Source organism: Scatophagus argus, chromosome 5 (genome assembly GCF_020382885.2).
Source record: "Scatophagus argus isolate fScaArg1 chromosome 5, fScaArg1.pri, whole genome shotgun sequence".
NCBI lineage: Eukaryota > Metazoa > Chordata > Actinopteri > Scatophagidae > Scatophagus > Scatophagus argus.
This window is the reverse complement of record NC_058497.1, coordinates 15228389-15370989: the sequence shown is the minus strand read 5'-3', so window position 1 is coordinate 15370989 and position 142601 is coordinate 15228389. Positions and strand designations below refer to the sequence as shown.

General features: G+C 41.1%; 8 protein-coding genes across 19 annotated transcripts; 3 read left to right on the top strand and 5 right to left on the bottom strand.

The window, feature by feature from the left end:
* Positions 1-1333: 1333 nt before the first annotated feature.
* fxyd6 (FXYD domain containing ion transport regulator 6) lies at positions 1334-11988 on the bottom strand. The gene is made up of 8 exons (XM_046389146.1): positions 11749-11988; positions 6500-6553; positions 5902-5925; positions 4908-4943; positions 4702-4776; positions 4422-4458; positions 4250-4299; positions 1334-2656 (listed from the first exon to the last, which is right to left on the bottom strand). Exons 2-8 carry the CDS (start codon positions 6546-6548, stop codon positions 2622-2624), a joined length of 306 nt encoding a protein of 101 aa, XP_046245102.1. The 5' UTR covers positions 6549-6553; positions 11749-11988; the 3' UTR covers positions 1334-2621.
* Positions 11989-12487: 499 nt separating this feature from the next.
* tmprss13a (transmembrane serine protease 13a) lies at positions 12488-21413 on the bottom strand. 2 transcript variants are annotated; one of them, XM_046389145.1, is made up of 13 exons: positions 20957-21413; positions 17908-18082; positions 17662-17772; positions 17131-17295; positions 16591-16717; positions 16030-16125; positions 15803-15846; positions 15105-15267; positions 14703-14881; positions 14049-14147; positions 13300-13442; positions 13026-13178; positions 12488-12931 (listed from the first exon to the last, which is right to left on the bottom strand). In XM_046389145.1, exons 1-13 carry the CDS (start codon positions 20972-20974, stop codon positions 12920-12922), a joined length of 1485 nt encoding a protein of 494 aa, XP_046245101.1. In that variant the 5' UTR covers positions 20975-21413; the 3' UTR covers positions 12488-12919. The 2 variants fall into 2 exon arrangements, with proteins under 2 accessions (XP_046245101.1, XP_046245100.1); XM_046389144.1 differs by having other exon boundaries at positions 12488-12934; positions 20957-21409.
* A 3432-nt stretch (positions 21414-24845) lies between these two features.
* Positions 24846-30655, top strand: il10ra (interleukin 10 receptor, alpha). The gene is made up of 7 exons (XM_046389133.1): positions 24846-25161; positions 25766-25886; positions 26188-26357; positions 26470-26615; positions 26925-27096; positions 27769-27887; positions 28122-30655. The coding sequence occupies exons 1-7, from the start codon at positions 25107-25109 to the stop codon at positions 29049-29051; spliced, it is 1713 nt and encodes a 570-aa protein (XP_046245089.1). The 5' UTR covers positions 24846-25106; the 3' UTR covers positions 29052-30655.
* A 6913-nt stretch (positions 30656-37568) lies between these two features.
* tmprss4a (transmembrane serine protease 4a) lies at positions 37569-51603 on the top strand. Of its 4 annotated transcripts, none has more exons than XM_046389139.1 (13): positions 37569-37775; positions 46583-46637; positions 46794-46937; positions 47120-47272; positions 47382-47508; positions 47596-47715; positions 48189-48232; positions 48628-48790; positions 48906-49072; positions 49397-49492; positions 49607-49749; positions 49947-50099; positions 50259-51603. In XM_046389139.1, the coding sequence occupies exons 3-13, from the start codon at positions 46826-46828 to the stop codon at positions 50268-50270; spliced, it is 1290 nt and encodes a 429-aa protein (XP_046245095.1). In that variant the 5' UTR covers positions 37569-37775; positions 46583-46637; positions 46794-46825; the 3' UTR covers positions 50271-51603. The 4 variants fall into 4 exon arrangements, with proteins under 4 accessions (XP_046245095.1, XP_046245094.1, XP_046245092.1 ...); XM_046389138.1 differs by lacking the exon at positions 37569-37775 and adding an exon at positions 41042-41459 and having other exon boundaries at positions 48192-48232; XM_046389136.1 differs by lacking the exon at positions 37569-37775 and adding an exon at positions 41043-41459.
* A 672-nt stretch (positions 51604-52275) lies between these two features.
* On the bottom strand, positions 52276-59061 carry mre11a (MRE11 homolog A, double strand break repair nuclease). Its single transcript, XM_046389132.1, has 20 exons — positions 58952-59061; positions 58327-58404; positions 57991-58123; positions 57668-57828; positions 57490-57577; positions 57211-57352; positions 56997-57111; positions 56430-56615; positions 56166-56337; positions 55982-56062; positions 55766-55895; positions 55560-55660; positions 55287-55457; positions 55138-55197; positions 54882-55056; positions 54060-54146; positions 53342-53406; positions 53165-53226; positions 52849-52954; positions 52276-52679 (listed from the first exon to the last, which is right to left on the bottom strand). Exons 2-20 carry the CDS (start codon positions 58344-58346, stop codon positions 52638-52640), a joined length of 2097 nt encoding a protein of 698 aa, XP_046245088.1. The 5' UTR covers positions 58347-58404; positions 58952-59061; the 3' UTR covers positions 52276-52637.
* An 87-nt stretch (positions 59062-59148) lies between these two features.
* On the top strand, positions 59149-64029 carry cep57 (centrosomal protein 57). Of its 2 annotated transcripts, none has more exons than XM_046389134.1 (11): positions 59149-59453; positions 59871-60063; positions 60368-60574; positions 60668-60789; positions 60960-61088; positions 61643-61720; positions 61892-61987; positions 62309-62392; positions 62508-62737; positions 62830-62974; positions 63081-64029. In XM_046389134.1, exons 1-11 carry the CDS (start codon positions 59406-59408, stop codon positions 63264-63266), a joined length of 1518 nt encoding a protein of 505 aa, XP_046245090.1. In that variant the 5' UTR covers positions 59149-59405; the 3' UTR covers positions 63267-64029. The 2 variants fall into 2 exon arrangements, with proteins under 2 accessions (XP_046245090.1, XP_046245091.1); XM_046389135.1 differs by having other exon boundaries at positions 59150-59453; positions 62309-62389.
* A 447-nt stretch (positions 64030-64476) lies between these two features.
* Positions 64477-68319, bottom strand: LOC124059276. Of its 2 annotated transcripts, XR_006843377.1 has the most exons (4): positions 66094-68319; positions 65434-65671; positions 65088-65295; positions 64478-64983 (listed from the first exon to the last, which is right to left on the bottom strand). XR_006843377.1 is itself a non-coding variant. In XM_046389142.1 (3 exons), the coding sequence occupies exons 1-3, from the start codon at positions 66407-66409 to the stop codon at positions 65166-65168; spliced, it is 684 nt and encodes a 227-aa protein (XP_046245098.1). In that variant the 5' UTR covers positions 66410-68319; the 3' UTR covers positions 64477-65165. The 2 variants fall into 2 exon arrangements, 1 of the variants encoding a protein (XP_046245098.1); XM_046389142.1 differs by having other exon boundaries at positions 64477-65295.
* Positions 68320-69561: 1242 nt separating this feature from the next.
* dock10 (dedicator of cytokinesis 10) lies at positions 69562-132510 on the bottom strand. 6 transcript variants are annotated; one of them, XM_046389128.1, is made up of 57 exons: positions 132240-132510; positions 101928-102047; positions 99906-99995; positions 98930-99012; positions 97144-97216; positions 96717-96857; positions 96449-96583; positions 95281-95467; positions 94270-94358; positions 93818-93901; positions 93415-93573; positions 92966-93214; positions 92723-92845; positions 92111-92193; positions 91895-92017; positions 91729-91808; positions 91428-91615; positions 91185-91250; positions 90960-91052; positions 90121-90244; positions 89898-90019; positions 89671-89754; positions 88885-88977; positions 88556-88674; positions 88231-88300; positions 86643-86756; positions 86411-86482; positions 86111-86257; positions 85746-85829; positions 85570-85666; positions 85394-85426; positions 84946-85124; positions 84033-84149; positions 83588-83705; positions 83345-83466; positions 82691-82805; positions 82316-82382; positions 81848-81895; positions 79095-79205; positions 78418-78530; positions 78206-78321; positions 77442-77579; positions 77163-77345; positions 76896-77006; positions 76563-76778; positions 76393-76450; positions 75612-75713; positions 74922-75028; positions 74637-74759; positions 74426-74539; positions 73000-73146; positions 72666-72876; positions 72360-72550; positions 72180-72280; positions 71052-71190; positions 70783-70855; positions 69562-70641 (listed from the first exon to the last, which is right to left on the bottom strand). In XM_046389128.1, exons 1-57 carry the CDS (start codon positions 132279-132281, stop codon positions 70583-70585), a joined length of 6546 nt encoding a protein of 2181 aa, XP_046245084.1. In that variant the 5' UTR covers positions 132282-132510; the 3' UTR covers positions 69562-70582. The 6 variants fall into 6 exon arrangements, with proteins under 6 accessions (XP_046245084.1, XP_046245081.1, XP_046245082.1 ...); XM_046389125.1 differs by lacking the exon at positions 132240-132510 and adding an exon at positions 130031-130307; XM_046389126.1 differs by lacking the exon at positions 132240-132510 and adding an exon at positions 130031-130307 and having other exon boundaries at positions 86417-86482.
* Positions 132511-142601: the final 10091 nt, after the last annotated feature.

Below are 142601 nucleotides of genomic sequence, written 5' to 3'. Positions count from 1 at the left end.
GTTGAAAGGCTCGGAAACTCTATACGTTCTGACAAATTGCCTCGCTGGCTTCCCCGCTACAGACTTAAGAGCAAAATGATTGCCTTGATCTTCACTGAGAACTTTAAAAGGCTAATGGCAATATTGATCCTCTTTCCCCCACCCTTTCTCTTGCCATCCTTTACACACACACACACACACACACACACACACAATCTTCTCATTTGATCTACATCCCTTGACCCATAATCATTAACTTACACAGATTAACAGGGTAAAAATTTCCCTTGCTGTCTCTATTCTGTTTGAGCATGCCACTGTGAATTGTGGACTTCCGTGCTTTCATTTATTATGTGTCGAGGCCATTTCAGTGCGCCACTGAGCAGAAGGGCATAGCGGACAGTTACTCATTAATATCTTACAGCTCCAATATTCATTAACCTTGAACCTTGCGTAAACTGATCAAGATTATAGATGGGAGCAAGAAAGCGTAGCTGTGGTGACGCCTGCCCACTAATGCAGAATTGAAACCCAATGATTTTGGCAGATAACCACACCAAACCTGAAGTGCAGCAATGCATCACTGCAATTAGATTTCTTCAGTGTGGGGGGTAATTAACAAGAGCACTGACAGCATAGTACTGTCTGTCCTCTAAACCCACTTTTACAACACATATTAACTGGAGCATGTGTGCTTTAATATTTTACCTCATTAAATATTGGAGCAAGTTAACTTTTCACAGCGAGAATGCCAATAATTTCTATTTTGCACGGAAATACACATTCGAGACATCAACTAACCCCTCAAAAACATGGATTAATGGACATAAACAGGTCTTAGGCATGTGAATCGGACACAACAGACTGAGATTTATGATATGCACATTTGATTTAACATTTGTTTAGGAAAGCAAGTTAGCACTCACCTGAGCTGCTGAAGGCTCTGTGTTACCTCCGTCCAGGTGTGTGCGTGCGTGTGTGTCAGGGGCAGGTGCAGACCAGACTCCCTGCCCACAGATCCACCCACACATAAACCTTCTCTACATGCCCACAGCCATATTTCAGTCCAATCGCTCAGTTACATATTTACAGTCTCAAACTGGTTTTGTTCTCTGGTGGTAATAAAAAAAAAAAAGCACATAACAACCTTTGGAATCATAGAAGAATGACCAGGATAACACTGACCTTGTATTTTCTTACTTAGTATGACAGCCCCAGGTAGGAGTTTCTAGGAACCTTTCTTGACAGTGCAAGGAAATTGTCAGATAAATTTCAAATACTGTTGGGTGGTTGCTTGTGAAATCCGATGTTTTGCAGGCTAAAATATTTGAGCATTAAGACTCTGAATACATTATTGTATGTGGTCAGACATACTTTTATTTATTTATGACAAAAGCACAATAGATTGCTACACAACAAGGCCTCATGCATAGAATGAACATGGATTTTCCTGTTTTAGCAGTCTTCTCTAAAACGTGTACACTCAGACGTAAGATTGGTGGAAGTCTGGCCTGACAGCAGCTTCACAACAAGGACCGTTCATTTGTTGTCTCGCTATGATTTGCCTTACATTAGGCTACTAAAAATGTCGTCTTGCACATAAATAATGTCTATTTCAAACTTTGTCTCTCATTTTCAGGAATGTACTACATGTGTGGCCATTTAAAGCATCACGCCATTGGAGAGATTCACTAAGCAGTTTAATAAACAAACAAGAAAGAGAAAAGAAACAGAACCAGACTCCACGGATTTACTTTGCTAGTGAGTGTGTGTGGGGGAACTAATCACAGTTTGCAGCAGACTAGTTAATCCTGGTGGAGCCAGTGGAGTGGATGTGTGAAGGAGAAGAAGGCAGTGAGACAGCTGACGCAGGAGCTCCCTCCACTATAGATGGCACAGTGGAGGAGCTCATGCAGATACCTGTGAACCTTTCCTGTGCTCAGTCAGAGAGCTGTGGCAGTTGAGATTGTCTTATATAAGGTGCGTCACATTTACATGTAGAGATACACTTGTCATATACGCACAATCATACAGTACATGTACAGGATTTGCTTGCGCACACAGTATATGGCCACATGTGCACACAAACACCCGGCCATTCAAATGCAGACCTAAACGAAGGACATCTAACTCTTCTCCACAAACTATCTGTATTCATATATATAGTTATGCTCTGTATACAGCATATATGCATAAATGTTATAAGCCAAATATGACAAACATTATCCAGGACAGTTGACAAAATAAACAACAAAGTGACAAAATCTAAAACCTAAAGGCTATAATTAGAAGTACAAAACAATGAACAGCGGACCACAAAACATTAAAAACTCCTCTGGGGCTTCATAGACAACCTTGTGTCAGAGATGCTACTTGCTAAGACAAGGAAGTGGAGTGAGGGACCGTCACAGAAAGGCACAGGAACAGACGAGAGCACTGAGGGACTGGCACGGTCACAAAGGAGCACAACAGGCTAAAGGATTGCCTTTGGGGCACAAGACTTATGTACATATTACATTTCCCCTCTTAACCTGTTTATAACAACAATATCACAATCATTAATTTATCCACGGTTATAGTGGCTTAAAAGCAAATAAAAACGATTATCATTTCAGAAGGCAGTTCAATGCAGTGGACTTGCTTCAGTTCTCTGCGGCAGTCTCTGCAACCGCTGTGGCTGAAAGAGGTCAGGGAAGAGTGATTTAGCAGAAGCACAAGTGTGAAACATTAAACTTGACAACATTAACCTCTCTCTTAACACTCCTTCTATGCAGATGGATTAAGACTCTGTATTGCTGCCTTTTTCTAAATAACACTGTCAGTTTTGCCTTTTACCTAGGTACACTTTCAAGGTATTTTATAGTCCTACTAATTCTGCACCACTACATTTCTGGGGAAAAGTGTTGTACTTTTTACCCCACAACATTTTTTAGCAATTTTAGCAACCATTTATAGCAATGGCAATAAATATAATCAGAATTAGAATCAGAATCAGAATTCCTTTATTTATACCCGAAGGGATAAAACCTTACAAATATGATACATCACGACAGCATGCAAAAAATAGTTCAAATTATTTAAGAAAACTGTGTGGTATTGCTGCCGGTAATGTTTTACAAAAATGTGAGTAACTATTAAAATGAAACTCGTACTGTAAAGACTTGCTAGCAAAGGGCCTAACTAGTTCTTATCTTCCAGACAGCAAAATGAAGATCACATTATGGAGATCAGCTTGCACGGACTAACAATTTAATTGAGAGTGATAACAAAACACTCTCAACGTTTCTTCAGCTTTTCCTTGATGCAGTCGGAAGTGGGAGATGCTACTAAACTGTCTCTTCTGTGGTGCACCATTCACAGATAACCGAGCATCCTTGAACTGATTTGAAAGCTCTGTCTGAATGATCATTGTTTCTAACTTGATGAATTCTGTGTTCTTGGTTGGTGATATACTGATCAGACATTAGCTCTCAGTTAGCTGGTCATGCGGGATGGAGGAACCTTAAAGAGCTGTGCACGTGAGAGTCGGACAGAAGCAAGTTATAGAGGAGGAAGAAGATGAAGAGTTAAATTTCAATCTGCTTATGGGATTCCAGAGCAATTATCAATACAAAATGCTCTGTAAAGAGGCTGATTATACTACAGACACAGTGCTGTTTACTGATACGTCCTGTAATGAGACCATCCACAAAGTTTGTTTATCGTTCTTTCTTCTATCTTTGAGATCTTTTTGTTATAAGCTAAGTTGAGCTGAACTTGTATCTTATGTAAGAACTGTTGGGTTAAAGGCTTTAATTCTTTGTTATTCTATTCTATAATTTGCAACTTATGCTCCACCCTGCATGTAACATTTTAGAGCTACACCGTCAGGAGATCATACCCAGGAATCAAATGTAGATGTTGTGAAAACAATCATGTATTTGGTTCTTCTTTCATTTGAAAGTATGACAACTGTGAAATCTCAGCTATTGGAGCATCCCTGAATGCAAGCACAGGGAGGTAATTTCTGTAATAAATGACCTATTACAGTTTTTTCCTTTACTATGGTGAAGTGAAATCTAAAACAGCTCGGATGGTGTGAAATCAAACTAAATATATGTCTTGGAAAAAGGTCAGCAGACATCTTCGTCTCTTTCAGTCTGTCTTACACTTATAGTTCAACATTGTTAACTCAAATTGCCTCCCTCCTCCCCTGGGCTATGGGCAATACCAAAGGGCTGCTTATAGATGTGTGTCAGGAGCTGACGGAGAGTCCAAATGTGCACCTTACCCATGGGGACAATCAGGTTCTCCTCCTGTTTCTCCTCGTCTCCGGGGGCGCTGAGGAGAAGAGCCACAGGTTGTCGTAAGCTCATCATGTAGTATGACCAAAAAAAATGCTGACACTGCTCACTGCTGCCAACAATCTCCTATTATTTTGCTGAAGAGGGACACTGACGTACCTGGGCTTCTGGTTGATACCACAGCGGCATCGTCGACCTACAAGCACGAGAAATCTTTAGCTGTGTTGGCCTGAGATCTCATTAGTGAGACGAATTATCAGCTTCACTGTTACCTGATAACGTAATGGTTCGGTAACACTGTGTGGAAATGCAGTAATGATTCATTAATTTATCACTAATCCTTTTTAATGGGATTGCAACACCCATTTACATTGAGTGCATGCACACGTAACAGAATGACACACGAGCACAGACTCACAGAGGCAGGGGGTTAACTTACTGAGGATGAGCAGGATGCCCAACGCGAACAGCACCACGGCAAACACCAACCCCCCAATCCTCAGGGTCTCATAGTCTCCAGGAGGGACACAAGAGGAAGACATGTGAACAGTGCGCAAAAAAGATTTCTTTATGTGTGAACACTGACTTGACAGCGTGCTGATGATTGTCGGTGTTCACAGGAAACACTCGTGTTTGTTAACTTACCGTAAACAAATGGGTTTTCTTCTTTCTTTTTGTCATCTGTGAAAAATAGCACACAAGCCACACATTAAGAACCCAGTTGTTCATATTCTTAATATAATTTAAGAGAGTGAAGTACATGAAAATACATACATTTTCTAAATTCTTGTTACATGCTAAATGGTTTTAATTTTGAGTATTCTTTCATAAAAATCTCTCTCTTTCTTCTATCTGTAAGACCGATTACTCATCTTGAACTTGCTTTCAGCTGTTTACATTTCCAGTGAAAGTGGTTTAGGTCTAATTTGGCCATTTAAACCTCATGCTTCTCCTCTAAATCAAGCAACACAGGTGAGGGATGGTTGGGTAAAGGTGAACAGTTGTCTACATCTCCACACTATTTCACCCCTGCTCACCATGGTGATGCATTCGCTGAGCCACACACAGCTGAAGGCGTTGATGAAGGCTTTGATTTAAATCACCCAAACTAAACCCCTGCCACATGTTCTTGTTCAATTGGAAATGCATTACAATGCAGAAGCACAAGACTGTTTCACCGTAACTTTGAAATAGAAATGCACCACTTTTTTGGAATTTATCATTATCAAATAAATCTAGATTGCTTGGGAAAAAAAGCCCTCATCCAGGACATTTTGGACTTGTAATCAGTGTAACTATTTAGTTGTTCATTCAAGTACTGCATTGAAATACAAATTCACTAGTTGCCCTTTCTTTATATTTGACTACATTTATCTGACAGCTGTGGTAGTTAACATTCAGATTATGATTCTTCATTCAGATAGAACCAAGATCTCAGTACTGCTTGTGCTAAGAATAACTACAATGTTCCCTTAACATAAACTATAGTTTTCATTAACCTTGACCTTAACCTTGTTTTAACTATAGTTTATTAACCACATTTCCTAACCATCAATATTCTATAGTCACCAAGTACAGATATATACAAACCCCCCCCCCACCCCCACCCCAAATTGGAGATTACATAAAGGGTACTCACCCTGCTCACTGCTGTTTGCTACAGCTGAGAGGGAAGGTGATTTGGGTGAAAGGACAAAGAGGGTAGAGAGAGAGGGTAAAGACACAGGAAACAAGACAGGAGACCATTAGTGAAAAATACTTAAGCATTGTCTATCTATCTATCTATCCATCTATCTATCTATCTATCTATCCATCTATCTATCTATCTATCTATCTATCTGGCTCAACATTACATGTTCTATTTGCAGGGTGTGACTGTGTGTGTATAAGACACCTAAACACATGATCACACACTATTTGTGGTATGTGATTGTGTGATCATGTGTTTACATGTCTTACATTTATTCATACAGTATAAGCAGACTTCACACATACACACAGTGTCAGTCAGTCGGTGACGAGCCAGTCTGCGAAACCCACACATAAAGCCCTGAAGTAGTAACTGATGTTTTCTTACAAGCTCTCAACCAGTGACTGTCTTATAATGAAACACCGCTGCCCTGCCCCAACACTGCCTCCATGTGGACAATCAGTGTGTACATGCATATGTGTTTCTGTGTGTGTGAGAGAGAGAGATAGGGAGAGTTTGTATGTTTTGTGACGAGTGGGACGCTTACCAGCCACACACACCAGGAGTGAAGAGAGGAAGAGCAAAATAGTTTCCATGGCAACTGTTGACATAAAGAGGGAGGGTGAGAGAGAGAATGAAAGACAAAAAAAATAAATAAACCTATTCTACTCCAGCACATACAATTCCCCTGCATTTTAGGACAGGAATTATAACAGTGAACACATGCACACGTTTATATACACCACGCAGGCTATGACCAGACAGTCAAGCACACATACACAAAGTTGTGTGTGGAAGTGGGAATCATGGCACAAAGCACTGGCTCTGTACAAACCCCTGTGAGTCTGACTGATGTAAAAGCCCTACGGATATAGTTTTTATCGTGCATAACGATCCATGTCCAGAGCCTGCTTACATGTTCTCTTTTCCAGGCAGAGAGTGCTTCTTCCTCCCTGTGGACATCACACAACCTTGGCCCATTTTCATGTAGACTACTCAATGCACACACAACAATGTGTCTCCTGCACAATGTGTTCATATGAAACTTTTTTTTGCATTAGAAAATACGGATGTTTTAACACCACCAGTGTCACAAGACGACGTGGTTTTACTGTATCATGATTTTAAGTGAATTCCAACAATTGGATGGCTTGCAACATTTGCAACACACATTCATGTCCTCAGATTCTGTTGATCCTTTAACTTGTGTCTAACGCCATCGCATCTCCCCTGTCTTCATGACTCCTCTCCTGCTTTTTACTCTGCTTTCCAGTGATGCCATACATCACACAAACTAGCTCTGATCGCTCTAACAGGGAGCACAGAAAGTAACGCTTCAACAAGGTTTGACAACAATGCATTTAGTGCAGCATATCAAAGCGCAAGACAAAAAAAGCTTTCAAGAGTCCAGAGCCTTTATTTAACCTGGGGTTTACTGCTACTGTTTGAGAGTGCCACCTGGATGTCCACCTCTCAGTCTACATGCTTTTATTTATTCCCATCCCTCCGACTGACTGCCTCTCTGTTTGACCATTTGTCCATTTATATCCATCTACCCATCTCGCTGTTTGGCTGTCTTCAAATGTATCAGTGGCACAGGACATAATGCACTTAAATGAACGCAGTCCATTATCGGCATTAGCTGAGGTACTTACTGTAGTATACCTGCCCATCCATTTGCTGTTTGCATGTTGATGCTCCATATATTTGATATGTCAGCCCTCCTACAGATCTGAGCAGTACACCACAGGACATTTATGAAGCAATGTGACACAATATGACAACTGAGGAGCCTGAGAGAGAAAGAAAAAATTTGTCCAATGGATGTTTAATTCATTATTATTATTATTATTATTATTATCAACTAGAATGTATTATTTTAATGTATATGTTTGTCTTGATATATCTGAGAGGAAGTGGAAGTGCATTTATTTTATTTTAATGCTTTCAGTGGGGAGATTTTTGTACTACACGAAGTCAAGGTCATTGGGAAGGTAGAGCTTCATATGTTTTGGTTTTTTTTTAAATTTTTTTATATGTTCTCTAATTTCTTAGTTTGCATTACTCTCCTGCATATCAGAGTATGGACTAAAATACTAAAATCCTGTAACATTTATTTCTTCTTTGAGTGAGGATTTTCAGTTTTCAGTCTCAAGGTCCCTAGAACCTTCACTTTGTGTGTGTGTGTGTGTGTGTGTGTGTGTGTGCGTGCACTTGGAGTGGAACTTTTAGTCAAAACTAAACCCGGTTATGAATGATAAGATATGACAAAATAGTCTTTGAAGGCATGTCTTGTTCATATTGGGGTGATGACTGATAGCTGGCCCCAAGCTATACATCACTTAGATTCAGTTCAGACACATCGATAAATACTGATGCAGCTGAGGTACTGCACATGAGGAAATTACTCACTAAGGCAGGCATACAGTTTAACAGGTGGTTTGATTGCTCTTGGTTTTACAAGATCCTTTACAAATTATAAACATTATAATGAGATATTTTCCATACGCCTGCCTGTGTATATTCTATCTGTCTGTATTTCAGTACGTATCCACCACAATCACCCCTCCACTCCACAACTAAAACATGGCTTATGTGGTTCCATTTCAACAAATATAATCTGGACAAAAATATATCTAACTTGAAAAATCTCTGAAAGTTGTCTGTGAATGTGAGGTTGTCTGTTTGTTTGATTCTTTATGGTAACACTGTTCCTGGATTCTCAATCACCAAGGATGTTGCCACCATAATGAGATGTTGTTAGATACATTTGAGCACTTTGATTTCCCTCTTTGGAATCTCCTTTAATCCTGTTCTTTCTCCTCTTAACCCTCTTCCTCTTTCAGTCATTAAGTACTGTCCAACTGGTTTGAAAACTTCCTGATATCCAAGAGGATATGGGATAAGTGAAGGTGGATGGAGAGAATACAGGATGTAACTTGAACAATGTGGACGACTGGGACACTATCACAATCTATCTATTATGTTTTTGGTCAGAAACAATAAAGAGTTCCAATTGAGAATGAAAAACATATAACAGACAACTTAATATCAATATATAAATTGTGCATGAGGCAGCTACTTAGCCATTTACAAAATGTTTTCTGCAATAACATTCACCAAACCTCAAGTGTGTGTTCAGCCGGATGCTCTCTCATTCTGACGATGTAAAGATAGATCTGTCTATAAGAGTCTAATGGAAAGACAGAACCTTGGAGGGAAACATAAGGCCTAACTGGTGGATGGAGGGGGGGTTGTGTGTGTGATGGCCTCTCGTGTCTCTTCTCACTAAGAAACGGGTTAATGTCAAAGATATGACGGTGTGTGTTCAGGTTTAAGTAGGCGGTTGGACCAACTCCACAGGTTTTGGAGGAACCAAAGACAGTCTGTCGTTATGGACTCAAAATACTAGACGTCCATTCACACTACAACACCTCTCTGAAGAAAAGACAGAGGTACTACAATCATTAATGACAGTCGTTACTTCAACTTTCATTTTTGAAGTTATCAGAGCATCTCATTCTGTTAGACAACAAAATACATTGCGGCATGGCCAATGAGTTGGGTTCCAAACGTGAGCAATCTGTTCTCCTTGATAAGCCATAGCTCTTCTAGCCAATACAGTTTTCAGTATTAGAAAGTTTAAAACAATCTTATCATGACATATCGGCCAATAATGATGATTACATACAGTTTTGAGAGATCACAGTAAAGAATATGACTTTTGTTAGGGAGGCGATATGGATCTCTTCTGAGAGGCAGTATTTTTAACCGTTACTGGGTCAGTGTCACATTTGTCCCGTGAGAATCCTTTGGTGTGTTTGGCAGCATGGCACTGCCCATTGTAAAGTCATGCAGCTCCTCAGCAGCAGTCTTTCTTTCCCTCGGTATGACAAATGGCACTTGAGCTGTTGCCTTTCCATTTTTTTCCCCACAACCACCCTTATCTCTGCTATTGTTTAGCAATATTAAGTTCCAGTGCCAGGATCGCTTTTGTCTGAGAGGAGACGACAAGGAAAAGGCAGGCAGGGCTAACAGACAGGGAGGCTGTTTTCTGTAATGTGGGGGCAAGGAAAGGGCAGGCTGAAAGGCAGTGAGAATGGGAGACAAGAAGACACAGGGAGACATTATCTGCCAGGTGAGTAGAAGGCGAAGGGCACGCAGAGAAGACACTGTCTGAGGAGAGAGGGCAAGGGATGGGACATCTGTTGTATGGAGGGCGGCATTTCCAGAATAAAATACACAAAGCATCGAAAAGAAAGGTTGGGATACGTGATGAGCGAGAGGAAGAGAGAAGAAGGAAGGTGGTCAAAGGGACAGCACAATCAAAAGCAATGGGAGCCGTGAGACAATAAAGTACACGACAACAGTCACGTGACAAAAATAATGAACATATTATCTGGCAGTGAATTTTGGAAAACATGGACAAGGTCATGATAGAAAAACTATGGTTAAACAATGGGGTATGTCTGCAGCACCCAGTGTGTGTGTGTGTGTGTGTGTGTGTGTGTGTGTGTGTTTACACAAAACCACACCCACAGACCTCTAATTGTGCCTTTAGTGTGACTTTAGAGCCTGTGCTGTTGGATATTCGTGTTGATGTGAATGAAAGGTTGGTTGACATCATTGTGTCAAATCTCCCCATCAGTCTACACTTTTGTGGGCGTGCAGGTTATTGAGAGGACATCAGTTTGGCGATCTATGACATTTCCTGTTTTACTAAATTAATACAGAAAAAATGTAGGGCAGCTAAATAGGACACATCACGGGTCTGCATAACCTTTAGGGGAGGGGGGGCTGTACCTGCCATCATAATGATGTTACATCACGATGACAACAATGTGCGTCGGTCCACAGTGTCCAGTTATCTCCATGGAGACTGTCTCCAGATAATGGGTTTAACACATCATACCACAAGGACAACCGGAGTCCTCACATAAACAGGACAAAGAGGTGTGGCGGTAAGAATTAGTCGGCTGGGAAATCACCCGGTTTGTATGACAAATCAGCATATATAAACTCATCAGCTACAGGGGACAGTGACTGGAAAACCTGTGCGCGCAGACAACAACAACAACTCGCTGATAAGCTGTCCTTTAAGGTGTCTCTGCCAGCTATCACTGACTGACTCACGATAAACATCTGGCGCGACGTGTGACGCGTATGCGCATCCGCCCGGTGTTGAGTCCCTCAACCTGTGGCTCATCCGATGGAGCGGAAAAACGAGGCGTCATCCGCCTTTTTTTCCCCCTTCTCAGACAGCAACTAATCGTCTTCTAACAACACCGAGTGACATCATTCACGACGTGTGATATTTGGTGTTTCAACTCGTGATAACAGTCACACTCGTTTTAACGCTTTGTTCTGGATTTGCAAATGTTTTTTTTATTGTTATTATTTGTTTTATTTATTTATCTATTTGTGCCGCGCAACCAAGTGAATGTTATGGCAATCAGTGCCAGCAGACACGCCCTCATCTTATAGCTCCTGATAAAAACAAGACGAGCTGTAAATGGCATCCCTGCAAGTTAACGAGACCACGTCTGGCAGCGTGTAGCCTAATTACAGCACACGTTGGAGTAAAATCATTTCTCTCAGAAATGTCCGTGGAAAACCCGACTAGTTGAGCGATGTAATCACACTGGACTGTGCACTCAAAGTAGCTAATCCACATTAATTATGATACAATTTTCAGTCCATAGCTATCACGTCTCCTCTCCATTTTCCCGAAATAATAATAAGAAGAGGAACAATAACACCATCTGATACATCAAATGTGCGCGCTTATCAACTTACCACTTGTTTATCCAGCGGATTGTGGGCCAAACTGAAATCCACCCACAAAAAAGAAAAAAAAAATCAATCAGTTTGTCTCAAAAGGCTTTTGTTCCAAATATTCTCATCTGTCAATATGTACACGCTGCACACATCTATTTGTCCTGGGGAAATAAAAACACAGATGTGATGGATAGACTCCTGGAGTGACTGCTTATCCAGTGCGTTGAACCCTTTCTGTCGCTCTCTCCCTCTCTCTCTCTCTCTCTCTCTCTCTCTCACACACACACACACACACACACACACAGATACAGGCACGCACACGCATGGACCACCAGCATAATGCCAGCCTCATATATGGCTGACAGCTTGTAACACTCATTCAACTCCACAATAACAAATTTCTTTCTTTATTTATGCTCAGTGTATAACTCTCAATGATCCCACGCATTAGACAAATAGAAAAACTCTGTAAGACAACAAATGCACATAAATATGACACGCAGAGAACACAAACGCCCACACACAAAGCAAGAAGAACAATTTCTGAGCAACTTCACAGTGTGAGTATAAGGGGGGGGTTTAGGTGTGGAGACAGAGTGCCAGCTCAGGGTAGTAAAGGGTCACACTGCTTTCCTTCATCACAAAGTCAATACATAAAGTGTCCTTTTCTGTTAATTTTAAATGCTCAACATTGAAAAGCCTGAGATGTGTCCCTGAGGAAAAAAACAACACACCTCTACAATCAAAAATCGTTTGGTCATTCTTTAAAAAGGAGATCACAGGAGAGTGGACTGTGTTTCATTGGCACAGAACACACAGGAGAAGGGCCAGCCATCTTTAAAGTTTGCTCAAACTCTTAGGTAAACATTGGTATATTTGTATGACTGACACATCAAGAGACAGGAGAATAAAATCAAGAATGCAAGACCGGAGTCAGCGCGTCGATTAGCATGTATAAGCAATCAGGTTCGGGTAATACACATAAATACCATATGAGAGAGGATGAACTGAGATGATGTGCAACACTGAGACAGAAGTCTCAACTTGAGAATTTCATCATGCTGTCATTCAGTCGGTCTTTCCTTCTATAGTGTCTCCTCGTCAAGTGTAAATGTAAATCACTCTGAGGTGACTTCATAGTACAGGGTTCATTGGGGACGTGGGGAAAGCAGCAGGAGACAAAAGGACATCATGGCCTCTCCTGCTGTAGTGGAACACAGAAAGAATAAAAATGGTGAAAACACATGTGATGTACAATCAGTCAGACCCTAATTCATTCATTCATTCATTCTTACCTGCATGCTGCTGTAGATCCAGGGCAAGAGACTACTGACTTTGGAATAAACTCCAGGCTTGTTTCTTTCACCGCAGCCAGATCCCCAGCTAGTGATCCCCACCAGGTACCAACGGTTCTCCCCCTGACACACCAGAGGTCCACCGCTGTCTCCCTGGAAAATACAGTTCATACTTCATTAATGTGAGCTTTACTCTGCATTTTGTCGGCTGTTATAAGGAAAATGTACATTCATCTGATCAAAGTAAACCCGTCCTTTGATAGCGGCTGCTCACCTGGCAGGAGTCTTTGCCACCATTCAGGTCCCCAGCACAGATCATGTTGTTGGTGACGGCGCCTTGATACACACTCGGGCTGTTGCACACTTCTTTACCAATGATGTCCACGGTCACCTCCATCAGATCACTGGAGACAGTGCCTGTATAGGAGTACAACAGTATTCTCAGTCTCTTCTTCTAACAAGACTCAAATGTGAATCTTTGACCATATCCGCCTCAGCATAGAGAAGACGGACATTTGTCATTTTGATAGATCACCCATGTTGACTTTATTCTGTTGCACTCGGCCTGCCTGTCTACCTGACTGACCTAGCTCTCTGGAGTTGTATGTTGTCCTTGTTCCTGGTTGTAATGCTCTTGAACCAGTAGAGACCAAGTTGGGCACAAGGTCTGTGATCCCGTGTTGCATGGATTTATTTATTCATTATTTCAAAAAGTTTAAAGAAAATATGCATTTGGACTTTGATCTGGTTGAATTTTACGAACTGACTTATTGTGAACATCTTCTGGGAGGTATGTGGGTAAACAACAATTACACACCATCTCTAGACCAAAAACTAACCTTTCAAAAAACATAGTTACATGGAACAAGTTATCAAACAGCAGTAGATCGATGGGGGCTTAGATGGACCAGACCATGTGAATGTGAGAGGGAGCTAATGGGGATCCTATAAAACAAACTAACAATGGTTTCACGCGTAACACTTTCAGTATACTACTGTAGGTGGCTCCATATCCCAGCTTACCTGTTCCCGCCACAGTGGTGCCAAAACCGGAGGTCCAGCACTTGGTTCCTTCGGGAAATCGCTGGTTAAAGGTTGGCAAACAAGCTGGCTGAACCACATCTAGATAAAACAAAAAGACGTCTTTAACTTTTGCGAACACGCCAGCAACCCTGGATAGTACTGGAGACAGATACAGATACACACACACACACACAGGCACAAATACACTGGGCTGGGCAAATCAAATTACCAGTCTGACTGTGGACTCAGCACAGACTTTGAAAGCTGAGCTCAACCTCAACAGGAAGAGAAAACAGTTCCGCTGTCTTGTCCATTTGCTTTACCTTATGAAACAATGTTAGCTTGTGGTCTTTGCTGCTTCATAATCAGATCATACAGGATTGCATGGACTTCCACTATCTGACGACCAAAGTCTGTTTTAATTCTCAGATATTAAAATGTAAACATACTGCAACAATATCAGAGGTAGTGAGTGACCGCAAATCAAAAAACATTATTCATCTCTGCTGGGCTTTTACTTTTAAAATATTATTTTTAGGTTTACAATTCCAACATGACAGTCAACTAGGAGCAGATTTGAGGACCAAATTTTGTCTGCAACCTTAGAGAAGATGAACATAATCAATATTTTATCAAGGTGATGCTATGACTGACCATTGAAAACAACTGGAGATGTAAGTTTGAGCATAGCGATGTCCTGGTCATTAGTTTGGGTGTTGTAGTTCTCGTTCAGTATGATCTTCTCAACCAAGTAAGGCTGAGGTAGTCTGTTCAGAGACACCACTCCACTATACACTTTCCAGTTTCTGGCTGATAAAGATGAGGGGTTGCTTCTGCAAAACAGAGAAAAAGACTGTTCAGTGGAAAGCCATGGATTCATAATCATTTGCCACTTATGTTTACATCTTACATCTGTTTTAAAATGCAACTGATCAGCTTTGTGGACTGCAGCTGAATAATATACATTATTGCAATTACAATCCTGAGAATAGACGAGACCAGTGCCCTGCAGAGAAAAACAGAAACTGGGAAGTACACATCTTCTGGGTCATTCACCTTGGGAAGCAGTGGGCAGCAGTCAGCACAAAATCAGGAGAGATCAGAACTCCTCCGCAGACGTGGGATCCTTTGTAATGGAGCGACAATTGCCAAGGCCACTGACCCTCCTTTGCCACGCTGCCCCCAATGATCCGGGATGTAGACTGCTGCCGACCACAGTCTGGGAACAGGAGACAATGTGAAATGCTGTATAATACCAAAGAAACATCTGGATCATCCTTTCTAAAAGTATGAGAGATAATTAAATGCTGTGTGGAGACTTTCAGTGAAATGGTGGCGATAAGAGTGAGGATATTTTGGTATTGCTTTACAAGACTCTGTTTTCCTCTTGAATGAGTTTTAAAACTAGGATCAGTTGCTGTTCCTGGATATTTGATACTTGCGTGGTAAAATTAAGTTGCATGCCAGTGTATGAGGACACTGCTGGAAAGTAGCAGAATTCTGTTTTTAATAAATACACTACTTGGTATCAAATTGGTGTATAGATAGCGGTTCCATTATTCTATGCACCATCTAAGGCATTTCCATTACATTTACTGGCACCTAACTTTCATATAATATGGTCTGTAGAAAGGTGGCTGGATGTACAGTCATAAGTACTGTGTGAGACAGGGAGAGAGAGAGAGAGAGAGAGAGAGAGAGAGAGAGAGGGTGTGTGCGACACATGACTTTAGGAACAGATGGAGGCTCCTTACCAATGCACTGCAGGGACACTTTCTCCTGGTCTGGACAGGAAGAGCTGCATGACGTCACAGTGAGAAAAACCACGAGTAACATGAGAAAAACAAGAAACCAGTGTGCACCGTACCGTTCTTCTTTTTTAGTATTATACGCCCAGACACTTAAAACAAGAATATGAAATAGATTTATTTTTATAAGCTGAGAAGTCTGAGCTGTGTGTGAAACAAGAGGGATTGTCTACCTGACTTCTACCAGACCCTGGATGGGCTTAATCGATCTGCTGGTCACTGTTAAAGCAATGGACTCCTGGGACTGAATAGCTTTGGTGACATAGGACCTGGTGAAAGAGAGAAGTGCAGATCAGAGAGCTGAAGAGAGAGAGAGACCATTTTATAGACAATAATGCCTGAATAGGTCTGAAAACTCATTCCGGTTCTGTCACACTGAGACACCCCAGAGAGACCCGTGGAGAATCAATTCAACCCTAAACAGACAGCAGCAGGTGAGGAGAAATTAGATGGCTCTCAGTGGGTAAATTACAAGTTGGAGATAGAAGCCCACATGTTGGCTAACTGCTGTTGAAATCGGGTCTGGCAAAATCAGTAGCTAAATCACTCCTCGATGCAGCATCAGAGACAGCTCCGAATGATGATGGGAAATGGTAATAAATATTCTGATGTTGGAGTGCTAATACAAAATGGTTTTTAGCTTTCAGCACCACTGCTCCATGACCATTTTATCTGCATCGTGTATTGCGCTTTAGGTCAGGTTAGCTATGATAAAATTACAGCTAGTTGATTACCCTCTGAATCCTAGCTGACGACAGATCTGGTCAGCATAGCTCTCATCCCAGCCTTTGTAGCACACGGGTAGGAAGCGGCCATCTTGAGATGTCTTGACCTGCAGGCTGCGGTCTGTGCCAAACCTCACTGGGGAGACAAAAGAAAGCAGACAGCTTAGAAGGTGTCTTTTCAGTGGATTATGTTTAACAAAATATGACAATAATGTGGAGTATTTGGACTGAGTGCTGCTGCTGCTGCTGCAACTGCAAACAATGACAGCAAAAGCAAAAAATCAAATATGAAAGAAATGAACTTCACCATGCAAGACTTGACAAATGCAAGCACGCTGCTGTGTGCACTTTCCCACATTATAATAAAGTCTAAAAATGTAACAAATCAAATGCATGTTCCTATACTACAGAATATTAACTCAATTACCAAACCCACGTATGAGCTCATTTAGCCTGTTTTTTTTTTTTTTAACCATCTATTGTTGTTGTTGTTGTGTGGTGCTGATAAGGTCTATGCGTGTGCTTCTGTGTGATCATGTGCCTACTCACCACAGTTTGTTTCATCAGTGCCCAGCTGGCAGTCACGTATTGCATCACATTGGACAGTATTGTTGGGGCAGGTGTCGTACCTTGTCACAGAATGAATTTCATCTACGTGATCATCGTCGTCATCGTAGAGGATCGCTACTGTTGCCAGCCGAGTGCCATAACGAACTGTTGTTGGGGTAGAGTGGGCAGGATTTAGTGTGTGTTATCATAGTCTAGATAAGAAGTAAGAACAGTAAAATGCAACTTAAATGAAAAAAAAAAAAAAACAATTTCAACAATTCTATAATTCATAATCTAATTCCCATAAATGATTTAGTCTATTTTAACACTGAACATATGAAATACCCTTAATTAAAAAAATAAAAATGAACTAAAATGAAATAATTCATTAAAACATACTAAATTTAAACTAAAAACCGCATTACATGAAGACATTTCTTAAAAGTACGTAAGTTAGTCTTAAGAAAATGACAGTAGCAAATGAATATTGACGACAACGTCCAGTGATCTGTATGAATAAACACAGTATACCTCCAAGCCAGATGGCCAGTGCCAGCAGAATGAGCAGTAGTAAGGCTCCCCCTGACCCTCCATAACACTGGGAATTACTCTTGCAGCATCTATTCCTCTTACTGCTGGGGGCTGCACACAGACACAAAAACACAGACAAACACACATTAATAATCTCATGAAACTCATCTGTCTCCATTTGTTTTGCTCATACACGTGCATCCATTCTATTCTAAGGAAAATATGGGAGCTGTGGGTAACACTCACGTATGCTTGACCGTGTGACTTGGGGAGCAACCACAGGTGGTGGGTACTGGGGGATGTAATGCGGGTGGGCGGGGGGTGTCACGCCCGGGCCCACGCCATACACCACCTCCTCATAAGGCTTGAGGGGGGGCTGCGTGTGCACGGCAACAGAGTAGTACGGGGGAGGGGGCTCGTTCTGTGAGGAAAATAAGTAAAGTAAGTAAATAACTAGCGAGATATCATAAAATTGCCTTTTGTAACAACACACAATGTAACGTGAAGTCTTTTTGCATTATTGTGTCATCCATTACCATTGGAAACAAAACACTATAGTTTATTTAATAGGTACAAAAAGATCATTAGATAGACAGTAGATAAGCAGGCTCAATGCATGTTTCTGGTTGCCAAGACTGCGCACATAGCTCATTGTTCTCCATGCATTCCTAACACTATTATCAAGGTCATGTTTATGTTCACACCTGGGTAACAACCTTACGCATAAAGACGCAAATGATTTACTGGCAACAATGCCTAAGAGTTCAGGTTTTAACACTTAATTTCCTCATATTTCTCTTCAAGTTGTCTCACCGGCTCTTTTTGAGTCACAGCTCAGTAGTTATATCAGACAGTTTGATCCTTGTTTTTTCCTATTCTTGTTATTCAACATCTTCTCATAAATGAGTGGTAAGAGGGCGAGGAAAGGTGACGAAGGCTGAGAGGTTTTGGTAGTGCTTTTATCCAATTGGCTTAAGCTACTGTGACTGACTCATAACACAAACATACTTAGGTCAGTCAGACTTTCCCTCTGGCTAAACAACCGAATGTTAGACTGTCTCTTCCACAGTTTCTTCCACAATGACTTGCAAAATTCAGGCTGATTCCATACTGCTTGTTCAAAAACAACAAACAAAACTTGGTTGAATATGGTTAAAGTTTAGCAACTGTAAACCAGGATGTGTGACAGAAAATACATTGATAGGAAAGGTCAAGGCAAGCCAGTGATTAGGTGAAGGACTGATGAAATAGCTTTCAAAGTGTTTTCTTGGCTTTCTTGGTTAGAATCAGATGAAATGGTTAATACCAGTCTCATGTCTTTATGCTAACTATGTAATTATAGAGTAAGCTGCTGGTTAGTTTAACTTGGCACAAAGACTAGAAATGGGAAAACAGCAAGCGTAGCTCAGTCCAAAGCTAAAAAAAAAAAAGAAATCTGCATATCTACACCTCCAAAACTCACTTAATTTTATTTTTATATAAGGATAACATGCTGTGGTGTTGAAGGAAATTATGTTACGCAGTATTTCCTGGCCAAGCACTTCATCATGGCTGAAGTAAAATTTAGGCTAGCTGTTTCCTTGTTTCCAGTCTTTGTGATAAGATAAGCTAACTGGCTGTTGGCACCTGGCACTGCAAGGACATGAAAGTTGTTTGGTTCTTTTCATCTCGGCAAGGAGATAAGAATGTACATCCAAAAATATCGAATTGTCTCCTTAATTTTCACAAAAGTTCACCTAATACATCGATGTACAGTTGCAACCTGTGGCCTACTCGTTGCAGTGCTATGTGGAATGCAACTTGTGAAGGAGAGATATGAAAGTTCCTGAATGCAGAATGCTATGTGACTAAACTTGAGTGAGCACATATGTGGTCTGATCCTCTGTTTACAGTGTCACCCAAGCAGTTCTTGTAAGTGAGGAGTGAGGAAAACAAGGTTTTCGTGAGACATTACTATCACGCCTGTTATTCCTATAAAAAGAACAAGGTTACATGAAGTGGATTCGGTTTCATCTACGGAGGATTTTTCATAATCAAGTTCTCTTATGGCTATGAGTTACAGTCATAAAACCTCCACAGGATAGTTACCATCAACGTGCACTAAGAAATTTTGACAAAAGTTCTGAAAGGCACAGGGTCCTACGATCAAATTCGTCTTGATAAGTTCAGACTCGAGCAGTATTCTCATCCAATCTGCCTGCCCAGTGCAGATAATTTTTTTTTCGCAACAGCTAACTATAATCATGACAATCATGAAAAAAGAAAAGAATTAATCTATCGAGGAGCACTGACCAGGCTATGGGTGGACTCACTACAAAAGGTGTTTCATAAGAGTATTGTGTTCGGATGCTGATCAAGTTTCCTAATACGCCTACAGGCAGCATACAGCACACTTACAACACACACAAAAAATGGCTGAGCTTATATAGGCGGTGGAGCAGGTTCATTGTATTTCCTAGCAGAATACATTTGGATCATCTTGCATAATTTGCCTAAAGGCCATTATCATGGAAAACTACTGAAAAAAAAAGAAAGGTTCGAAATTCACATGACATTTAAAAGATCAATACTTCACTCAAACAATAACTACGATAATCCAAAGTTACAAAGCTAGAATGGGAAGCTAAAGAGCCCCTTTAGGTTTAGTTGCCCACTCTGCCGGGCCTGAATCAAGGCAGACACAGGAGTCAGTTAATGGACAGGAGATTGTGTTAAGAACATAAAGTGATCTGAGTTTGACTGCAACCGAATCAAATCTGAAACATTCCTCTTTCAGCCCACTGGAAATACGAATATCAGCCATATACCTGTGGCAAATTCAATAATTTATGTTTTTATCATTAGTCAGGCGTGTTCATATAATACAGAATAAATAGCTTTACCTCAAAGAACTTTGTAAACTGTAGTTTGTACTACACATGACTCTGTATCCTCAGATTCTCAGTCTGGTGGAGGAAACACTTGCTAACAACTTATTTTTAACATGTTTATGTTGCTACAAGTCATGAGGTAATGAGTTCAGATACATATGTGATGGAAACCATACCATACACCAACAAAGCAGAATTACAATATTAAATAAATAAAGATGTTATAAACTGAAGTTTCAAGGAAAGTGTAGACCAAACAAAACAAGAAACACCATTCAGAGTCTGAGCCACTGGTGTGTACGGATTAAAGACGAAGTTTGATTGTTGATTGGAGGAGGGTTGAAGTCAAACCCACTGTACAAAGAGACACACTCCAGCAAGAAAAAGTTCTTTCTGTTAAAGGACAAAGACAAAAGAAAACTTACCGGGTCATGCTTTGCCATCGGACTCAGTCAGCATAGAGTGAAGAATGGAGGTGAGTGCAGGTGGCAGGAGGGTGGAGCTCCTTAACATCCAGGAGTTTACTCAGTCACGGAGCAGCGGTTAGAACATACAGCAGTTAGAACATACACAATAAACACCTTGAATCTTTTCTCTCTTTTCTGTTCCCCTGCTTTCTATTCTACTCTGTGTTTGTCACTGACCTTCATCCAAGCAACAGGTAAGTCCGCCTCTCCCCTCTCTGTCCAACTCCTCCCTCCTCAAGCCTCCATCATTCTCTCAATCCTTCATTCTTCCCTTCACAAGAGACGGGCGTGACCAGTGCACCACTTTCCCACCTGCCAGACCGGTTTGTGGCAGCCAGAGACCGTCCAAGCTTGTTTCACAGTATGAAGCTCCATTATGGCTCAAATGACACCAGCTGAGCTGTCAGGGCACTCAACCAAAATGTCCCCCCCTGTCCACAGAGAATGACAGGAACTTTTTTTGTTTTTAATTGATGGTGGTTAATTTAATGCAGGGTGCCCTATCTGTGAAATTGCATCATGATAGATTTGAAGGAAGCAGTATAGGAATGCTGGAGAAAAAGTTTTGCCACTGAAGCTAGGAAAAGTGTATGCACTTTCATAAATGTGAAACTATTTTTAAAACGCTCTCTCACTAAATCACACAGGTTTTACTGCTTGCATGTTTTCATTAGCTTCTGTCTGCAACATACCATGAGAGCTGTTCCTTACAGTGATAACTTGCTGCACACTGACCTCAGATGTTAAGTTAACTGTTAACTTCCAGATTTCTTTTTCCACCTCTGTAAATACTTTCACTTCGCTTTTGAAATGTCATCTAATTCCACCCTAAGTCCTAATGTTTCACCAGTTCTGCATATTCCCCTCTTTCAGTTTCTGCCACTTGAGACACCCCACATCTATCCCCAAAGTTGTTTTCTGTTCCCTGGCCATTAGCATAATGTCTGCTTGATCAGTACTTCTCGGGGTCTGAAGATTTAATGCAGCTGATCCTTTGTTGTGACTCTCTTTGTCTTTGTCTTTCAAGAATTTCCCTCCAGGGATTAATAAAGGAATTCTGATTCTGATTCTTTGTAAGTTTTCCACTTACAGCATCATATTAGATTATTTTAGAACTCCTATAGCAATTTTGTCCTCTAAGTGACTTTTCCTGCACCTTTCACCCTGACACAATATGTTGGACTTAGCAGCTTCTACTCAATTGGTGCTGCTCTTATAGTGTCCCAATCAACACATAATTATGAATATAGGGCATTGTGATGGGCGGCACGGTGGTGCAGTGGTTAGCACTGTCGCCTCATAGCAAGAGGGTTCCAGGTTCGAATCCCGGTCTGGGCCCTTCTATGTGGAGTTTGCATGTTCTCCCTGTGCCTGCGTGGGTTTTCTCCGGGTTCTCCGGCTTCCTCCCACAATACCAAAAACATGCACATTAGGTTAATTGGCTACTCTACATTGCCCCTAGGTGTGAATGTGAGAGTGTGTGGTTGTCTGTCTTTGTGTGTTGGCCCTGCGATTGACTGGCGACCAGTCCAGGGTGAACCCCGCCTCTCGCCCGTAGTCAGCTGGGATAGGCTCCAGCTCCCCCGCGACCCTGACGGATAAGCGGTATAGAAAATGGATGGATGGATGGCATTGTGATGGCCTTGACATCTAAGTCCCATACCACGTAATCCCAGTGTCCCAGATCTGAACCTGACTGAGGCTGTATGCCATCCCCACAGTCTCTCTTTTCATATTTTCTCTTTGTCACAACTGTGTACTACCACAGAAATAAATATAAAATGTCCCCGGACATATCATAATGAAATGAAGCAGCTAGACCACATCAGTACATAATATCAGAGTGCTGAAATAAAGGTCTGGATTGGATGGCCTTTGACGTTCACTGCAGGTCTATCTAAATGTTATCATTACTGAGATACTGAATGAAGTAAGAAGCATTACATCAACCGCCCTATGTGCGTGTAGCCACTGGTCATTCATCATGTACCAAGAAAAAAACCCTTCTGAAGAACGGGGGATGATCTCTGGCATTTAGGTGGGACTCTTTCAGCTCAGATTCACTCAGCGGTTCTCTGTCCAACTGCAAGACAGAGATAAAAATACAAGTCCACGGTTTAGTGTGTTTGCATTTACCAGGAACTAAAACTCAGAAAGTCACATGTTAAAAGGTGAGAAACAGAAGGGGAAACTGAGATGGCATATTTGGCCGTGAGAGAAAACGTTTTTCTCAGAATTGAAAGTACATTCTTTGAATGTAAGTACAGATGATTTGAATGTAGTTAGTACATTTTTTTTTTTTTTAAAAAAGTGCAGTAATATTGGCAATGAGGGCTTTGTAAAGTGTGGGTTCACTTTTTAATGCAGTTTCAGTGTTAATCCATACAAACATCAGGATAACATGTAAACAGTAAGGGGATAAAAATGAGGGGATAAAAATCCCATGAAGCATATAAACACTAGCAACCAAACAAGGTCATGAGAAAGCCATGATGACAACTGACACTCACGTAATGTAAACAGAAGAGGCAGGAGATAGTAACAGGAGACAAATAAGCTTGATTCAACATTAAACAACTGTGTTATAAATGCATATGGTAACTTCATGGTAAAGTAGTATCCAGTGGAAAATTCAGATGTAAATTGTGAAAATCGTAGGCCTTGTTTAAAGTTTTCTGATCATGTTTTCAGATTATCCTCATAGGTTGCGTTGAAAAAATGTCAAGCGAAACTTGCAAACAGTTTCTTTGTAATATGACAAAAAAAGAAACCTCATATAATACATATCAACCCACAATAACCTTTATATTACACATTTCCTTTTGAATTTTGTGGAAAACTGATTAAAATTTGAACTGGTGCCTTTATGACTAAGATGCGGTGTGGAGATACACTTCCACAGTCTCTGTGGTTTGTTAAGAACCACAGATAGAGACAAATATTTCATGCAGCTGATAAGTTTTTGCAAAGATCAAGGCTCTCTTAAGGTCATTTCAGTTAAGAGTTTAGATCTTACTTTATAAGACACTATAAGACAGTAGATAAAAGAAATGTCAATCTCCTACGCATACAAGATCATGACTTAAGGCTTAATAATTGAAGTAATGCCTTACCATTTGTGCATTTTATTGAAGTTTGTTTTGCTTGTTAAACATATTAATTCAAATGATCTAATAAGGCATGTGTATTTTTGGTTGCCCATAACAAAAAAAAAAAAAAAACAACCCAAAACTTAATAAAGTAATAAAGTAATTAATAAAATAAATAAATAATTTCTATCAGGTGCCTTACTTGACAACCAACACGTAATGAACGCTGTAGCTCCTCTGAACAGCCATGTCTAACATTGTTCATTGCAAAAACCACCTGTGATGCAGCCAACCACAACTGCTGTTTCACTGACACATTGAAAGAAGGCAAACAAAGACCTGGCGTGTTTGCTGCTGGGTCCAATTGTATATTTTTCATTGTGAAAGCTACATATATATATATATACATATATATACATATATATATAAATCTCTTGAAAAACACCACAGTGCCTTTTTTATCTAACTTCTGCCTATAATCATGGAAAGTGAGAGGGAATTCCTGAAAGCTTCCCTTTTCATGCCTCTGAATTGTACAGCTGTACTTTTTTTTACAGGACTCACCAGCAGTTCACTGAACATCATGAACCTGCTGAGAGTGTGGAAAGGGGAAAAGAAAACAGAAAAGGGGAAGGAAAAGGTTTTTAGTGAGAGAGGTAAAAGACAGAGACGAAACTAGCAGCAGCGTCACTGGTTGGAACAGGAAACGCATCATCTGAGAGGGAGGGGAGTTGAGCAAGAGAGGACGGTATCAAAGAAGAACTAAATCATGAGGGAGACAAACAGGCGGCCTCTTCATGTTCCTTCCACCACATCGGCTTGAGAACTGCTGCCTCGCTTCTGTCAACAGCACCTTCGTCATGACCTTCATGTTAACCTGAACTGTTACACAGAGTTGCTGAAGAGAAAAGATGTTTCTATAGTCTAATGATCCTAACTGTTGATTGGAATAAGAGACTTTGTTGAGGGAGTGGATTATGACTGAATGATAATACCGCTCCAGACACCAGACACTAGAAATGGATATGACACCAATTCTTGGCTTCCTGATCATCTATATAAACTGTGTGACAGGTAAGTAACAACTTTTATTACATTCTAACTTAAGTCAAATTGTTTTAGCTATTTTATTTCATCTTGTTGTGTAATCAAATTATCGTTGCTATGGTTATGCTGACAATGTTTTTTGTTTAATATTAAGGAATTGTTACTGCAGGTCAAATGTAGAAAATATTTATTTGTAATAATCAAACCTATTTTCTTAACCCTAAATCTTGAAGATGGAAAAAAATCATTTTAAAAACAATCTGGCGCAAATTTTCCGGTTCCACTTTTCCTGTAACTGAGTTCCACAGAGTAGAAATAGTAATAATATATCAACTTCACAAAAAACCTACGTCATTATGGTCAGAGATACCACCACTGATTTGTGCCTTTTTGTCTGCTAGATTTTGTTCCCCTGACCATACTTCACAAGCATTTGAATAAAAATAACATTCTCAGCACGTGTGAACCATCTTTATGGTTTTACATGACAGTTTGAAATCAAAAGAACATAAATGTCTCATTTTCCATCCATATTCTATAAAACTGTACTTTGTTTGGAGAAATTCAAATGATATTTTAATAATAAGCAGTGAATGTGTAGCATGATTCTCCTATTCTTTTTCTGTTACAGGACTGGGTGTCCTTAAGCCTGATGAAGTGGAGGTGAACATTTTGGATGGGGAGGCAAAAGTACATTGGAAACATCCTGCAGATGCCCCCTCAAACTCCCAGTACAATGTACAAATGGCAAAGTATGTTTCACTTCAAAGAATTAGTAATGACGCTTGTACTTTGCCCTGTTGAAAAACTTCCTCTTACTTACACTCACTAACATTTCCTACTCCTCTCAATTCTTTCCTTTACTTCTAATCAGTTTGCATTTGTTTCCCTCTTTGCTATATTATGTTTGTCCATTAATTCATATCATTTACCAGAGAGAACCATTAACATTTGACGTCTGATTTTTACCGAAATGTCAGACTTTTTACAACTTTTTATAATCCACCAATTCCACTCTTTACAGTTGGTAATGAGTGTGGTCTCTGTCCTCAGGTATACTGGTAATTGGAGCATAGTGACCAGCTGCACAAAGATCAAAAATACCTACTGTGACCTTAGCGGCCTTACACCTGACTATGACACTGCCTACAAGGTCAGAGTTCAGCTGGTCACAGGAGATTATGTGTCTGCGTGGATAAGAAAGAAGTTTCTTCTAAATACAAGTAAGGATCGGTCAGCCATTGTAGCATGGTTAAAATAAAGTATTTTGGCTGATGTAAGTAATAATTTAGGCACACTGTAGAGATGTTTTCTTACCTGTCTCTGGTCTTACAGGTAAACTGCAACCTCCCTCATTCACTTTGTGGGCTACATCCAGCACTTTAAAGGTTTATGTTCACCAAAAACCCATTCTGAAAAAACTCTTTCCTTTTGGACTCATCTACACATTCTACCTGGAGGAGACAGGCCAAGATACGAAGGTAGGCATCAGAAGTAGGTCTAAAGACAAAATATGTTATATAAGACATAGCCACCCTTTCCAACGACTCCATCACTAAAAATCAAAACATAAGATTGGCAAATCTAAGCTCAGTCTAAAATTTTCATTGAGTGAAAAAGGACAAAAAACTCATTTTTAATCTGTAAGACAAATTCTACAATTATGTGAAGATACCCTGTGATTTATGTTTTACAAATTGAAATTTACTCATTTCAGTCTAAACTATACAATAATGGTCTATACTTTACAACTCCTTGATCTGCATGGCGCTTTGATTTTTACCCTACAGAATACCACAGCATACCTCAAAGATGATTCAATAGAGGAGGATCAGAGGACCAAGACTTTCAGTTCTCTTCACTGGGGGAAAGAATACTGTGTCAGCATTAAGGTAGAGAGCAATGGAGCGCTCTCAGCCAGCAGTGTGTCCCCTAAACAGTGTGTGCGACTGCCAGAGCAAGGTAAAAACATTATAATGATGATGCAAAGCTAAGAGACACCAACTCTCAACAGCAATCCGTGTGTTACAGTTTAGTTGATATATTTGCCTAAGGGAAAAAAAAAAAATAATCTAGCTGGTGAATTGGAAAACAACAAAAACAAACAAATGGGCTTTTAAAATCAATTTTGGGAAATATACTTAGGTATTTTCCTGCTAAGAATATGATAATATACCACTCTCATGTCTGTGCGCTAAATATATAGCTACAGCCAGCAGCTGGTTAGCTTAGCTTAGCATAAAGACTGTAAACAGGGGGGAAACAGCGAGCCTGGCTCTATTCAAAGGTAACAAAATTTGCCTTTTAATCATTAGCATTTTATCAAATCTTTTTTTTGTTTAATCCAGTACAAAACCACTTGTAAAGCTATGTGCCTGGGGGTTTTTTTCCCGTCACTTTCCATTTCCCTGTTTCCAATCTTTGTGCTAACCTAAGCTAACCAGCTGCTGATTGTAGCTTTGTACAGCTTTGTAGTATTTTCAAAATGTCAAAGTATTTAAGTCTGAATTTAAAGTGGGGTGTGAAAGGAAGATTGTGTTGCAACATGGTGCAGGTTTAAATCTACAGCTTTGGGAAAAGTCTTTCATCTATAACATTATCTATTAAACATTTTCTTGCTTTTTCTCCTTCCAGAATGGTACACAATTGTTGTGACAGCCTTATCTATTCTTAGTGTGGTGGCTGTCGCGACTATCATCGCAGCCCTCCTCCTATATTACCTTAGAGGTCCAGAGAAAACACCTGCTGTTCTAGTAAGTACTTAAAACTACATAACATTGGGAGGACTTGCAGTTGTGCAACCTTGTGCTGTCAATTATGTCTAAAACAGAAGTTGTTAAGAAGATGGAAAGTAAAAGGAGATTACAAAATCGGTTGTAAATACCCCCGCCTCCCTAAGATGGGAGGTGATCACTAACTTGAAAAGTAATTATATATGACAACATGTAATACAACTAGCTCTGTCTTCACTTCCTTTGACACCTCAGAAATCCCCTGTGAGTGGGTGGCTTCCAGTCTCCGTTGGAGAAGCAACTATGGAGGTTGTGACAGACAAAGGATGGTTCCTGTCCAGTGACGAAACAGAAACGAAAAACTCTGTCAAACACCCAGTGGCCAATGTTACAATAACAGAGGAAAATGGTGAGGGGGAAGATAGAAGGACAAGCATGGACAGTGGGGTCAGCATGGTGTCCAACTCTGCAAACGACAGTAGAGAAAGTTCTCCAAGGAGACAAGAGGACAGCGGCTGTGGGAGTTTGGGAGGACCAGAGAGCTCCACGAGCAGTCAGACAGATTACCCCATGCAGGAAGAGAGGACTGACACCGATATGACTAGGAAGAGGGAGGATAGTGGGGTGGGGCTAGGCTGCCAGATTCATTCTTCTTCCATGAATCTGGATGGACAGGACAGTGGGACTCTAAAGGATGCTGTTGCCTGGGGTAACTATCGCAGACAGAGCCCCACCGCTGTGCACAGTCACGTCTGCGACAATGAGGAAGCGTTTAAACTGATGCTGCCTGACTCCATTTTGGCCGAAGTGGTCACAGGTTACAGGGCTGGGCCTCAGTCCTGTATCTGCTCAGGAGCAGGTCAGTGCACTTGGTGCCATAAACAAGGCCTTTATGGAACAGGAGTTATCAAACAATACAGAGCTTTGTGTGTTGACAATGGACTACTGAGCAACAAATGTGATTTTGTTGACTCTTACAAAGGGATTACATTTTCAAGTTGTTCTAAAAAAACACAAATGAACACTGTCACAATGGACGACTTTGATACAACTTTTACAGAATTTAGGGAGACTTTACCTCTGCTAACAGCTATAGCACCGCTGTCCCTAATGGAGGGACAACGGGACTTCAATATGAACAATGTGTCCCTCTCTCTCTGTGACGTACAGCTGACAAGTGACTGACACACTGTGGAATGCAACAGTTCTACTTACAAAATCATGCTGACGTAACCTGACATGAGCTTCACCCTTTTTTAAAGAGCTCTACTGGAGCAACACACTCGCTTTTCCCACAAGACACACTGTTGGAAACGTGCTAGAAGCTTGAATTTTGTATTTGGGGAGTAGAAATGCTCAAAAAGGGGAAAACAGAGCAAGCAACAGGTTGTTACTGATCTTATAAAGGAAATAGAGGTTAGACCACGCAGCTGCAGAGAGGCAACCGTTGGGTGGTGTCTCAGGAGCTTCTAGAGTCTGAGAATATAGTGCTGAAGACCTTATTTAACCCTGTCTCATTGGGTATATATTTTTTGGGGTATTTTTGTTTTGTTTTTTTAAACTAATATGTAGTATACCAGAAGTGAAACTCGTGTGGGAAGCAATGCGAAGAAACTGTTTGACAGTTACGTGCTTTTGGACATTTCGTGATTTCTCCCTGACTCCCTCCTCTGCCAACGATGGTACCCATATGTCAGCAACCCACCTTTTAAGTTTCTTTGATCTACTTGACACAATTAAAATATTTGACAAAGAAAAACATTTGTGGGACCATTTCTTAATTCATCTTTATTCCAAAAACTTTTCCAATATCAAGTATTGTTAAGCAGGACTTTTTGTTACAAACTGTTTTGAATGTACTCTGACTGCAAGTGACCTTCATGTCTTACAGTCTAAACTGCAGGTGTACTTCCCTGCCTAAACTATTAATTAGATGTTAAAAGAAGGGTTTTTTTATAAATAAGATTATTATTTATTGTGTATTACTGTGAATATAAGTGGCTGTGGGTAATGTGATTAAAAGAAACCGTGACTTTGGAATGTTTTGCAAGTTTCATACATTCACAAAAACCCCAACAAGTCAACGAAATGATGTTGATTTCAGAAACCATGACTCAAACAAACAAGGAAACACAAGGAAAACCCTAAAACATCAAGGTGATACCAGCTGGAAAATAAACATTACATGACACTTAGCTGTATGGGATCCCCATATGTAAATTCAGTACAGGAACCAGAGCAGTGGTTTCAAACTTGTAAACAAACACTTCCTCTTTCAGGTTTCCACTCAGTTTAAAAAGTCCCGCATCGCATTGAGAGCAGGAGAGCAAATATTGTCAATAGGGCTGTAATTTCAGAGACATCTATCGTCTCATTGTTTGTTGGAAAAACACCACCCTGAAATTAATCGGATCCCTGGAAAGAAAATCATGCAACCTCCTTCTGCACATGTAGCATAAAGTACAGGGGAAGTGAGAAAACCTTTGGTTAATCCTGAAGACTGAGAAAAAGATCCTTTTCCAGAATTGCAAAATATCACATGTCACTGGTACTAACCCACTGACCATCATCAAACGTAGAACAGAGTTTGTTTTGCTGTATAAAGTAAAACCTGCATACTTTATACAAATCACACTTTGCCCACTTGCAGCTTAGTTACCAGGTTACTCATAATAGTCAAATTAGACACCATGCAAATTGCTATGTCCTATTTTGAGAGCAAACAATCATAGCTCTATAATTCATGCATATCCAACGACCGGTGACTGTCTGTAGCTCAGCACGGGTTAATGCACACTGTCATATTCGGGAGTGTGCATATCAGCACAGCTGCAGCAAACTAAAAATGAATTCATTACATTGTAGACAGGCAACAGAAATCTATCGCACACTATTGTGCTGTGAATAACAAGATGCTACTGTACTGTCATTTGTTGAAAAATCCATCTTTATTTTAATCCAGACTGAGGCGTTTCCCCCAAAAATACAAAAATACAGCTGATGGAAGTTTTTGCGGAGATTCACAAATAGCAACATTTACAGGAAGGGCTCTATAGTATCCTGGCATATGAACAGGAACAAAGAAGCAACGGGGCTATTGTGTTTCTGTGGCTTAAAAAATTGTATGTCTGAGCTCTAATGTAATAACAAAGGAAGAACTGCAGAGAAAGGCTCTTGAACACTGGACCCCAATAAATGGATCATTTTCCATTTACGTGTCTGTCCTGTCAAATATTGCATCAGCACACAGAAGTCATCTAAACTAATTTCATTAATAATCATGAACTAGAATTACTACTACACCACTAGTGCCAGTTTATATGCAGGTCTGTCCAGACTCACGCAATAAATGCAGTGTCTGATACACCTGAAAATATTTCAGTATCTGAACAAATATGGATAAAATGTAACCTTCCATTCAAAAGTGAAGTCAACCTTTGACCTTTTGAACTTCCATCCATCCATTTTCTATACCGCTTATCCGTCGGGGTCGCGGGGGGAGCTGGAGCCTATCCCAGCTGACTACGGGCGAGAGGCGGGGTACACCCTGGACTGGTCGCCAGTCAATCGCGACCTTTTGAACTTTTGGATATAAATTTTCATCACTTAATGAAATTTTCATCATTTGTTCTTACAAATGACATTTGTATGAAATCTGTTTTGTGAGGTCTAATCAGCTCATCCAAGTCCAAGTTAACATTTGGGTCAAATTTGAGAATATCTGAGAATAATCTGAGACATCATGGTCACGAGAATGGGATGGAGGGACAACAAAAACAGAATTCCTCTAAACACAGCTGTTGCCAGCACAAAAAACACACAAAAACTTTTTAACACCTGTTTTTGTCTTGTTCTGATTGTTTGTGACAGAACAAAAAAAGCTGACCTTTGTTCACCTTGCTGTAGGCAGCTCAAATCAGAAAAAAAAAACGGATTCAGACAAACTTCTTTTAGTTTCAGTAAGGAAAAAACCATGAGACACTAAAAATCCACCAACAATAGAAAGTATCAGACAGGTAGCAGATACATCTTTGGAGGGAAGTCGCCTGCAGCTTACAAGAAAACTGATCCGCCTAGCTGTTGTGGTTGAGCTGTTCTGCCTTCACCTCAAACGTTCTCACCAGAGGCCTGTATGTATGCATTTTCTGTGGTATGTGTGTGTATATGTATGTGTGTGCGTGTGTGTGTGTGTGTGTGTGTGTGTGTATTTAAATTTGTGACAACAGAAGTGACAAAATGTCAAAATGAGTCAGTTCTTATAATAAAGCTGGCAAAGTTAAAGTTCACATATTGCACATTATTTTAATTCATTCTTTTATAATGACATTTAAACAGCATAGAAGTACAACTTTGCATTCATAGTAGCGTGTAATGCCCCTCTTTCACTTCCAAGAGTGGACACTTAGTTTTAAAAACACAGCTAAAAATCAAATGTGACCAAGAGGCAGCGACGAGGTGTGAAAGTCTGATATCACATAAAAACTTCAAAGTAATGTAAAAATAACATGGTAAATTCCCCCCTCAGTGCACGGGCTAAAACATCAACATGATTTAGAGCAGCAAAAAAGAAACAGGAACAGATAGCACACATGCTGAAAACAAGACGTGAAGTATCGGCGAGTGTCAGACGAGAGGTGTGCACGTCATGGTGGTTTACAGCCACCAAGCTGACTGTCATTTAATCGTGCTGCTGATGGAGAAGGGGGAGGGGGACTTTTGTAAGCCCACTTTGCTGTAGATAGAGAAATCAAACATAGTGAGCTTACCCATACAACCATGAAGCAATCATACACGAGGGCACAGAACTTTGAATTCGAAAGGCCTGTGACACTTACGTGAGCATTTTGTCCTTCAATGACGGCTCTGCAGAGGAATAAGAAATGAAATGCATTTCTATATGACAGTGGCACGAAACATTCATTATGCTGTCGCCTTCATGCTGGTAAACATGTAAGCATGTGTATGCCAGTTTCGCGATTTTCAGCTTTACTTTTTAGTGAGATAGTGGTAAGTCAGGCAGAGACATGTATCTGAAACCTGGGCAGATTAAACCAAACCTACCGTACAGCTCAACACCACTAGAGGTAAGATAGACATTTTTTTACTTGCTTGTCATTTTCAGTTTGCTTTAGTTTGTCTCAATAAAGATCTACTCACGCTTTTTCTTGCAGCACTTTTTGCACTTTTTGCATTTGTACTTGCAGCAGAACTGTACAATGGCAATGGTGAAGAGGATTCCCAGGATCCCAAAGCCCACAGCAATCCCCACAGCCGTTGGGTTCACCGTGCTGCCTGGAAATACAAACGCAGAGGGGTAGTTAGATCATAGCTGTAGATTAACACATTATCACAGACCACATTACAAGCATTTAAAGAACAACAAACAAGTCAACCTGATGACAAAAAGGTTGTTTTTGAATTTTACAGGGTATTGTTTTCCTGACGCAAATGACTACCAAATGAATCTACTCTTCTGTCAAGCTGTCTGGACCTCATTGGATCAATATATCTGCCCATTGTGAATTAATATTCACTCAGATGAAATGAGATCGGCAAATCAGTCTCTGGCAGCAATTCTGCCTCTGCCTTCATTTGCAGCCTTTGGAGAGACACAGAAAGACGAGACAAGTGCTAGCACATGATGTAAACAGCTAAGATTTTTCATGATGTTCTTTTTTACTCCTCTCTTAAGTGTCTGCAGCCGCAAATGGAGAACATTTTATTGCTTATATTTCTAAATTTGACTGTTTTAAGTAACGCTTTTCATATTTCACAAGTTTTAAGTTGCCAGCTAACACAAGGGCAACAGCTTGTAATTTATAGTTACAGGAAAGAAGTACAGCTCAAAAGGCTGTGTTGAATGTTCAACAAAACATCTGAACACGTTCGACAGTCAATCGACGTACGTAGGTTTTGTTGAAATTCAGGAGTAGCAATGTTGTAAAAGGAAATACCAGAAATCGCTATGAGAAGCAATTTTTTTGAAAGTCATGTGTCACAGTAACAACAGAATTAAAATGAAGCATCTCAGCTAAAAGACTGACACTTACCACCATTCCCCATGGCTGAGCAGCCAGGATGACCAGTGTTATGTCCCGTCTGTCTTCTCTTCTTCTCCCTGACCGTCTGGTGTTGAACTCTGACACTCACTCACTTGAATTTACAAGTCTTTTAAGTCTTTAATAAATGGTTACTCTTGACGGTGAAGAACCAAAACAAAGCTCATTCTCGATCCTTCTTCCTTCACCTACGTCTGTCTGTCCATGTCCCCATACCAGTCATTCTTTTAAAACCGGTCCATCTTCTTCTTCTATCTTGCCTGTCTTTTACCCTCCGTCCATTAGCAAAGCTTAAAGCAAAGTAGATCTGACGACCTGTCGTTCTCGTGTCATGCTTACCAACCTTTTCTTGGTAAATTTGCTCTGCAGTACTTTGATACTGTGTAGTATGACAGCTTTTCACAAGTCGTTCAACCTTTTGTATGACTCTCTCACTGAGATTCAACAGGAATGTCACACACACAACCAGAAACTCTCTGAGACCCTTGTACTGTTAAGTACAAGGACATCTTTCTTGAAGTCTCAGGACATCTTTCTTGAAACTGAAGTGTTTTTCACTAAGGAACTGGCCTTCTTTTTTCCCACAGCACCAATAGCAGCCTTTTCCATTTCCTTCTATGACAAATCATTAACAGACAGCCAGGTAATAACACCTGAATCAGGTGGTGCATGGGGACTACCTGTTGGATGACTGAGTCATTACACCTCTTCATCATCACTGTAAAATAACGGTGCAAACAGCAGATGAAACCAAATTTAACCTGGGCAGGAAACACAACCAAAACTTCTGACTCAAACAGAGGTATCAGTACGTCAACTCACAAAATTCCACTTAAAAAAACAAAAACAAACAAAAATAAAAACCCAAAATAAAGCAGAATTCATACACAGAGTAAAGGTTTGTCAGCTAATAATAAAAGGTACAAATACAATATTTCACATACAGTTAAAATGTTATAATATAAGCCACCTTTCCCGTTATGTAACCAGTGTGGGGTAGAAAGTATGTAGTCATATAGCGGACTGAATTAAAGTTAACAGTAAGATTTAAAGTAAAAGATCAGCTTCACTTTCAAAAGTGGAAGTATTGAAATTCATTTTGAAAGTTTGTTTTCGCTGGATAAACACGTAATAAGTGTATAACACTTGGAGGCTGGTCTAGCACATTCTGGTGTAGTGATCTTTGAAAGATAAAAATAAGTTATAAGAACACAAGGCGGTTGTAATGACATTCGTTCAATGATTAATAATCAGTAAAAACAAATTGAACAAGTGTATTTAGAAAGTAGTACATCAGTTTAAAGCTAAAATACATGCCATCTCCCATCTACAAGATGTTATCAGTTCCAAGTGGTGGAAAATTTCCTGTTATTTAACCTGCGTGGGTGTTTCGCACTCTTGACATCAGAACATGAACCACAAGATGTGTTCAAGGCCACCAGCACCTGTCTTCCATTTACTAAACTATGTCTGAGTAGGTAGCTGCAGATCTAATAAACATGACTAAGTTCTTACTGACAAACTCTGCTGATAGACCTTGAACTCCCCAATGTTCGTCTGAAATTTAAAGTGAATTCAAGCTTTCCCTTCAACCCATCACACGCATGGAACAAGGATTTGTATTTGTCTTATTTTATTTGTTTATATATTTATCCAACTGTGACCTTTTGTTTAGATTCTACATGTAGATTTGATCTTATCTCAAGCTGTTAATTAAATTTTAGATTTTGGTGTTGATATGGTTACTGGGAGGGACTGAGTCAAACAAAAACCTTTGCTTGAACAGCAGCAATGGCAATATTGCAGCTTACTTCGTCCAGTCAAACAACTCCATTACAAACTCTCCAAAACTTACAGGCAAGATAGTGATATGTCAGAGGCAACGGATCAACAGACACAGGTCAACATAAGGATAACAAAGATCATCAATGATTTAAAAAAAACAAAACAACTTTCTATATGAAACACCTCACAACAAGATCTGAGAATAACTTTGAGTAACTGGGTCATGATTTTTGGAAAGAGACATCACTGCTGAGTTTTTCAATTTTATTTTAATTGATCCTTTGAGAACATTCCTGTTCTATTATATTTGACAGAAGCCAGACATTTGCCCGCTCCAAAACTCGGCAACTCACACCAAAACAATCTAGATGTATAACTAGCACTACAGGTAGGAGAACATTTTCGTAATTTCGTGTTATTTTTTTGCACCTATGAGACATTTTTCTACTTCCTGAAAAGACAGCGTCAGCCTTGCTGTTTGCTCCTGGATGTTGGCCTAGTATACAAACTCTCTTCATACTACCACTAGTTTGCTTATGGTATCATGAGTCCTCAAATTCTTTGACAATCAGTATGTGGCCCCATCTTGGCAGGCTTAATGTTTAAATCAGTATAGGCTGTACCCCTGACAACGTCTAATGTTTCATTTCATGAATATATTGAAATCTCGGTAGAAATAAATTAGAAATAGTGGTCAACATAACCAGTCTCAAATATCTGTGCCTGTGTGTTCATGAGGCGAGTGGCGACAGCAAGCAGAGAAAAAATTATTTTGGGGATTTCTTGAAAAGTATGCAAAGTTCCAGGAAAATCATGTCATATCATCATAACTTCACAAAGCATCACTGATCCTCTTTGTGAAGTCAATAACGGGTTGTCAGGCAGCAAAGCCATCCTCAATGATATCATCTATCACTATTTCATGATCAATGACTAACTGCTGTAGATAAATGAAGCCATCTTATGTTGCAACAATAGTAACATCTTTCAGATTTCTCAGCAGTCAGCACATGCACTTCCTTATACTGTAAATCTCTTTAGTTGGAATAGATGGTCAGATGAGACGGGCAGTAGCTGACACAGTAGACCATCAAAGAGTGTTTTGTGTTCAGTGACACAGGACTGGAATTCAATTCAATTCAGTTCAATTTAATTTATTTATGTGCTTATTTATTATTCAATTAACACCAAATCACAGCAAAAGTTGTCTCGTGACACCACTTAGAGCAGGTCTAGACCAGAATCTTTAATCTTTACTCACGATTAATCCTCATGACATAGCTTGAATGCCTAAAATAACATATTTTGGAATTAAAGATTTAGGAATTACATAGTTTTTGCATATAATCAGAGTCATGTCTCTTTTTTTGTCTTTGTTTTATGCAATTTAGGGTTAGGGTTAGCATTTTCTCTTGCCTTTCCATTGTTTTTTAAAATTGCTCTACTGAACATAAAATATGTCACATAGGTGTCCTCGCTTGAAAAGAGACACGTTTGCGTTGAGACACGTTTCATTTGAATTTGAAGACTTTCTAACAACATTTGGCCCTCTTTAAAAAAAACAAAAAGAACAAAACCAGTTTTGTTAAAAACAAGTAAACATGTGGGTTTCCCAGATGACACTGGGACAACATGCATTCTTTAGAGTTCAGGGAACATGAAATGTGAAGGTGTTAATTATTAACCGGCCATTTTTCAAGCAGCTCTTCCCCCAACCTTTCTCACGCTTAATATCAAGTTTCACAAAATGCACACCTGTGTGGACAAAAGCCTTAACTGGTAGGGAGATGTCACATAATGGCTCTGACGGTAAACTGAGGGGGTTTGCACGTGTGTGTGTGTGTGTGAGAGAGAGAGAGAGAGAGAAAGAAAGCAAGAGAGAGAGAGAGAGAGACTGAATTAAGTAATTTGTCCTGGAAGTGGAGGGCAGAGAGCAGGATTTGAAACAATAAAAGATCTTCAGGGAAAGATGCCAACCTTCAGACACCAGGAATTTTTTTCTCAACCAGTGTGCTCACTGAGCGATCAGACGCTTTACTGACAAGGACTGACGGCTTCTTTACAGGTGAGAAAGTGTACTGTGTTGCTGTGTATGCAGTGACATTTTTTTTTTTTTTAAATTACTTTTCTTGTATCACATTTCTTCAGAAGAATAGAAGAATTAACAGTATGCTGTACAAGCGGTAGATGATTTTTAAAGTGGTGTTTTACAAACTCAGTCAAGACAGAAAAAAAACTTCATCTCTAAGTGTCCTATAAAACTTTGGCAAACCATCCCTTATAGCGTGTCTGATTGCAATGCACGATGCTTTAAAAGAAAGATCCAGATGCAAAATCAGTGTTATCCCACAAGTTTGATGCCAGTGGTTTTTCAGGCTGCTTTGTGGTCCTGAACTGTGTCTCTTGTGTTTGAAAGTCTCCAATTCTGTTGTTTGTTGTTTAATTAAGCACGACTTACTATGCTGCTCTGCAAGTAAGATATCAAATTTTTATTGTAATCGGAGTTGTTCTCCATCTTCATGTTTATTTTGCTTTGTTCAAAATTTGTCTTGTAATCAAATTAATTGCTTCAGTATAATCAAATATCATACAGTAAGGTCTTTGCTAAGCCTTCTCAGTAGATCATGCCAAATTTAATCCTTCTGCCACACTGTTTACAAATCAATAAGAAACATTTTCTAAGATGCTGTGAGAGAACTTCTTTCAGTGGAGAGGCTTCAGCTGCAATTCTCTAAGATGGCACATATTAATCACATTGTAAATGGAAAAATCATAGCAATAGCTCAGGCTATTCTGTTAATAAGTAACCCATTTGGACTATAAACTGTTCAGGAAGTTGCCCTTACCTTTGCTTAGATGTGTCCAGTTTCAAAAGAAATCACAATGATTTCAGCAGCGACAGGTGGTGTCATTGACAAAGAAATGAAGAATAATGAACACAATGAATTTCATCATGTTGATTGTGTGCTTGGCTGTCATTCTGCAAGCCGAAGGGATTAGGAACAAAACAAAGCAGTTTGATTCAACAGCACAATAAAAGCCATATAAGGATGTAAAATAGATTTATTAGTTCCCTGAATTGCTCTCATCTTTTCTTTTATAGCATGTGCATAACAGAAGGTCAGCCATTGGTCAACCATGTATGCCAGGATAACTGTGACTGTGTATTATTCCTGTGAGTGTACAGTGTTACTCTAAGGGAAATATGCTTAATGTAAAGTACATGACAGTACATTACATATACACATGCTTTGTCCTGTCTCCTTTCACAAATCGCATACAGTAACTGTATAAACTGTAAAAAACAAACTGTATATGACAAATTTCATACTAGGGCGGAGCCTCTAATTGCCTTGGCAACTACATGCACGTCTGAATATAAACAAGGTTAACGGAGTTTATTGCACTGTAATTTCCCAGCCTGGGATCAATAAAGTATATCTGTCTATCTATCTATCTATGTACCTATTCAAATTAAATACCCACTTATATTTATATATCTACCTGCTCGTGTGTAAACTATTGAGACATTTGTTGAGGCCTTGGGTCAAGTTTTATGAGTGAGGAAAGGATGGGAGTGACCTTTAAGGTTCATTGCATTTAATAGTCCAGGTCAAGCAACACAATCAGCTGCTGTTTCTAACAATAGCTCTTTCTCTTCAGCCAACCTTATCAGTTTTTTTCTCACACTCCCGTTTTTTTTTTTTTTTTGCCCTCAGCTGTCTATGCTCAGTGTCCCATAACATTCACCGCAGTTTAATTTTAAGAATCACTGACCCAGTGACTACAGTGGTCATGAAGTGCATGCTTAAAGGCTAATTTAACACTTCAGTCAGACAGGTAGGGAGTTCAAACTTCAACTGGGCACAATCAAATTAGTGGTGTCAAAACAAATTTGTTCCTGTTTTTTGGCTTTCAAACCACAGGCTTTCTAACCATAGACCTGGGTGTGCCTACACCTGCAGCACTCTTGCACATTTTACAGAAGCCCATAGCAAGCATTTTTCTGATGTGTAATAAAGTTTTTAACTATCTTTTTCCACAGTTCCACACAGAATAAAGGCATGATAGGAAGAATATTTTGGTTGCTATTTTGTTTGTACACATAAATTTCAAAGCTGAATTCCAATCATTGGTACAGAGAGAGAGAGAGAGAGCGCGAGAGAGAGAGAGAGAGCGAGCGAAAGAGAGAGAGAGCAGCAATGGCCAAATGAGCAACAGTGCGAATGAAGAGAGTGAGAGAGTGGCAGTTAGCGCAAACAGAGCAGTGAATCACAGAAATAACACGTTCTTCGAGTTGTAAGATTATTTTCCGATTTTAAAGCACAAACAGGACATGATCACACCTCCACACACCCTTTCAGATTTTGTGTGAATACAATCTAAGTGCAGGTTTCATCCTGTCTCTGTGGGCCACTGCTCAGTGACAGACAGAGAGTTTTAGTTTATGGTACACAGTTGCTGTATATTATGTCTTTAAAGGCATATTCAAGTGTATTTTCATTATATATTACTGCTTCAGCCACATGACCATCTGTTGGTCTGTTTGGTCCAGACAGAAATGTCTCAAGAACTACTGATGGATTGCTGTGAAATTAAGTACAGACATTAATTCGCCATCACCATGTCAATTTTTTGTTTGTCCACTTGAAAAAACCAATGACCTTCCTATCAACCTTAACTGTACCAACAAGGAAATGTTGGCAATTGTTGGAAATGTTGTTGCTAACACACAAAAACAACATGGTGAACATGGCAAAAGTTATAAATCCTAAATTAGCATGTTAGCATTGTCACTGTGAGCGTGCTAGCATGCTGGTTGCCTCAGAGATGCTAGCAAGGCTGTAGAGAGATGTAAGTTATTAAGTTAATTTGTCATATTCCTATAACGCTCATGCTACCTATCATGGCTTGAGTCACAATCTGATGTCAGACAGGAACTCCTGACTGATACCGACTAGGAACTCATGAGACTGCCAAAACAACAAAAGGTTAAAAAAAAAACAACACACCTCAACCTCAGGGCACATTACTGCACACACACCAAACCAGTGTTATCTGCATGTTGTGTCTGGGTTCATATGCATGTGAATACGTGCGTGCATTTGTATCTGTGCACATGCATGGCTGTGCGGGTGTATGTTTGGGTAAAATTTGAGAGGCAAAGAGGCAATGGAGGGGACCTAAGGAGTAAAAGAAACAAAAGGGTGCAAGTAAAGGAATGGTGTACATTGTGTCTAGAGGGCTTAAAGAGTTTGGAGTGGGAGGGATGAGTGGGAGGAGGGACAAAAGGAGGGCACACAGGTAAGGTGAAACAGATAGTGAGAGAGAGGAGGGCTCACGAGTCGGTTACCTGAAATACTTTAGTTTGTTTTGTCAGCAGGGCTTGGTCATACGAAAACAACTCTGAATTTGCGGAGTGTTGAGACATAACGTTACACGCCGGCGCTCTTTTAATACAGCTCTGAGGTTTCAAAGAGGGGCAATTCAGGCGCCCTCCAAGGCGGATTCTGTTACACGGACATAGAAAGAAAAGAACAGACAGAGAGAGAGAGAAATCGAATCAACTTAAGTTTTGTAGTCAGCCAGTCAAGAGGGAGGGTGAGAGGAAGAGGACGAAGGACATACAGCGGACAGTTAGTTACTAGGGGGTCCCACCTCTGCGGAGGGAGGGCAGAGTTTCTTCTGTGCTCCGTGTCAGACGAGGTGCATCTGGGCCTAAACTAAGAAAGACAACTACATCATGTGGGTGAGTGCAACTGGAAGTAGAATCAACATAGTGATGAACATGAAAACAAGACAAGTAAGGTCACCGCTTTGTACTGAAGGCTCCATTTGACTGTGATCATCACAACATATCCTGGTAACGTGTTTATTATCACAGTGTGATACAAAGAAACACTGTCAAAGTAAACACATTGTAATGTACTGGCTCGCAGCAGCTCGGTTTTGCATGTTCGAGATGCTATCTGCAACTAAATGAGAACACACAGTATGCAGTAGATTGTAGATCATATGCTTCTTTTTTTGCGTATGTTGCCTTGTGCATGTCAAAGACCAAAAGTCATTGGCAGCTTCTGGTGCAGCTTATTAACACTTTGGTAATCAAGCTGTTGCTCGTTAGACTGATTTCAAGGTACAGATTTCATTTCATTTTCCAGCACGAGGTTGTATACTAAAATGTTATCTGAAGTCCCTTTATGCTAATCACAGAACAAATGCTTGAACTATTATATATTACTAATGTTAAAGGTGCGAATAACAATAGCTGAATTTATTTTGAGCATGTTTCATATATATTTTCGGTTATTGTTTCTTTTTTTTTAAATATACACTATATGCTTCTGCAATTGCTCCTTGGAGACAAATAAAGTGATCTGAATTGGACTGAATGCGCACATGCAACCTGATTGTGTGTTAGTGAGTGCAGCATTAGCAACATTAACTATAGTGTGTCCTTCTGCCCATATAAAGGTGCTTATTTGTGCTTCACAAAATCTAAACATGAGTGGATGGCACTGGTCTAGATCTCTGCCATCGATTAAAGCTCGTCCAACATGTCACGCGTAGTTTCTCAATAGCCCTTTTGTGGATGTTTCAGTTGAGGGGAACATAATCCAACAAAGCTGAGAAGCAGTGAGCGGGACACCTCGTTTGAACAAAAGGTTTACCGTGTCAAGGCTTTTATCTGTTATGGCTGACCTAGTTATGTTTATTTGTTGGAGCTGGACCAGTTCTCGCTAGCACTGGATCAACTGGCTGGAGTCAACCTTCAACATATGGGTCAATCTTTCTCAGAAAGATATAAAATCAGGTTAAACATGTTAGGTGTTACTGTAAGACAAGATATTATAATGCCACATGGATTGTTTTGAAATACTACTATGGCTCATTTTGTGGTTCATATTAGTCATGGGACTAATGACGGCATTTATGCTAAGGCGCTATGATCATGTCTGTCACGGTATGAAAAAACAGAACTATCTGGTTTCCCTGGTTGAACAGATCTCCTCTTTTTGTCTGTTGTCTCATTAATCCTGCCTTTAATTCTCTCTCATTTATTTGACTTATGTGTACCGTCAAGTGATGACAGATTTGTTCCTATTTCTATTGTTTTTTCCTTCACTGAGATTACTGAGATTACTGAGATTACGTGATTCTTTTCAGGGTTGTGTATTAATCTGCATATGTTAAAATCAAGGTATTAGTTTACATAACGGGTTGCTTTTGTGTAGATTTTTAAATCAGAATTTTTTAGACTCCATATACTGTACTGCATGGTATCAATGTGATACAAAATGGAAGAATAAATCTTTACTCTTTTGGGGAAATTGAGAAGAATGAATATCTCAGAATCACCTTACAACCTGTTACATAAAGTGAAAAGTATATGGCTATAAACTAATTATGTGAAACAAAATAGGATTTTAACTATAACTCAGTACAACACTCATGTTACACACCAAAAGGCTGCAGGGCTTAATGCACAGAAGTGAAACACTTCTTGTTAGGAAAAAAAGAGAAATCTGTAAGATGAGACAACACAACATTTACAGTATAGATCAAAGTGCATAGGTCTTTGACGTATGCAGCTTTTATGCTTCAAACTGGATCATTTAAAATACTGATTTACATACGTGTCTGAGAAAGCAAAATGTTCTCAGGCCATTAGAGCTGTTTCATAACAGGATAACGAGAGCTCCCATCCCCCTCCAAAAAACCTGCCCAACAACTTTCTTTGCTCCTCTCTGCTTATAGTCTATACTTTGCTTGTTCCTTGCAGTTGACTGTCAAGCTGGTTGTGGACGTGAAACACATGCATCAGCCGTAATTTTCACAGAGCATGAAACATGAGCTTTCAAAACCTCTCTGTTGAGCACTTCCTTTAATTTAAGTAAAACTAACTGAAATATGCAAATGAGGGGATTTACCAAGTAACTTAAAATGGAAGTGAAAATTATGAAACAGTAAGACTGCGACCAGAGATTATTTTCATTATTAGTTGTGATAATAGTTTGGTGATTATGATCATATTTAATCATTTAGCCTATAAAATGTCAAATTTTAAAAAAACAAAATGTGAAAAATGCACATCACAATTTCCCAGAACCCAAAGTCACATCTTAAAATTGCTTCTTTATTCAACCAACAAACCAAAACCCCCAAACTCTCATTTAATGTCATAAATGCCATTTTAGAACCTGAAAACCTGGAAATATTTGACATTTTTCTTGAAACAACAGAAATTATTAATCATTATGAAAATATCTTCCAATGAATTTCCTAATCGATTAATCAGCAAATCGAAATGCGTAAAACCTAGAGAACAGCAGCGTTCTCCATTAGCTGTTTTTATGGCTCTGGCAAATCCACATTCAGTCATCAAAGATTATGCATTAGATGCTTTTTTTAATTACACAAATGAGCTATGTGCTATATATGTGCTAACCTATGTGCTATATAGTGTAAATGTCTGTAGTTCAAACAATAAATGAAAAAGCCAAGAAACCTGTAAATGTAATGACTGAATTCATTGGAAAAAGTCATTGCTTTACTAATTACTCAATGGCAAAAGAAGTTAATTACATTATCTGTTAGATTACTTTAAAGTGGCTCTAATCAGTATTTTCTATGAAATTAATGTGACAATATGAAAAGGGTGATAAGCCTCACTAAAGCTCAGATTATCAGCTCCCCGGGGCTTTATAAACCTCATAATATGTTTTTGGTCATTGTTTAGCTGTTTACTGTTTTGATCACTCTCACCGCCACTCAGAGTCCTGTTTTCGGACTCTGCAGTTTTCAATGACAAAACTCCCAAAGCCCACTGGATACTACCTGCTCAGTGCCAAAGGACAGAAAGGCACAGTTACAGGGCCCATTTCAGAGTCAGAGTTATTTCCTTAGGGACTGTCAGAGACCAAAACAGAGCTAAAAGAAAGTGAAAATGATCACATACTTAGATTCACCAGGTGGACAGAAATGCAACTTTCTGGTAATGTTGCTGCAACTTCTAGATGTATAAATAAGAAGCTGTTTGCTATATTCACCACATCAACTTAGAAGATGGCATCAATGTCCACGGCCCCCAAATTAACCTCAAACCAGCCTGTGTAGGGAATGGTGGGGGGGATACAGCTGCATACTAGCCATCATTACCTGTACCTTTATTTTTCACCTGTCAATTGTTCCTCATCAGAAAAGTATGCATGAAAGACAAACGCCCATACAAAGAGAAGCTCTCGACAAAGGCAAATGAGCACTAGACTACCAAATTTAACTTAGGTTTATGACAGAGTTAGGGTTAGCTATGCTACCTGAATGCTAACAAAAGACAGCCTACCAAGCACAACTGATCTACTTGAATCTGCGATGGCACAATTACCTTTATAAATACATTTCTATGTAGGCCCTCGCTGTGTAACACAGAGCATCTTATAGTCTACACAAAGTATCTTATTTTAACTATATACCCATATCAAAAAAAGGAGAAAATGCCAAAGCTGCAGCAAGTCTGTCTGTACTCAAATCCAGCATCCACAGCTTCTCCACGTGATTTCATTTTAATCAATACGTTTTACGTTTGTTGGACAGAAGATTGCCTATTACAAGCCACGACACAATTTTACTGTTTACCGACCACATATAAAGTTAAATATAACCGAGTTGCCCTGAGTTAAACGGGATGAGACAATCGAGCAGGTGTACGTGTGATGGTTGATGCCCTCCATGATTGGCGGATTTGCTATTGAAGACGACACATTCCCAGTCACTGTTTACCACGTGTTGAAACTGTAGTTTAAGGTCGACTTAAGTTTTGGACGTATTTTCTCGCCACCAACAGTTAGCCCTAGCTTAACTTTAGCCTCAATGATAGCGCAAAACGGCACGCCGGAAGTCCATTCCTGACGAGGAGGCGTACAAAATGACTTGAGGGCGTAGATTTACTAGTGGTTAATGAAGCACCAACCAGCTAAGAAGATATAAAAATTAATTGTACTTACCAGCAGGCGAATCGTTCCCCTGTTGGCTGTAGTGGCTGACAAAGTCCACACACCCCCCAGCATCAAGCTAACAGTCCGACCTGTTGCTCCACTGAAAGAGCCAAATTGACCATCAAACTCATGGTAAGAGTGACTGACTCAAAGGACAACTTGCTGGTGAAGGCATGTAAATGGTTGACTCATATGAGATAAGAGTGGCTAATCAGGGATGTAGATGCTGGGTCTTCTGCTCACTGGAAGAACCCAATTATGGGCCAAGAGCTTCAGAACTGTGGTTCCCAATCTGCCGACAGCCGATATTTTGCGTGGGGACATGTGAACAGCATGTCCTGGCTCCTGTGGATTAAACGCAGCCTCCTCTCTCATTATACTATCATGCAACATTACAGTGCGTCCTGTCTCCATAATATCAGTTGCATTTGAATGGAGGACTCAGTCACTGGGTCCCTGTAGACCCTGCCACATGATACTGTACACTCAGTCACTTTCATGGTGGGGTCTGCCTGATAACAGATTATGGGAACTGCCTGCAGCATATGGACGGACTGACATATGCACATGGGTGTAACGTGACAATTTATAGTAGTACACTATGTTCCATTTGTGCAAAATTGGTAATCCTTTGTTGCTCCTCCTTTGGATATTCATTGTATTGTGCACCTGTTTCACACGTGGCTCAGGTTTTTTTTGGACAGACAGATGCAATGTATTGTCACATTTGGACAACTACTTGAAAAGAAAGACAAAATGTCACATGCAAACAAATCATGAGAGCTTAGATAATTACGTAATTATTTTTGCAATCCACCCTATTGTTTCGACACCTGTGCTGATCTGGTCTTCTGTATCTTTGTTAATCTTTTCCTAGACGATTGCCCAGGTGCCTGAGGAAAGCAGCAGACCATTGAATCCCAGGCAACCAGGTAATTTGTCGGATGGTTTCGTGTTTCTGCACTGAAGATTTATTTATGAATACCATGTTAGATGCTTGGATAATAAAGTGTTGGGTGGTACTGACAACTTGCGACACGTTCAACACACCCTTTTGTTTTTGTTTTTTTCCTCCCTCTTCGCCCCAGTGTTTCCAAAGCCAGGTCGCCACAGAAGGCCCATGACGGCTCCAAAGACTCAGAAAGACAAGGCGTCTAAGAGGAAGAGAGTGCTGCTGACTGTCCTCACAGTTGTGGTGTTACTGGGCATACTGGTAACCGCAGCATACTTCAGTGAGTCAGAATTTCCTGCTCAGTGGCATACGCATACACCACAATATGGCATCAGGTTTCCATCGGCCATAGAGAAACACGTTTTGCAAATTATCTGCCCTTCACTGTCAATCAGCTCATCCAAACAAATTGCTGACCTGACCCGACCTCCTCTTCCTGTGTGCCACTCCTTTTCCCTGCAGTTAAGCAGCTGATTGACAGCAAGTATTTCTTCTGCAAGCGTTCAGTGAGGTTCATCCCAATAGACCAAGCGTGTGACGGGAATGACGACTGTGCTGGAGGAGAGGATGAAATTACCTGTGTGACAAGCTTTACGGTCAACACTACCTTTCCAGGTAAAGCAAACACCTGACTCTTGCGTCGTCATCACAGACACAAAAACAAAGGTTGAATAAAAAAAAAACGACTCCTCTTTTCTTCCTCTTCCTCTTCCTCTTCCTCCAGTGCGCCTCACGTCAGCTCAGCATGTCCTACAGGTGTACAGTCCTGGCTTAGGTTGGCGGAGTGTGTGTGGTGATGACTGGACCCAGCAGCACACACAGACAGCATGTAAACAACTGGGATACACATAGTGAGTTCATACCCATCGAAGACGAACAGACTGTGGGTTATTTGACCTAAAATCAATTCTTACGCCATCCTTTTTCTGTCTTCACAGTAAACCTCGTAGCACCAGCGTCCCAGTGGACACTTTAATACCCTCTCTAAAAACTGGACCATTCACAGCTGTCAGGCCCGGGACTACGACCACACCTGTACATCTGGCTACCGCTGACCGGTGAGGAAGACAACACTTCTGTCATTTAATAGGAAAATCAAATGCTTTTAACCTTATGTCGAGGCCCACAAAGACACACAAAGACAAGAGGAAGCATATAATAGCCTTTATATTTCTCTCTGTACCTGTCCCTATTTACAAAAATCTTCACTTTTATTCATTGTTTCTCTTTCAGTTTTATTGTTGTATTTTCAGTTCTACCCACCGCCCCCTCCCCCTTTGTCATATAGATGAGATGCTGCCTGTTCTATTGTTTCTGTTCCTGAAAGTCAAAAAGTTCCACAGTATTTGTTCCCTCTCTGTCTCACACCGATGAAAACATACAAAACAGCCAAATGCAAAAGTGCAGCATGGAGGTGAAGTTAGGTCAATATTTAAGTGTGTGTTTTGTCTGTTTGACTAATTTTGTGGCCATTTGTGGTACATGGGTAACTCTAAATATTTAATGGATACCTTCCCCCCCCTCTCAACAGCAGTATATGCAGATCCGGATCTGTGGTATCTCTATCCTGTTCAGGTGAGTTTTATTTTTAGAAGAGTAACCACCGTCACTAACGTTGTTTACAGTTTTTAAGAACGTAGAGTGGAGCCCAAGGGTAGCAGGTGGATGACATGGTTGTGTGACCAGTTTCACAAAAACAGGCTCAGACACGCCTGTGGTGAGCAACAAAGCAAAACTCTTTGTTAGCAACACATGACGGAGTAGTTGACTCAATTCTTTGTAACGAATGAGAAAGGGGGAAAAGAAATTCATCTAACCTGACCTTTACTGACCTTTACTGCAGAAGGATCTGTAGATAAATCAACAGAAACGTAAAGCAGAAGTTAGATTGAATCATTCTTATTAAAAACAGTGAAGAAAATTATCTTTGAAAATAATGAAATACCTTTTTTTTTTTTTTTTTTTATCAGACTGTGGACAGGTGGGCTCTCAGGACCGTATTGTCGGGGGTACAGATGCTTTCATTGAAGACTGGCCCTGGCAGGTTAGCTTGCAGCAAGGAGGCCAGCATGTATGTGGAGGCTCACTGGTGTCACCAAATTGGGTTGCCACTGCTGCTCACTGCTTTGCTGGGTCAGTATAGTTCAGATATATATATATATATATATGTATATATATTATTTACATTTCCTTTGTAGTTAACATCTAACACACAAACCTGCCTGCTCTCTTCTTTTGGGCCTTGCAGTAGTAAAAAGGAGCTGAGTCGCTGGAGGGTGGTGTCAGGCCGGACTTACATGGGCACACTGGGAGGTTCCTATGTGGACAGGATCATAATGAACGGGGACTACGATCCAGCCCGAAATGATTATGACGTAGCACTCATGAGACTCAGCAGCCCGATCAGCGTGGGAGGTTAGAATTTTATTTAATACTCATAAATACAAAAATCACCATCCTTGACATATAGATTATATTTCATAGTATATTGGTTAATTTATAGAGTCTGTAGTTGAAATTTAAACCTTAAAATCCTGAGCAAGTAAAGACATATATTCAATAGACTTTACTACTTTATTGCCCTCTAGTGGTGTGTACGCCAACCAACAACCTCTTCATCAAATTCAGCCAGTGTAATCACTTTAAACTTTAACTTAAACTGCCAAGGCTTCGACAAAAGCAAATATTAAAAAGGATAAAATTTTCAAAATGAATGACTGCACTGCCCCTGTCTTCCAGTGAGCCGTAGGCCGGTTTGTCTGCCTCCTAAAGCCTTTAACCTTCTTGCCGGGGACAACATGTATGTGACTGGATGGGGATATCTGGAGGAAAACGGTGAGAAACGCTATCAATCGAAGAGGGAGAGACACAGTGAGAGAGAGGCATACAATAAGAGACAATCTCTGTTACCTTTATAACTGAAACGCTGCATCCTTGTGCTGCCCTCAGGTAAGGTTTCACCTTCACTTCAGAAAGCCTCCGTCCCGCTGATAGACCAGGCTAAGTGTTCCAGCCCGGCGGTGTATGGGTCTGCCATAACCCCAAGGATGATCTGTGCTGGTTACTTAGAGGGGAAAGTGGATGCCTGCCAGGTAACAAACCACTGACAATCATATTTTAACAACATTTATAATAAATATAATGTATTACCTTTTTAATTTGAATCCATTTGAAAGAGTTCCTTGATAGGACTGCAGTTCAGTTCTCAGTTTTTTTCTGGCAAATCCTTAAGATATTAAAATGCTCTAAAAAAAATTTGTTATTGTTATTGTGCTCTTATGAATCCCAGGGGGACAGCGGGGGTCCTTTGGTGTACCTCACCTCCTCTCAATGGCATCTGGTAGGAGTTGTGAGCTGGGGCGTTGGCTGTGCCCGGGAGAGAAGGCCAGGTGTCTACTGCAACGTTGAAGAGATGATGAACTGGATTCATACAGTCATTGAGGTACAGTACTACATTTTTGTGCCATTATTTTCCCAGTAGTTGTTCATCTTAGGAAGAAATATTGTTTGGGATCAGTTTTATTGGCCATTCGCTTTACTCAACTAAGAGTAAAAATATGAAAACTGCAATATTTATTTCATTTTCACTTCATCCCTCCAGAAAAACCCCTGAGTTCCTCCATTGTGACAAGCAGCTACCACAACACTGCAGTCCAGCCCAACCGTGACGGACTGTGAAACTAAAAGAACGTGCTGGTTTCAATGTGGTTCACTGACAATATGAGAGGGACGAAGCAAAAAAAAAAAAAAGGGGAGGCTGAAGATCGATCTCACCGGCGGTGCATAACTGTTAAACACAACCATATGCAAAAGCACGGCTCACACGCACACATTTCACACACACACACACAAATTATTTCAGGTTGGATTTGTGCCATTTCAGATTTCTTATCTCAGGGGACAGGTATATTTATGTTATGTGTAGCTGGCCGGTCTGGGATGGTATTCCACTTATACAGTGTTGTAACGCTGTGGCATCTAATTCGCTGATTCATGCACTTTTTAAAAACAAGAATAACATCAAAAGAAATCAGTTGCATTGACATCATGTTTTAGCAATAACAAAGTGTTTTAACTGTGAAGACCAGACTGGCAGACATAATGTACTTGATCAGGCTTCTATGTTCTTTGGTTTTCAGAGTGCAGTGTAATATGAGGGTTCATATGGTAAACAGAGGTGACAGACAGGGTGAGGCTGTGCTATACTAAAGCCTTCAGTCGTCAGAGTGAAGCCTCAGGTTGATATCACTAATAATGTAAAAGTGACGCCAAGTCCAGGAGTTAAATCGTTTATGGTGCCGATTCAGTTGACCTGACGCGTGTCCATATTAAAGGGCAAATGCACCTTTTTATAGCACAGACGGTGTGCGTTCTTCACACAACACATTGATTAACACAAGCACTTTAAATGGAAAGCGAGAATTACTTGACCTTACTGTATGTGCAGATGATTCAAGAAGTCTAATAATGCACTGAAGACTGGAACTCAGAACACGCTGGTATGTGTTTATTGTGTGGCCACGTTGAGGTTCAAAGTGCAATCAGATATCCAGTGTGCCTCGGGGGCAGAATGTTCAGAGTGTTGGCCACTGTGCCTTCACAGCTAGAAGTATATAAATGTAATTTGCTACAATTTGAAAGTGAGCGATGAGGAGTAGGATATGTACCTGTATGCACTCAGGCAAAACCCTATCATTATTTCTTCAGCAGTAAAATCAATCAGCCTTTATTTTTGGTTTATTTATCATTCTCTACTCTGTATAGACAAAGTAAGCATGCATTCTGGATTTAAAAGTAAAAATGAACACATTGTATTATACTGTATGATGTGAAATAGTTGGACATGGATAGCATTTCTTTTAAGGTTTGCATTTAGTATGGTGAGTGCTATGGTGGCTGATAATATGTATGTACTGTAAATACAGTAAATAGGTTTTGTTTTTATATATCTGTATCAGTGTCTTTTTCTTCCCACACACACACACACACACACACACACACCCTCTGACCCCAGGTTAAAGGAACAACAGGGAACATCATTGAATGTAAATCATTATATAAATTTGGAACAAAAGATTGACAATCTCCATGTCAACTTTCACACATTATCAGTGGAACATACTGCACCTTAGACAACATATTCTACCATTTATGAAAGCAGATGATGAATAAATAAATAAATAAAATTGGCAACATAAAAATGAAGTTTGGAAGAAGTTTGATTCAAATAAAATTAAAACATCCTACATCCAAGTTTTCGACTCTAACACGATTGTTCCAGTGTTACCCAGTGCCTTCAGCTTTATCATACTGCCCCCCTGTGATGAATGTACGTCATTGTCTGTTTGTCTTGAGTCTTGCTTTTTTACTTAGCAGCAGCACAAGAAAAACACACACTATGGATATCCAACTGCATTGGCGCGAGGATCAATTTCTGTCAGGCAAATTAGTTGAAAAGTGTTTTTTATGCTGCATTTGACAGTGTATTGCTCTGTAACATTTCAGATTTTTCACCACCGACATTATGTCAACACAAGGTTATTCATGTGACTTTGAAACCACAACCTTTTGAGAGACAGACACAAGCCATGGTTGAAAAACAAAGAGACGGTTGAATATATATGAAAAAACATTTATTATTTGCTGAATATCAGAGAACTACAAAAGCCAACACAGATCAATGTACATCAAGTGCAGTAGGAGAAGCTCTACCAGTAGGTGCACTCAGGTAATGGCTAACAAATGCTAACCTTTGGCCAAGCCCTTTCACTGAACTGACTGAATATTTTCACTTTTTATCAAAAGTAGCTGATCAACTTAATTGTCCAGTGTCTAACCTTAAGAAAGACTGAGAAAACTGACACGCGCTTTGAAGTCCTGAAGAATATCACTGCAGCTGCCTGCTTCTTGCTAATTAGCGTTTACAGATTTTTTTGGAAAATGAACATTAACAAGCGTTAGGTAATAGATACACTGGTGGTTATCTTCGTGAACTGCGGCTGGGGCCTTTGAATGGGTTATCCTGTATCGGGAAAAGAGATGAAGATGAAGAAATGATTACATTGGTCAGGGAAACGTGAAAGGTTCTTTTCTGGCATGCGACCGTAATATGGATTATGCGAGACATGTTTTCGCAATATTGAAAGAGCAAATGCAATATCGCTTTCACTGATCTTTTTTTTTCCATTTACCTCATCATCATCATCGTCACTGTCATCAAAGGCCACTCCTCTTGAAGACTGGCTCTGGCTCTGGCTCGGAGTGCTGTACTTGGTGAAAGATGATGACAGTGCCGGTCTGTGGTAAACAAAACAAAGATGCAGACCCCTTTAACAGAAGGTGTTGTAGTTTTTAAAACATATGACCGGTGACGGAGGGACGAAGGGAAGGAAAATGTGCTTTTTGTGTGTTCATATGCTACACATAGTGTGGACATCTATCTGTTACTTCATTTTATTTCTGTCTTGAAGGTCTGGCTTACCGCACTGTGGAGCGAGACAAACATACCTTGGAGGGGGTCGGGTAGATTTCATTACAGATACATCTTCATCTGAGTCATCAATGGTCAACTGGAAATGGATAAGGATGAGCAGCAAAGTTTGAGGACGGTACAGTTCACACATACATACTGAAAATAAGGAGGTGCATGTTTACGTTTTGTTTGTGTGTCGCCATTCAACTTACATCATCTGCTACGTAAGACACGGTTGCTCCTCTCCGAGATGAACTCCGGGATGTAGCTTGAAACGCTGATGAGCCAGGTGTGAAGAAGGGGCAAGAGAGACACGTTGAAAGAGGAGTCGAGGTTAAAACAAAGGAAATCAAACTGAAAGATGGTAAAGATTCATACAGTGCGAAACATGCTGTGGTTTTTTTCCCAGCCGTTATCAATAACCAATAATTACCCTCCTCTCAAGGCTGATAATGACCAATAATTTCACATGTTTGTATTTTAAAAAGAAGTCCACAACCTGCAGCTGATGCACACCTGAAGGTGAAAAGGACTAAGACGTAGAGAAGCAGTGTCCGAGCACACAGCTAAGTTATTGATCTAATACACATTGTGCATCCCTAACTGACAAAATACAAGATTTCTGCTCACATCAATCATTCTTGTCCTCACTTTTTCCCCTCAGGCTCTGTGCCTTTTTGTGTTTTATCCAAAAAAAAAAAAAAATAGAGCCATGCGAGTGAAATGTGCACAGAAAGATGGCACAGTATCAAACAATTTCATCTGTCACGGTCTTTGTTCCCCAGCTCTTTGTTCCATCTTCGTGTAAAATTTATATCACTGTGAACATTTTTGATCTGTCCTCACTGAAACGGACAGCCCTGTAAAAGGTACAAACACTGTACACACAGAGAAGTCCAGGGAAAACATCACACTCACACACTCTCCTACCTTGCATTATGCTTCTGCTTTGGGTTGATGCTGAGGTATTCTGAGCACGGCCCCTCCTGGCTCGCGTCGGTTCAGAAGCAGCTGCACCTGGATGGACAGACGAGATGCACAACATAATTGTATACAGTCCGTTGCTTTTGCTCCATTAAATGTAATTTGAACAGTTAAAATCTGAATTATCTCTGTACCATACTATCATTGAACAAACTGAATCCAACTTTTAACTGGTTAAAATATATTTAGCCTAAAGTAATAAGCCCCAACACGTGTAACTCGTGTCCTCCCTCCTAACTCCTTTCTTGAAGGTTATTTAATCGTAAAGCTGCTGTCGGAGGTGCTGACTTTTAATATGGGGTCAGCTTTACTTAATAAATTTCCCGTTTTTAACACTCATAGACCAAACTTTTAAAGAATTTTGACTGCCCTCTGCTGGAGATTAAGAGGAGTGTGACTGCGCAGTATCAGTAAGCTGTTTACCTGCCTACAATCTGTTTACTTTATGTATTTACATTTATGACATACTACACACAAATTACTGCACAATCTGTTCACATTACAGTTCAGACATGTTACTAGTACTCACATGGAGCCTTAAATTATATTTTGTGTTATTTATGTTATATTTTATTCCTAACTTATAGCTGAAACACTAGTTTACATATTAGACTTAAATTTTGTTCCACTATGTTCGAGGGAGGTTTCAAATCAAACTCTTAAACTGACTTATAAAATGAGCTAAGCTATCCATCATACAATAGATGCACATTTTTCTCATATTTCCATTCCACTCATATTCACGACAGACACGACATATTAACTCACCTCTCCCTCTTCCCCTGCCACCCCGCCCCCTGCCTCCTCGCCCTCTGCCTCGCGCTGGGGGAGCGACCGAGTCTTCGTCAGAGTCCATAGCAACATCAGCAAGCTCATCAGATACATTCATGTATCCAGGGTCATCGCCACGCTCCAAACGGTGAGCTTTGGCTCTGTTGATAGCCTGAGAACGAGAGATAAAGCTAACACAGATAATCCCAACAGAAAACACAACACTTCAGGCTTGTGTGCTTTCATTACTTACTTCTCTGATTTCATTGTCCTCCTCATTTGTGTTCTTTTTGGAGTCTCTGAATTGCCGGATCTGAAAATATAAAAACACACAGATGTACACGCGATGTATGAAATCGACTTCATCTGACCTGCTACCCACGTGAGCCCCAGCCCCCTTACCTCTGTGTCTATATCCTGCTCTGTCATTACTCCTCTGGCCTGGAGGTGGCGCTGCGTCTTCTCTAACTGGTACGTGATAAGCTCCTCGATGGCTTCTTTCTCATCTTTGTCTACAAACTCCTGAATGGCCTTCCCCATGCCCTTCTCGGTCAGAAGGGACAGCTGCACTGTCTGTAAAGATAAGCAGACACACACACAAAGCACACAGCAGATGAAAATAAGCATCACGACACCCTGTAAGTGTGTGACTGTGACTCTGTGTGTGTACAGTACCTGCTCGGCTGCCTCAAAGTACTGTTTTACCAGGTCCTCCACTCTCAGCCCCTCAGCTGCTGTGGTTTTTATTATTTTGCTGTAGTCAACGCTAACCTCATCTGAAAAGCACAAAGACTGAAGCATCTCAAACAGACAATAATGCACACTGATCTATGGCACATACTGCAGATCCTGTGCAGCTGTGCGTTTACTCCGTGTCACACCTTTGATGTCCTCCTTTTTCTCACGCCGTCTGAGAAAGTGAATGAGGTCCTTCGGGTTGGCCACGCGGTCCACAAACTTCTGGCTGAAGCGGGAAGTGTTGAACGTCTCAAAGCCTCCACTGTAGTCCACCTGGGGAAGGCAATGAACAGAATGAATTTAGATGTAGCGTGAATACGAAGACATGTGTGCACACATTGCAAATGTATCCATCTCACCCTCAGGCGGATGAGAGGCTTCTCTGGGGTAAGCGGACATCCGAGTCTTTCTCTTTCAGCCTCTTCTAACATCTCTGTGACCTACAGAATGACAGACGGAAAGAGATAAAGAAAGATGGTTAACACAGCTGAGCAAGAGATGAAAGACTGACTCTGTATATTTGACAGTGACTTTAGGTGTTACCTTTGCAAAACACAAGTTCTCCACCTTCTTTGTGACCTGGGGTGTTTCAGGCATGAAGAGGTCTTGGTAGTCAGCCAGCACCACATCCTGGATGAAGAACTGACGCACCGTCTTTAAGGGGATCTTTTGCATGTTCATCTTACGACCTTTCACCCTCAGCAGCCCTATGTGCCTAAATCCACAAAAACAGAGCAGTTGGGCTACTTCATCACTACAAAACACTCCCTGAATATGGACACCATCATTCACCACGTCTAATTTTACTTCTTGGTAGCCTCTCCAGGGGACAAGGAGGTGGCCACAGAGCTGCCAGGTTGTGTCACATAAAACAGCTGCTGTTCATTTCTGGATGGTGTTATCAGACATTCATGCTCGTGACCCCACACCACCAAGTCAAGAAAGTCATCCAGGAACTGCTCAGGAATGTAGTTAGTGGGTCCGTGCTTACTCCTAGGGAAAAAAAAACAGACAGAAAATCATTATAATTCAACAAACAGGATGTAGACTGGAAAAATATAGCTGTTTAATTCTTAAATGATAAACTAGGCGTGGCTTTATGAGATAAGGCAGTAAAGATTTACTCATACGGAAAACATTTCAACCTGTTATTCACTCTCTTAAAAACCACTGCCAAAAATTAACTGCTTCCTTCTTACACCCTTCTTCTATTTTGTCTAAGTCTGAGATACAACAGCCTACGGTATCACAGTCTTTTATTTACAAGCATTTCTAATGTTTTGCCAACTGGTGCCGTGTGACAAAAATGTACAGCTTTTCCCCTCCTAACTGATTAGTTTAGAAACAAGATACACGTGCATGCAGAAAACACACCTGTTCTGGTGGATGGCAAACAGGTTAAACCATTTATCTTGGTCTTCTTTGGGACGGAGCATCATTACCTGGTTGTTGACAAACATCCTGTACAAGCGCTCATCTGGGATAGAGCCTACACACACACACACAATTTAGATTGAAACAAACAATTCCTATTTGCATTAATCCCAGAAGAGTGCAGACAAAGATTATACAAAACAAACACACTTACCAAGGCCATATAAGGCCAGTTTGGTGTTGCCTTTCTGCATGAGGACGGGACTAATCTCTATCCTCTCCACTGAGTGTGAGTGACCAAAGTGATTGACAAGTCCAGAAGCACTTAGCAGATCCAATGCACACAAACCTTCAGCCTGGAGGAAAATGGAGTAACCACGACATGAAAACAAACAGATACACGTGAGCAATATAACACAAACACACACAAATGCAAATTGAGTCTAAGTGAACTTGAGTTTAATGGTTTTCTCTTATGCTGGATGCAACTCACCCCAGTTGGGTCGTCATGGTTACCGTGAATGCTGAACACAGGGATAGAGATGTTCAGGTTTTCGTCCTGATAGTTAACCCAGGGGAACCTAGTACGACACATCCACATTAATATAGCATACAGTCAGCAGGAATACAATGTTTTGCAAGAACGACCACACAAACACAGCGAAACTGACTGGGTAGTGTTAAAGTTGACAGCCTGATCGCTGAGAATGTTGAACTGTATGGGCGAGTCTCCCATGCAGTATTGTCTCAGCATGGTGATGCAGCTGTGAAGGCATCGGCGTGTTGGCTTGTTGTCATGGAACAAATCACCACCCAGCAGGATGAAATCTACCTGCAAGCAAACAAATAAGCAAAACGAAAGCAAACGGGCATTCAGAACATGGAGACTTTGGTGGTGTCCAATCAAGCACACAGAGATATACATCCATCGGATTTACTGCTGAGTCATCCATCTGATCCACTCACACATTCACGTATATCGACTTGCACGTACCTGATGTGTCTTGGCACATTGCAGGATCTCATTAAATGTGTTGTAAGAGTCACTGCCTCGGATAGCGTCCTTCTCAAGGTAGCCAAGGTGAATATCTGTAGCGATCAGGATCTTGAAAGTGTCCCCGTCATCCCTAGAAAAAGCACATGGACTACAGTCACTAAAAGACACAACCTTGGATTATTCTAAACTTGGATACACCTGTACGTTAAACTGCATGATGCATTACCTGGATATGAACATTATTCATTGGAAGATTTCAGGAGCTCTGTTAATAACCCATCAGCACAATCACAATTTATTTATATTTTAAAGTTAGAATTTAAACAAACTCACGAGGGGCTCTCAGAGGACATGATGATGTGGGAAAATGGGATCTGTTTACACCTCACAGGCAGTAACCAAATGGCTTCTCTGCAGAAAAATGCAAAAGTGATTCTGTGATAACCGCTAAGAGATGCTAGAAAAATATCACATGGGCTAGTGATGCTAACACTTATGTTACGGATGTTGACAACGTGTTTGAGGGATTGGGAAATACAGCATATCACAGTTAAGATCTTAAACACTAGTGAATCTGAATAAATAAGAAATATCATGGAGGCATTATTCTAGTTAATCAAATTCACGTCGGGGTTTCTATTACAAAGCCATGTTTACAAAATCGGGGACACCGAACAAAACGCGAAAGGTGGTGCAGCTAAGTAATAATCACTTCGTAAAGTAGTAGCTAACACTGACTTGTAACTGAATGTGTTGCAGACAGGGTGGTGAGTTAAGGTTAGCTTTCATTTTTGCTCGAAACCCCTGGAGCTGCAGTTATCGACGCGTTAACTGACACAAACTAATCTATTAAATGTTCAACCAACATTTAATACGCCCGTGAGACGTTAGATAATTACTATATGTTGTGTATTCTGTAAGTTATAATGTAAAGAAAAAAAAACAGCATGAAACCTACCTCCACAGAATTGGTTAACTTGCCAGAAATCCCGGCAAGTCTTGCAAACCCTCTCCCCGCCCCTCACTGATGGCTTAGAGTTATTGTAGTTTTATTATGAAGCATCTGCGCTCAAAACTATACAGTCTCCATGGATGGAAAACTACATTTCCGGTAAGCAACTGTTGTTCGTTCGTTTTTGACACAAAGGCGCGCCGGTCGTGTTGTCTCTCACACTTAGCAAGCGTTTTCGTGCGCAGCACATCTCGGACCAAGCTGGTATAGATATCATTCAAACCCATCAGAAACCGTGGCTTATAGGACTTGACAAGTGATGTTTTCTTTTCACAAACCATATTAGCACTGGCAGCTCTAGCTAGCAAGCTGTCAGTCAATCGTAATTTACTTTCCCATTAGCGTATTTTGCATATTTTACTCCCGGGTTCAGGACAAGGCAGGAGAGGCTTGGATTTCAATGGAAACGCTGTCAAAAACACCCACTGCTGATGCTACGCGGGAGAAGGTAGCTTTACTTGATACTGCCTGATTTAACTTAAAAAGGAAGAATAAGCTCTTCTCCGCGGTTTATGTTAGCCATAAAGTTAGCCAGGGTGCACGGAAAGCTACCTAGCAGCAGTTGCTACAACTCAGACCAGCTAATGTTGCAGACCTTCAAAAGTATACTGAGGTTCCACCTTAGCGCGTTAAGTTTGACTTGAGGAGGACAGTCAATGCATGTTCAGGTAGAGCAGGAATTTGGGGGTTTGAATTAGTTTATTTCACTTTTTGTACTTCATTGGCAGCTCGTGGAGAGGTGACTATTACCATTATAATATCTCCATTACTTGTGTATCGTAGAGGATGATCAGTATTTATAATGTGTACAGTATTAGCCGGATATTATGGATGCGGTTCAGCTTTTATCACTGCTTTTCTGCAGGTGCTCGGTCCACTACAACAACCACCAAAACCACCCAGTGGAGTTGTGTCTGACAGCCTGTCATCTTACAAAGAATATCCTGCTCATCGTCCCTTCATCAACACGCTTGTGCATCACACGCCACAAACACGCACACATCAGTCCTGTCGTCCGTCTTCACCAAGCAAGGCATTCCCAGAGACCAGCAGTGCAGGTAACTTTCATTTGTGCATCTTTGTGTTTTCCTTTTTCAAAGTTTCCATTCACGTACCGTGGTGTTGTAGAGCTCCATGGTTACTGCATGTGCAACATGATGCCGCACTACTTGAGTGTCTCAGCTGCACTGACATCTCTTCATTCTATCACATTATCCTCTCCAGGTTCCCAAACGTAAACATCCTATCTCATTACACCCTGATTATTATCAGGTCCTGAATATGTTTGAAATCTAGCAGTTTGTCTCCATATGCATCACGTCCTTCTAATGTCTCATATGCAACCTGTGTGTGTGTGTGTAGCGATCCTGTCTGCCTTGAGGAACCTGCAGGAGAAGATCCGGAGGTTGGAGTTGGAGAAAGGACAAGCAGGACGCAGTCTGCACACTATGGGGAAAGATGCATCACACCCTCCTCTGCAGGGTGATGAAGCCACCCAGAGGCTCTTTAGTAGTCAGACAGGCACACACACAGAAAGAGACATAAGTGGTCAGTCCAACTGCAATCAAGGTGGGTGCGCAAATAAGACGTGATAGCTTTTTAGCTTGTGCTCTTTATCTTATCCTCCCTCACGCCTTGTGTCCTATGCTATCACATGCACAGTGTTAATCACCCACCTGGCTGCTGCAGAGTCTCGCTGTGTGAAGCTGGAGCGACAGCTGGATCACATGAGGAAGATGTTGCGCAGTGCCAAGGCAGACAGGACGAGCCTCCTCAAGCAGCAGGTTAGCCCAGGGTTTCTGAGTGTCTCAGGCTGTGATGTAGGTGCTAATACTTTTCAGTTATAAATAAATAAACAAACAACTATGTGTATGCATGATTTTTTTTTAAAGGCCTCTCATGTGTGAGCGACTGGATTTTATTGAACTGAATTAGCTGTGCTTTACTTTTTCAGGTTTCCATGGAGACAGCAAAGTCAGCTAACCAACAGTGTGACACAGCGTTTGAGCATGCCCAGTTGGAGAAGCTGGAGCGACTGGAGCAGGAGTATCTTCGGCTGACTCGCACACAAAGCCACGCTGAGGTACACACGAAGACACAGTGACATGTCAGTCAGAGAGTAGTTACTGTCCTACATTGTACATTTCTGAGCAGATCAAGTGACACTAATTCCTCAAGCTTGCTCGTAGCCTGCAAGCATAACAAATAATACATTGTTAAGATGCATCTGGAGAGGCTGACAAGTTAATTAAAATAGGAAAACAAGATAAATATTATAAACATTATTTTGTTGTTATTTCAGGAAAGTCTCTTTGATTTAACCACTTGCAGCTTATGTCCACACAGTAACCATTAACCCATGACCAGGAGTCACTAGTAGACGTTGATTAGGTTTAAAGGGTCACAAACCCATTTCTCTGGGTTATAAACTATTGCTTCAGTTCTGATTTTTCAGATCAGTTCAGAAGTCACAAGCCTGAATGGCACCGCCAGTCACTGAAACGTGATTCTGTCAGCTCAGAAATATTTCCAGATTATCATTTTATCAAAAATGACATCAAAGACTGCATTATGTTTTAATCTCAAGTGATCAGTGACAAGACACATTGATGATGAATGTGTGTCTGAATGCGTCAGATGAAGATCCGGCAGCTGGAGATGAAACTACAGGAGGAGGAGCACCAGAGAAAACTGGTTCAGGATAAGGCCAATCAGGTGACAAGACTTGGTTTTCTCTTTTGTACGTTAGCTTGCACTCACCGCTGACATTTTGTCTATTGTTTTAAGTATTTTATGCGAAATGTTAATGTTGAAATTTCCTCACACTTACATGTCATTTCTTCTGGATTTTGTGTGTGTGTGTGTGTGTGTGTGTTTGTTCCTCAGCTGCAGACGGGCTTGGAGGCCAACAGGATATTGCTGCAGTCGGTGTCACCATGTCTGTCCAGCAGACAGTCCAAAGAGAAGAAGTCGTATTCAGAGGTAAAGACTGTTGTGACGCTTTGTGCACACTGTGTATCAAGTAGGAAGAAATTTAAGTGCATTTGTGAGGATATCCTGAGAATTTTTTCCATGTTCTGTCCTTTTGGCTCTCAAAAAAGCAGTTCACTTTTTCATAAGAAACAGCTTTCCTTTTTCCGCTAGGTGTCATTATGAAATGAATATTTCTGGGGCATTGGTGATAAAAAAACCTAATTACTTAATTTCTAGGAACAGCAAATGATGAAATGAGTAGACTCAGCAATAACAAAACAATCCTTAATTGCAAAACTTTTCCTGTCGATTCTGCTTTTCTCTTCCCAGAAATGTTCAGCACAGCAGGCGTCGTTCACGCAGCCACACTACAGACTGAGCCTCGGAGATGTGCCTTTTGTTGCTGGAACGGTAGTATGGGCCCACATGCATTTGTGGTTTTAGCCGCAAAGAAAAAGGGGATAAAATGTTTTTTAGTTTATAATGATGCACTTTGCTCACATTAGCTCTCTGTGCGACTGATTTTCAGTCAGTAGGCTGCAGCCATTCAGTCCGAGCAAACGTCCAGTCAGTTTTGTCGCTCCTGAAGCGACACCAGCCACACCTGTGCAACAGCCGTGTCCTCTCTAACAACACAAACGGCTACGGGACAGGTAGTCGCAGGCATTCAGACACTTCCTCTTCTTCCTCCTCTGCGAGTGGAGGAGAGCTGTCAGAGCTGCTGCAAGCACTACAGGAGGAGCTGCAACTCATGAGCCTGTGAGTGCAGCTGCATCTCAACTCTCTGAGGAGTGATTTGCTTAGAGCAGCGTTCAAATTTTGTTCCGGGTGTTCTGCATATGTGTTTGCAGGGAGCAGGACGAGCTGATGAGGCAGGTGGAGGCCAGTGTTTGTGAGCGGGAAAGAAAAGAACTTCAGAGGGAGCAGGAGAGGCTGCTGCTGAAAATGGAGAGGAAAGGAGAGCAGATCAGTAAGCTCTACAAGCATAAAACACAGGTTGGTTCTCACACATAAACAGTTAAGTCCACACACAGTCACACTGCAGACACGAGGTTGTGTGTTGTGACTCCTGGCCTTTGTCTTTTTTCTCTTCTCCTCCCAGATAAAGAAGTTGAGAAAGGAGGCCAGTAGTAGGTCAAACAGTGGGAATGAGGTGAGGGTGACGACCAAAGTGACCACCAGAGGTCGCTCTGCTGGAGCAGTCAAAGTTAGACCAGGAGAGAGAAGCAAGAGAAACCTGAAGCTACTGAGGGACATGAAGGCTCTGCAGACCTCATTACGGACCTGAACTCCACGGGGGCCCAACCACAGCATGTTGGGTTAATCTTCTTGATGCTATCTACCTGCATATGGCCATTATGTCGCCATCAGTACAACCCCTGACTGATCATCACTACAGAATATGGCAGACCAGTCTATCTAATCAGTTTGTGAACATGTCACCTGTGATCTCTTGAGGAAAAGTCAAAAAATTTGCCTGGACTGAAGTCAGTTTTTATGTTTTTTCTAATCTTGATGTTTGACTATTGTACCAGCAGAGGGCGTGAAAGATCCGAAGAGTGTGTTGGAAAACAAATATTAAAAATTTCATTTTCATTTTAGTTTTTAGTGTGGTTATCCGGACATGGAAACAAGTTTGACAGTAATGACAACTTGGACTTAACTGAGCTTTTAGGAAGCTAAAATCTCATGCTGCTTAAACATTTCTGGATTGTTTTTAATAGTTACAAGTGCTCAGATGTCATAAATAATCAAAGTGGATGCAGCAGTCTTAAATAGTCCAAAAAAACTGCAGTGATGAAAATGTTTAGCAAATATTTCTCCATTTTGATTCGCCCAATAATGTGATGAAGTATCTAAAAAGTGCACTGTGTTCTGTTTGGTTCACTGAATCCCCTTGACTGATGTGTCACATCGCAGACGTGTGATATGAGCAGAACATTTGTAATTATTTCGACAAATAAACATAGTTGGATTTTTGAGATTTTTTTGACAATCATAGTTCATCTATATTTGAGTGAAAATGAGAAATAAAGTATGCTCAAAACAAATTATCGGCAATGATTTTTTTTCACAATCTTAAAGCTTTATGTTTCAGATAATTATGAGTATTAAATTTAGCTACAGAGGCTACCTTCAAACAAAGTAATTCACTAAAATGGGAATGACTGAAGTGATTTTAATAGTTTGTTCTGTTTTCTAAGGCAGGATGCTTGTTGTACTTTATAACATTTAATGAAGTACAGACTTTTTAAAAAATAAATTATTCTAAATTCTCTTTACTTGAAACGTGCAAAAAAAAGGGAAACAAACTTAGTTATACAAAGCTTAAATACACACCAGCTAGTTAATTACTACAGACTGAGAAAAATGTAAAACATGAGCTAAAATTGTCCCTTTTGAGCTCCCATACATCAGATTATTAGTATTTTATCTCATCCAAGCCTTAAAACAACCACTCTCCTACATATACTACATATTGCAGGCTAACAGATATTTAAACAAACGCCTTTAATGTAGTGTAATTTAAAAATAACAGCTCATAGACTACAGGTAGTAGCTTACAGCGCCTGACTTTAATTCTCATATTAGCATGCCAAAACAAACACTGGTGTATTTACAAGAAGGCTTCCATACATGATGGCAGACACTAGAGAGTGTGAGTAGCATTAAAACACACACACACACACACTCTTTAAGGACCACTTTCAAGAAACGGGTCACATGTCTGAACACACACGTGGGCTCCTTGACAACCCATTTAAGTTTACACGGTGAAAAGGAACAAAGATGAATAAATAATGAGTGTGTTGCTCACGAGGCCTGAGTCAGCGACCACAACTGTCCGTAAAAGAGCCGTCACCCGCAGGCGTTTGTCTCACTCCAAAGACGACACCCTTGGTTTGAGAGAGGAGTCCAGACATCTGATCCACGTCGCAGAGGGGTCCCGTGTCTTGTCACTTTTAACCGGGCCTGGATCGCCATGGCCCGGATGAAAACCACACCTGTAACCAGAGTCTTCTGTTTGTGTGGTCAGGTGTGATAAAATCAGCCTGCTGGCCCACTCAGTAAGAGCCCGTTCTACACTGACCTAAATGAAGAGGCTGACCTGTTTGGAGGCCACAAAGGCTCAGTTCACGTCTGCATTTCGACTCATGGCCACAGCCAGAAAGTTCAGCTTCTGCTCTCAAGAATCTGTCTCAGCCATGGCAGCCGTCTCCGTGACTTTAGGCTCCTCCCGGTGCTTGGTGAGAACCGGCCGGTTGGTGTAAATGTCATCCACAGGTAGAAGGAATGTGACAGTTTTAACCTTGGCTCTAAAAGAAAAAGGTCAAACAAATCACAGGAGTTTTATGGCTGCCAACTGGGAAACAGACAAACCAGCTTTTATTCAAAAATGTTGCTTAAAAGCTACATTTTTGCGGATTAAACATACATGATGTGCCTGTTTGTACCTGTTTTGGTGTACATATTCCTGCAGGGAGTGCCTGTTGGTAACTTTCTCCGCTTCCCCTCTGGCTGAGTTGCCAAAGATGTTGTTCCCGTGCTGGATTCGTTCATGCTGGATTCGTTCATGCAGTCTTCCCCATCTGGAGTCATTCCTCTGAGCCCTGTCAGTTCCTCGCTCTCTCACGCTCACCCCAGACATGTTGGAGCTGATGGAGTACCTTCGGACAGTCATGATAGCGTTCTCTGCGAAGTAACATGAACATGGATTCATTTCCACAGTGCGGAGGTATATACGGAAAGAAAACACAGAGGAAATGTTCATGTAGAATGTGTTTTTCTATGCTGATTAAAAAAAGTGAGATCACTTTTTGGAATGAAAACAAGCTATTCTTGTCCTTTCTCACATTTCCTCAGCATTTAGGAGAGCAGACAGTAAATTTCTCTGTAAAAATGTTTCAACGAGAGGCCAGTGAGTAGATTTTGAACATTGTTTCGTCTGCTCTGTCAATGAAAATGTGATGTCAAATCGTTGCAGTGCTCCTTTAAAATCCCACCTACCCACGTTATCCACGGGGTTTAACAGTTTTGACTCTGACTTGGGTCAAAAGTTAATGTCACATTTTAAATCCTGCTGTCTGTAGTGCAGTAAAGGCGTTTACTCTTACCTTTGTACTGCCCCTCCAGGACTGGCGCAGACACATTTCGCCTCAGGTTCACATAGGGGTTTTCCTCCGTTCCAGCCTGCCGCTCTGCTCCTGGGGACACCGGGCTGCCTTGCCCTGACACGGCCCCGTAGTCTCCCCTCAGTTCTCGGTTCTCCGCCTCCAGCTTCTGGATCTCATCCCGCATCTCCATGATGACCTGCGCCAGGCTGCGGGTGCTCTCCATGGTGCCGCTGCTGCGCTGCCAGTACCACGGCTTCCCGAACACCGGCGGGGAGTCGCGCAGGAGAAGCTCACCGTGCTTCTGGGGCTTTAACATGCTGCTCCGGAGGTTTTGAAGGTCCCTCTCTCTGCTGTGTGTGTGCCTCAATCTCAGTCCAGATCTTGCTGTGGGCAGATTATGTCGCCTTTCACCACTTATACAGCTGAAAGGGCTCCGGTGCAGCACGCACTGGATGTTTTATTAATCAGCGCCCGGCGTCCAGTTTCAGGAAAACTAAGCAGGGGGGTTCGGAAATGAGATGCGCGCTGCACAGGAGCTTGAATGGCGGGAGGGTTGAGAAACCTGCAGGACCTCTGAAATAGCTTTGAGCGCTTTCTGGCCCCGCAACATGCGCAGCGACTTCATGTTTTAGGTGAAGAGCAGGAGAAGGAGCTCAGATTTGTTTTTGGCACCTCAATGTGAGGCTCGTGTCCTCGTTAGGATTACAAGATCCTCTCTCTAAAATATTAATTAAATCTGTCAGCAAAGAAAGATGTAGGAGGGAACGCGGAAGACCATTTACACGTGGATTTAAGATCAGTGAGGTTTCATTGATTTCACTCAGAGGACAGAGACACAGAGACAAAATTTGGTCCTGGATCTGTCTTATGAATATGCATATTGTTTGATAAAGACAAAGTAAGGGGGTTGAGACAATGATGAGTCTTGGGAAAACAAAACTGGCGTTTGATAAATAATAAGAGAAGGAATCACTGCAACAGACATGAAACACAGGCAGGCAGCACACAAAGAAGGAAATGACAGATAATTACTCTCAATGGGGCTCTTCAGCTGCAGTTGTATCGTCAGGTGCTGCAGTGGAGCTCATGTGGCCACAGGTTGAAACCCATTATGAAAAGACCAGACAGTCTGTGAGTGCACCTGTAGCTTAGCTGGGCTGACTCCAGCATGAAAAGAAATATGCTTTAAAATGACCTAAAATATGAAATACTGCCAGGAAGAGAAATTAGTGAGCGGCCAGGTAGGTTTGAGACATTTTAACACCTGTAACCTGGACTGAATGGAGCTGGCTCAGAGCAACCTGACCCCTGCCGGACTCCAGGCCACCGGGAGGGGAGGCACACAGAAACCCGATCAGCCACACTCCTGTCTGGTTCACAAAATAGGCTGCAGAAGGGGAGGGAGACGACAGAGAGATGAGATGTGATGCGATGAGGAGAGCAATGCCGGCTGGCTGGAAGGAAGGGAGTTTGTGGAGGAGCAGGCAGGAGGTCAGTGAAACTCAATCTGCTGCACCTCAGGTGTGCAGCCACAGAGGGAGAGTGAAGAGACAGAGATATAAACGTGTCAGCGGCCTTGTCAGGCAGACAGAGGGACAGACGTGGGGGAGACAGAGGACTGCATGCTGTCTTTCACCGGCAGCTCTGTGTTCTGGGTCACTTAACCTCTTTTTATGTGCATAGCCACAACCTCAGGCTTAGCATCAATAAATAAACAGCCACTCTGCTGCTCTCTCTCTGCGTGGTCAGTAATTATACTCTCTTGGAAAAAAGCTGACACCAGATCCTATGGAAAAACTGTTCTGTCAGAGCACATGCTAAATGCTAATGTCATTTCACTTTCATGGAAAGCTAAACCAAAACTTTTATACTTTTCTGCGTGCTGAACTCACATAATGAACACGTTATCAGAACGTTCCGGCAGGTTTCTTTCTACGTTGCTTTCTTTGCCGCTTTCTTTGGTCGTTTCTGCATGCTTTTTGAATCTGAATACTAACTTTGAACGCTGCATGTAAGGGAGTGTCAAGAGAACACCTGAACTGAAATTACAGCAAAATTAAAATTTCATATTAAACATTAGCTACAACAAAGTCTACCAGAGGAAACATTCAGCAGATCAGTTAATTAAAGTAATTAAAAGGGAACTATTAAAAACTCATCCAACGCTCTTCCTGTTCTCAATTATAGCAAAACTGTTCTCTTTAATTCCCATTAGTACAATGGTCTGGTTAGGGGCTTCAGTTATACTGAAATACGGAGTCAACAATGCAGATGCAAAGCACGAATGCAGCCTCTTCAGGCTCTATCTGATCTAAACAAAATGCTCAGATTTGGATTGATTCGTCTGCTGGCTTTGTTCTTACTTGTCTGAAAAAGAAATGGAAAACAAAGGATTGTTGCTTTCAGAGTCTGTTCTATTCATTTCTTGCAGGATTACAGCAACAGTGATCCTGCCTCGTTGTGTCAAGGATATGTTGGGACACCTTTGCACTTACAAATGGATTGGGATTTTTTTTTGTTGAAAATGTCAGGCTATAAACACAGCAGCACGGGCCCCTGAGGCGTTGATGCTGACAGCTCGACCTAAAGCCAAACGTCCTTCTGTTGGTCAGAAACAACCCCCGATCTCTCTTATCTGAAAGCTTTGATGCAGCAGAGCGGACATTTTAACCTAAGCACCGCTGTATATTATTAAGCTGCTGCACTGACACTTGCTCCTCGAAGAGGATGTGACAGCAGGCAATACAGAACAACAACTGAGGAGTCCCATACAGCTGCACACATGACAAAAGGCAGGCTGAACCTCCACCAACCTTCTGCTGTCTCACGCTGTAAGATGGAGCCCCCAAAGTCCATCACGCCTGTCTCTACTTTCATGTGGATCTTACAACATTTTCATACGAACAACAAACTTTCAAACTGCTCCTTTTTTTAGAGTGTCAAAAGTGGGAAAACATTTACGCTTTTGTTTTCTATTAGTTTTAGTTAATTATTTATCCTTGACTTTTCAATTAAGACTAAATTCATTGTCAGCTGTTTCTCCACACACTATCCCCACCTCCTAAGCTTAAAGTTGGAGACAGTATTGTTGCCTTTAAGACCTGATGGATTTTAAGATTTGTATATTATAATCAAGGCAAAAATTGGTTTCCTTTGTCAGGCTGCGTTCGCTCATTACGCATTTTCATTTCACAAAGTTCCATCTGTTGTCCAGGTGAAGGACCTCACAATTATATACAATCATCTGTTGCCTGGTCAAGTCAATGGACAGATTACGAGAGGATGCGGTGCTTAGCTGCAGCTGAGGCACAGGGTTCATTTTAGAAAACGATTTTACCCCATTCAGCATGAGCGGAAACATGGGCGAACGCAATTAACACACTGAGAGACGACAATGTGGTGAGAGGACATCTGAGAGTGAGGACAAAAAGAAGAGAAGACGTACGGCCGAAGAGGAGAATGAATTTTGGACATAAACAAAATTTTATTTAAATGTTATACATAAAACTTTAGTTTTTGTTCTTTTTTTTTAAATTCAGCTAAACAAATATTTATATACTGTATATTTTATAAAAAAAAAAGAAACATTTCAAACATTTTAAATATTAATATTTCTTATTTACAATTCAAAACAGTACAGGAAATAATAACAGTAACAATGCAATTTCAATCATAAAAATGTTACAAAACATAATTGTTTTTTTTTGTTTCCGTTTGAAAATCGGCAGGCTGATATTTCCAGAACGTTAGCAAGGATACAAAGTAGCAATGCGGAGCTGCTCTACATTCAGACAGGAACTGGAGGTGCGTTCAACCTTTCAGATGCCTCATTAACACCTGTTTTCCAAAACTCTCTTTTTTTCACATTATTTTCCCCCGACTCTTGAGATAGTTTGAAGAACAAGGATATCCCAGAGAAAAAAAACTGTCAAATTTAAAAACTGTCATCAAAATGCACCAGAAAGCTATATAATACATATACAGCCGAACACACCTCGAGCTCAGTAAGGTCACTGTTCTCTAAAGGGACAGGGTTGTGGAGACAAGGCGCATGTTGTGTGCACGTGGGTGTGGGAACATATGCACCATGTGTATTTGTATGTGTGTGTGTATGTCAGTATGTAAGCTGATGAATTAGTCTGGCTGGGCAGGTGGGGGGGATCCATATGAGACATGGATCGAGTCTCTAAAACCAAAACAAAACAGTAACTAACAGTCCAGCAGTCTGGCCTCTATTGTAGATAGTCAACGTTTTCAACGACGGGACTACAGACTATCACAATCACAGTCTACACATTTCTTCCCTTGTTTTCTCTACACTCGCTCATCGGTCACAGTTCGACTTAGCCCGTTGTTCCCTGCAGCAGGAAACAACAACAGTCAGAAACAAGCAAATGAGCCAATCCGAGGATCAAACTGGCGCTCTGAAGCAAATTATTGTTGGGGGGGTCGGGGAGTACTTCCCTGGCACAAAGAATTTCTTGTGGGTCTACTGGCCATTTAGTAGGCGCTGTGCCGTTCCGTTCCTGGTTGTCTTGTGTGAGGAATCTGGACAAGAGCGAGAATAGAAAGCTTGAGTCGGAACAGGAAAGTTCAAAAGGAGTAAGACTTGGCTCTGAAACAGGCAGCGAAAGCAACTAGCGAGGCGTCATGATTTCTTTTCTGAGGGAATTTGATGACATGACATACCAGTCTTAGAAAGTGTGGACAAAGAGCTGTTAGACAGAGATGAGGTAGTGGCAGCAAGAACACTTTTTTGTAGCTGTAATGAGAGGAAAAGAAGAAAAAAGAGAAGAAGAAGTGGAGAGAAGTATGAGGTAAAAAAAACCAGAAGCTGATGCCCAGGAAAAATGCAAAGCGTCTCATGAAATAATGCAGAGGAAAGGTGATGCTCATTATGTCCTGCCACTGAACAATAACATAAGCCTGGACACTCAATGCTCATTGCATAGTGAGACCTGTTCATTCATGATGCCAGACAGCTCAGTCAGCATGTCCCGGTAGTGAGCTCTCATCTCCTCCTGGTACTCCAGCTGGTCCTCCTTGATCAGACGCTCATTAACATCCAAAGCCTGACCACAGGCTTCTGCAAACTGCCTGCAGGGCGCGAGCAAAGTTTCACTGATTATTCAGGCTGTGAATCCGACCTTTGCAGATCTGTGACTTTTTCAAGAAGTCAGAAGCTATTAGGCTCTGATAATTCCTTTCCGTTAATCAAACACAAGCAGGGCTGCCTGATGGCTGTAGGAGTTTGCCCCTTGAAGAAGATTGTTGGTGCAGCATAACCAAAAACCAGATCCTTTCTGTTTTTGCACTATTTCCTTCCCTTGTATTTACACATTTGACTTAACATATTTACGTTGATTTACTGTAAGACAGCCTTTATTGGTGCTGTAGTTTCTAGCTATTTGATCATATGTGGATTAGAGCCCCCTTCCCCCCATTAGCCTGCTGATATGTCCTTGAGCAAGGCACTTAATCCCCAGTTTGCTCCCTGCCTGACAGTGGCTGTGTGTTTCTGTGTGTGTGCTGTGTGCTGCCTGTAATTTGCCAGGTGTTGCATGAGTGTGTTCAACCAAGGATGGGTTAAATGCAGAGGAAAAGATTGTCAAACTGTGTTTAGCTGAGACAATTATTTACTACTGATTCATGTTTATTCCCTTGATAAAATGTATTTAGCGTGAAAACAAGTACACTTTAAAGTCACGAACAAAATGCACAGCAGTTCTTTTTCTGATATTTCTGCACAGTTTGCTTTCCTTTAATTTTTGACATTTTTGATATGGATTCATTTATGTTTATGGTGCACCAGCCTGATTTCAAATGCAGCTGGACTTAAACTGCATTTCCCATGTGCACTTGCATGACATGGAGCTAAACAGAGCTGTGTTATTATCTGTATTTAAATTTGAGTTTGGATTCCCTTCCACATTTTCTCTAACACTGATTTCATACAAAAAGCTTAAATTTACGAAATGCTTTTAATGGTCGCAAGCACGCAGGGATTTTATTGTTCCTAGACACTCACAATATAAAATGATCATCATCAATCATCATTTTGCACTGAGCTGGGCATTTAATCTTACCTGAAGATCTCTTTGAGCAGTTTGACCTGGTTGTCTGGGTACTTCTTGGCGTTCTTCTCCTCCAAAAACGCCCTTGCGTAAGCCATAGGTCCCGCATTCACCTAAAAGGAGGAGATCAGGTGAGACAAAACAAAGCACCCGAAGTCACCCAACAAATCTGAGTTTTGGAAAGATGCCAACCTTGACGCTGACGCTGCCCTGCAGTTTCAGCTGCAGGCGGATCATGTCCACCTCCTCCATGTTGCAGAGCTGGTTGAGCTCAGAGACTTTACGTGACATCTCGTCAATGGCTACCTCAATCGGGTTCATTTCTGTGCTCTGGTGCTCCACCACCTGGATGCGCTTCTTTAGGTAGGGGAAGCTGGAACTCGCTGAGGAGAGAGAGTGAAATAGCAGTAGATAGACCATGTGTCCAGACAAGCTCGACCTTTTAGTTTCCTACCAGCCTGATGTGAGGACAGAGACCGTACATAAACTAATACTTACTGGTCAGTATGGTGCGTCTCTTGCACTGTTCCTCCACGTCTCCGTGTTTCTTCCCGGACAGAGTGAACGGCGTCTCAAACACAAAGCGGTTGATGTTGTGATGCCTCTCAAAATCTGTCCTTTTTTCCTGTTGTTCTTTCTCGTCGAAGTAGGGCACCACGTATGTCACCTGGATGTAGGCAAACTTGGGGTCCAGGTCTTTAGGATTTACCTGTTTTTAAAGGATGTCGAGCGAGCAACAATGAATTTTTTGTTACATATACGACCAACGATATAAGCCAGACAAATTATTCCCTTTTGACGGCTTACAAAACAGCCTGCTTATGTCATTTACCTTATTGGAGTCCTGGATCATCTTGACATTATCAGCTCCAAACTTGTCTGAGTAGAGTTTGAGTAATCTCTGAGAGATTTCTGACAGCCCTGTCAGCTTCGGCTCTTTGTAGATGAACTCTTTGCTCTCCTCCTCCTCAAAGAAACCCTACCACAACACATAGGCACACAATAGTTAGCAAAGCCTGTTACATGCTTATGTGTACGCGACGCAAGTGTAATATTTAGACGATGCTGCTTTTGTTGTCACAACACACCTTAAATAAATGACAACCTGATTTTATACTGCCCCCTGGTGGTTTCTGGTACACATAAGAAGTGTTAAAATAACTCAGCCCTAATGATTAGTGTTAAGTTCTGGACGGGGGGGGGGGTAAGAGGTCATTTTCAAAGCAGTATTGGAGGCAAATGTCAAAGGTGAATGAGGTTTATTAAGAAGCATCTTCTTGTTTCATTTGACACCAGCTTTCATCTTGAATATTATGGGAAGTAAAATGGATCACGGCAAGCTTGACACAAACCCTTCAGAGGGTAAGAACAGCAGATGTTAATAGTGGTAGAAGGAGAAGAGAGGTAAAAGTGGTTAGAGGAGAATGGAAAATCAAACACATGGAAAACTTACCGCAATCTTGATATAGAATATAAATTTTTTTTAAAAAAAAAAGAAGAAAAGAGCAAACAGAGAAATTAAGGACACTGACTTGATTTTAAAAAAAACCCTAATCCTAATCTAATAATCTAATAATTTCTAATTCTAATTTTTTCCAAGAGCGAGGAGGTTTTCATATTCTCATTATGGGCTTTTAAACAATTTTTTTTCACTTGACAGGCCTGAAATCCCTGCATGGAAATGAGCTCGTCATTAACAAACTGTGTCAAGGATTGAGATTCTTAAAATCCAAGTCCCTGCTGCATGACGCCTCTCCACAGATAAAGTCAGGGTTTCAAGGATAAACCAGAGCGCAAGCCACCTGTTATGCTTTTACTGTTTCTAAAGACTTTTTTTCTAAATCCTACATGCCCCTGGTGGTATCTAGTGAAGTGAATATTTTTTTTCCTGGCCTTGACTTCAGCTGCTTTGGTTTGAGACAGACAAAGCATTGAAAAATAGCATTGGAACAAAGTCTCTTTGTAGAGACTGTCCTTTTGAAAAGAAGTCCCAACCAACACCAACAGAAACATTGTAATTTGGGGAATAAGACGTGTTTTGTCGATCTGCATTACTTACACTAGGCATACATTACTTTACCAGCAGCACTATGATGTTTAAGTTTCGGTCTTTTGTGGATGACCTTAGATATATTCATATGGTAAAGCACAGCACATACAGGGACATACAGGGCATAGGAAGCCACAGGTGTGTTTGTCATCGTGTGTCTAGCACCCATGTAAGCGTGTACTGGTGGCAGTGATACACCGTAGCTCACCTGTCCATAGAAAGCGACACGGTAGTAGCGACCAAAGAGACGCTTTTCTGAGTTCACCACCTCAGTCACCTTGAGATAGGAGCGATGGATGTCATAGTACAGCTCTGACAGTCTCTGTGGGCGCACACAGATGCACATGTATGGTTAACCTCAGGACACTCATGCAGACACACACACACACGAAGAGCGCAAGGGTTAATTTAATAGTTGCCTTAAAATCTCGTCTCTTTTCAAACACAGCGATCACAGGTTTGTTGATGTCAGCGATGAGCTCGTGTCTCTCCGATTTCCACAGATAGTCCACGCAGAGCTCCAGTTGCTCTACCAGGGTGTCCTACACAGTGCAACAAGATCAGGAAGCATATTTTAGAGGAAAAAGAAACTCAACACACCTTCTCAAACTGGCAACAGTGGTTACGATTGTGAAATGTTACTTGATGAGGCAAATCTCGTTGCTTGGGCGGTTTTGTTCAGGAGTAACCTGACCAGCACTGACCTCTGTGTAGGGTGTGTCCTGTGTACCAGTGTCTTCCTTCATGGCGCCCTCCTCTTTAACATTAGGGCTGATGCACATAAACGCTGCCCAGCCCATAGAGAACGACGCTGGGGTTTCAGAGAAGTGAGAGTCATGTCATGGTTAAGAAATATACGTTTCCTATAAAAGGTCACACATTATTGTTTAGTTTTTAGACACACAGATGCATAAAATAAATCCATCACACACAGTCTTGTATTAAAATACAAGAAGCACTTCACAGAGGTTTTTTTTTTGTTTTTCAGTCAAGTCAAATGAAAATTAATAACATCAAATGTGAGCGTGCTTCATATCAAACCTCAGTGACACTGAACATCTTATCCAGTGAGACTTGAGTGAACAGTGAGGGTCAAACAGTGACAGTAAAGAGCGATAACCTCACACGATCTCATATTGTTAAGGCAAGAACAGCGGTCCTCAAAACATTTCACTAAGAAAACCTTATCCATCGGTGCAGTGGTTAAGATTTGAACTGGGAGGTGGCAACCACTTCCTTCAATCCAAACCATGTCCACCTGTCAATGTCAACACATTCCATCCAGCTTGCATATCAGTGCACACCCACTCCCTCCCACAGCCGCTCGTCTCTCCATCACCATGTTCTGAACTCCCAACCCCACCACCCAGCAGGCCCCAGGCGCACACACTCACTGTCTTGATCTCGGGAGGTAGTTAGTAAGGAGCTACAGTTAAAGACAGGGCTTTCTTCAGGGGAAACACTGGACATCCTGGCCTTGTCAGCTCTCCAGTAGCCTGTTTGGTAGGAGTGGAGGAGGAGGAGGAGGTTTACAAAGTTGACGTCCACTTGCTTTTGCCTTTCATGCTAGAGGACAGAGCTCATGAATCAGCCGAGCTGCTGGCATGCTAGCGTTTGGCACACAGGCTCAGAGCATTGGGTGCATGCGAAAAGATGTCAGCCAGGTATAGCAAAAGACAGACACATGCTGTAACCTGAATGAGGAAGCATGCACATGTAAGCGCAAACAGATTTGCAGATAGAGGGACACGAAGCACAGCGAAATGTGCAGACATAAGTTTCTATTTACACTAGAAGGTCTAAATGGGAATGGTATTTGGATGCAAAGACAGATCTATACTATGCAACTGCATTCTCTCTGAGGTCCTAACTGATCTTCAGCATACTAAGACATACTCAAGTCATCAGTGTGCTTGCTTTCAGGCAACCTCCATAATGATATGAAGGACTGAGTTTTTCAATGATCGTGTTAGAAGAGAGTGAAAGTGGTTTGCAGATTCATAAACGATGGCAGTGGTCAAACCGTCTGGTTAGAAGTTACCATGTCTGCAAAGATACACACACTACACAGCAATATAAGAGCCCAACATATGCACAAATATTTGCGCACACACACGAACACACAAACCATGCTGCAAAAAGTAAAAGTCAAAGCAGCAGCATGTGCAGACCAACCTCTCCTCTTCAATGATTCAGCAATCAGCGCTGAGATGTGGATGTAGCACATGGCAGCCTGGAAAGGAAAGTCAGACACAATACCATGAATTCCGAGTGGTTCTTTGTTCTGAAAGCCATTTGTGGAGTTTCTGAAGCAAAGGCAAGCTAAAAAGTATAACATGTATCACCTCAGAGAGGTCGCCGTTGCGTACGTGAATCTTGGCCATGCTCTCCAGCCAGGTGCGTCGAAGCTCAGGAGTGCTGGCGTAGGAGTTGGCCAGACTGTACTGAAGATCCACCAGCATCTCTGGATCCTTCTCATGCTCCTTCATTTGTGCTGTGGCCATCAGCACCGTCCTGATCCGTTTGGTCAGGTCCTTCACCTCAGCAGGGAATGAAGTGTTCTGTAGAAAACGTGTTATGAACATTCATTGTTTTAAGTACAAAAGTAGGATTAAATACCTCTATACATTAGAATTATTGGTAATAAAGCTGTAATATAAACACAGAACCTGCTATACCTTGAGTGGCACGTCTCCGTTGGCAAAGTTATTGATGATAGCCAATGACTGCTGAAATCTTGAGCCTCCAATGCCAGCATCTGCTATCAACTGGCTCACTGCCTTGATCACCTGATGCGGAAAGAGCAGTATGGCTTCAAGACATATGTGATTCACAAAATACACAATAAATTATACATACATAATTACATTACAATACATAATTATACATATACATCCATACACAACTGAAATTATACATGTGAACTACATTGTAGGCTCACTGACCTGTAGATGCGAGCGGACTATAGACTTGCCCTTGGTAAACTCAAAGTTTTTTCTCATAAAAAAATACAGCAGGGCAGCTGCCTCCGTCTGGGTGGAACTGGAGCGGTGGTTGCAGCACTTGAGGATCTCATAGCACAGACAGCCACACAGGTCAGCCTTACCTTGGAAGAAAGCATTGGGGAACTGCAGAAAGAGAGGAAGAAGAAAACGCATGTGAGGAATAAGGAAAAAAAAAAATCTTCTCTTACATGTTATATGTGTACATGAGGTTTGCTGGACCTTTTGAACAAAGAGCCTGAGCGCAGCAAAGACGTGTCGTAGAGTGGCGGTTGATTGGTTGATCTGAAAGAAGAGCAAGTAGGTGTCCAGCACCTTCTTCATCATTGCATTTTGTCCTTCATCCATTAACAGCTGCTTCTGTGTGGATTCATGTCAGAAAAAAAACAGAAAACATATTTTACTATCAAAGTTACAACAGCTTTTTTTTCCAAACAGAAAGGTTTTGTTCAATGTACACAATTTTTATAAACTGATTTTTCAAGCCACCAGGTGGGAGTAGAATACCAATGTCTTGGTCTTAGGATGTGCATGAAATGTGTGCATGATTTACATTGCACTTTGCTCTGTAAGATATACAACTACTTATATTTTGTTTGGAGAACAAGTTTGCAAAATTGTTAAGTTTGTTCACTGATTGTGGTAGAAATGAGAATGCCACTATTTCACTGTTTGTTGTTGTTTTTATCAAGAAGAAGAGACAAAAACACAATCTGGTTTTATTTTCAACAGCCAAAATGTAACTAGTCATTATTTTTACGCTGTAATGCTGAAATGCTACATATTGTAACTTAAAATGTATTTGTTTGCATTTACATGTAATTATGAACTCAAAAAACGGAGCTCGGAACACAGATTTGACATAATTATATGAATGACCTCTAATACAATACTCAGAGGCTTCACTTATCCGAAAAAAGCAATATACGCCTGACATAAATTCTCATTAAAAAAAAAGAAAATAGATGAAGCGAAGAACATCAGACCTTGTGGTGGTGAACAAAGAGCTCCAGCACATCCAGCACAGTGAGGGCCACCTCAGTGGACAAGTTTGCCTCAATATCTGTAGGACTCAGAGTGTCCCCATCCTGAATACTCCCATCTGCAAACAGAATCACGTATTTAACTCAAATCCATTTCAATAACTTTATGTTCATCCCAGGCAAAATGTGAATGTGTGTGTGTCTGTGTGTGTTACCTGTCTCCATCATCTGCAGCAGTTTGGGGTTGGTGAGAGCATTCTTGCCCCTGATGATGGGCATGGTTTGGGAGCGAGCGTGTCGGTGACCATCCCCTCCAGATGATGCCATCCTGGAGGCAACAGAAGGGATCAGCCGCCAGTCGTTATCACAGCACTCACACATATTATTTCTTACCTGTTCAGATTACACTAGAGCTAATGTTCCACTAAACCCAATGGCAGGTATAGGCTAATCAGATCTTGTGTATTTTAATAGGCAGGTAAATATGCATGGCATCCATGTCCCCATGCTGTTATCAGGGTTCCATTAACACATGGGAGTACAGAGACAAAGGCTGGCAAATCACACAAAACGCTGCCGATATGAGGAGTTGCATGCTGAGAACACAGTCACAGTCTATCATATGGCAACACACAGTGGTCACATCAAAGATGAATATACACAGGACAAGGATGTATTTATCTAAAAGTGCTCATATCGTTGTTGTTGTATGTTGTTCCTGTATTCAAACAGTCTGGGGTTTCTTGCTATTAAAGAAAATATTTACATTTTGAGCCTAAACACCAGACATTATTAGCATTAAGAACAATTTAATAATAACCAAAGACTCAGTACATTTAAAATTGCTGAACTCTATCATGACTGAGGTGTTTTCCCGGTGGAGGGTGATTACCATTGTGGGAAGAGACTTGAGGGATGAGAGGACTGGGAGGGGTGGTTAGAGCCCTTCAGGGTGCCATTGGCCTGGGTGGACTGGGCCAGCTTTACTGCCGCGGCTAGCTTCCTGTTCATGAGCCAATCACATCAAAGCTAACATTAGTTAATTTAGTCGAGATCATCATTTTTTTTTAGTGACCATCATTAGCATCATTAGTCAGTTATAGTGACTACGTGTGGCATGCTAATAGTTGCTCTAGCATGCCAGCAGTCAATAAATATTGACCTAATAGTGTAAATGTAAACACTTTCCAATACAGGGCTTTTGTGACCTTGTTAAATATTTATAGCAACCAGGTCACAGTGTGTTCCTGTAAATGCTAGAAGCATAGAGGAGCTCCAGTTTGACCTTGGTGTGATGAGAGCAGCGCGAGGTCAGCCAGATTGTATTGTTATTGGCCTGGCGGAGTCAGTGGTTTTAGTCTGCCAGGAGCATAATTTTGTGCGAATGTTAAATTAAATCTTGTTAGTGTGTTAGCGGAGAGCAGAGGCTTTATGTCAGCATTACGATAACAAGAGTGGACAGCAGGGAGATTAGTACAGATGTGATGAAACCAATAGACAGTTAAGCTGCAGCATAAACAAAGATATGTTCAGCATATCAGATTCTTATGATGCTTGAATGAAGCTTGGGAAAATGACTGTCGATACACACAAAGCAAATGCTGCTTTGGTCAGCCAAAAGAAAGAGGGCACAAGTAATATGTAAATCAATCAACACTACTGCATCAGAGCCCTTTAAGGAATCTCAATCGAGTGAAGCAGCAGGTGGAGTCCAGCCAGTCATGAGGCAAGGGCGTGCAGAGGGAGGGTTGCAAGGTTGACATGCAACATCAGTGAGGAACAAGGATGTAAATAAAACTAACATACACCATCATGAATTCTCCATTGACCATATTTCCTTAAATAAAAGCAGGCTCTCTGATAATGACTATTTTCAACAAGAAAATAGCATCTCAAGTGTTAATAATGCATTTCAGTCACAGTGGACGCATGCGTGTTAATGTCTCAGCCAACCAGTATTTTGCAGTATTAAAAGCATAATTTACATGCCTGCTGCCCCCTGCAGTTGAGGTAAATAAAGGCTCTGTTTTCTATTTAAGGAAATATGGTACTTAGCATTTATATCAATACACAGAGGATAATGCAAAAGAACTTCAGTAATGTGAAGCCACACTGACAACCCACTAAAAGCAGTAGCAGCATGCAGTGAGGGCGGAGGGCATGAAGCATGCACTGTGGAGGAAACACTAAAACAGCAAGTTCAGCAGGGAGAAAACATTCAAATCATTTGTTTGTCTCATGTAGCGTATATCGTGCATGTGAGCGAGTGTGTCTGCATCTTATTCTAAAATGTGATTTATACTGACGAGGTGAGGCTCCCTGCACCAACACACAAATTGCAAGATCACTGTTAAACTTAAAGGCCCCAACAAGCTATTTTCTCAACCAGCTTCTCACAAACCTCCAACGAGCACTGGAACCAATAACACACAATTTTCTGCCAAATTTGGAACAATTTTGGTTATGTTACATTACAGATTTCTGTTTTTTTTTCTCTCTTTTCTTTGCAACTGTTCTCTTCCCACCACCTCTCTTTTGAAACGGATGAGGCTAAGTTGTACAATGGTGATGTCACGTATGTCCATGCACCGATCAGATTTTAGCAACATTTGACCACATCTACACATTTTCTTTTTCTCAAACTTTCACTTTTATTGTCACTTGAATCATAAGCATTTAATATCATCAAGAAACACGTAAAACTTGAAACCAGGTTTAGAGAAACTGTGATAGCTGTATTGCTGTCTGACTGATGACTGACTGCCTTCCTAGATTGCTGGCTGGCTACACACTGCTAGTATAATACTTGGCTCCTGAACTTCAGTGGATGCCCACACTGACTCAACTAGGAATCAAGCAGCTAACACAGAGAGACAATGAGACAGACACAGGAGTAAGACTGTGAATCCCTCATGGCCTGGTATTGCAGACGAATGTTAAGTAGCTAGAAGCCCCAGACAGGCTCAACTATGTCTGAGAGCGCTAGCAAGGCTTCCAGCTATCTTTCCTCTGTCAAAGCCTCCACACACAGTAAAGCAGTGTGTTCTCCCAGCCTTTTGTTGGCTTACATCTCAGCATCTTATTGCTGAAAGGAAAAAAAAGGGGCTAATTTAATTAGCTGGGAGGAACCAGAAGATGTAGGAGTCGAGCGATGCCAATGGCTCAGCTCCAGTAAGCACACACGCACACACACACGATAACAACCCCCATCCTGTGCTTGCCAACTACTACAGTACAATATCCAGCAGTGCTTTTCTTTCAACAGCAAAATCCAGGAGTTTCACCTCCCCCTCTCTTGCTTTTCTTCCCTTCTTTACCTCTTCCCCTCTTGAAGCTCATCCCTGAGTGTGCACACGCATACAGAGCACATATTAGTATTTCTGCCTGACTGTGCCTGATTCATTTATTTGTGTGTGTTTGCGCATATGTGTCTGCGTGGCTTCATTTGCATACGTGTGCACTCGTGTGTACGCATGATTATATGAATTATGTATCAGTGGGTGGGAGGAGTGTCACAACCTTTGGCTATGGCATGTATGTTGAGTTAATGAGCCGTTTTCATGTCTGCAGCGTCACAATAAATGCATCTGAGTGAGACCCGGTTCACGTCCTTGTTCGAGAAAGCAGTGAGGAGCACAGACTCACCTGGCTATGTGGCGTTTTCCGAGGAACCTGAAGTGCTGAAGACACAGTCTGAAGAAACAGATAACGTTAAAGTATCTTGGGTGACAGGGGAAGGTTTGCTTGTTTTTCCAGTGGTTTGTAAGTTAAGAACACAGGACTGATGAAGTGCATGAGATCAAACAGAGTTACAACATTTCAATCTAGAGGCTGACACAAACAGGAAACACAGACAGTTAATTAACTGCAGTGTAGGGTGCATAGGGAGCTCTCAATGGAATTACAGGCTGTTTTCCTTTTCTCCCTCTTGCTGCGTCATTACTTTCATCTGTTCACTCCTGGCTACATTTCCCCCTCTTTTCTTTTCTCATTTTCCTGTTCCCATCCAAGCCTGTCTCACCCCCCCCCCCCATCTCTTTATGCATTCTTATCTCTAGTGAGCCTAAAAGGAGCCATGGTTAAACTTTGCAATGAAGAAAGGAGAGCACTTACTCCAGGATGTTAAAGAAGTCTGAGATCTCCTGGTGAATGGCTCGATGCCAGTAGGACACCAGCACATCTGGAAAGAGGTACCAAAAGACATCGTGTCATACACCCACACACCCACACACACACACTGCAGATCAGCAAAGAGACAATAAAAAAGGCAGTATCGGAGTGACTGAAACAAACTGGCTCACACAGTTAATGTTAATTAGAGTTTCAAACCTGCAAGAAAGAGACACTGATTTGTTGATCTAGTGTGAGTAACCCCCACATGTAGTATAGGTGTAAATATAATAACCCATAAATAGCATTTACAGCACACAGCGTGGACTGAACTGTGTGAATCCTCTGTATGCATGTTTGTATGATGTCAGGTCATACCCTCAGATATGGTTTTCATGATGTGCAAAAAGCACATGAGGAGACTGCGCGTCTCTGCCTGGTCCAGCTTGTCACAACGAGAACCGTAGCCTATGAGGGACTGCGGCCGAGCAAACTGAGGAGAAACAGACAGACAAAAGTACAGTCAATGATCTACTGTTAGCGTCAGGATTAGCATTTTAACGTGAATATGCAGTTTTCATAAAACTGGAGGGAAACGTAGCTATAATGGGTATTTTACGAGCTGAAGTAATACTTTCGTATTAAATTTTACTACATTAACATCCACAAATAACACATGAATAATTCAGCAATTCCCTGCCAAACTCAGTACATTGCTTGTATCTTCATGTTGGGAATTAAAATTTACTTTGCGAAAGAAATACGAGAAATATCATTTATTGTTCTAACTTTAGGAGATCTTTTGAAGAGATGACAGAAAGTGGAGAAGAGAGAGAGAGAGAGATGGGAAGACATGCAACAGAGGTCCATAGCTGGACTTGAAAATTGTGAATATATCTATTATAAAGCACATGTGACAAATATATCCAAACAATCAAAGATCTTTTGACAACATCTGCTCTCTGCTCATCCGCCAGAGGCAGAAATCAGAATCAGAAGCTGCGTAAACAAGTAAATCTTCACTTTCCTCACCTTCTCACATCCGTCCATCTTCTCACTGTTCCTGTCACTGTTGCTCGGGTTGGAGTCCACGCTGATCAGAGAACCACGAGAGTCGGCCTGGTTACCCGTCGCAACTGCCAAGGATGAGAAGGCTGGTGGAGGAGGGAGGGTGAGTAGGGATGGAGAGGACGGGGTTCAGCATAAATGTCCTTGTTCGCATATTTCTAGATGCAAGGATAGACAGCTAGTCAAAAGCACATCACTCGTTGTTACCTGTGATGGAGTTGAGTACTTCTTTGGAAAAGGAGGCATCCACAGAGTTTGCATGGCGGGTAACAGGAATCACTCCTCCAGCGACTCCCCCTCCCACACTGAGGTCATCTCGGGAGCCCTGGCGGGGGAGAAAGACAGGCGAGAGGACTTATTAACAAGGAGAAATAATTTGTTTTATATTTTATAATGCGGGCTATTATTTTTTACAAACATTTTCTTAACAATCTGCACAGCATCTGCATGCAGTTTTCTGAAAACCCTAAGTGAAAGCGTTCAATTACTACTTTTTTCCAGTCAGTAAAATTACTAACAGGTCAAAAATAAGAGAATAGGACCAGTGATGAAAGACACAGTTTTTCCCTCAAACCCAGCATGAATGCTGGCTGCAGGTGATAAAAACACTACACAAAGAGCAATCATTTTGTCTCACATCATCAACTCTTACTTGGTCACTAGAAGTGAAGTAGATGGGAAAGAGGTCCCTGAGGAAAAATCGAGGCATGTTGTCCAGGATCAGACCATACAGCGGCAGGTAGAGAGATGCAATTCTTGCCTGCTTCTCCTGGAAAGGCAGTCAATTTAAGGGCTATTACATTTCAAAATATTTGCATAGTCTGTAGCCAACAAATTCACACGCTCTTGGAATTTTTATTAAGCAAATAATAATATATTTAATATGATTACAAAGCCAATCAAAGTACCCCTCTTTTAAAAACAACTTCCAAAGTGTCCTTGGAGAATTCAATGGTACTTAATTAATATTGTATTTAAGATAGGATGGTCTAGATCTCTATGGACTTTGGGTAGTCCATAGATTTTCCAGTACATTTACATAACATCCAATATGTAAGATAAGAAGATAAGATAAGAAAAGCTTTATTTGTCCCACAAAGGGGAAATTGCAGCGTTACAACAGCAGGGTATAAATGCACTAGATTAGAATAAGAGTTACAGAATAAATAAAAGATATAAGAAATATAAAAATAAACAAACACAAAATAGCATCTACCTATCTAACTCAACTACAAAGCTCTGCATAAATAATATCATGCCATGGTTTCATGAAACAGGATTTTCCCAGTTTTACTTTGTATTTGTAACTGCAGCCCTGCTGTTGTGCTGTGGTTGGCAGCATTTGGTAGTGCTTAACCGAGAGCAGAACTACTGACTCGCTCTGCTCTGGACACTTCCCAGCATTCATTAAAGACATCGTCCCTGTCGCTCGCAGCTGCTACGAACGATCACATGTCAGCGTGTTGCGTGTGTATGAGTCACACAGGAAGAATTTCTACTGTTAACTCGAGACTCGTTGTACGTAGCTTTCAGTTTCCTCCCGTGCAAACATGTGCCGTGCCTACCTTGGTGGCATAACGTGCATCGAGAGAGTGTTTGGCCATCAGAGTCTTCAGGGTGGACAAGGCTAAGTGTCTCAGGTCCTGCTCGTCCTGGAGTGCCAACCCCAGTTCCCGTAGGAGCAGGCCAGTCAGGAAGTGCTTCCTGCAGAACTCTCCGGTTAGATTATACTCGGGAACCGACACTGAGGACAGACAACATAACAGATTCCCATTTTAGATTGGAAATGAATCGCAGCGTATGTGATTTAAACAGCGCTCGTGCCAATATTTGCTTTCCATCAGGGAGTTAATTAATCCATTTCTAAATAAAAATCTGGTTACAGTGAGCAAATAATGTGACAAGCCAATTTCCATGAATTTCATTATCTTTGTACCACTGCAGCACACACACACACACACACGCACAGAGTAGCACATGCGACATTACAAAGGAATGAGTGAACATATTTACCATGAGTACTTTGTGGCTCTGGGGATGCATGGTCTAACATGGACAAGTAGTCAGAGAAAATGACAGACAGAAAGAGAAAGAGAGTGTGTTAACAGACAAATGAGTGTGAGAGAGCTACTCGATGCATGACAGTTAAAAGATCGACGCTACACTACGAGTCTGACTCAGGCTCTCACCTGTGATGCGAGCGGAGGGTAAGGGCAGGCTGAGAGGAATGTAGTGTTCGTGGTTACACACCTCTCTCAAGAATTCAAATTTCATCTCGCACAAGGCCTGTCGGACACAAAAAAAGATATTACTGCACTGTCTAAACATGTCTAATTCAAATCATGTTTCTTCTCTTTTGCTTTACCTTGCTATCAGTAGAGGTGATCATGTTAATGTAATTGCTTATCAGCTTGAATGTGAAGCCTCTGTCCATGACAGTAAAGCAGCGCTGCAAAGAGACAGAGAGAGAGACCGGAGATCAGACCTGACATCAGCTAAAAAGTGAGAGACAGACAATTTAACACAGACGGGGGAATCAATAGACAACAATTGTAAATGGAAGCAATTTTTGTTTGCAGGCTCTTCATACAGTTTGTATTGATCCTTTGCTAGAGAAATAAACAGCACAGCGCGCTCCCTTCACATGTCTTCAAACTTCACTGGGTCTCTCAGCAACAATAACATCTTTTTTTCCTCATAATTTGAGCCGAAAAGACATTTTGCTCTCACCTTGACAAAAGCTGCCACAGCCAAGTTGGCACTGCGTGTCTCCTCTGCCAGGTCTTTGTATTTCCAGAAGATGTGTTCGGACACCGTCTCCACCAGGGTCTCCACCCGACTCAGGTAGGTTGAGGGGAAACGCTGGGGCCTTGGCAGCTGCACGAACACGTAAAAGCGTAAGATAATCGTGCGCTGTGCCACAGGTCAGATTGCACAAATGCAAAAAGAGCCATACTAAACCCAGAATGACAAGTGGTTAGAAAATGTGATGCTTTCAAGAACGGGAGAAAGTAGAGTTCGTCCCCTTACCTTTACCTTGTCAGAGTCGACCAAGTGTTGGGCCATGGACTTGACAGTCAGCTCAAAGAAGAACCAGGAGAACTGAAACAAGGAGAAGTCACAGCAGGTTAGTCATATTTCGATATTTATCTGTTCAATCATCATTCTGTTTGAAAGTTTTACACTGATTCACTTTTTTCCCCCCACTTATTGCATTTTTGAATAAACAAACTGAAGCATGAGTATGAGGAGAGAGACAAACCTTCAGCACATTCCTGACTGCTGCTTGCTCGTTGCTCTTCAGGTCAAAGGTCATCCCCTTAGCCAACTCCTCGTGAACGGTCCTGAAGCCGTGGGCCTCTGACTTGAACACATACTACACACAGCAGAGAAGGGAAAGGGAGTCACAGGTACTTTGTTAAAAAACCATTCTTTTCATTATCAAGTTATCTTGCTTTAATGATTTTTATTTGGTTTTTTGGCCATGTTTTGCCTTTTTTTGAAAAGCAGCAGGAGAGAGACAACAGGAAATGAGAGGTCAGAATTATGTGATGAGATAATTAACTGATTAGTCAACTAAAAGGAACTTAATTCTCTATTCACTATTGTTAAAGCAAAAATGTCCAAACTGCAATATGTCCAGGTTCCCAGATGAGAGGATTTAATGCTTTTCTTTGTCTGACGCTACACAAAACTGTTTATTTTGTACAGTGAAAAAAAAAAAATTTAATAACATGCTTTTGAAAATTAAGATAGACATTTATCACTGTTACTGGATGATTAACTGACTTATTGAGAAAATATTCAGCAGAAATAACTGAAAATGAAAACAGTTTGTTGCAGCTGCAGATTATTTTCTAGATTAACTGACTCATTGCTTGGCCCATAAAATGGAATATGTCTTGTTCTAACGGTCCAAAAATAAAATACATCCAGTTTATAATAACAAATAAGGGAATGTTGAGCATTTTTTCAGGAAAAAGTAACTAATAATATGAACGTACTCCCAAAATATGATAATAATTAAGGAATTGCTTTAACTCTATTTAACTCAAATAATGTAGATGCATGTGAACAATAAAAATAAATAAATTGACTAAAAAGTGTGACGCGTGTAATGTGTCATTCAAACAATATTACTGCACAGTATTCATGCTACTGCTATGAATGAATTCAACCCTCTCCTTGAACACACACATGTTCACACACACACACACACACACACACACACACATACACTCAGCAGTTCAAATTGCGCCTCTCTACTACTGAACATCATGCCAATCTGTTACTATAGCAACTCCAGTTTCCTCTCCTCTTACCTCCCACCCTTCATCTTCGCCACTACCTCTTCAAACGCTGCAGCAGTTTTCCCTGACTGTGGCCAACATGAATCAGGTCTTGTGGTTTCTCCTGTTCTCTTCTCTAATTCTCTCTCTGATTTTTGCCCCTAAACAAACACGCCTTGTGTTTCTGATTGAGCCAACTGAGTGTCCTAGTTTGACTCCTACTTAATCAGTCTTTCTTCTTCTTCTTCTTCTCCTCCTCCTGCCCTCCCCCCTACATCTGTGTGTGTGTTTGCACAGTGTTCTGGGCATGTGGCCCTAGCCACACTCCTGCTGGCCCACACACACACACACACACACACACACACACACACACACACAAACATATAAATCCCCAATTTTCTATCTTTTTTCTTTATAAATTGAAAAGTCTGTGCAGAGATCCCACTGTTTTATGGAAAACAAAAGCCTTCAAATTTATTATATGATCTCCCTGAGCACACGCACGCACACACACACACACACACACAGTGTACCACACACACCACTTGCATGGTTTTATACCTTGATATAGGAGTGCAGGTAGTGATCTAGGTTTTCCTCATGGCACTTTGCAACAATGTGGACCAGCACTCTGCAGACACAGGAAAACAACAACAACAGACTTTTACTTATTGCAGCCTTTATTCTTAAACAGAAACAGAAAACCTCTGACACTGACATATTCTCTTTTTCGTTTCTCTTCAATAGCTGGCAGAACTCTGTTACTTTTTTATGATAGTGGATTAATAAAACAATAAAATCCAAAAGCAACAAAACAATATCCACTGAACAGCCCCCACTCTGATGTGAATCCAGTTTTTGTGGACAGTGCAGTACCAAAGCCTACCTGGTGGTGGCAGTAGTGACCTCATCGTTGTCATTCTGAGTCAGGACCTTGAACAGCTGGTTGAACAGCACTGGCAGAAATCGAATGATTACTGGGATTCTCTCCATACTGAGAAGACCCTGGAGAAGGGTGGAAAAGAGGGGTAGGAGGTGGAGAAATAAATAACAAATGTAAACCATACAGAGGTTAAAAAACAAAATGGTACTTGACATGCAAACGAGTTGCTGCACTGATTAGACACAAAGCAGCGTTCAGTGGCCAAGGTCTTGTTTTTTTTTTCTCTGTCATGATAAATGAAAACTGAGGGGATGTGGTGCCTTTTCTCTGACCTTCAGGCAGTTGAGGAAGTTGGAGGTAGGAGGTAGTGAGAGGTCCAGCTCTCTCTTCTGGCACTGCTGGAAGAATCGGTTCAGGTGGGGGTCCTGGCACAGAAAGAAGGGCCCATGAAACTCAGTAGCAAACATCTGCTATAAGACTTAGTGGAGCTGTTCCTTTTTAAGTAACAGTTAATCCCAAAATGTGAACCTCAGCCTCATCTCGAACAATTCAGGTATTTTTCTTCAGTCTTAAAAAGAGCATTAAATAACTACCGCATTCCTTAAGTCTTTTTAGGCTGCTGTCATTGTGTTCTGAACTTTAGTTGTCTCTTTAGCTTTTTTAAAATGTTATTATTTATATAGTATATAGTGTTCTGTCTATGTTTATTTTATTTGTCTTTTATAAAGTATAGGAAGTGAAACTAAGACATATGGTGATCTGATATACAGCCCATCAGCCAATCAGGACATTGCTGTGCAGCGCTACAAACATCCTCTTCTCAAAACAGAAAACATTCATTTCCTAGTTTAATCTCCCACACTTCAGGTGAAGAAGTCACCAGTTTTACCATCCACATCTTGGTCTCAAAATTGGATTTGTTTAGCTACTTTCACATGGTGCATAATCCATTCATACATTTTCTATACTATGTATGTGGGGCTGTAACCTATCTCAACCTTCACTGGGCAAGCTGCAGATCATACCTTAAACACATTGCCAGTTCATCACAGTATCAGTAGGGCAGTAGAAACAAAGAAAGCAAGCAGAGACTGCAGAAACGCAGATGATGATCTTACTTGAGTGTATACTGTGGACACGACATTGGTGGACACTTTGAAGATAGGTTTTCCACCGTCGACCCATTTCACATCTGCTCCATTCTGTAAAATGGAGAAAGCTCATTCTCTTCAACCATTCCACTTATCACATGCTTACCCTTCTTCTCACAGGTCGTCACAATGTTTCATATATATACACCCTGTAACCTGTCCACCTTCACCTGCCCATCCTTCCTCACACTCACCTTGGTGTTACCGGCTTCCTTGATAGCCAGATATCCAGGTGGCAGGTTACAGGAGACGGGGATGCTGAACTCCTGAGATGACAGGCGACCTTCTTTGAGGAGAGGTAGCCAAGAATACCCCACTAAAAAACGTATGTAAGAATACAAAAGAACAAGAGTACTGAATGGTGTACAAGATCAACCAAAAAATAACCTGCTGCGTAATAAATGCTTCACAACTCACCTGGGGTCTCCAGACATTCTTTCCTCTTGGCATTTGTCTTGGCGTTGATGTCACAGGTGACGTGGTAAAAGGAGAAAAGAAGGTGGTGCTTTTCATGAAGTTGAGTAGGGAGCTCGATCTTTGCCTGGGTACACAGTAGCATCTAATGAGTTATACTAAAAGTGGCAGTGAGTGCTGCACATTGGTAACTTACACTATATGGATAAAAACATTGGGACACACCTCTTTATTACTGAATTCAGGTGTGGTATGGGGCTGTTTTTCAGGGGTTGGGCTCGGCCCCACACTTCCAGTGAAGGGAAATCTTAATGCCTCAGCATACCAAGACATTTTGGACAAAGCTATGCTTCTAACTTTGTGGCAACAGTTTGGGGAAGGTCCTTTTCTATTCCAGCATGACTGTATTGTTCCCCAGTGCACAAAGCAAAGTACATAAAGACATGATTGGATGAATTTGGTGTGGAAGGACCTGACTGGCCCTGACCTCAACCCCATCCAACACCTTTGGGATGAACTGGAACAGAGACCGTGAGCCAGGCCTTCTGTCCAACATCAGTGCCTGACCTCACAAATGCTCTACTGTGTGAATGGGCAAAAATTCCCACAGAAACACTCCAAAATGTTGTGGAAAGCCTTTCTAGAAGAGTGGAAGTTGTTATAGCTGCAAAGCTACCTATGTTTCAATATGCAAGTCCCTGTTGGTGTAATGGTCAGCTGCCCCAATCCTTTTGTCTATATAGTGTATCTGCAAACATGTCCCAAAGGTCAGTAAAGGTGAGGTCAGTCCGGGTTCTTATGATGGCTCAGGGACGATTCCTCACACGCATCCAATGCTTTACCTCATCGTAGAAGTCTGGGTTCTGGGAGTGATGCAGGACCGTGGAACAGGCTGCTGTGGTGAAGACTGGACCTCCCGGTTTCCCATAGATGCACTACAAAAACAGAAAAAAGGGGCAAAACAAAACCATGCTCAGCATTTTTCACATTATAGACAGAGTTTAACTGGAGAAGAATGAGTCATAAAAGTCAATAAATGTCAGCATGTTCTTTGGATGGCGTTCTACCTTTAAAGGTTTGGCAAGTTCTTCGTCTGAGCTGCGGAACTCCACATAGACTGCAAGGTTACGGGCCTGTGAACAAGAGGACCATTGTAACATTAGTAATTGTATATGAAGTATATAAAAGCATTTAAAATGCACAAAGCATGCTGTAAACAATGGTCCAGTTAGTGATTTTGGATCAAGTGTACAACCGTAATTCAGGCTCCTCATAAACTGTGCTTTCTTGTTAAAACTACTGCAATATACCTTGGCGAAGCTCTTCTGGCTGTCATATTTGAGGTGTTTAGGGTAGACATAGATGTGGTTTTTGTAGACGCGATGAGGCTGCGTGAACTTGGTGGAGTCCTGGAGAAACTCCTCCACCTCCACAGTAGGCTGGTGTTTGCTCAGTTCTTCAAAGGGCTTCACTGGCACATAGGAGGATGTCACACAGTCTTAAGGCACAGATAAGAGAGAGCGTGAACACAAGGGAATAGTTGATGATGGCAGAATGGAAACATGAATGAACGCAGACAGAGGGGAAGTACTGCCTAAAAAACAGACATACTAGGATGCTCCATTGGAACATTGTCAACTGCGATGTCCAGAGACCCAGGAATTGTCTGCAGTTTGCTGGTCTTCTCAGCCCTGCACAAAAAAGTAAGTAAGAAGTGTTTATCTTGCTTTGGAGAAGTCTAACCTATTTTATGGATAAAGCCTAATGTTTGCCTTGCCTCCTGTACTCAGACACCAGCTTGATCAGGTCATCAGTACAAATCTTGTTGCTCTCCTGTTTGAAGAGAGGTGAAAAACGAGAGTCTCTGTCCAGTGCCCCATGGCTGTCCTTAAACACTGACCTACAACAGACAGAAGGAGAATAACTTCTGTAAGGAGAATGTGATGCACTTTAAAATGTTTAGAAAACTCAGCCTCCAAGAGGGGGCACTGACCTGACGGACCAGGCAAACGGCATACGGTACTTTCCCAGTTTACTGCAAAACTGCTTGTTGGATTTCAAAATCTTCTGAACAGTCTGTACAAGACACAAACAGATGGACAGAAGGATGTGTTAGCAAGATGCCACAGCTGGCATTTTTAAATAGAACAAGCTGTGACCAGTCTTAAATTGTAGTCGACCAAGACAGAGCAACAGACTAAATCAGAGGTTGTTTAGTACTGGCAGCAGGTTGGATGTCTGGTGATTCACTAGGACCACATGGAGCTCCAAGCAGGGCAGCCAGGAAATGTGCTGGATCAGATTTCGGAAAAGCCTAATTTTGAAACTATCTGACTGGACTGCCATCCGATGATGAAGATAAACTCTGGCCTTGCGGGAAAACCATTTTGTTAATGTCACCCATTAAACTGTTTGAGTAGATTAAGCCATTTCCCTTGCAATAAAGGCCTTGACAGTGTGTTTCATGGGCCAATGTTCCCAGCATGTCTCAAGAGATAAGACAATGTAAAAAGTTTAGCTACATGTTGTTGGTCAAATGTTAAGAAACAATTCAAGCAAAGTGAATAGTGATTGTGAAAATAAGCAAACAATGAAACTTTCTGACCTTGCTGGAGTCGGTGTTCTTGATATAAGGTTCTGTCCCACAAGTAATATTTCCCATAAGCACCTTTTCCACTCTTGCCACCATTACTATGTCTGTGTGGGGGTTGGTCACAGAGAAGACAGCCTGCATGGAGAATATTTTAGGCATGTTAGAGTCATTTTCACCATGTAAAATGCAGAGTATGGGATGGAAGTCAAATATTTCCATTCTGACTGATCTACATACTGTGAGAGTAACTCATACCTGTTTGGGAAAACATAGCCAGTGATCCATGTCTGAACTGAGGTGACAGTCTCCTGGCTTCCTCTCAGCAGGGGAACACAGGCCATTCTCCTGAGCTCCGATCCCGGTTCCTGGACCGCCTGTCCCATTACTGCAGCCAACAAGCATCTGACGTACTGCCTCATGGTTGAGGTCTACGTGGAAGTCTGCGGACACCTTTCTCCCTTCTCGTATATCCAGCAGAGCCAGCGACACAAAGAACGGTTCAATCTGGTGGAGCAGACAGGGCACCAGTCATTCTCTGCACATTTACAGTAACTCAAGAAACATTTCCTTTACATACAAAATTATCATTGATTTACAGATTTGAGTGCCATTACCATTTATTTCACAGAGACAGAGTAATGCAAAAGTTAACTTTGAAGCATGTTTGAACCACAGTCTGAAAGGCACATGTCTCTAATACTCACATTAGTGACTGGTCCAGTTTCACTCTCGTTGATGCAGCCCTGCAGCATGAGGTTGAGTGACTGGCATGTTATCATAAATCTTCTGCCCAGTTTCTCCTCAAATGGACGCACTGATGGATTCTCAATTGATGAATGTTCAGCCCGTGGGCTCCTCAGTACCTGTGGTCGGTAAAACACAGTTTGTTTCTTGGATGCTTTATTTCATTTTAGGTGGAATCACTGAGAAGGACAGACTGACTTTGACTAATACAATCTGATTAAAACCTGAAACATCATGCCAAACATTAACATTAGATAAATGTCCTAATGCATGAAGTCAAAACACGATGTCAAGATAGAAAAAATAAAAAAATAAAAAAACACTGAACACATGTACAAGTGCAGCCACATTCATTGTACTTACAGGAGTATCAGGATCCAGCGAGAACAGATTCAACCTCTCTTCTCTCCTGCCGGAGCGAATTCCTTCATCTGTCTCAGAGATATACTGTTACAGGAGAGATGCAGACAGGAAAGACAGGAAGACACCGTCAAAACTGGATGCAAGTAATGAAATGCTTATTATGGTGCCAGTTACAACAGCAAAGCTTTCTGCTCTTGCTTCACCAAAATGCACTACTCATCTTTGGGGCCTTTCAAAGCATGACAAATGCATTTCCTTCCTCATGAAATAATCACACAGCCAATTTTTTTAATATCTGGAATTTGGCATTTACATACATGTTTATACGGTCTAGAAATAGACAGCCACTGCCAGGCCTGATATACATGCATCAACTAAATAAGTTACTGTAATGGAGTAGCGGAAGCAGCAAATATTTTATTTGTAAATGAAGAGGCTTCAGCTCTACCAACCTTTGCTAGCTCTGGATTGATGCCGTTCTCTGTTGTCGTATCTTCATTCTCCTGCAAACAGTTGTCACTCAAGGACAGATCAAACACATCTGGAGAGAGAACAAACACAATCAGGAGTCCGAAGAGTGACTTCTGCTTATGAGTGATTGACTGCTAAAGCCGGGATGGGAAAGTTTATCTAAGCGATTCCATTTTCAACCGTAGGTTCAAGGCCTCATGACATTCTCTAAAATAGGATCAGCACTACACTGAATACACACTAACCGGACTCAGTGGATATATATCCGTCTCAGAATAAAATATGACTCCATTTGTGGTCTTTATGAATAATACGGCAGGCTTCTGCAGACATATAATCTTAATGTGCCTGGAGCAATTCTTCCCAAAGGCCATGCTGACAAAATGGCTCATTAATGGTAGGTCACAAAATGCTCGCAGCCTGATTTAGGGGCATACTCACAGACCACAGAGCCATGTCGGTTGAGGCTATTACATCATTCCACCACTTTTCAACAGGCCAAGTCTCAGTGCTCCATCAGGGTGTGTTATGTTACAGGCTGTTGTCCTTACGTCCAAGCTCCCATAGAGCTGGCACATACGGTGGAGTTTTATTGCTTTTGCTTGCAAGTACATTTTCTTTAATGACAAGCTATGTTGTATTAAACAAAGGTGGAGTCAAGGTTGGAGTCAGGCTTCATTTCCTGTTAGTAACATTACGGACCGAATACTAACCTGGCAGAAATTCCCCTTTAACGTCATGACAAGATGGTGGATGTTATTTAGGTAGAGTAAGACAGACAGAGAGGAAAAGGTTACGTTTTTGCTGACACAGAGTATAAGATCACTCCTCTCTTAATGGGATCATGACTTATACTTGAATTGGAATTATGCTAAAATCCCCTCTTAATCTTTCCTCCAAATTACCATTTCTGCTTCCATCCCCTTTGCAATTTCCAAAGTTTTTCAGCACCTTCTCTCTGCAGAGATACAGTCACACAGATATAATCTCACCCTGCCGATGGTCGGTGAGGTCCAGACTCTTGCGATCAGGGGCCGGACCGTCGTGGGGACTGATCTGTAAGATGCGGGTCAACGTACTAATCCACTCCTCCATGTCCTGTTCACTCTCCGCAGCCAGCACGAAGTATGTAACCTCGTTCATCTTCAGCTCAAAGGCATGTTTCCTTAGACGGTTATTCTTCAGTGAGATGAATGGAAGGATTGATGGGATAGGTTAGGTGGTTACACCACGGAACCACAGCTTGTTTCAGTTTTTTGGAAAATATGACTCCTAACACATGCAGTTTTTGATTGCAATACACATTGAACCATAAACTTGAGCGAGTGTAGCTTAGTTTCTGAATGAGTGAAAAAAAAGTGTTCCTTCACAGTTTTCTGACATGGACATTTTAAATGAGAACAATAAAATGATGTTTTGGAACTTGTGCAAAAATACAGCGTGCACAGTTTCATTCATCTGCCACGTCTGCAGGAACTTGTAAACAGGAAGTCCTATGTAAGCTTTGTTTGGTGTCATTCCTATTTTATTTTCCTATTTAAAATTAAATTATCATTAACACTCTCCTCTACACTAAGACAAACAGATCAAGGGTGCACACAATTAAATTGCCATGGACAAAAGCACAATAAAGATTAATGCTCGTTTTCACTACGGTCTTAAGAAAGGCCTCAACCCAAACCCACACTGAGAATACCCGGAAACTAAACTAGAAAACTGCATCTTTAAACAGCATGCAGAGGACATGCATGAGGTTTGTCAGTCACTGGCACATAAGTCAAGAAAGAATAAATAAATAAATAAATAAATAAATAAATAAATAAATAGCCACAGGCATGTGGTGTCATTGTGCCCAACATTATCATGCTGCCAGCAGCACGTTACACCAGTACAACTGGAAGACACAGCGTCACCAAGTTTGTGAATGAAAGCTTACATGATACACAAAATTTGAAGCAATGTAATGAAGTTTTCAGATGCTTGGTCTTGGTCTGCTTTTTTCTTGCAGTCAGAAGCTTCTTGCTCTGTGGCAGTGTGCGATCAACTTGGAGAAAAGAAAGCTTCAAAAAATCTCCCTGCATCACTCTAGAGATATTAGTATGTATATTTACAATGTACACAGTGTTGCAGTCTTATTTATATGATTGTATTAAAACCCACCTGTACCACACCAGTGCACGAGTCAAGGAAAATGCAGCCTTTCGGTTCCTTGGAGATTTTCTCATCTTTGTAGAAGTTCATGATGTAGGAGTTATCGGTCAACTGGGTGAGCTGGAAATATCTCCTCTTGAAAGACTGCATAGATAGAATAAGGATGATATACATTAATCAGGTGCAGGGACAAAGTCATGGTAAACCAGGGTAAATAAAGCATGTCTTTCTGTCTGTGTATGTGCATAATAAGGGAGAGGATCAGTGATTTCCTCACCCGGACAGTGATGCTATTGTTGACAGTGCTGTTGAAGTTCCCTTTGTAGAGCCAGCCTGACCGAAACACACCAACGCCTCCCCCTCCTCCACCACCGCCACCTCCCCCTCCCCCTTTGGACGAGGACAGGGAGGTGGTATCCTGTAAACCATAAATAGTATCAGATACATTAGCTTTCCATTCATCCCGCTGACAGAGAGGAGCAGATGATCAATAGTGAAAAGGAGACTCTTCCTATCTTAGGACGACCATTCGCTGAATTATGGTCATAATTCAGCTGACCTGTAATGAGCTAACTGCTCCTGTAAAGTATATTTTAACGGCTTTAAGGGCGCGCTAAACTAATTTTAACATGATGCTCAGGATGTATCCAGTATGTAATGCATTCATTCTGAAAGCATTTGTAAAGAAGGTGGTCATTACTGACCTCATCCTTGTCCATGTCCTCATAGTCAATCTCAAAAGAATGGGATGGCAGCTTCTCTGCTTTGTACAGTTTCCTGCGAAGAGATGGGAGAAGAAGAGAAGACACATGTGGAACTATGATAATGAAATATATTGATGGAAAGAGAAAGTGATTTCAGGAATTTAATTAATCCACTCTGAGTAGTGCAAAAGAGTGTGGGTGGCTGACTCTGCTCCATCGTTCTCTGTCAGGAGTCAACAATAGGTAGTCCTCACTCGATCCCGCTCCACTGGCTTCACAGGCCGAGTAGTCTTTGTGTGTGAGCACTGGGATAAATTGCCTTTGTGTGTGTGCTGTGAGCTGCAGACAGCGAGGCAGCAGTCTGTGGAGGACGAGACTGGAACAACCCTCTGCTAAAAGTCGCATGGTTGTTAAAAAAAAAAAAAAAAGCTGCCTGAAAAAAATCTTTTAAGAAGGCTATGTTTAGAAGATTGCGGGTCGGCCACTGACAGAGGAATGCTAATGTTGGCGTGCACAGATGAAGATCACACCACTTTATCACACTGATGACAACCACACATGGTGTATTTTACTACAAATGTATAAGCTTACAGCATGTTAGTTTATAGTTGGTTAGCTTTTTCACAGCTACAGAGACAGCATAAGTTTGTATGACTGTGCTGTGATGTTTAGGCTGAAGCTTGGTTCACAGTTCAACTTGGTTGTCAGTTCAGAGGTTATGTGAACTAACTGAAGGGATATAGTGGTAACCCATGGGACAGAACAACGACATTCCTGTGGGCTGAGAGCAGTAACTGCAGGTCTGCTCTGGGTCAGTCTCACTGGGACTGACACAACTCCAGGTGACTGACTGACAGCCTGATTTAAATTAATAACGCACTGACTGACATGAAAAAGGGGTCACTGAAAGTTAACATTTGTGTGTGGACTTTCCTCAGTCTTCCATTCTTCATTCTCACTCAACTACGGCCACCATCTTGCTCTTGTTAATGACCTTTCACCTCAGTGTAATAAATTAAGGCTTCTTTGATGTGAAGGGTGACTTCTGGGTGTTTGTGTTTGTGAGATAAAAAGTCCAGCATGTCTTTAATCAAGTCAGGAAATCAAACAAATGTGAATTGACATTTTTAAACTGCCATATCATCATACAGTGTACTGTAAAATAAAGTATAGTATAAAACAATTATACATAAGAGAACATACCTTACAGGGGTGTACTGACATGATTAATGTAATATTGGTGTAACAGCAAAGAAAACTATATAAGTACATTTCAAACTCTATAAGAACATTTCAGGACTTGACAGTCAAATAAAGTCAGCTCCACATTTCAGATCAAAAATGTGTTAAGATTTGATACCCAGCTCTATAAAACCTGCAAGTTATGGCAGGTTATGGTTCATTTTCATTTTCACACGAGATAAGAAGATTGGTGCCACTCTGACGTCTGCAAGGTAAAGATGAAAGCTTTCACTTCACTTGTTGTATTTTGCTGGTTTGACAAGCACAAAAACAAAAGCGTGCAAATGGCCAGTTGTTTTTATGTGCCAAACTATTTCAAGACTTCAAAAAGTTGTAGCTGTTTCTCCTCTGCTTCCAGTCTTTATGCTAAGCTAAGCTAACCATCTCCAGTAGCTTCGTACAGAACAAACAGATGTGCATAAATCCTATTAGCTCACTTTCTGCAAAAAAGTAAGCATAACTCCAGGAATGATTAGCTGTGCCTTTAAATCCCATACAGCAGACACAGTGGGAAGGGTGACAGAGTAAAGGCAAAGTGTATTACCTGGGCAGCAGGCGGTAGTCTCCAGCATAGTCGTCATACTTGAACTGGACCACATTTAGCTCAGAGTTGTAATATTTACAGGCCTGTAGGAGAGGATGGAGATTAAATTGATTAAGATTAAATATTAACTTTCCAAAATGATGGCCTCTCCGGGAAAAATGGACCTGGGGGCTGCTGGAAAGTCTGCGGACAATGAAGACGGCTACACTACCGTCAAAGTACAGTCAGACTGCAGCCCTCCCGAGGCTGAGTTCCTGATATGCAGGATCAGATTCATTATCAGATTATTTCAAATTATAAAACGGAACTGAAGCGAGACTCTGTCCCTAAAGAATCTGCAAATAAAGATATCGTATCATCTTAATAGATTACTTGTCTGTCTCAAGGGTTGAAGTAGCACTCTCACAGGGTGTATACTATTACCATGCATTGTACGACCACAAGTCACAAAGACCGTAAGGCAGCTATCTCTTTAATCCATTTGTCTGGAAAGATTGTAATCTTTTGTGAACAATGTCACAAATTATAAACAGGCCAAACAGATTATCAACTACAATATCGACCTCAGAAGGGACAACACACACACAAACACAAAGAGAATCAGGCACACACATGCTAGTGTCCAATAAGCTGTGACAGTATTGTCTGGGGAGTTTCCTTCTACACAGATATTAATTCTCCACTGAGTCCTTTAGATTCTGCCAGCTCGATCTGAACTAAGTCCTACTGGCCCCAGCCTATTAACAGACACACATACACAGACAGAGGTAAACACATATGAAGATACACACGTCTGGTTTATTGTAGAGCTATGGTGAAACTGCTCCACTGACATCAGGATGTCCTATATTAAGAAGTGCCAACAAACTGACAAAACCTAACCAACACCAACTGAAACTGTTTTTGTTCCAAGCCACAGGGGCCTCAGTTAACTCCTACACATACATACACACACACACACACACACACATCTTACCTGTCTGACCAGCAGACATTCAGCCTGTAGCTCTGCCGCCTCTGGAACAGTTGACTTGAGAGTTCGACTCTCCTGAGGCACAGTGGATACCTGGAGGGATAAAAGGGATGTTTTTGTTAGCATTTAACTCAAAATACCACTGTGCCTGGGTCCAGCCTCACATGGCTGTACACTCTTACTAAGCTTTACTGGTTAGATAGTAACACCTGCAATGGAAAGGACACGTAAAAAGTTAGCATATTGATGTAATATTCATTAATTCCTTCTTCTTGAAATTCTTTCTGGCCAGCTTTATTGCAGCTAAGATGAATAATTCAAGTGAAAGCACTATCTCCCTTTCTCAGTACCTACAACTAATAACTCAACCTATGAATCGTGGAGCTTTAATTACATAAAGAATATTTTACGACCCATGAAGACAGAAAATCAACATTCAATCTTTAAGGACCAGAGTCCGAAAGAAACACAAGCATATTCTTTTATTCTTGTAGCAAGAATGCAAATGAAAACAGGTCAGCATTTAAGATCTCTCTGTGTGAACAGAGACAGACTTTGATTTAAACCACCCAATCAACAGTGTAGAGCGCTGAGCTCGCTAACCAACTGGCAACTAAGCAAGTCTAGTAAATGCCTTTTGTGCATTAGCAATACTCCGCCAAGCTGCCTTTGCTTACAATTTTAGAGGCTGACCGTAGGCTACACAGACAAAGAAAATCAGAAGATGCTGGGTTGCTGCCAGACAGGGCAGGGAACCAGCTACAAAAAGCTACAACTCCAGGGGACCACAAACAAATGTCTCCCTTTACCACAATGAGCCAATTAGGTCATCCTAATGTGCAGTGCATCTGCATCTGCAGAAATGCATTAGCACAGTAATGAATGTACAAATAAACAAAGAGCTAGAGGAAGTCAGAGAGAATAAATAGTTGGCTGTAATGAAAAGACTTTAATGCATAACATGCATGGTTAGTGTGAATAAGTGAGGCATGCTGGAGCGGAAAAGAGGAGGAGGAGTGACGTGTTCCATTTCAAACAACATACCATCTACATTCTGTTAACAATCCCACACCGTAACATGCTGCATTTTATAGACATAAAAATTAATCTACACCAGTCAGCGATGACAAAAAATGACGATAATCCGCATACGTCTTAAATCTTAATTCAGTACTCTCACTCTAAATAAAAACTACTCTAAATAGTTCTACTATCTTCTAAATCTACTAAATAGTGAATAATGGACTGAGGGAAAGATTTTGGTACAGATGTGTGTATTTTTTGGTATATAAATTGGTGAGGTTTATACAAATTCTTCTTGCTCCAGTCATGACAAGAGTAGAAGCCCACTTTAGCCTCTGCAATACACTTTACCTAATGTTACAACAGATGTGAGGGAATTTTTGTAGATGTATCCTTAATCGATTTATTATGAGGTCTCAGGTTTAGCTTAGTCAAAGTCAAACCCAGCATGTCTGATCCTGATTAAAACCCGTCCAAAACACAGCGGGATAACGAAAGTGAAACAAAGAGCTTAGAGGAGAAAGAACAGAGCAGCAGTGATTTATCTTTGCCTTATTTACCATTAACAGGTCTGTGTGTGTTCTTTGCAGCTTCACTTCCTTTCAAAAGAATATATGAGAAATTTTGTTTCTGCAAAAATCTCTTTCGATTAAATAATACAAATCAATTGCATATGTGTTGAAATTAAAGATACTCTGAGTTAAATTGAATGGTCTTATTCTTATCTATTACAGTACCAGGTGCTGTCCATAGCATGACAGGATATCCTCATGTATGACGCAGAACAAGGCACCATGAGGTTTGCTGCAGCCAACAACTGTAACAGCTTCATAAATGTGCAGAAAAGCTGCTGTTCACATCACTGTCAACTGAACATCTGGATTTTTCCCCCCTGATCTGTGCCTGTGAAAAACATGCACACTCAGACTTAAACTGAAAATGTTCTTGTTCTGTGTCTGTGTTAACCACTGAAACATCAGGCCATCACACACTCACACTTACCGAGAAATCATTGTCAGGGAACAGGAGCAGGTCTCTGAGAGGGTCTTCCTTCAACTCATCCCCCAGTTCAGAGATGACAGTCTCGTAGTCAAGAGGGTCGATCAGCTTAGGCTTCTCTTGCTGCATGTGAACACGACACAGACATGTGATCAGTACTCATTCGTCTGACTATCAAATGTAAATACAAAAACACGATAAGATACAATAAAACAAGTGGTACAAAAAAAGTTCAGAGTGGTCAGAGTAATGAAATATTTCCTGATTAGCAACATTTTCAAACTCACTCACGCCCAAAATAAAGTTAGTAAAGTACCGCCTTGTTGCAGTTTACGTCCATGTCTGTCCAGACTCTCATTTAAGTGACTGACTGAGAGCTTTTCCACATGGTGCAACGACAAGCTCAATATCAGCAAAGCCAGTGAGCCTGTGATGGACACCAATGATTCAAATATGGATGCTGCTGCAAAAAAAGCTACAAATTCTAAAATGTGGTTGCTTCACACACACACACACACACACATCTTCCACCCAGCAGCACAGATGGTCTGGACAGCCAGCACAGTTTGAAGGTGAGCACCCAAGATTACAGTCACCAATTCAGTATGTGACCAAATGTGAAATACGGTCAAAACCTCCTTCTGTTCTTGAATTATGCTGTCGAATGAAGGACAGAAAACATTATGATGTTGGCTAAAAATGTGTTTTCCAAGGTCACAGTGACTTTCAGCCACGAAATTCTGATCAGCCCGATGCACTCTGGAGATATCGCGTTCACAAAAAAGGGGAAAGGACAGTGGAAAGTTTAACACATAAAACTCCATGTTTTGACGTTTGCACTGTAAATCAGGTATTAACTTGACACTGAAGATTTCCCAACCCTATTGAAAGCTATTTTTATGTCATATCTCATATCTATTACCAGATACTGAAAAAGCAAAAGGTAAACTCTCTATTCTTACAGCAGGATTTTATTAAAAGCCGTATCCATGGCAAATACAGCCATTTTCTGTGTTTTGCCATGACATCATTAAAAACCTAAAAGAATCAAAAAGGAAGTAGCACCACAACCGCAGCTGAAACTGAAGTCAGGTTCTGCCCCACCATACAGCACAATGCAATTTAAGATATAGTATAACACTTCTGACACTAAGTGTTATACTATATCTTTTTTTGTTATATCTGTACAGCTTCATTCAACCAGGCACACAACATGATGCAGGAGGACTGAGTGGATGTTTCATTCAGTAAATGAAAACTTTGTCAAGAAACCAGGCCTACGTACTCTTTACAGCCATGGAAACATCACACACAGGAGTGCAACAGTTGCTTCTATATGTGAAGGTCTGTTTTCACACAGTCCTTCCAAACCTCATTTAACACGCCCAGCGTGTGAACAACCAAACTAGAACTAGAAATGGTGATGTGCTTCAGACGAAACAAATCCTTTACACGCTAACCTTCTCTTAGCTCAAACAGACTGAAAACTGTGTTGAAGGATTATGCCACTGGTCAGTGAGTCACTTAAAACAAACAAGATCTTATAGGTGGTTTCTGCAGATAGAGGACAACGGTAAATTGCTTCTGTCATTCAAAGAACACACAACAGCAGCAAAGCGAGAGCTGAAGCAGGCTGTGGTGAGGCAGGCAGAGGAAGTAATGATCTTTGGTTTGGTTCACATGCATACAGTGCAGACCGGAGCTTGTACACACTGCACCTAACAACAGCCAGAACAGGCCTCTCAGCACAAGAGTGAGCGCGGGGGGGAAGCAAGACTGTAACTCAACTGAAAGTGATGTACATTTTAGGACAGCCCTTACCACCCAAACTGTGTGCTCTTAATATTTAGACATATGCAGTATTATAAATAAGTATGTCGATTCATACAGCACGATCTGTTCTCCATTCAGACCTGCAAAGTAGTCACCTGCAGTTAAACTACTGTCAAATAATAAAGGATTAATCTTTTGAATCAGTTATGTTAATTAGCAAAAAATGCGCCGGTCGGACAAAACTGAAAATGTAATAGTAATACTGTAATAATATACATATTTTTTAATTATTACTAAATTCTGGCATGTCTTAAAGACACAATTAATCAGCGAATTGAACAAAATACTCAACAGATCAAAATCGATTGATTCGACAGTGGAAATTGATCAGTTGTCTGTTTTTAGACGGAACCACAAGCAGATAAATGAGATTCAGACAGACAAACGACAAAAGCCACAGACGGACACTTAGTATTAAGCATGGGGTTTTCCTATGCGAACCCATGTGACATCAGAGCAAGTGTTTGAGGGGAAATTCTGGCTTTGCCCTCACGAGATGACACCCGTCACACAGACACAGGCATTAGCTCTGCTAGGTGTGCATCATCAATCCACACATCATTTAAGATGTCAACTTCAAAGCATTCCTTCTTCTCTCTCCCTGTCATAGAGCCTGACTCAATGTAGTGTAATGAACGAATCTTCAGAAGAGGAGATAATGAAGCACACAGACACTTTTACAGTATAATGGCCACTGAGTGTGGGCTATTAATCATTAAAGCTGTATAGATCACAATTATGACTATGGCTGACAGCATATGAACATGTACGTAAATAACAGTCATGTGACAGTCAGTAAATACCATCTGACAGTGTAATGCAGCATGAACGTGACCTGAAGTCTAAACAACCGGCAGAGACAGAAAGAGAATACATACAATACTGATGCGGTTGAAATCCGATCGCACTCGTTTGCTCTTTATTTTCTTCCTGAAGGTGATTTTGCTCCTGAAGCTCATTGTGAGCTGAATCAAGTGTGTGCCGTATTACACACACACACACAAAAAAAAACAGCAGAAGTTCCACTATCTGGAGATTAAAAAAAAGGGCTAGCTAAGTTAAAAGTGAACTAAACAAAGCGCACATCGCAGGGCATGTGCTCCATCAGAAGCAGAACTAACACTGAGTGTGTGTCAGCACACGTGGATGTAGAGGAAGTTGATGTTTGGTGTTTGGTGTCCAACACACTCTCACACACACACACACACACACGCACAGAAAAGCCCCAGCAAATGTGATACCAGCCAACGCCGCTCTCCGCTCTCTACACATCGTACTTCCAATGTCTTTCACTTTCGGTGAAGTGAGAAGATAATGTTAGACAGCGTTTATCTGTGTGTTTTCCCTCCACATTACTAACCGTACGCACAGCAACAGACCACTCTTACAGTCAGGCACTATCACGTACATCTCATCTCCTTCTGTCCAAACTTATCAATAGCGCAGCATGAGGCCACACATTGCGTACAAATGTATGAACTATCACGTAAACTATCAGCTTCCTGTTCGAAGGCTAGACTGCCCTCCTCCTCCTCCTCCAACTGCTCCTCCAACTGTCTGCAAAACAACGCAGACTTAAACATACAGATGTATTCACTGGGGCATGTTTCCCTTTGAAATAAATGAACAAATTAATATGTTTTCTGTACTTTTGCCTGTGCACACATTGACATTCACTTCCCCTGCATTCAACCTCAGAGCAGAACAGAAATCTGCAAAAGAGGAAACAACTAAAAAAAAAAAAAATATATATATATATATATATATATATATATATATATATATATATATATATATATATATATATATATATATGCATACCTGTCACATACAATTCAGCCATTAGGGGATTTGGGGGGCATTGATAGATTAAATGATACAGTCAAATTGATGTACTGTGTCATTCCACTTTAAAGGGTCAGTTCACTAATTTGCAATGAGATGACTGTATTTTATACATCCAACCAAATGCAATAGAGGCAAAACTTCACTTGTGGTGCTCAGAGTTTTGAAAAATAATTCTCGAAACAGTGTCCTCACTTCACTTTGAATAATCTACAACATACTCACAAGAGTTTTCATATAGGGACAAGTGCTGTTAATATACAGGACTGTTTCTTGGTAGAAAGTAGTTCCTACAGAAACTGTTCACAGTAATGTCTCTGGATTATTTAAAGTGTATGGGACTTCCCAGTTTCTGAAGAGACAACATTAACTGACTGGTTTATACTTGAACTTACTCTTGAGATCATTTCCCATTATGTTTAATTCAGAAAAAAAAATGCTGCAAATGATTATTTTCTTTATCAATTAATCTGCTGATTATTTTCATGATTAATCGTTTAGTTTATAAAACACTGAAAAATGCTCATCACAGTTTCCCAGAGCCCATGTTGATGTTTGGGCCAACAGCAAACAACCCAAGACTTAATTTACTATCATAAATGACAGGAGAAAAGCACCAAATCCTTACATTTAAGAAAATGGAACCTGCAAATGTTTTGTTTGATAACGACTGAAAAAATTAAGCCATTATCAAAACAAACGCCAGCTTATTTTTTCGATCGACTGATCAATATTTCGACTAATCAGGTTAAGAATCCCATTTGAAACTTAAACATCTGGAACTTCCTCTTGCATAATACCAGCACAAATGAGGGGTTGCCAGGAATAACCATGAGCCAAAATAGAAAATCAAAATGTTTGGGAGATGAGATCACAGTGATGGTAGATGAGGTTAAAGCCAAACAACATGCGTTAAGCAAGTTAAATAGTTGATGCACTGAAGGAGGTGGAGCAGCAAACTGTGCCTGATACAAAAAATAACTGGTCTGGTAACTACATTTGACATTGACACACATTTAACATCAAGTTTTAGTCTTTAAGAGTTTGCTTAGAGATAAGATCACTTCCATGTTCAACTAAGTACTTACCTGTGGCTTTCTGATTACTTACTTAACTGATTATGTCTGCTTTATAAATGAGGCCCCTGTGCAAAAACTAAAACTACTCAGAATTATCTGAATGACCAAGAGCTAAATGATAAAATGTACTTTTTTTCTATATTCGATTGTGATTGATTAAATGCAAAATGCAAGGTAAACCTGAATGAACTGGAAATGTTTTAGCATAACATTTTAGCAGCAATTTAAACAGACCTCAGATGGCTCATTGGTCCTCACACTCTCCTGTTAAGTGTTATAATCTGTACCATGTGGACGTCACATTGGTTCATGGCACTTGGTTTTGGTAAGCAACAGCCACTTTTGAGGTTAATGTGCAAAAGCTGTTTGACACATACGTAAATGTCAAAACCAAATATGCAAAATGCAAGAATCTTTTATTTGTTTCACATCTTTTGATTTGAGATGTTATCATTTAGCGGAGGTCTACATGACTGCAACTGCAGTGTTCATAAGAACAACCTACACTCCGCTATTTATCGGACGTCTATCAGGACGAGACGTCTCAGATTATTAATCCTAATCAAATGTAGGTCTTCCTAATTTAATAACTGTTAATAAATCTTTGATGTTTTTCCATCTGAGACAGTGAATCATAATTACACTCTTTGCACTGCACTCCTTTAGGCCCTAACATCAGCAGCAACCTCTTCTTTCAATTTTTCTCTTCCTCCCTCCACCCGTCCTCTGTTCTGCACCAGCTGCCTCAGTTGGCTCCATCGCTCCAGTCCTCCCTCTCAACCCCTCCTATCGCTTCCTCATTTCATCAAACATCCTCAGCGGCGCACCTCCTTTATTTCTTCAGCCTTTGATTCTCTCTCCGTCCCTTCCCTGCTCCCTTGTTCTCACCCTATTAAACATCCCTTTTAACTACTCTCTCTCAGTCCCCAGCTCCACTGTTTTCTCTCCCTCTCCCTCCCTCTTAGCAGGGGTGAGATAGAGTGGGCGTTGATGTTGGTAAACTACAGCTGTGTGGAGGGCACAAATAGAGCACTAGACTGATGGCTCACAGCATGGCTTTCCTCCAGTGTAACTGTGAACTAAGGAGTGAGACAGAAGATGCAGATGGGGGGTCTAAATTCGCTGCAAGGGGAAAAAAAAAAAGGAGGAGCGGAATAAATCTAAGTTGGGAAATGATTAACACAAAGATGGAGAGAAAGCACAGGGATCACCTCTTTGCGCATTATATGCACAAGCTGGTCTGTGTCATTCTAAAGCACAGAATTAAGGGCTTATCATCCTGTTATGGGAAAAATGTGAGGAGAGTGTGACCAAAACTGAGAGGGGAGGCATTTGGAAGAAGAGAAATAGTGTGAAAGATTGATAGGGAGTAAGAGAGCGAGAGACAGAAAGGGGGAGAGAGGGCGACAGAGACAGCTGAGACAGCAGACAGAAGGGGAAACTAGACAGAAGCCATCTGCTTTACATCATTAGAGCAATACAGGGTTTGGGAGAGACATGGTGGGACTAATGGGGATTCATACTTCGAAGAGAAGTCGCTCCTCTGATGAAAAACAGTCTTATCTACTCTTAGGGAAAACCTGATGTGTTGAGTTAGTCTTTTTCTAACTTTCTTGCCTTTTTCCAAAACACATTCACACACACACTACACTGTTTTTAAGGAAGTTGTCTGCTTAACCATTTCAGTCTGCCCAATCAGCCATGTGAAGGTCGCTTGGCAAACCATTTTCCACTTTCCACAGTGAACGGACAAATAATTCTCAAAAGTCACACATCTTGTCAACGACTGATTAAATTACCAATAGTGCATTACAGATTGTCGCTCAGGTCTAAATAAGCCATTTCCAAAAGAAGACGGACAGTGGCCAAAGAGAGGCCGGAGGGACCTGCACCGTTTCCCTGACGACAGTCTCAGTGACGGGGGGTAGACAGTGTGTCAGGCTTGGAGAGAGGGTGTGTGTACCGCATCTGTGACCGCGAGGAGACAACGACTTACAGTATGTGAGTGCTAGATCCATAGTCTGTATTTTTTTTCCGCTTTCACTGCTATATCCTTGATGGAAGTCAATGTTACAAGCAAATGTTCACAGTTTTACCTTTTATAGGATAGGATGCCTTTATTGTCACTGCGCAGCTGTACAGCGAAAATCACATGAAATTCTTTGTGGTAAGGGACTAAGGTACAAGATAGAAGACATAATAAAACAACAAACAACTCAACATAAAAAAAGCAGAAAGAATGGAATAAATAAGTAGCAAGATAAAAAGAATAAAATGAAATTCATTGCACAGTCCCAACGGTTATAGATAATATATACTAATAATGATATTCTCAATTAATTTAACATTGGAAATATTGAACCACTTGATCAAACAGTGTTTTAAGAACTTGAAAACCAACACAGCTTAACACAGGCGAACTTTTGAAGAGATTTTCTGACCATAGTTGAGAGATGGCACTTATGTCCTCTGAGCTATAAGGGATATAATGCTGGGAGTTTTAAATTGGCTTCATTCATATCTTCAAACTAGAATTTTAACAAAATTGCATTTGACTTTTGGAGTTCCCCACGGGTCCATACTTGGACCTTTAGTATTGCCTGTCTGCATACTGTTGCCTCATATCACACACATTTTCACTTTCATGCAGATGACAGCAGTAGTTTTTCATACATTTTCTTCATACCCAACACCCTAAATGCAGGGGTATGTCACTAGTTGCATGCCATTTGAAACTTAACACCAATAAATGCAATTGAGAATTTGGTCTCATCTTTTTGAGTGACTGATTTAAGGTTAAAAACTATTCCCACAATGATTGCATTTTAGAATATTGTAAGTTTCTAGTGCAGTCTGGCCAGAATATATCAGCACATGCTCTTAAACAAACTTAACAACTTCTTAGACAAGAATCAGCAGGCAAACAGGACTTTACAGGGCAAACTCTCATGACAGTATTTTGCCACAGAGACCAGGAAAACAAGCACCAGAAGTGACGGTTTATGGAGGGAAAGAAAGGAGACACAAAAAGGGTGACCGTAACGATACCATCCTGCCAAAGCTTGAACATTTTTTCCACTAGGGCAACAGAAACCAGGGTCTTTCTGGGAATTAAAAAAAAAATCTGGCCAACATTAATGGATACAGATCCCAAACAGATGTCCAACATGCAACACTGTGCTGAAAAGAAAAGTCAGCATGAAGAAACACACATGCACTTTTATGTAACTCATTCACTGATTTCTTCATCCACTCTTTTGGTCTTTCATGCATTCCTTAATTCATTCATTCAAACGACTCTTATCCACCATCTTATTTATGGTTCTGTTTGAATAGCTATATTTATCATATTCTCTGTGGGCCATATGCAGAGAAAGCAGATTTTTCCCACAGAATCTAGATTCCTCATGTCTGACCACCCCCCCCTCCATTTCTCCTCCCTCCATTTCCGTCTTTCTGCCTCTCAGCTGTGAAGGGAAACAACCAGGCCCTAGTCATTGATCATACATCAACCTCAGCAACAGAGAACAAGAGAGGCAAAAGAAGAAGGACTTTGACTAAGAAAGCCAGAGAAACCAGACCACAATACCAGGATCAAGAAAACAAAGTTTACACATAAGGTAAAATTTCAAACTAGAAAAACTGACAGAAGATCTTTTACCTTCTGGATATTCATGTGACTGGCATTACAATTTAAAATGCATAAACATATACACCCATGCAAATTCACATATGACACAACTGTGCACACTATTACACCCACATTCTGTAGTCTCCTCTACATGCCCACACATGCATTAGGCAGAACGTTAATGTGGAGCTGGTGGAGCTGGTGGAGCTGGTTACCATTACAACGATGGTCAGAGGTGAGGTGGTAGTGGTGTAACCCTCTAGAGTGGGAGTGGCGGCAGTGACTGAGGATCCTTGTTTGTCCCAGTTAACCTGAACTTAACTGTCTGCTCTGATGACACACTCCAGTTCGGTCAGCCCCTGGTCCAGCCAGTGGTGCTGTGCTCTGTTCAAGACTTGTAGGATAACTGAGAATCCATCCTACTCTACCCTCCCCTGCTGTGCTTCTCTTCTACCAGCTTATGAGCTCTCAGTGTCTTCCCTCCGCTGCTCTACTCCAGTCTCCAGCTCCTAATGTTGGTGTTGCTGAGCTTACACACTGGCAGTCTTACATGACTCTCTCTCTCTTTCCCTCTCTCCCTCTAATACACACACACACACACACACACTGACTGCAGCTGTGCACGGTTCAGCCCAGCTCAGCTCGCCCAACAAATCACAGTCTGCAAGAGCTGTCAGCTGACCAGAGCCAGCTGCCACACACACACACACACACACACACACACAAACCTACATCATTTTTCTAAATTTCACTCTGCAGCATTCTCCTTCACCATTTTTCTCCCAATCACACAGGTCCTCTCAAGATGGAGCTCTACTGGCTGTGTTTGTGTATTTGTGGTCTGGGCACTAAAGACGCAGTGCAGACAAGCTATCCCGCAGTCTGATTTGGTAAAATAAACTGTTGCTTTTTTTAACGAAAGAGTATTTTAAAAAGTGTGCTGATGCATATGCATGTGCTTGCTACAGTGAATTCAGCTCGGTGTTCCAGTGTTTTGAGTGTGTGTGTGTGTGTGAGGCTCCAGGGGTGGGTGGAGGGAGGCGGTGAGAGAGGCTACTGAACGGAAAGTGGATGAAGAGTGTGGAGTGGGTGGCTTTGCTGATGAAGCATGCATGTGGAGTTTTTTGGACAGGAGTTAAAATGAAATTCCTTTTACTTTGGTTTAGCACATAGCAACAGGATGCTAACTTGAATTTTGACAAGTCTAAAAAAAGTGCTGTAAGAGTCCACAAAATCAGTTCTGATGTTCCTGAGTGCCAGCGACATTCACTTTCACCACTCTAATTGCTCTCATATCGCCATGACATCTGGTCTTGCTTTTCTTCTTCCAATTTCAGTGTGCAGCTCGGCAGAAACAACAAAATGTGCATTCTGAGAACAAAATTGTTTTCACATGTTTTGCAGCAATTTGAATTCTTCTCAACATAAAATTCCCCCTGTTCTTCTTTGCCAGTCATACTTGCTGAGGTTGCCCAAAGCATAGATTTCAAAAAATACATGTAAGTAACACCGGTTATGCCACACAGAGCTTTCTGAAGCAACACTTTAAACCCTGGATTTTGGTTTGTCATCTTTCTCAGTAAGTAGGAGCCAAAAAGAGTTAATTTGATTAAGCGGGAGGAGGTGAAGTGAGACGGGGTAAACAAGAACACCAAATTGAAAGGCAGACATCTGTCAGTCAAGCACTGCCCAAAGCATTCTTCCCTTTTAAGCCAATAAAAGATTTCCTCAATGGGACAATGATTACCAGAACGACCACGAAGACACAACAGAGGAAGTTTAAGCAATTTGAGGCACTAATGTAATGACCATATTGAAGGAAGGAAGACAGAAGATTTTGTATTGACTCCAGTGTTTTATCAGACATATCTAACATTAATATGTGTAAGCACTACAGAGGCACAATAAACATTTATTATTGGCTAAAACAATAATAAATAACAATAAATAGAACTAATATAATAAACCCAATTTGTTTTTGTAATAACATGAGCAGCATCTACCGAAGATCTGCAAAAGCAGAAGGAGTTTGAAATTTGAAATACATGTTCCACAGGGGTTCAGAGAGGAGGGAAAATGAGTTTTAAGCACACTATATGGACAAAAGTATTGGGACCCTTGATCATTACTCCAACAGGGACTTTAATGACATCACATTCTAAATACACAGACAGCTTTGCAGCAACAACTGCTTCCACTCTTCTGGGAAGGCTTTCCACAACATTTTGTTCTGTGGGCTCTGTGTGGGCCAGTCAAGTTCTTCCACACCAAACCTATCCAACTATGTGTTTATTGACTTTGCTTTGTGCACTGGGGCACAGTCATGCTGGAATAGCAAAGGACCTTCCCCAAACTGTTGCCACAAAGTTGGAAACATAGCATTGTCCAAAATGTCTTGGCATGCCGAAGCATTAGGATTTCCCTTCACTGGAAGTGAGGGGCCGAGTCCAACCCCTGAAAAACAGCCCCATACAACATCTGAATTCAACAATAAAGAGGAGTGTCCGAATAATTTTGTCTATATATTGTATTTGAGCTATGGAACATTAAATCATGCAGATTTGCTCTCCACATCTTAGCCTTTTTTACTCTTAAGTGTGCATAAATTACAGGATATGAATGTCTTTAAAATACAAAAATTTAAATTATTGGTTATTTTATCAGTATCGGTCATGAGAAGCAGGTAAAAAAAATCCATGTCTCACTTCCTGAATAAGCATTACAGTCAAATCAAAACCACATCTCCCCGAAACAAAAACATAAACAAAAACAGCACATATTACATCAGTGAGAGTGTAGAAGAGGTGCACTAAAGAATGACAGAACGACCAGCACAAATAAAGAATAACACACAAATTCTAACATGTAAATTCAGGTGTCAAAACATCACTCAAATAGAAACACACAGGGTCACTGGGGGGGATAACTTACACCACTGACCTGTGATACATTACAATTTAGCTCCATGTATGCCTTGTTTTCAGCGGCTGTCAGTAGATCTATAATCAGCTGACAGATAATGTATAGGTCCAGACGACTGCACACTCTCAGCTCCCTGCAGAGAGTAGGAGGTAGCCATGGTGATGTTGTTAGGTCATGATTAAGGTCATTAGTGTCCATGCCAATGTGACAGAAAATGCCACCCACCGCCTACATAAACGCTCATTATTATAATGCTTTACATCGCTAAATATAAACAGCACAACACACACAAACGCACAGGAAATACACACAAGCGCGGGCGCATACGCAATTGCTGTCCCCCTCCCATGCAGAGTACAAATATTAACGTTCCCCACTCGGTAGGAGATGACAGTGCATATGTCCAGTGCAATGTACAAAATACAGAGAAAGAGCACCATCAACCGCACACATCAACCACCCGCCCCAACGCCTCCGACACCGCCAGCCTCTCAGTGAAGGCTCTTCAGCGCAACGCGTCTGATGGAAGCAGCTAAAACACACAGAAGTCACAGAGATGGGCTTTGTTTGTTTGCCAGGCCTCCACAATGGTCTTGTCATGCTAATATGCCCACACACACATGCCCTGTAGATGCCAGCAAAGCGCCAGCGCCCCCCCCCCCCCCCACCATGTTACACAGCTTAGCTTGGTGTCGTGCTCTTGTTCACTCCACCTCCCGTCACGCTGTTTTCAAACACAGATTATAAACCCCCTGTATGTCTGTCATGCGTTTCCATCCAAATGTTTGGGAACGTTTAGACTAATCATTGCACATTTCCGTTATGTGGTTTACATGAGCAGATTACAAGAAAAGCTCATTTAACCCCTAAACTGTGGAACTTAATTTATGCTTATATGGCATTTAGCAGGGCCTGCTGTTGTATATTCTCTTTAAGAACATGGCAACATTCACACCTCAGCCAAGTGTAACATTCTTCATTAAGATTTAGCTGTTTTTTCAAAATTCTATTCATACACAAATGCAAAATGAGCATATTAATATTAGAGCAGGCAGCATAGCACGAGGCCTGACCATGCTGTAAGTATTTCACCCGTGATGTGGTGTAGTCATCAATTAAATCAAAATTCTTTGCATCTCATAAGAAAACACTGCAGTTTGCGGAGTCAGCATATGGGGTTAATTGATTTGCATACAACAGCTACAATCTTTTGTCACTTTTGTGTTTGTTTTGTTGGAGCCCTTTTTGCAATTGTTTCACTTCACCTCCATTAAAAATGGAAGGAGAGGGAGAGATCAATTTAAAGCAAAAACACCTGCAGCGACTTTAAGCAAATGAGGTGGAGAGTGTTCAATAAGTGATGAGGGCCTTACATTTCCACGGGTGAGGAAACAGGCGTAGTGTCACATCCCCTGAGAGAATCACAAACACTTACAGCAGTACATATATCCCATTTCTGAACTCTCTCAGATGCAAATAAATGTCAACCACTATTATTAATATCTGTACTAATGCTTTATTTTATAGGTCATTTATTTTCAAATAATTTTCTCATTTTTAGATTATTCTAAAGATTATTGGATTCATAATATAATAATTAATTTACTCTGTATGGCTTAAATGAAAAATAAAACTTTCCTGATTACAATTTCAGTATTTCATTCAATCAATCAACTGGCTACGTCATGTGAAATAACTTTTCTCTGACTCTCACTGCTGTAAAGAGTGCTGTTAAATTGGTTATTCAACTTTTATCAACACTCAGCATGTCCAAATCGCACCAACACATCTTTGGTTTCCCACCCATACAACCATCAAACGTGAAGGAGACTGATGAATGGCTCTCGAGATATTTGATATACAGAAAGACAAACTCAGACAGAGAGACAGGCATGCAGACAGAGATTCCTTGTTTTATGGTTAGATATTATTAAGGATCAGAAAGACGAGTGTGTTAGCATTCAGTTTGGGCATAAGTGCAACCTTGCTACAGTGTGTGACCCAGGTTAAGCTGTGTGTGAGCTAGAACCTCTGTAAAAGATGACATCAGTGTGCTGCCATCATTTGTGCAGTTAATGTTTTCCAGCTGTACAGCCGCAGTATAATCCTCCTGTTCCCAACAGAACTGTTCCTCTGCTGAACAACACCAACGAGGACAAAGCAGCAGCTACACACACTAGATCTGTGTGTGCATCCTGCAGATGCATGTAGGTTAACTATTTAGACAAAAGACGAGCACATAAGCCATTTCACGGACTTCAAATACCTCAGCCAACTCGACCAAATAGGAAACCACAGTCCATTAAAAACTCCTGCACACTGCCTTGTAAGCAGTTAGCTCTGCTATAGTTAGACTCCCTGCAGAGCTGTAGGCTGACTCATGGCAGCGCTGTTTGATGTGGTGCAGAGCTCCACTCAGTTTACTTGGGAAAACACTCTCCTGTTCCCATGGTGACCACAACAGGAAGGATGCTGTCACTCAAGGGTGCTGGGTTCTCAGCAAACTACAGTATGGCCCCTGGCACTCACAGAGCAACAAGAGGGACATGGGGTCAACCTCCTTCTGGCTGCACTAACCCCCTCATCCTCACAGAGCACGCACACACGCACGGTTTCTCTCTGACGTGCTGCAGAGATGGAGTTCATTGACTGCACTGAGAAATTCAAAGAACTGAGCAGCTGAGAAGAAAACTGCAGTCAGGAGGAGAACTCTGCAGACTACAAACTCTAAGATACAGATAATCTGGTAACATTTTCTTCAGAAGCAAAGTGCAGATAAGAAGTAAGTTTCCAGTTTTCAAACTTTGTTGAATGAGATCAAAATGAACTTCATCAAATGACCAGTATGTTTCTGCAACTGCTGTTCAGAAGACGGGAGGTTTGTGATATAAAGGGTTATTTCTAGTGATATTAATATTTTCTGAAAGTCATCCTAACATGCTGTTCTGAGTAAAACCTCAGGCTGCGGATGCAACACCACATCACACCCTCTGCGCCATAAACAGGAAGGCAGACAAGGTCTTTACTGAGCATGTTTTTCAACTGAGGGCACTGAGATACTACACAAATCTACGTGTGTGTGTTTCAAGGTAAAATGCCTTGCCAAGACCTGATTAGAGAAAATATTTCAATAAAAGTACCCTGGTACTGTACTACATCAGATGTTTTTGTGGTTCAAATATTATCTGCTAGTTTTCTGATTAATATTTTGTATTTATAATGGTTGTATGGATTTTTGGCATTATGCTGCTGTGCTGCAGCTGTGGCAAAATATATCTTTGAATATATGAGCTGTTGACACTGTCATTTTGAATCTAAAAGGAGTTCCACAGAACTGCTCAAGCACATTTTACTTTGAACTGAAGGGATTTTTTCGATTCTGACTCATTTTGGTCTTTGGATTTTGTCAATCCTCCAGAGCTGTTTCTTCTTCAACTTGGAGCTCTTCAGCGTCTCTCCATCACAGATTTGTTTTTGTTTCTGTCCCCCTCTGCTGATGAGCACTGGTCAAATGATGCACAGTTGTCTTATTTATTTAGCTTTTATATGTTGACAGGGGACATTAGAAGCACTTGTTTTGATGACCTGGATTTCCCTCCTAATGCAACAACTGCAGAAATATTTTCAAGTGAGAAAGAAATTGCAAATATGAATCAAAATCATGACTTTATATGCTTAATTGTGCAGCCTTGCTGTATTAAGATCAAGTTGTGAATCTGAAGGGAGACCATGTGGAATGTCTGACATAGTTTTATCTGGCCCTGAGTCGAGCTCTTCCCTGGAGGCAGTAACAGGAAGAACTGAGTTCAGAAACACAGCACACTGCCTATGCCATCTAGTGCTGAGAAGTCGACACAGCGGGCTGCATATGCCCCTGTGGAGCTGCTGCTCTCACTGCCACGTCTTTAATGAATGACCTCAAGGAGGCGCTCTGTGCCAGAGATACTATCTCTTCCTCTGGCAGCTGGTTTGTTTAGAAAAGGAAGCTATTAAAATGTCTTTAACTGAGAACTAAAGTCCTGGGGCAGGAGGGATGTTGGGGGAGGGATCATGAGAGGGGAGATGAGTTGGGGAATATAGGAGAAGGGAAGTCGGTAAGAAACAACTGCCGGGAAGAGGGGGGCATTGTTAAAAATTTCCATTCATTCCCCTGCGACTCACGTCCCTCTTGAAATCCCCCCCGACACACACACACACACACCCCCCAAACAACAAACAGCCTCACCTTTTCACATGCCGTCCATCTAACCTGCCGTCCAAAGAGCTGCTGAATTATTTAATGCATCAGTACTTTTTCTAACATTTCAGAGGGGATAAATGCAAAATACAGATACATGCAAGAGCTTGGATGTGGGAAAATTATATCTGTGGAACTGAATAAAAAAATTGTTTTTACTGTAGGTTTACAACAGACATTCAGGCACAGGTAGAGTCTCAGATCTTACAGAAGCAGTTCGAAAAGGTAAGAAATAATTAACTGGAAATTTTAAGTTCTGATTACACAAAAGCATATTTGTTTTTATGATATTGGTAGAGGTGGTCTTTGTTTCAGGTGAGGTGACCCACATAAAACACAGTCTGAAACCTGAGCCAGGCTTGTTGATGTTGCGAGGATGATATTGCTCCTTGATCTTCTTTGTGAGATGCTGAGCAAAATGCATCACAGGAGAAAAAAAAACCTGGCCTGTGAGACGTGAAAAGTCTGGTGCGATTTAGCAGCCAACACACACATGCAGCCACTGTGCTGTCACAGAGATGGTGTCTCATTAATTCATTCTCCCACGTGGCATCTCTCCACATCTCCCTGCTGTTTTCTCCTCCCCTCCTCCCCCACCTACTGTCCCGCAATCGGGCCTCTGTAGCCAAGCGTAGATGGCTGAGGTCACCGGCTTCCTAGGCGCTCAGCGATGAATGTTTGATATAATATCTACTATATATCTAATATCTATCTATCAATACAACAGACAGATTGTATTTGCAAAGTTTTCTTGCTACTTTTAAAATGTGAGTCAACGCCGTTATATTGTTGTTGAAGGCTGAAACGAGAAACACAGATGAAGTATCAGCTCAAGTTCAAGGTAATAACAGAAAGGAGAGCAAAAGAGCTGTCTCTTTGACCGTGGTCTTTCCTTCCAAGAGAGAGTACATTAATTAGAAACAGAGAATGAACCCTCACTGCAGAAGGGGGGAGGTTTTCACCAGCATTAATCATATTCATTAAAACCTGATGATACTGGAAAGACTGCGGCTGCAAAATAATAAAATATAAGTGCAGTACGGTAGTCATGATTACTTTCTCAGCTCTGCCAAGTGTCTGTTGTTTCTCTGTGATCTTATCTGGGTCATTTACACAGCTGTTAGACCCCTCCTGTTTCCTGTTCAGGTAAGAGAGTCTCCAACCAATAAGACAGTTGGCTGACTCTTTCATGCTGGCCAAGTCAAACGAAGCCAAATAGCCCAAACTCTGCTGCACTTAAAATCGAGCCTCTGACACTCGGAAACTGTAACCATTCCTTAAGCAATTATCCCTAATGATTTCTGCTTCCTGTAAATCTGTTAGCTTGAAAAATGTGTCCTCACTCTGAACCTGCCACATTCATCCTAAATCAGGTCCGAGCCAATATTTACTTTCATGTAGACATGCCAGAAAGACATACCAGCACAATGAATACTGTGGTTATAAGCTATGAACAGTCACATAAGCCTCATTCTAGCAGAGTGAAATATAAGTCATAACACTTCATGCCAACCCCCAATCTACACCCTCACTCTGAACAAAAAGCCCACTAGAATGCCTAGTTTGTAATAAATCATTCAGTCATGACGCCTACATTAGACACCTACACAAAGCCTACATGTAACCTCTGTGTAACCTCTACACCAGTGCTAACTATCTACCAGACGCCCACTCAGCACAGCTCCCTCTCCCTGAGGTCCCAGTTTGGACTGAGGACGCAGCTGGTCTGAAGACTTTTCCTCATGCGTTTTCATATGTATGTTGATCCTCCCTTAGCCCCCCCGCCCCGATTCCTTCCCTGATTTGTCTCCCTTCATACAGACTGAAAACATGTCTCCCTCTCCATGCTTCTTTCCTCGCTTATTTCTTTTGCAGATTCCCTTTCAGCATTTTTGGCTGACATTTAAGGCGTAAAAAATTGATGTATGCACACAAAAAGACAATTAGACATACAACCAGCCAGCAGAGACCCATAGAAAGGCTCCAAAAGAGAAAAAATAAAACAGAAACCTACCGACTCCCACCGCCTAACATCAGCATCTACAAACACGACAGACAATCACAGATCTGAGTATTCTCCACCTTTACTACCTCCACTTATTGAGCGTTTTGTCTCGGGGCTACGTTTCCCGTGGGACGCATGCTGGCGAGACATTTCTTTGTGTCATTCAGCATGAATAGCAATAAGTGGAACCGACATGTTTGAGTCAAATCCGTGTCCATTTCGTGGAAAAAAACTGTGACTATAAACTGACCACATACCATCAACAGATCCCATAAAGAGATAAATTAAAATAAAATGGATCAGATTTATTTTGTTAACATGTGCATGTCTTCACTTTCTCATGTTGACTCACTTCTGTATTGTGCGACTACAGTATGACTAGTTTAAAAAACAGTTCTTGGGAAATACGCTTATTTATCTTGGTCTTGAAAATTCCATGAAAATATTGATGCCACTTTCATGTCTGTATGTTAAATATAAAGCTACAGCCAGCCATTTAGTTTAGCTTAGCTTAACATAAATACCATAAACGGGGTTACAGTTAGACTGACTCTGTCCAAATGCAAAAAAATGCTATTCTAAAGGCCCCTAATTAAAGATTTTGTTATTATATCATATATTGTATCAAACCAACTGACTGCTGTAGCTTCATATTAATAAGATGATTTCCTCAAGTAATTCTCAGTACAAAAGCAAATATTCTCCTTGTATTTTCCAAAATGTCAAACTATTCCTTTAAAGATACTGTTGGCTGATTCATTTCCCAATCATTTTTTAAAAATTCAGGTTATTTTCCAGTCCTGAGACAAGCAAGCAGTGAGAAAAAGGGAAAAAGGTTAAAAGAAAGTCAGCACTGAAATGTGTGTGTGTGTGTGTGTGTGTATATATATACATATATCTATATATATATATACATATATATATATAGATATAGATATAGATATATATATATATATATCCAGCATGTCACCAACTGAGCATGTTGACAGCAGCCATATCTTAAAACTATGGGCCAGTTATCTTATGCTATGACCAGTTATGCCAGCTATGTCTTCTTGTGCACTGCTACTTAAGAGGACATAGTATCTGGAAGTGAAAACTCTCTATTTCTGTGTTCTATTTCTAACAGGGTCTGCAGACATAACACTGTGTGTGCATACGTGTGTGTATCTTTATCTTGGTGTATACGTGTGAATGGGTGCGGGTAATTGTTGGCGAAATTTTAACAACGGCAGCTTGTTTCTCTTCAAGTTTTAGTTTCTAACACCAGTGATGCAAAGACAGACGCAGTCAGATGGGATCATTGGTGGGTCAGCCAGGTAGATCAAAGCCCCATAGGGGACAGTCAGACAGGAAAAGCACAAAAAATCGTAAAGGATTTGACTGCAACACAAACGCAATTGTGTTTAAAGATTTATAGACTTTGTGGACAGTTTGCACAAATGGAAGACATGTTTTCTTCACATCCTACCAATCTGTCACTTAATTAGATCACTCCTGTACTCTGTCTTTCTCACCCTGTCCAGCCAGTGTTAAGTGAGGGAAAGTCCACAGCATGTCTAACTGCCACACAGAGTGCATGATTGTGTAAGTACAGATACAACGGGCCAAGGGAAGCAGGGCACGGGGGTCGGACGGTAATGGCTGTAGCATATTCAGGCCTCCTACTCTGGAATGCAGAGTGAGGCAGAGACACAACACAGCAATTCACTTGCAGAGGGTCACTGAACTATTCTTAGTCCAGCATGTGAAGTCACCCCCCCATACCCCACCCATACACCCTCTCACCCCCCCATACCCCACCCATACACCCTCTCACCCCCCATCCCTGGGGACTGTGGAAAGAGTCTGGACGGACGGGTGGACATGATGTCTATTAAGGTACGGGGCAGGGTGTAGAGGCTCGATGGAGAGCTTTAGAGAAAGAGAGAGGATAAAAGTTAAGCTCCACTGAGGCAAAGCCTGGTCAGCTAAGTCTGAATGGAGCAGTTCACTGGCTGTGAAGCCTCTCCAAAGAGCCTATTGTAAACGTACATTGGCACAATGCATGGAGCCCCGGGGACCTCTCTCTCCTCCTCTCATGTGACCTCTTACAGACACTGACATACAGACAGTCACATACTTTCTCTTGATCCAGTTTTTCTACCGAGACTAAACAGACGTTTTTGTCTTCTAATACAATTCAACAACTGGCAATCTGACACTACAAAGTTACAAGTATTTCGTGGGGAGATGAATTTCCTGTGCTCACACACCACTGAGATCACTGTGCAGCATCACGCAGAGTTCAAACAGTGGGGGAATTCAGCCAGAGACAGTGTCACTAGTGCGTTCGCTTCTCTTTGCTGTTATTTCTCTGGCCTTTCTGAATGAGTCATTGAGAAGATGGGGACGGACAGACACCAAGGCCTGGCGGTGCACGGTCCTACTGTTATCGGGCAAACATGGCTGGGTCTGCTGCAGCTCAGTCATAACAAATGTCAAAGAGCTATTCATCTCCTCTAATCCCTCTCTCTATTATCTTGTCTGCGTGTATACACACACACACACACACACACACGCACACATTGGTGACACTAGAAGCATTCACTCAAAATAACAAGGAGTGAGAACTGAAGAGCCAGGTGAATGTAAATCCAGTCGATTCTGAGGAAGAAAAAAAAGGAGCAGAAAGGAAGTGAAGGCAATTAGGGAATTCATGTAGTGATGGAAAAGGCAAGAAGAAAAGGAGAGAGGGAGCAGAACAGAGGGAGGCAGAAGGTAAGAGTGAAAATGTATGGGTGAGAGAAAAAGTAGAGGAGGGAGGAATAGAGGGGGTAGCTGTGGTTGGGGGGGGGGGTGTTTGACAAGAGGAAGAGAATAAGTATGTCACCCTGCTGATGAAATCTCTCAAGTGATATGAACACACATTTAGGTTGCACTGTGTGACGAAGGCGCCACGAAGAACTACAGTGAAAGACTTCTCAGAAAAGCTGCACCCTGAGAAAAAACGCAAAATGCATGGGGGGTGACAGAGAGACAGAGAGATGCGACATCCTGTCCCACACTGTCAGAGCGTGCACAAACACAACCAAGGAGGCGACACTTTCACAACCTGGTTTGACACATATAGAGAACAAGGTATGACATACATGGCGGGGGAAACACAGTGTGAGGTGCCTCTGTGACTGTGTTTGAGTCATCGCATGCATTAGCTTCAATAGGCTGCAAAACCGTGGGCCAAAGAAGTCACACAGAGGAAGAATGACAAATTTAAGATGAAGGGATATACAGCACTTCAATGCATGACCAGTGTCATTCAGTGTCATGTGTCAGTACTAACTTAGCTGCTGTATAATGAGGGGTTACCTGAGGAAACCGTTTAGCAGAGATGGCCATGATGCATCATGTTTTATGATCACTTTCTCCAGTTGATACTGACCTAAACAGTAGCCACACTCATTAAAATACTGCATATGTTCTGTGACAGTGTTGTGAAAAAAAAATTCTTTTTAATTTTCGAAGATTTAAGTTTGATAACATTGGCAGAGATGTTCTATATGCTTGGTGAGACGGCTCAGCCTCACTATAAACCTTGATAATCCCAAAGTGCTGCTTTAGTAGTTTGTTTGAATCATTAAAAGCAACGCGCCTTTCTTTGTTCTTGCTGTGAGAGGCTCTTTTCTTTGACAGTCTTATTTATATGGTTATACAATCCGTCCGTGATTTGATTTCCAAAAAACCCAATTTATGTAACAGAATAACTACTGGCGAGCGAGGACATGTTGCCTCTACTGATTTGTGATGCAGCTTTATATCCAACTACATGGACATGAAGACGACAGCACAGCATTTGTTGTGGAGTGTTTGTGGAGAAAACAACTTTACTGGAACACTGACATGAATATCCACTGGGACTTGAAAACTTTCCTGTGGACAAACTTGACACACTTTAATACTAATTGCACATACGTTCAAAGCATGCAAATGTTAGTGAGATGCCCTGACATGCACAAACACTGCATGGACGATAGCCTGCTAAACACCGTAACACAACACAGACTGTTTCATAAGAGGACAAGTAGAGCCTCACTGTGAACTCCTCTGGGAGGTGAGACAGATCTGCTGAATCTCTCTCTTCCTCTTCTCTCCCTTCCTCCCTCATTTTCTTCATGGTTTTTCCCTCTTTATAGTCTAGCTCTCTCAAACGATAAGACTGGTGACGTCCGACCCAATAATAAGCCTGACTGTGGACTCCACTTTGGCCCCCGTCCTACCTTACCCTGTCCTCATGTAATAAGAGACATGTGACAGAAATGTCAAGAATCAGTGCAGGTCTCCTTTGGCGACAACAGCTGCTCTACAGTTCAGTCATCAGGAAAACACAAGGTGGATAAATAAAAGAAAATAAAGCACGGAAGGTGATAAGAGATGGAGTGGGTGTTCAGAAAGCACTTGATGAAGGCGGGTTACGGAGACAATTAAAAGAAGAAGTCTAATATCATCTGCTCGGCAAATGAAATGACAAAATACTTGGGAGTGTGGGAAGAGATGGATAAGATGAAATAAGATATACTAGAAAGGAAAAATCTGCAGATATGCGAGGAGTGATAGCAGTGCTTCCTGTTAGAATTCCATCCCAGCTGACCTTTCTCTGTTGCCGTGGTAACAGAGGCATGGCTGTGGGAGAGTAGGCTAATTACTGGTAATCTAACCGGTTCCTCTGGGACAATTGATTTTCAGCATTATCAGTCACACTAACTTGCATGAGACGGCGTATTAGTTGGTGTAAAATGCTGCCAGCGACTGACTAAAGTGACGCTGACAACTCTCTTCTGGAAACACAGCAGTGCACTGTGGTCAAATTATGTTAAAAATGACACTGACACAGATAAGAAGCAGATGCAAACCCATATGCATGCTACAAGTTTTTATTTAAGCAGCCCCAAAATGTTGGTTTTGCGGACCACAAGTAGAGCACACTCTAACAGACATTTAGGCTGGCGTGCATGTACGCTGGACCAATAGCAGTCATGCACAATGCATCCTCACAACAAGTCATGTCAACTTGTCATGGTGTGAGGAGAGAGCGGCGTCAGACTGACAGCATGTTCCCCAACCACCACACACACACATACCCGCAACACATCACTGGGGCATGCTGGGTAGAAGTGCCCCCCACCAACAAATGACCGCACCATGCTGTCTGACACACATTTCAGCTCCAGACAGACATGCTCAGTAGTGGCATTTAGGAAGAACAGAAACAGGCAACCAAAACATGACTAGCCCATAAGAAAAAAATGTACAGGCTGCTGTATATACAACTCAACAGAAAGCAAAGAAAGAAAGACAGAAGAGAGGAGGAGACCTGATTAGCTAGGCAGCAAAAATGAGTGTTTAACAAAAAAGACAAGCTAAAAGGAAGTCAATGAAACATAAATGGTATTTTCAACATTTGAGAACTTCCTGTGCAAGGTTTGCATAAAAAGAGTGAAAAGGCATAGGAAGGGGAAGTGCTTCAACTCAAACCAAAGTGAGATCTTCTTTCACAGGCGACGCATACTGCTAAGCATGCACATGAGCATGAAGGTGAACCACTTTGGTAAATGAGCATCGTACCAAAGAGTTTCTGCATGTTTAAGCCCATTAACTGTAAGTCACACATATTTTACATCACTGTCAGCCAGCTTCCACAACAGTGCAGTCCTGTTTTTAGAGTGATTTATGCCTTCCAGGGAGATCCTAACACAGAGGAGACATTGCAGACTGACTGATTTAACCATCTAACAGACTTATCTGAAAAGATGACAATAAAATTGAACTTACATGACTGTTTTCTGCCTTCAAGGCAGCCACTGGTGCCAGTATGGCGCTGAAATACTAATTACGTCATTGTAAAATTACATTTGATATTGTTGGGAATATAGTGTTTTGGGATTTGAACTGTTTCAGATTTTAGTAGTCAGTTGGCACAAAAAAAAAAGAAAAATCAACAGAATGAATCAATAATGAAAATAATTGTTAGTTGCAGCCTGGCCAGCATGATAATGAAAGCCAATTGCAGGGAATTGAAACTTGCTTGAAACAGCAGCCAACAGTTCGCTTTATTCATGGTTTGACTTGGAAGACTGACAGCAGCAGTAATGTAAAAAGTGATGCAGTGATTAGTAGTTAATAAGCCAAATCAGGGGGAAAAAAAAGGTTATTGATTATTTTGCATACTAAGGCCAGGGCCGATCTCTTTGACTGGACAACAGACACCGGTTTGTAACAAAACGGAAAATTCCCAGCAAATGACTTAAGATTGGGCGCCAAAAATAGTCAGTATGTGATCAGGCATGAAGCTGGTACCATAAGGGCACTGAGGATGCCAAGTGCGAGGAGTGGCATTATCTGGTGCCAAAGGAAAGGCAGGACCACAGTGATATAACACCAGACATCAGAATGTCATGTGGAAACAAATGCATCAATGTGCATATAGCCTTACGCAACAAGCACTGGTGACTGCATACAAGCAACCCTGTGCTACTGGGCAAATACTGAGCTGCAGAGGGATGCGAGGGTGGGCATGTTGGCCTGAATGTCTGGCTGTGTGGTTCGTGTGGCTGGTATCCTCCAGGCATGGTATGACATGTGGTTCATCCGAGCAGGCAGCCAGAGTCACAACAAGAATGCCACTTGTGTCCACGCTGTTCACTTTTGCTGACAGTCATGATAAATACCATAATACTGTTGTTGTCACTAATGTGATTTGCCTACTACATTTCAGTCATGTTTGATACAAAACCTGCTTTACTATCTTGTATATTAAACATAATATCACATACGTCCATGTATTCTTATGTTTAATTTGTTATTACTTGGTGTGCAGCAGTTCAGAGACAGATAAAGGCAAAAAAAAAAAAGAAGAAGATGTAACGCAAAAGATCCCATGGTCACCGAAGCAGCAAACTGTACATTTTTTTAAAAAAAAAAAACAAAAAAACAAAACTCAACCATCATTACATCCTTCATTCTTGTATCTACCTACCCCATTCATGCTCCCTGCATATTTGAGGACGGGTGGCCTGACCACTATGAGAAACAGTGAAGCAGTCAGAAAGCAGTGATTGCTTTCACAGAGCAGCTCATCAGAGGAATATGCAGCATGAACCCCGGGGGGATTTATCAGGTATCCTGTATGGTACACACACATTCAAACACACTTCCAAAGATGATCTAACCTGACGGTGGATCTATAGAGAGAAACAGAGTGGAAAAACAGTGTCCAAAGTCAAATATAGAAGACTCTGAGTCAGTGAGGCTATGAAGAGATGGGGAGAAAAGACAGGCTGATGAGGGGGTGGCGTTAAGTGAATGATAAACAAAAAAAAACTCTACTATGAAAAAAGAAAGAGAGAGAGGTCAATGAGAGAGAGAGAAAGAGGCTCACGCTTCAATGGACGTCATGCCATAGGGCCTGATTCTGCTGACCTGGTTTCTTTTGCCAACAAAAGGCCATGCATTAACACGCTCGCAAAAACACGTCCTCACACAGGCTTACAACGCCTATGGACATTTACACACCCATTTAACCCAAGAACATGCACACAAGCTCTATGCCTACATATTTACACACACTCCTCCTTCCAGCTTTCACCATTCAATTGCCCTCCTCGCTTCTGCATCCTATATCCGTACACAGAATGACTTCAAGCAATTATTTATGTTTTTTTTTTGTCAGTCTCTCGCTCTAGAGGAGGACAAAAAAGCAGGTGTATTTATAATACTGTAAAGTAGAACAGCATATTAGTTGTGGTTTCCATGTCAGATTTCACCTTTACGTTAAAAAAAAAAAAACTTTTGAGAAATGGTTAGGTGTTCTGGTAAATTCTGCACAGGCATGGGCGATATGACGCAGTCTAAACTTATTCTGTCTCAAGTAAAAGTTCTGCATTAAAAATGTTACTTAAGTAAAAGTACAAAAGTAAAAGCATTAAAATGCACTTGAAGTATTCATTATGAAGAGTGGCCCATTGCAGAATAATATTTATTATATTGTTGGATTACAAAGATGAATTATGTGTAAGAATCAATTTAATGTTGCAGCTAGAAAACGTGGGGCTAATTTTATCACAGCACATCATAATTTATTTGTTAATTATATTCTGCATTATGAATCTGAATTGTAACTGATAACTAAAGTAATTAAATAAATGTAGTGAAATAAAAAGCACAATGTTGATTTTAAAGAAAAGAATTATTATATTATACTTTCAGAAGAGGTATAATAGTATAGGTATAGTACAAGTAGCTCAAAACTGTACTTACTTATAGTACATGAGTAAATGCACTCAAGTAATGTACATTCTGTACTCTTCTGCCTATACAGTGATATAAATTAAATATAGGATAGAAGGCTTTATTCTTGTTGTCCACACAATCATTCAGCAGGTTTTAATCCACCAAATATTTTATGTTCCTAAATAAACTCTAAAACATATTGAGCGAAGAGATTTATTGATCAGAAGTATTTAGGTCCCTCCTGAGGCGAAACCCTGGAGCAGATGTGCAACAGCATATAAGACTTTTGGGGGTTTTAGTAGAAAATATTCTTCTCCTGAGCTAAACTGGCCTTTCTCCAAGGCAACCATTTTGACTTGTCATAGCAGGAAAAGCACAGGTGTTACAATTAACATTAACTTCAGTCCCGTTATATTCAAGCATCTCACTGCGCTGTGGCAGTGAGCTATCACGCACAATAAACCAGGACCCTGAAACTGAAGCAGCTAAATGGAATTCAGCCATCATTCGTTTTACTTAAACGTGTGCTTTTCCTAGTATAACATGTCAAAATGTCGCAAAATTTGATTCATTAAAACACCTTAAAATTTGATTTCATAAACTGTGGGCTTCAATGAAGAATACAAAGATGTTGACAGACCTTTGCTACATAATGTATTAATTAGAGTAACTGTTTATATTCAATACTTTTAAAAGTAGTGATAATGGTGGTGCAGCAGGAAAGTGAACTGCTACCTGTTTCAGGCACTATATCCTGTATTTCTCTAACTTACTTTTTTTTTTTTTTAACTTGTCACTTCTCTGTACTGTGTTCACTCTGGAGCCATAGACACAGGCAGCATAAGCTCAGTGTGTTGTTACTGCAGTGCAACATGTGTATCAGCGCCCCAAATGATAGCAACACAAGGTGACCCACCAGTCAATTTCTACATCCAGTAAAGGAATCAATAAACACTGTTCTGCTGTACTCCATTCGGGGACATGACAAATGCATACTGTCAGTAAACCTTTCTTGTGCCATTCTACCTAATTCTGTTCTATTCAGCTGACTCAGTATCAGCAGTGTTAGCATCTGATTACTAAAAAATGTCTATTTTTCCCGCTAGAAATACCCTGGGGGGGGTCGGCTTCATTCATTGTGAGTCCGTCAGTTCGTTTCCATTTTAATCCTGTCTTCTGCCATGCGCCCCATTTGAAATCAAATCACAAGTAATACTTCATCGTCATTCTTTATTCCAATCAATTCTCACTGCGCTCTGTTCTGCATGTGTCCCACTGACACACTAACACCCAAGTGAAGAGGATGTAGAGCAGCAGCAAAGAGACTGGAGTGGAGTGACCTTTCTCTATGGTAATCTCTACAAAATGGACACTCACACACACACACACAAAATGCAAGGTAGAGGATTTGTCCTCTGCCAGATGAATCAAAAGGACATCATCACAACACAAATCCTTCTCCTTGTGTGTGTGTGTAGATGTTACCCCCCCTCCCTTGGATTTACCCCTCCTCCCACTATCTTATGTGTCAATCAGAGCCTCTCATTATAAAGGCGTGACACACCCTCATGGAGCATACATTTCATACAACTGACGATTTTTAAAAACAGCCCGATAATAGAATAAGGGGTAAAAAAAAAAATACCCTAGTGGTCGATTTCATCTCCTTCTCAGTTCATCCCTCCATTTTTTTCTGGGGTCTCTGTGCACCGCTGGGCAGATGTAAACCGCTGTCTGTGTCATGCCGCATCCCACTATCCTACTACCGAGCCGCTATTTACTGCATTTCATTCACTTCAGCCAGCCACACTGAAATAAACTCCAGCCCACAAGGGAACATGATAGGCTCTACCACTTTATAGCCACATAACCAGCCAATAAAGCGGGTTCTTCCCAATAATGGAAAAAGAGATTCCTGCACCTACAGAGCATTATGCGTTTAAAACGTACTGAACTGTTCCCTCCACTGCAGGATCAATAGGAAGAGGCTGAACAGCACTGCTGCTGCACCGTGCTGCTTGTGCTCATCCACTGCAAAGAAAGATGCAACATGAATGCCAATGTCAGGTCTGCCAGCTGCGGTGTGCTGTGTCCGCTGGTACAGATGACACCAAATCTAATTCACTTCCAGATGTGAAGCTTTTGAGGTAACGACGTTCAAAGCTCAGAGCGATAAAGACAAAAAAAAAAGGAATGGGAGGAAAAAAAACAAAAAACCTTTGGGCCCACAGGTGGTGATGCGTTTTTTCCTCTACCACCATGTTTTACGATTCATACGGGTCTACTCACCGTCACTGCGGAGTGTCTGACTGCGTTGCACGCCGTCTGCCGTATCTCCGCCGCGCTCCCCGGTTTCAGCAGGTTCTTGGTAAATCTCCGGGTCGATTCGGCTGCCATCTCTCCTCATCTGAGCGGTCGCCGAGCACAATTTCAACCTTAGCTAGTCTGTGCGGCAGTCAGACCTGTCCCTCGCTCCTAACATGAGACGACCGAGCTGTGTTTACACACACACACGCTCACACACACACACACACGCACGCACGCACGCACGCACACACGTTTCACACACACCGTCGGTCCACACACGCAGAGCGCTTAGAACAGGAGATGCCTGTGTCAAACTCGGCTGAATAAAAAAAAACAGCACTTCCGCTTGTGACTTTCAAATTAAAACATATTAAGCGAACCCGAGGGAAAAAAGATTCTTGACTAAGACTAGTGAATTTATTTTTGAAAGCTAAAAGCATCGGTTGCAGTACTGTTCCTCTATCTCTTTGGTCCCTTGACCTGTGAAAAATAAGCAGATGATTTCCAGTGCTGCAACTGAATTTTATTTTCTATTTAGTTAAATTAATATTGAAGAGGATTTTTCTTTTTTCAAAATATAACCCACTAAAACTGAACTCAACTATATTTGTGGCCTATTGATTAATTCAGCATTCAATCTAAACTGCTAACACTGATTTAACCAGGGTGTCTGAGGCTATACTCTATACATCATACATCTCAAGGGGAGTTCTGAAATGTCAGCTACTCATCAGCAGTCCAGTCACGACCAACGGAGGATGAAGAAGCACGTACAGTGGAGGTTAGAGGAGACACATGGGCCAACAGCGACACGAAGCGGTAGGAAATGGTTACCCCATCATTTCAGTTACAGGAGAGGAATACTGTATTTTATGAGATGGACTAACACGTTTAAATACTGTACAAGTCGTTTTTAAAATGTTAAAAACTATTTAGCACATTTAATTTCTTAATAATAATAATGTAGAAACACTTACTCAAAATGGTCACCTGCTATTTTCAGTGTAAATAAAGAGGAATAAAATTATCATTAAATATATATATATATCAATATGAGTTAAGTCGCCGTTACCAAAACTGTCAACCTGGCAGAAGTAACTTTAAACAGAACATATTTTGCAGTACTTGATTTTTTTCTTTTTCTTTTGTCCATGTTTGTTGTAATGCACTAAAATACTAAGACAAATTCACATGTGGAAAATCTACTTACCAATAAACTTAAATCGCACTAAAGTATCACTTTGTAATGCTAGATGCACAGCAAGATAAATTATCAAATTTTCTTCTGCGAGATCAGGCTTAACACATCCACAGTCAGCTTTACAAACATACAGTAGTGCTCTACCTCCCTCTTGTGTGCATCGACAGCACTGCAGTATAAGATGTGAAGTGTGGGGTAGAGTGGGACTTTAAACCTAATTTAGTAGTAGTACTAATAGATAGCTTTGTTTTTTAATTAATGGGGTTTTGAGATATTTCATGTTCAAACTTCTATTGCAGTATAATAGATCTGAATAAGACTCTGTGGTGCACAGTGCATTAAAATAATAAACACCGCCAAAATTGGCTTTGCAGCTAATTAAAAACTTTGCAGCACCATAACTCTATAGAAACAAGGTTTGTATCCAAATATCCCAAAAATATGAAACTGTGATCTCAATAAAAGTATTTAAAAAGCAATTCACTGTCACACGCAAGCTCTTTCCCATTCCTCAAAACGGTAAAGCAGCGCCCCCTGGTATGTAATGCCTTATAACAGTAATCAGACGGAGCGGTCGCACTTGGTATTGCATCAGTACAGTCCAAGCGATCGTGTAACGTCTCTTGCAAAGTTGAAATTACATGGGCTATCGCACAATTAGAAACGACAGTTTTCGTGCCCTGGAGGAAAGGGGAATGAACAGTTTTCTGAGCAATAAATAAAAATTATTAACAGAACACTGAAGTTAATCATACTCTTGCCGCACAAACAAAGAAAAGTGGCTTTTGGCTTAAGCTAGCTATGTAACACGATGACGCTAACGTTTGTTTTCTAGTGTTATGCTAGTGTGATAAACGAGCTAATGTATGTTTGGTGAAAGTCTAAACCAAGCTAACCCGTGAGAACAGGCCTAATATCGGCCTAATGTGTTCTGCTCACAAACTTTTAACTCCCAGCAACACGGCCCTCCATGTCCGCGAAGTGTCCTACCTGTCCGGCATGCCCAAACGGTACCGAGGTGGACCCAAGCATCTGTAGTCGGTGAGATTAATGAAGACGGACGTAGTCAAACGTGTTGGAGCTTTTGGACACTAGCTGGATTGAATTCAAACTGACGGCTCCGTGATGAAGACATCACTGGTAAGTCGTTTCATATTCACTCACTCATTCAAAACAAGCTTGTCAAAGACTGAAGCTATCTGGCCTTCTTCAAAAAAATAGCGTCATTCGTGTCTGCTTGTTAATCGCAGGCCGCACAATGTTTGCACGCTCGTAGTTTGCCGTCTGCAAACACAATTTACTTACCTCGATTCCTTGATACTTTAATCTGGTTTTAACCTTTATGTGACTTAAGTTTGAACAGATCATTGGTATGTTCACAGTGCTGAACATGGTTCTAAAAATATCCTATTCTCATTTGTGCTGCTTAAATATCATCTAGTGGCAGCAGCAACACTTCCTCAAAGTTGTGCCACTATAATTCATAAAGTTGGCTTTCACAATAGGTCAGGTGGGTGCATTTACAAACAAACACACACACACACACACACACAATCTTGACCTCCACATCACTACTAATCACAGTCCAGCTAACCTGGCACGAACCACGTGAGCCCGCGTTCACTTTTTGGGTCACGTTGTGTCTAATATTATGAAATGTGATTATTTGCCTGGCTGTAAGTCCTCCGGTAGTAAAGTCACGCTATATCGTTAACTCTTGAGACTTTAACTCCCAGTCCCTCGCATAGGTAAGGATTATACTTTCCGAAATCCTAGTGGTGAATTTAGTCCAAATATGTGCACGTGATTAGGTGCGCGTGCATTTAACATGACATCAACCTCTCAGTATCCAAAGTTTGCAACCATGTAAGTAGTAGTCGTAGTTAAATGCAGTTTTGTACTTTACTTGAGTATTTCCATTTAATACTACCCTTAAGTTTTTGGTTTTAGTTACAGTTACTAGTACAAATTACTCAGGACTAACAAATATATTTAATTTACACAATAAACAAATTATGGTGTGTTATCACAGAAAGAGATAACACTATTGAATCCTCTGTGAAGCTGTTTGGCAGTATATAAATAAATCGATGCGTTATATATAATTATTATAATTCAGTTTAATATATTATTTTAAAAATGTCCATTCTGTATAAGAAGTACTTTTACTTTTGGCATTTTAAGTATATTTTGATGCTAATGCTTTTGTACTGTCTCTTAAGTAACTGCTCAAATGCAGAATTTTTACGTGTAATGCAGTATTTCTAAATCCTCTCTTTGTGGCGCTGTTAAATTATGTAATACCAACAGGTGTCTTCAATTTCTTGTGCAACCCATTTGTATCGAGAAGGATACACTGTGTTCTGTAAAAGGAAAAGGAACACCTCTCTGTAAAAGACAATACAATTTAATGGCAGCAGAAACTGCAGCCTCCAGAATGAACTTGAAGTCAAATCAACAACCCTCAACAAAAAGTGAACATTATTATCTTCATGAAGGCAGGATACTGTATATTGCAGTTGTATTAGACTGCATTAGTTTTTAAACTGGTATACCAAATGTGATCTCTGGGTGGCAGTAACATATCATGCTTGAGGTAGCATGACATCAGCACCAATAAGACAATGTTAATATATGATATGAGATGAGACGTAATATAAAAAAACTTAAATCTTATGGTGACCTCAAAATGAAGGATTCCTTATTATACCAATGAAGCCATCTGCAAAAGATGAAAACATCTCTGTAATCTGAGTTTAGTAAGTAAGCGTAATTCAGCAGATAAAACACACAGTTATGATTGTGAAGTTCAGTTAGTGTTCTGCTCATAAACCATCTTTTCGCACTCTATGAAGTGATCGCACTTCAATATGGCTTCTGCCTACCTACCAATGGAAGCATTTATTAATTAGCTTCAGCAACATGATAGTGGCTGTAGATTCATCCAGTGGCTCGAACTGCTTTCAAGTCTTGATTTTTAAATGAACCACAGAAAATCTGCAGACATGCTATCAAACTATCATGTAAGCATGAACCAGGTTGGGAAATATTTCTTGCCCTGTGTTGAATCCGTGCCTTCTGCCAAAACAAGCTGCAGTAATGCTAAAATTGCTTTTTGTGTTATGTCTTACCACTAGTATATCCATCAACTGGGTTTTGAAGTGCCATGTGGGGTTATGGGGGCTAAGTTAGATGTTCATGCTCGGCGAAACATCAGCATATGGGTTTGATGGCCTTTGAGGGTTTTTTTTTGGGAGGGGGGTTGTTTGGTTTGTTTTTTTAGGTCCCCTGAAATTGGTTGGCTTTGTAACCAGGCCTCTAATGTGTGTCATGCAACTAATAATGTGACCACAGAATGTAGAAATATTATTTGGACACATGACAAAATTTTATGTGGTCTGAGAGACATCTAGACTCACCTCAGAGTTGCAGACAGAGGCAGCCAGATGGGGAGGAGTGGATTTAAAAGAGGGGATGGAGGTGAAAGAGCAGGAATGAAGAAGACAAGTAAAGTAGTCAAGAAATAAGCTCCTATGCACTCATAAATGATAAATCAATCTCAAAATATGATAGCCAGACAGCTGTGAATGCACTGTGAGTTCTGTCCTAATCCCGGTCCTGTATGGCTGACAGTAAATGTTAACTGAGACGTGAAAGTGAAATGCAGGATATGGAAAACAGAAAATAGAGCAGCCAAGACAGAATAAAAAGGAGTGAAAAGGTTTGGTGAAATGTTGGATCTGTCCTGGCAGGGAGAGGTTGGACATAGTGCAGCTTTAGGCAGCCGATTTTTCTTGTCAAGTTCTCAGATTCAATAACAAGATAGCACTCTCAAGTGTCCACAGGTTCCTCAATTCAGGACTATCTTCAGGACAGAGGAAAGAAAAAGAGCATTTGAAACCTTCAGGGAGAGGGGCAAGATCGCATTTCTGCCGGCCAGGCTTTGCCTGAGTGTCTAATTCTAATTTCCTCCTTCACAAGCTAACACAAAAGGAGTGTCTGTCCATCTGCAAAGGAGTCCCCCAATGGGAAAAGAAGACTGGTGTGTGTAGAGGTGAGAGTCTGGTGTGTGTGTGTGTGTGTGTGAGAGAGAGAGAGAGTGTGTAAGGCAGATAGCTTTTTTTTGTTGGTTTTTTTTTTTACAAGATGTGGATATGATGTGTAGGAGTTGAAGTGACTGGACCTGTGTAAGATTCAGCGAGTATGGGAAATGAGAGCTTCTGCCAGCAGAGGACAAGCTGATGGTGGATATACAACCACAGAGAGAGCGAGAGACTTGGAGGAAGGGAGAAATGCAGTGATATTAAAAAGAAGGTGGAGAGGCACAAATGGATGAAAATGAAAGCAGAACATTTGCAAATAACATATGGACAGTTGAGGGTTTTCAACCTCCAACTGAGGTTGAGAAAATTCAGTCTATAGCTGAAGTTATTTCTTTATTTATTTTTCATTCTAAACACTTCAGGCAGCAAAGTCAATAGATCCTGATCAACCATTTTCCAAAGGTAAAAATCAGAGGAGAAAAGCTGTGGTTTGTGTTGCCAACAACCCCAGAGCTGCTGCTTTGTTTACCTCATCCATCCAGATGAACTTTATGTCATTTTACTCCTCACATGCTGTATGTAGCGCCGCTCACATCTGGCCTCCAACTCTAATACGTAAGAGCACCTTCCCCATTTGCATCTTGCAGACAAATCTTAACTTTTGAGGTTTGGAAGAGTCTGACTCATGTCCTCAATATGTTTATCACTGCCTTTTTTTTTTCTTTTTTTTTCATAATCTATCCTTTGCAAAGTAGCCATCCAGTGCAAATGCAGTAAACAGTAAGCTGATATGGCTGATGTGTTAGTCAGTACAGTAATAAATATACAGCGCAGAATTCCTTCCAAACCTCAGTTGTTTCATAAATTACACTGGCTAACAGAAGCAATCTGCACATCTACTCAGTGTATTTACACACATGCGTACACACGTGTGAGGCAGCAGAAGCACCGCTAGCCTGTTGAGGGCTGCAAATATTTCAAGATAACAAGCCAAAAAAAAAAGGCAAAGGAATGAGTAAAGTGCAGAGTCAGTCCTGCATATTTTCCCAAAAAGCCGAACACAAACTGAGTCTTAAAAACTTTCTAATACCGAAGGTTTTCACCAAATGTCTGATCAGATTCTCATGCTTATTAGCTTATTCTTTGATCAGACAGTTGCTGATTTAAGTCATAATTTTGCTGATTTTATTTTCTTTTTTTCCAGGTGCTGTTCTGTTATTCTTTTGTTTGGACATTTGATTTTTTTAAAAGAAATTACTTCTCAGAGCATCTTATTAATATACATTTTATTTGCAATATTGTTTTGGTTAAAATACCATAACCTCAAGTATTGCATTGTTTGTTTGTTTTTTTTATTTGATTTTTCTGCCGAATATTTTCCCCCTTTGCTTTTTTTTGGTGAGAAATGAAAAAGGAAACATGCCCTTTATTGTGTCCTAAAGCTGTAGGTGCCATCGCCAACTTCCTTGTTCTGCAGCAAATTCTCATGTTTGAGAAGCTGGAACTTTAATGCTTTAATGACCGCAACAGTTCCTCTAAGCAACCGACTCTGCAACTACTGTAACGATAAATATCAAATGAGAGATAAACAAATTTTGCTAGATGAAGCCTAATGGATGCCATGTATTTGTACACCGATTCTGTAGCTCAAATATGTGCACTTCCTGTACATGCAGTGGTTAAGCTCTTACCTCAGCATCTGCCTCAGGGCAATACTTCAGCATGCTCTCATCCTCTGTGTTTTTTCTTTCTTTTTCTTTTTGTTTCTACTTTTTCTTTCCACACACTGGACTTTTACAAAGTCAACCAGTTATGTGAAGCGTCACTCTGAGTCCAACATAGACTCCCAGATATTAGATGACATGCCCTTCTTTATTTGTTTTACTTTCTTTTTGCTCTCTAGCTTTTCTTTGTGATCTTTAGTGTCCATCCCCTCTCATCCCTCTCTCATTCACGTCTGTGTATGTGTGTGTGTGTGTGTGTGTGTGTGTGTGTGTGTGTGTGTGTTTTAGAGAAGAGTGTCTGGTGCCTGGGGTGAAATCAGGCAGATAAAAGGCGGTGATGAGGTCTGGATCGTCAGCATCCTGACAGCTGTAGATTAAATTAAAGAACTTCTGACAAATCAAACAGATTTCTCTCTCTATCTTTCCCTCCTTTTCTCTCTATCTCTCTCTCTCTCCCTCTTCACCCCTAGAGCCCTCATCAGGCAAGCTGGGTACGCAACTTGAAACAAAATGGATTTCATCTTTAAGGGCTTGGGCAGGCTTTGAAACAGCACCAGCTGCCGGGCCTGCTTGTCTCTTTTTCTTTCTCTTTTGGACTCGCTTGCTTGCCTTTTTTTTTTTTTCCCAGATACTTCAACAAACTTGAGCCATATTGTGACAGATAAAGGTAGAACATCAGTACTTCAAACCCTGACAGTAATTGAGAGATGAAACGCACACATTTTGCGGGTTCTGAGAGGCCCACTCCGAACGGCACATCAAACGGTCCCACTCGGGATTCCAGGGAATGGCAGAGAGCGGCGCTCCGCTCCCACTGGATCTAAATGCCGCCGTAATAAGATGTTAGTACTTTCTAATGTGGTCTATTGGCAGTTAAACCCACTCTGATATGAAAATTCAAGTCAAATAGGCCCACTGCTGCTGCTGCTAGCACAGACAGACACACACGCAGACACGCTCAAAAACTAGCGACTGCCATCATGAAAATGTGTCTGTCATTGAAATATTGCCCCCTAATGCGTCGCCATCATGTGATTGTCAGTCTAACATTACACAGATTTATAATGGAAGCCTAATTCAGACACATGCTGCCCCACAAAGGAAGTAACTGACAGTTGTGTCAAAAATAGTATTTTTTTCCTTCGTACTGTCCGAGCGTCATGTCTCGTCTCTGCTGTGGTTTTCATTTTTACGTTGACATTCTGACTATGATTTAAATCTGTCCACATTGTTTTCCGTGAGTTACTGTTCAGGAAATCTGTTCAAGAATAATAAATGATTTTCTTGAGATTTATACATCGCACATGCACGCCAATGAAAATTAAGGCAGACACATTTTTTAATTTTCTGTGGTGATTGTCGACTGATGAGCAGAGCAAAAAAGGAAAGAATTGCCACATGCGTTCTTAAAGCTCCAACTCATGGTTGTATTTGATATGACCCACTGCAACGGACTTCCCATAGTCCAAGTCATCTTTATATTCCTTTGTTTCTATCAGTCCAAAAACGGACCATATTTAGTTTGCTATCATAAAAGGCAAGGAAAGCAAGCAAATCTTCATAAATGACAGGCATTGAGTGTCATTTTTGCTGCAAAATTAAAGCAATAATTAATAGATAATCAGAATATTGACTGATTAATTGTTTCATGTCTAACAAACTAACATGGATAAGGGCAGCCCAAGGAAACCAATAACTACCAATTTCTGAATAGTTTGATGGATTAGTATGAAACTGTAAAAGAATCTAGACAGCTGTTGTTTCCTTCTTCTTTCTCTTTAATGTCCTCAAATGGGCAAAGGATTGTACTTGTGAGGTATTCACTCTAAAAGTGCTTTCAGACAAACTCTAGCACACACAAATAAGACCACAGGACATCTTCAAAAATCTTTTCAGTCACTAGAGAGCAGTGTTGGGCAGCGATGAGAGGGGAGATGCTGATAGCGTATGTGTGCTCATGAGAGAGATAGAAGATTTAAAAGAGTGTGTGGATTCAAGCTTCAGCAGCTGGCCAAACAGACTGAGCAGGGGTTCAGGCAGGAGTGTGTGTGTGTGTGTGTGTGTGTGTGTGTGTGTGTGTGTGTGTGTGTGTGTGTGTGTGTGTGTGTGTGTGTGTGTGTGTGTGTGTGTGTGTGTGTGTGTGTGTGTGCGCGTGTGTGTGGGGTAGAGAGAGAGAGAGAAGGAAGGAGTGGTGCAGACTGCTGAAGAGAGGCCTTCTTCTTACCCGACTCCTCGGCCCTGCTGCTCAAACCAACAGGATTAATAGGCTCGTTTGCCAAGAAAAACACTCTAATCAGTGGGTTTCCTCTCATTAAAAGTTAATTAGTTTGACACGAGTTTCCTGCAGAAGAAAGTATTGGCCACTTAGAACTCATTAGAGCCAAAGGAAAACATCACACTGAGGAAAGCTGGAGGAGAGGAGAGAACGGAGGAATGGGGCACGCACACATTCATTCACTCCAACATACAGTACACACTGAAATACTCACGCTAGCTGGCACGTCTACTGATGTACGCATTACTTTGTTATCCCAAAATGTTGATGACATGTGTAAACATGCATGCCAGCACACATATACATCTAGACGCACATAAGCAGTTACAGACACATGTGCAAACACTTAGATATACAGTACTGTAGCTGAAATTAAAAGCCTTGTCAGTGGTTCTATAACTTTTGCCCTGTGATGGCCCCACTAGTAGAAAGAAACAGCCACCCAGTTTAATACATTTATACACAACCTGTGTCTGTAATCTTTTCAATAGTTTGCTACCATACAGTAAGTTAGCAACACTCCAGCTGCTGATATTCATAGTGAGAAACTCCCACGGGCTAGTGACACTGACAGTAGACAGACGAGGTTTAGGACAAATATGAAAATAGTACAGTTCAAGTTGTAGTTGTATTGCAGGACAAATGCTGGAAACGGATGACAGTAATGATAATGATCAGATTCAAACTGGATTGATGACTTTTTCCTCCTCACACTACCAGGCAGCTCACATCATGACCTGTGGAGGTAGCTTTTTGTTTTCCTTGAGTGATTACGTCATCTACTTTATGAATATATCTTCACAGTTGGTAACGCACTGACCTTAGCGAGACTTGCTACAATTAGTTATTTCAAAATTAACCAATGTTTTATGTCTAAATTGTATGTAAAGTCCTCGAACAAAAATGGTAGTGAAATTATGTTAAAAGTTTGCATTTTGATAGTTCAAAGACTGGACACGCGTCATCAGAAGGAACTGTAATGATGATTGAACTGTACTGTTCATTGTCAAAATTACATCCGGTGGATCCCAGTCTCCATTTGGGATGAATTTAGGTTCTCCGACCCCACATTGTTGGACACAGTGGACGCACACACATGCACTCGTAAACCCTCCCCCCATTTCCTCCTTTGCTCCATCTCTCCACTGCTCACTGATCTGTCCAGTCTGCTCAGACTTCCTTTTCTTAATGAATCATGAAGTTTGACTTGTACTCCTTAATAAGCGGTGTTTTGCAGAGGGCGGGTGGAAAGCGCAGAGTTTGTTTTCCTTTAATTAGCCGGGCAGGTTCCCTGTACACGGGGCTGAGCGAGTGAGAAGGTCCGGGCAGGCCCACAGAGCAGCATCAGACGAGGAAATGCTGAGAGGCAGCCCGCTCTGCCAGGTGGCTGGAAGACGAATGGGCGCGGGCGCAGACTGAGACGGGCCAGGAAACATAGAGGCATGGTGCTGTGAACTGAAGAACAATGATAGGAAATGTTCTGGAGAAAACAGACCAGCCAGTGGTGAAGAAACGGGCTGGAAAGAAGGAGGGAAGAAAGACGAGGAGTGAGGCAAAGAGAGGAACAGTGGACGAAGAAAGGAGTTAAAGAGGAAAGAATGTTAGGATGGAGAAAGGGAAACAAGATGGAAAGTAGAGGAAAAAAGAACTGCACCTAAGTAGAATTTGTACTTGTACTTTACTTGAATATTTCTATTTCATGCTACTTTCTGCTCCTACTTTACTTCCTTCTTCCTTCTTAATGTTTATCTGTCGGCTTTAGCTACTAATTACATTGCAGATCAAAAGCCCAGTCACACCAGCTTTGGAATCATTTGCCGATCAATTGGTGATGAAAATCTGGACAAATTTTTCATGTCGAGGTTAACTTTGGTGAACTTGCTATGTGAATCTGCTCTGTGGTAGTGATGCCCTTTGAGAGAGCATGGAGCCCAAGAGTCCAAAATGAAGGAGGCTGTCATACACTATATAGACAAAAGTGTCTTTATGAGACTGTTTTTCAGGGGTTGGACTCGGCCCCTCACTTCCAGTGAAGGGAAATCTTAATGCCTCAGCATACCAAGACTTTTTGGACAATGCTATGCTTCCAGTTTGTGGCAACAGTTTGGGGAAGGACCTTTGCTATTCCAGCATGACTGTATTGTTCCCCAGTGCACAAAGCAAAGTCCATAAAGACATGGTTGGATGAGTTTGGTGTGGAAGAACTTGACCTCAAACCTGACCTCAACCCCATCCAACACTTTTGGAATGAACTGGAACAGAGACTGTGAGCCAGGCCTTTTCATCCAACATCAGTGTCTGATTTTACAAATGCTCTACTGCATGAATGGGCAAAAATTCCCACAGAACAAAATCTTGTGGAAAGCCTTCTCAGAAGAGTAGAAGCTGTTGTAGCTGCAAAGCTGTCTGTGTAGATTAGATTAGAATAGACTTTAATGACATTGCATATTAGGATGTGCTGTCATTAAAGTCCCTGTTGGTCTAATGGACAGATGTTCTAATACTGTTGTCTATATAGTGAAGCTTTAGCCATGTAGCACCATTTACATAATTATTTTTGCCTTCTTCTGCCTGAATAGAAACCACTCCACTGAAGACGAATGGTAGAAATGCATGTTTTGAATAAATTAAAGTTAGCAAGAGACCTATGCTACTTTCATGTTAGTCAGGGATGAACTTTTTTATATATTTGAGTATTTGCATTATATTATTATTGAATACTTGAGTATTCACAAGAGAACATCTAACGTCACTCTTAGGACATGATGTTTTACCTGCTGCATTCTGATCATAATTTGACCAATGTGAATGGTTGCAGCAGATACACCAGTGGAAAGTAATCTGTTGTTTATTCCCAGCTCTCTGTTTTCATATGCTTAAGCATCACTGTAATCAATTCAAAGTTATTGTCGGAGCAGCATTATTATTGTGACTGTATGTCTCATTGTGATCATGTTCGTTTGTGTGTCACTGTGTGTTGGTGTGTGTGTGTTTACAGCCTGGAGTTGTGGGATCACAGGTATTAGACCCTCATCAGAGTGAACCTTTGTAGAGTCAATATCAGAGGCTTCACCTCAGAGCCTGACCTTTCCAGCCTGTCCCCTCTCTAAAACACCCACCACACCACCACCACCGCCATCCTCCCCTTCCCACACACACACACACGCTCACACACACACACACACCCTACGCCTCCACGATCAATCTTCTCCAGGCCACTGCGACAGCAAAGCACAAAGCCAATCACGTCAACACAGCCGGAATGCCACACTCACCCTCTGACAAAATGTCACCAGAGAGGCTATGTCAG

What these genes read in the sequence shown, in the direction of transcription:
- fxyd6 (XM_046389146.1), bottom strand. Translation starts at nt 6,548, where the DNA reads ATGGAAACTATTTTGCTCTTCCTCTCTTCACTCCTGGTGTGTGTGGCT. An exon ending in AGCAAACAGCAGTGAGCAGG is followed by an intron (nt 4,944 to 5,901) that starts GTGAGTACCCTT and finishes TATTTTTCACAG; the next exon opens with ATGACAAAAAGAAAGAAGAA. An exon ending in GAACCTGATTGTCCCCATGG is followed by an intron (nt 2,657 to 4,249) that starts GTAAGGTGCACA and finishes GACCTCTTTCAG; the next exon opens with CCACAGCGGTTGCAGAGACT.
- tmprss13a (XM_046389144.1), bottom strand. An exon ending in AGTCACACGGTCAAGCATAC is followed by an intron (nt 17,773 to 17,907) that starts GTGAGTGTTACC and finishes GTCTGTGTGCAG; the next exon opens with CCCCCAGCAGTAAGAGGAAT. An exon ending in CGTCAGCTAGGATTCAGAGG is followed by an intron (nt 16,126 to 16,590) that starts GTAATCAACTAG and finishes CTCTTTCACCAG; the next exon opens with GTCCTATGTCACCAAAGCTA.
- il10ra (XM_046389133.1), top strand. Translation starts at nt 25,107, where the DNA reads ATGGATATGACACCAATTCTTGGCTTCCTGATCATCTATATAAACTGT. An exon ending in CTATATAAACTGTGTGACAG is followed by an intron (nt 25,162 to 25,765) that starts GTAAGTAACAAC and finishes TTTCTGTTACAG; the next exon opens with GACTGGGTGTCCTTAAGCCT. An exon ending in AGAAAACACCTGCTGTTCTA is followed by an intron (nt 27,888 to 28,121) that starts GTAAGTACTTAA and finishes TTGACACCTCAG; the next exon opens with AAATCCCCTGTGAGTGGGTG.
- tmprss4a (XM_046389136.1), top strand. An exon ending in ATTGAATCCCAGGCAACCAG is followed by an intron (nt 46,638 to 46,793) that starts GTAATTTGTCGG and finishes TCTTCGCCCCAG; the next exon opens with TGTTTCCAAAGCCAGGTCGC. An exon ending in CAGCCCGATCAGCGTGGGAG is followed by an intron (nt 49,073 to 49,396) that starts GTTAGAATTTTA and finishes CCTGTCTTCCAG; the next exon opens with TGAGCCGTAGGCCGGTTTGT.
- mre11a (XM_046389132.1), bottom strand. Translation starts at nt 58,346, where the DNA reads ATGTCCTCTGAGAGCCCCTC. An exon ending in AGAACTTGTGTTTTGCAAAG is followed by an intron (nt 56,063 to 56,165) that starts GTAACACCTAAA and finishes GTCATTCTGTAG; the next exon opens with GTCACAGAGATGTTAGAAGA. An exon ending in GTGACGATGATGATGATGAG is followed by an intron (nt 52,680 to 52,848) that starts GTAAATGGAAAA and finishes TTCCCGATACAG; the next exon opens with GATAACCCATTCAAAGGCCC.
- cep57 (XM_046389134.1), top strand. Translation starts at nt 59,406, where the DNA reads ATGGAAACGCTGTCAAAAACACCCACTGCTGATGCTACGCGGGAGAAG. An exon ending in GCACACAAAGCCACGCTGAG is followed by an intron (nt 61,089 to 61,642) that starts GTACACACGAAG and finishes TGAATGCGTCAG; the next exon opens with ATGAAGATCCGGCAGCTGGA. An exon ending in CTTTTGTTGCTGGAACGGTA is followed by an intron (nt 62,393 to 62,507) that starts GTATGGGCCCAC and finishes ACTGATTTTCAG; the next exon opens with TCAGTAGGCTGCAGCCATTC.
- LOC124059276 (XM_046389142.1), bottom strand. Translation starts at nt 66,409, where the DNA reads ATGTTAAAGCCCCAGAAGCACGGTGAGCTTCTCCTGCGCGACTCCCCG. An exon ending in CCTGGAGGGGCAGTACAAAG is followed by an intron (nt 65,672 to 66,093) that starts GTAAGAGTAAAC and finishes GTTACTTCGCAG; the next exon opens with AGAACGCTATCATGACTGTC. An exon ending in GAATATGTACACCAAAACAG is followed by an intron (nt 65,296 to 65,433) that starts GTACAAACAGGC and finishes TTTTTCTTTTAG; the next exon opens with AGCCAAGGTTAAAACTGTCA.
- dock10 (XM_046389125.1), bottom strand. Translation starts at nt 130,138, where the DNA reads ATGGCAGCCGAATCGACCCGGAGATTTACCAAGAACCTGCTGAAACCG. An exon ending in AGAACACCGACTCCAGCAAG is followed by an intron (nt 92,194 to 92,722) that starts GTCAGAAAGTTT and finishes TGTCTTGTACAG; the next exon opens with ACTGTTCAGAAGATTTTGAA. An exon ending in ACGGAGACGTGCCACTCAAG is followed by an intron (nt 76,779 to 76,895) that starts GTATAGCAGGTT and finishes CGTTTTCTACAG; the next exon opens with AACACTTCATTCCCTGCTGA.